Source organism: Canis lupus, chromosome 4, assembly GCF_048164855.1.
Source record: "Canis lupus baileyi chromosome 4, mCanLup2.hap1, whole genome shotgun sequence".
Lineage (NCBI taxonomy): Eukaryota > Metazoa > Chordata > Mammalia > Carnivora > Canidae > Canis > Canis lupus.
Genome location: NC_132841.1, coordinates 5,263,135 through 5,390,104, shown reverse-complemented (window position 1 = coordinate 5,390,104; position 126,970 = coordinate 5,263,135). Strand labels below are relative to the sequence as shown.

The 126,970-nt window shown below is 43.4% G+C and overlaps 1 protein-coding gene and 1 pseudogene across 6 annotated transcripts; both read right to left on the bottom strand.

The window, feature by feature from the left end:
* Window positions 1–10,159: 10,159 nt before the first annotated feature.
* LOC140631751 (cell division control protein 42 homolog pseudogene) lies at window positions 10,160–10,916 on the bottom strand (annotated as a pseudogene).
* A 34,084-nt stretch (window positions 10,917–45,000) lies between these two features.
* Window positions 45,001–125,625, bottom strand: GNG4 (G protein subunit gamma 4). 6 transcript variants are annotated; one of them, XM_072822971.1, is made up of 5 exons: window positions 125,543–125,625; window positions 82,811–82,924; window positions 80,702–80,948; window positions 77,861–77,969; window positions 45,001–48,582 (listed from the first exon to the last, which is right to left on the bottom strand). In XM_072822971.1, exons 4-5 carry the CDS (start codon window positions 77,957–77,959, stop codon window positions 48,454–48,456), a joined length of 228 nt encoding a protein of 75 aa, XP_072679072.1. In that variant the 5' UTR covers window positions 77,960–77,969; window positions 80,702–80,948; window positions 82,811–82,924; window positions 125,543–125,625; the 3' UTR covers window positions 45,001–48,453. The 6 variants fall into 6 exon arrangements, with proteins under 6 accessions (XP_072679072.1, XP_072679073.1, XP_072679071.1 ...); XM_072822972.1 differs by having other exon boundaries at window positions 80,702–80,907; XM_072822970.1 differs by having other exon boundaries at window positions 80,702–80,879.
* Window positions 125,626–126,970: the final 1,345 nt, after the last annotated feature.

Below are 126,970 nucleotides of genomic sequence, written 5' to 3'. Positions count from 1 at the left end.
CGCACCCCGGTGGTCCCGAGGCGCGAAAACCACATTTCCCATAATCGCATGCACTTGCTTTGCGTCCCTCGGCGGTCGCGGAGGGGAAGCGCGAAGCGCCACTTGGAGCATGCGCGTCCCCTCCTGACGCCTACATCCTCCCGAGAGCCGAGGGGGGGGGCGGTGCGCGGCGCCAAGTTGTCGGTGGCCGGCGCTACTGCGGGGGGGAACCGCGGAGGCGAAGGTTGCCCGGGACCTCGGATTTAAAGGAGACCTCAGTGACGCCTGTTTTAAGTCACGCAGAGCTCGGTTGTGCGAACGCCCGCCTTCTCTGGGAGGCGGGACCCTGCTGAGGTCTCCTTGGCCCGAAGAGCGGGCCGAGGCCGTGGGAGGCGTGTGTCTCCGGCGGTGAATCGCCCCGCGAGCCTTAGTGCGGGTGCGCTGCGTGCGCGGCTCCAGCCCGGGGCCCGGCGCCGGCCCCTGGGAGCTCAGGACACGGTCTCACCAGGGGTCTCACCAGAGGTCCAGCTGGGCGGTACGAGCCATGGTCCAGGCGAGGGTAAAATTGCACCTGCCCCGGATCCAGACTGGGGAGAGCAAGACGACACCTCCTCTAGGACGGAGCCGTGACAGCCCAGGACGCGGGCTGCGAGCGGCCCGTGGGAAGGATCTGAGCACCCCAGCTCGGAGACCAGGCCCTGCCTGGTGCAGCCGGGCCCCAGGACCAGAGCCGGGTCGAGGCCGAGGTCAAGGGTGCCCCCGCTAAGGAGGAGGAGGGAGGGATGAAAACAAACGCCTGGCGGATGATGGTTTTGCGTTTTACTTTTTTCTTTTCTTTTCTTTTCTTTTTTTTTTTTTTAATTTGCACAAGTTGTGGCAACAGAAAGTAACTATATTGTTGAGTAAAGTCTTGATTGAAGGACACAGAAAATCCATTTAAAAGAAACTTAAGGGAAAAAATTGAATTTATTCAAGTAACTGAACGATGCAGGAGGAGATGTCTCAGGCACTGTCAGTACCATAGTCTCACTGAGTGACAATTTAATCTCACCAAAACAACTATTAAAGTTACTTTTTTTTTTTTTTTTTTTAATAAACTCCATGCCCAACTTGGGGCTTGAACTCATGTCGTGGAGACTGAGTTGCATACTCTACCAACTGAGCCAGCGCATCCCTGAAGTTCCTTCTTATTTGAATATTTTATAATGCTGCCGGTACTCTAACTTTATTTTTTTTTTAAGATTTTATTTATTTATTCATGAGAGACAGAGAGAGGCAGACATAGGCAGAGGGTGAAGCAGGCTCCATGCAGGGAACCTGATGTGGGACTCGATCCCAGGACTCCAGGATCACGCCCTGGGCCAAAGGCAGGTGCTCAACCGCTGAGCCACCCAGGCGCCCCTCTATTTAACTTTAAAATCTGTTTACTAGTTGTAAAAAAGCTGTAAGCCTAAGATGTTCATACTATACATTTGTACTTAAAATAATAAAAACAATTTAATTACCAAGTAGGGTCAGAAATGATTTTTTTTCCCTTTAAAGGGATTTGTAGTTACTTATTGCTACTTAACAAGTTATTCCAAAACTTTTAAAAAATATTTTTTTATTCATGAGGAACAGAGACAGAGAGGCAGAGGGAGAGAAGCAGGCTCCCTGCATGGAACCAGATGTGGGATTTGATCCCAGGACTCTGGGATCACGACCTGAGCTGAAGGCAGATGTTCAACCACTGAGCCACCCAGGCGTCCCCAAAACATTTTTTTAAGATTGTACTTATTTTTTTGCAAGAGAGAGAGAGTGAGAGCACACAAGTGGGAGGGGAGGGGAACAGAGGGAGAGGGAGAAGCAGAGTCCCTGCTGAGCAAGTAGCCCAAAGTAGAGCTAGATCCCAGAAGATCATGATCTGAGCCAAAGGCAGATGCTCAACTGACTGAGCCACCCAGGTGCCCCTTACTCTAAAACTTTTAAAACAACAATATTTATTATCTTTCACAATTTCTGTGGGTCAGGAATTTGGGAGGTAAGTTCTGGTTCAGGGTCTCCCATAAAGTTGCAGGCAGATGTCAGCTGGGGCTGTGCTCATCTGAAGGCTTGACTGGTGCTGGGGAATCAGCTTCCTAGTGGCTCACTCCTGTGGCTGGCAAGTTGGTTCTGCCTTTTGGCCTAAATTCCTCTTTAAATGGTTTTCTCTCGCAAGATGCTTTGATGTCCCAATACCATAGTGGCTTCCTTCCCCAAGAGCTGTAGATCCAAGAAACCAGTGCAGATGGCTGTGATGCCTTTTATGATGAAGCCTTGCATGACACACATTGTTCCTTCCAATCACCACCACTTCATTCTACCAAAAGAAGTCGGTAAAGAAGTCGACCGCCGAGTGACGCATTACACAGAATGAATAGAACGCTGGCCCCAATTCACTGTAGGAGGGAGGGATCACACAAAGGTGTGAGTACCAGGAACTGAGGATCATTGTGGGTCATGATATAGGCTGGCTACCACAATATGTTTCTAAACAGTTTGGGGAGTCTAGGGTCCCCTACATATTTGCTATGGCCCCTGAATACCCCCAAGACAAGAATGAACAATATTTTCTTGTGGGAAACAGAATTAGTGGGCTGTGATCATTATGATTCTTGGCCAAATGTCACCAAGATCTGTGTGTTCCCTTTCCAGAATGTCATTTAGATATAGCAAAAAGGAAGGAGGCTGTGCAATGTGTACAAATTTCTTGTTTGAAATTCTTTGTTTAGGAACTATGCCAATCTTCTCTCTACATTTTAATGAAGGAAATTGTGAAAGTAATAATTGGTTATTACTAAAGGTATCATATTTTTCATCTTTAAGAAGGATAGTAAAAGGGGCACACTTATTCACATAAGATGTACTGCTGGTGGTAATCCCCAACTTCTGGGATGGTAAGTGCCCAGGCCAGGTGTGGAGCACGTGGGTGAGGCCACTCCAGTGCTGGGCATAGCCCCGTGGATTGCCTTCTTGTGCCTGACCGGCAGATGCTCTGCCTCTGGGCACCCATGGGTGGGCTGCACAGGGCCCCTGGGCAGCAAATTTACAAAAAGAAAGGTAGAAAAAGGCCTCTGTTGATGTCCTAAAACATTCATTTTGTGGTTTACAAATTATACTGAGTTAACTCAAAAAGAGAAATAATTTCTATTTTAGGCAGATCTATTTATTCAACAAATCCTTAATTGAGCATCTATTATATGCCAGGCACTTTGGTCATAGGTACTTGGGATAAATTGATGAACAGAACAGAGATCCCTGTCCTGGAGTGGTGGGGGTGGGGCAGACTGTAGACTATAGCAAGTAGACAAATTCATTTTAAAAGCATGTAGATGATGGTAAATGTGACAGAAAATACTAAAAGCAGAGCAGGATGGGGGACTTGGGAATACAGGAGTGAAATGGGGCTACTGCAGTATTAAATAGTATTTATATAACTGTTCAAAGTTATAATGAGCACTGAAAGGGGAATAAACAAAACCATCCTAATGTTTGACATTAGCTAATTAAGATGTCGTTCCTTCCAATCACCAAAATGCTTTAACCTACAGGGGGATCTTCAGTGGTGTTCTGACAAGCCTATAACAGACAGAGCTTTGAATAACTTTATAGTTCTGCAGATCTCACCACAGTGGGAGCTGCTGTCACTTGTTGATAGGAGCAGTGACCTTCCATTTACTTGTCATCTATTACCCTCTAATAAACTCAAGACTAAGAGGGGTAAAGATTGTAAGAGAGACAATGTGTGTAATGGAAAGAATAAAATTACAAAAAAAAAAAAAAAAAAACAGAGATGATGTGAACAGCCTGTGTAGTCAAAAGGTACTCATAGTTTAAGATGTGAACAAGTTAACAGAGAATTAGGATGAGGAATAAGCAAACCAGGATGGTTGATCACCATGGTTGCAATTCAGTGTAATATGAAAAAGGAATCACATGTTGTGGCCACATAGAGCAGGAGGTACCTGACCAACCCCAGAAGAGGTTCTCCCTTGAAAACACAGGGCTGGGGCTTAAAATCAAAGAGGCCACTTAAGAAGACCAGAGGGTAATAGAGGCATTTAAGAGCACCTTAGGTGGGTCACCTGGCTGGCTCAGTCAGTGGTGCATGTGACTCTTGATCTTGGGATTGTGAGTTTGAGCCCCACACTGCTGCTGGATGTAGAGCCTACTTTAAAAAAAAAAAAAAAAAAAAAAAAGGCACCTTAGACAAAAATAAATAAATAATAATAATAATAATAAAAAGACAACTAACTAACCAGGGTCACCTAGGGGGAGCTGTTGGTTGAGAGATTGACTCTTAGTCTTGGCTTAGGTCATGATCTCAGGGTTGTGGGATCAAGCCCTGATTTGGGCTCCACACTCATTGGGGAGTCTGTTTGGGACTGTCTCTCCCTCTCTCTCTGCCCCATCCCCCTCTCAAATAAATAAATAAATCTTTAAAAGACAAACAAACAAACAAAAACCCAAATAACCCCTAGATAGTGATGACATTGCAATTAGGGAAATGCAAACAATTTGGCATGACCGTAAAGTTAGGACTGGAGAATGGTGAGCAGTGGCCAGAAAACAGAGGCCAGGTCATCCTCACATGCTATGCTAAGGAATTTGAATTTTATCTGGAAGGCTCTGGAGAAGAATTTTTTTTTTTCTGACTACAAAAGTAATACATGATTATAAAAAGGAATTTGGAAGATACAGAAAAATATAAAAAACATACTGGGTTTTCTTTGGCATTTTGTTTATTTTTTATTTTAATTTTTAAAAAGATTTATTTATTTATTTGAGGAGGGTGGGGGAGGAGCAGAGGCAAAGAATATTAAGCAAACTCCCTGCCAAGCACAGAGTCCCAATGCGAGGCTCAATCTCATGACCCTGAGTTCATGACCTGAGCTGAAACCAAGAGTCATATGCTTTAACCAACTGAGCCACCTAGGCTCATTTTCATTAAAAAAAAAATTGCAAGCATACTGTAAATATGAAGTCATAGCCATTTATTTCACCTAACAAATAAGCATTACACATTTAAATAATAGTCTTAGGAAATATAACTTTGAATCATGTATTCACTTGTAAGGTGAACAAGTGAATTACCTGGTTCCCTATTATTGGACCTATGGGTTGTTTCCATTTTCCCAATATAATCAATAATATTAGCACTTCTGTGCATAAAACTTTATCCATGTTTAGATGACTTCCATTTTATTTATTTTTATTTTTAGTATATTTTTTATTGGAGTTTGATTTGCCAGCATATAGCATAATACTCAATGCTCATCCTGTCAAATGCCCCCCTCAGTGCCCATCACCCAGTCCCCCTGTCCCCACTCCCACCTCCCTTTCCACAACCCCTTGTTCGTTTCCCAGAGTTAGGAGTCTCTCATGTTCTGTCATCCTCACTGATATTTCCCACTCATTTTCTCTCTTTTCCCCCTTATTCCCTTTCCCTATTTTTAATATTCCCCAAATGAATGAGACCATATAATGTTTGTCCTTCTCTGGTTGACTTACTTCACTCAGCATAATACCCTCCAGTTCCATCCACGTCGAAGCAAATGGTGGGTATTTGTCGTTTCTAATGGCTGAGGAATATTCCATTGTATATACCACTTCTTTATCCATTTATCTTTTGATGGACACCGAGGCTCCTTCCACAGTTTGGCCACTGTGGACATTGCTGCTATAAACATTGGGGTGCAGGTGTCCTGCTGCTTCACTGCATCTGTATCTTTGGGGTAAATCCCCAGCAGTGCAATAGCTGGGTCGTAGGGCAGGTCTATTTTTAACTTTTTGAGGAACCTCCACACAGTTTTCCAGAGTGGCTGCACCAGTTCACATTCCCACCAACAGTGCAGGAGGGTTCCCCTTTCTCCACATCCTCCCAACATTTGTTGTTTCCTGTCAGGTTAATTTTCACTATTCTCACTGGTGTGAGGTGGTATCTCATTGTGGTCTTGATTTGTATTTCCCTGATGGCAAATGATGCGGAGCATTTTCTCATGTGCTTGTTGGCCATGGTGTATGTCTTCTTTGGTGAAATTTCTGTTCATGTCTTTTGCCCATTTCATGATTGGATTGTTTGTTTCTTTGCTGTTGAGTTTAATAAGTTCTTTATAGATCTTGGATACTAGCCCTTTATTTTTTAAAGACTTTTTTATTTATTCATGACAGACACAGAAAGAGAGAGAGAGGCAGAGACACAGGCAGAGGGAGAAGCAGGCTACATGAAGGGAGCCGGACATGGGACTCGATTCTGGGTTTCCAGGATCACACCCTGGGCCGAAGATGACGCCAAACCGCTGAGCCCCCTGGGCTGCCTGGATACTAGCCCTTTATCTGATATATCATTTGCAAATAGCTTCTCACATTCTGTAGGCTTTTAGTTTTGCTGACTGTTTCTTTTGCTGTGCAGAAGCTTTTTATCTTGATTAAGTCTCAATAGTTCATTTTTGCTTTTGTTTCTTTTGCCTTCATAGATGTATCTTGCAAGAAGTTGCTGTGGCCATGATCAAAAAACATGTTGCCTGTGTTCTCCTCTAGGATTTTGATGGACTCTTGTCTCACATTTAGATCTTTCATCCATTTTGAGTTTATCTATGTGTCTCGTGTAAAAGATGGTCTAGTTTCATTCTTCTGCACGTGGCTGTCCAATTTACCCAGCACCATTTATTGAAGAGACTGTCTTTTTTTCCAGTGGATAGTCTTTCCTGCTTTGTCGAATATTAGTTGACCATAGAGTTGAGGGCCCATTTCTGGGTTCTCTATTCTGTTCCATTGATCTATGTGTCTGTTTTTGTGCCAGTACCACACTGTCCTGATGATCACAGCTTTGTAATACAACTTAAAATCCGACATTGTGATATGCCCGGCTCTCACTTTCTTTTTCAATATTCCCCTGGCTATTCGGGGTCTTTTCTGATTCTACACAAATCTTAAGATACTTTGTTCCAACTCTGAGGAGAGTCCATGGTATTTTGATAGGGATTGCATTGAATGTGTAAAGTGCCCTGGGCAGCATTGACATTTTCACAATATTAATTCTTCCAATCCATGAGCATGGAATATTTTTCCATCTCTGTGTTTTCCTCAATGTCTTTCAGAAGTGTTCTGTAGTTTTTAGGGTATGGATCCTTTACCTCTTTGGTTAGGTTTATTCCTAGGTATCTTATGCTTTTGGGTGCAATTGTAAATGGGATTAACTCCTTAATTTCTCTTTCTTCAGTCTTACTGTTAGTGTATAGAAATGCCACTGATTTCTGGACATTGATTTTGTATCCTGCCACACTGCCGAATTGCTGTACGAGTTCTAGCAATCTTGGGGTGGAGTCTTTTGGGTTTTCTATGTATAGTATCATGTCATCTGCAAAGAGGGAGAGTTTGACTTCTTCTTTGCCAGTTTGAATGCATTTTATTTCCTTTTGTTGCCTGATTGCTGAGGCTAGGACTTCTGGTACTATGTTGAATAGCAGTGGTGAGAGTGAACATCCCTGACGTGTTCCTGATCTTAGGGGAAAGGCTCCCAGTTTTTCCCCATTGAAAAGGATGTTTTCTGTGGGCTTTTCGTAGACAGCTTTTAAGATGCTGAGGAATGTTCCCTCTATCCCTACACTCTGAAGAGTTTTGATCAGGAATGGATGCTGTATTTTGTCAAATGCTTTCTCGGCATCTATTGAGAGGATCATATGGTTCTTGTTTTTTCTCTTGTTTATATGATCTACCACGTTGATTGCTTTATGACTGTTGAAAGAGCCTTGCATCCCGGGGATAAATCCCACCTGGTCATGGTGAATAATCTTATTAATGTACTGTTGGATCCTATTGGCTAGTATCTTGTTGAGAATTTTTGCATCTGTGTTCATCAGGGATATTGGTCTATAATTCTCCTTTTTGGTGGAGTCTTTGTCTGGTTTTAGAATTAAGGTGATGCTGGCCTCATAGAAGTGAGTTTGGAAGTTTTCCATCCCTTTCTATCTTTCGGAACGGCTTTAGTAGAAAAGGTATTGTTTCTTCTTTAAATGCTTGATAGAATTCCCCTGAGAAACCATCTGGCCCTGGACTTTTGTGTCTTGGGAGGTTTTTGATGACTGCTTCAATTTCCTCCTGGTTATTGGCCTGTTCAGGTTTTCTATTTCTTCCTGTTCCAGTTTTAGTAGTTTGTGGTTTTCCAGAAATGCATCCATTTCTTCTAGATTGCCTAATTTATTAGCGTATAGATGCTCATAATATATTTTTTAAATCGTTTGTATTTCCTTGGTATTTGTTGTGATCTCTCCTTTTTCATTCGTGATTTTATTAATTAGAGTTTTTCTCTTTTGTTTTTAATAAGGCTGGCTAATGGTTTATCTATCTTATTAATTCTTTCAAAGAACCAGCTCCTGGTTTTGTTGATCTGTTCCACAGTTCTTCTGGTCTCTATTTCATTGAGTTCTGCTTGGATCTTTATTAACTCTCTTCTTCTGCTGGGTGTAGGTTTTATTTGCTGTTTTTTCTCCAGTTCCTTTAGGTGCAAGGTTAGCTTGTGTATTTGAGTTTTTTCCAATTTTTTGAGGGATGCTTGTATTGCGATGTATTTCCCTCTCAGGACTGCTTTTGCTGTATCCCAAAGATTCTGAACGGTTGTATCTTCATTCTCATTAGTTTCCATGAATCTTTTTAATTCTTCCCTAATTTCCTGGTTGACCCTTTCATCTTTTAGCAGGATGCTCTTTAACCTCCACGTGTTTAGTTTCTTACAAATTTCTTCTTATGATTGAGTTCTAGTTTCAAAGCATTTTGTTCTGAAAATATGCAGAGGACAATCCCAATCTTTTGGTATCAGTTGAGACCTGATTTGTGACCCAGTATGTGGTCTAATCTGGAGAAAGTTCCATGTGCACTTGAGAAGAATGTGTATTCAGTTGCGTTTGGATGTAAAGTTCTGTAGGTATCTGTGAAATCCACCTGGTCCAGTGTATCATTTAAAGCTCTTGTTTCTTTGGAGATGTTGTGCTTAGAAGATCTGTCATTTGCAGAAAGCGCCGTGTTGAAGTCTCCGTGTAAGTGTATTATTATCTAAGTATATCTTTACTTTAGTTATTAATTGATTGATATACTTGGCGGCTCCCACATTCGGGGCATAAATATTCATGTTGTTAGGTCCTTTTGTTGGATAGATCCTTTATGTATGATATAGTGTCCCACTTTGTCTCTTACTAGTCTTTGTGATAAACTTTATCTGATATGAGGGTTGCTACCTCTGCTTTCTTTTGAGGACCATTTGAATGGTAAATGGTTCTCCAACCTTTCATTTTCAGGCTGTAGGTGTCCTTAGGTCTAAAATGAGTCTCTTGTAGACAGCAAATAGATGGGTCTTAATATTTTGATGGGGTCATTAAGCCCATTCATGTTCAGAGATACTATTAAAATATATGAATTTAGTGTCATCTTGATACCTATTCAGTCCCTGTTTTTGTGGATTGTTTCCTTGGACTTCCTCTTTCTTTTACAGAGTCCCCCTTAATATTTCTTGTAGTGCTGATTTGGTGGTCACATATTCTTTCAGTTTCTGCCTATCTTGGATGCTCTTTATCTCTACTTCTATTCTGAATGAGAGCCTTGCTGGATAGAATATTCTTGGCTTCATGTTCTTCTCATTTAGGACCCTGAATATATCCTGCCAGCCCTTTCTGGCCTGCCAGGTCTCCGTGGAGAGGTCTGCTGTTAACCTAATACTTCTCCCCATAAAGGTTAGGGATCTCTTGTCTCTTGCTGCTTTAAGGATCTTCTCTTTATCTTTGGAATTTGCAGGTTTCACTATTAAATGTCGAGGTGTTGAGTGGTCTTTATTGATTTTAGGGGGGGACCTCTCTATCTCCTGGATCTGAATGCCTGTTTCCCTCCCCAAGTTAGGGAAGTTCTCGGCTATGATTTGTTCAAATACACTTTCTGGTGCTCTGTCACATTTGGTCCCCTCTGGAACCCCCATTAAATGTAGATTTTTCCTTCTGAGGCTGTCATTTATTTCCCTTAACCTTTCCTCATGGTCTTTTAATTGTTTTTCTCTTTTTTTTCCTCAGCTTCCTTCCTTGCCATCAACTTGTCTTCTATGTCACTCACTCATTCTTCAACCTAATTAACCCTCGTTGTTAGGACCTCCAGTTTGGATTGCATCTCGTATAATTGATTTTTTTTTTTATTGCAAAAACGAATTTTAATCTTTAATCTTTAGTTTGATTTAACATTGCTTTTAGTACGATGCTGACACCAGTTGTGCAGAAAGGGCTCTGGAGAGATGTTCATAGCAGCACACACCTGCGGCTCTTCTTCGGTTCTGGAGGCTCCAGGGCAGCCAATATTGCTTCGTCAAATACATTCTTTAGGCCTTTCTGTGTGAGTGCAGAACACTCCACATACTTGACCGCCTTCAGGTCACGGGCCAGCTTTTCAGCAGTCTCTGGAGTGATAGGCTTCTGTTTGTTCTTGGCAAGTTTCTCGATAGTAGAGGGGTCATCTCGGAGATCAATTTGGGTCCCAACAAGCAAGAAAGGAGTCTTTGGACAGTGGTGAGTTATCTCAGGCACCCACTTTTCCTTCACATTTTCAAATGAGGATGGAGAGACCACTGAAAAACAGACTAGAAATACATCTGTTTGTGGATAACTCAGCGGTCGTAATCTGTCATAATCCTCTTGCCCTGCAGTATCAAAAAGTCCAAGGGTATATGGCTCTCCACCAATCATAACCGTGACTGCATAGTTGTCAAAAACAGCCGGTACATACTCAGATGGAAATTTGTTTGTTGTGTAGGATATCAGGAGACATGTTTTACCAACGGCACCATCGCCCACAACAACGCACTTAATTGTCTGCATTGCTGAAACAGTTTTGTATCCACTTTAAATATATCAAATTTGATGATGACCTCAGCTCCTCCGCCGGGGCCGTATAATTGATTTTTAATTTTGGCCTGATTAGATTTAAATTCTGCAGTCACAAAGTCTCTTGAATCCTTTATGCTTTTTTTCCAGAGCCACCAGTAGCTTTATAACTCTTCTTCTGAAGTGGCTTTCTGACATCAAATCGTAATCCAAATTCTCCAACTCTGTAGCAGAGAGTACTGTTTCTGATTCTTTCTTTTGTGGTGAGTTCTTCTTTCTAGTCATTTTGCTCAGTGTAGAGTGGTGAAAAAGGAGTTGTACTGGAAAAAGGAAGGAAAAAAAAAAGAAAAAACAAAAACAAAACCAAGGAGGGATATCCTTTGGTTCTATATACTGTAAATCCCTCAACGTCCCCTGGAGCTTCCCAGCGCTGCTGGGCCAAGAACTTGCTCTTCCCCTGTCCTTGCAGCTGGTCTTCTGGGGGAGGGGCCTGCTGGGCTGATTCTCAGGTGCGCGCATCTGGGGGCGCTGCCCCGCCCCCTGCCAGGTGCACGGCTCAGTGGGAGCTGTTTACCCCGTGAGGCCCCTGTCCCCTGGCGGCCCTGCTCCGTCCCAGGCACAGGGTGACACCAGGAGGGACACCCCCGCTGGCGGCAGCCAGCTCCCCAGCCCTGGAGTCAGCTCCCGCAGTAACCCCCGCAGCTCCCAGTCCGCACGGGCCCGGATGCTCCCGGGTTTGGGGGGCGCTGAGCTGCACCGCTCGGGCCGCCCGGCGGCAGGCGCGTCCTCGCTGTCCTGGGCCCTCCCGCCTCGGCCTGTCCCGGGGGGAGCGCAGGGTCCTGGGCTGTGTCCCCCGCGCCCTGGGCTCCGGGGCCTGCGCTGCTGGGATCGCGCTCCCGCCCCGCAGCCCCCTCCGCGGAGCCGCCCCCGAGCTGCTCCCGGGCCGCCGGGCGCTCCAGCCCTTTACCGCTCGGCCCGGCGTGGGCGCTCTCCCCGGGGCGCCCCTCCTCTGCTGGTGACCCCGGGCGCCTGGGGGCCCCACTGCCCCTCCTGCGGTCCCGCGGGTCTCCCTGCTGAGCGCCTTTCTGTCCGGGAGAATCCGGTGCGGATTTTTCAAGCTCCTGCTTCTCCGGGGCTGGGCTCTCCTGTCGGGGGCTCTCGCCGCCGCCTTAGCCCGGCTCCTGGGGGCCCCTCCCCACCTGATTCTTTTTTCTTTTATTTTTTTTTTCCTGTCTTCCTACTTGTTAGAAATGCAAACTCTTCTCTCTGTAGCTTTCCAGGTGTTCTCTCTTTAAATCTCATTTCGAATTAATAGGTTTTCAGGATGGTTTGGAAGTTATCTAGGTAAGTTGGTGGTGACAGGTGACTTGGGGACCCTACTCCTCCACCATCTTGCCCCCCCCACTTCCTTTTTAAATATTATTTTAAGACTCTTTTTTCATACTGGCATTGTGCCAACGTGTATGTTTGCCTTTAACAGGTAAGTTTCTATCCATCCCACCTAACCTAGCATTGTTAAAATTTTTACACATAGTAGTATTTGGTTTTGAGCCATATTTTTGCATTAATCTGTCTTTATATCAGCACCGTGATATTTTAATGATTGTAGTTTTATAATATAATCCAGAGGGCAATTCTCTCCCCCAATACCCTTATTTTTTCTCACAGCTATATAATTTCTGATGAAATTTATAATCATTTTTCATAGTTACTGCCCTTCTCCCTGAACATTATGTTTAATTACAAAACAAATGCATGCTTATCATAATAAATGCAAGTAATACAAATGTAAACAAGAGAATATTAGAATCCTTCTTTGGCCCACCCAATCATTCTGTCCTACAAAAATGTTGTGTGTTGAGTGTTGACTGCTGATGACTACTTGCATTGCTTTCTGGGAATTGCTCTTAGCTGAAGGGTACTACTGCCTTGCCCAATGGTCCCCTAGGGACACCTGCAAGCAATGATTAGTTAAATAGGGGTAAAAAGATTTGGGATAACTCTGAGGAGCCATCCCATGGCCTCTGTCATAGCTGTGTCACAGTTCAACTTCATCTTCTGTCCGATTCTGCTTCCCTGGCTCCCTTATAATTGTCCCCAGGAGCAGTCCTCAATAAAACTCCTGCATACAAGGTGACCTCCAGAGTCTATTTTCCTGGAAACCTAACCTGAGACAGTGATTCTGTTAAGATTTAAACAAGACCATGCCATTTCTCAACCTGAAAGAGCCACCTGTGATGGCTCACCGGTTCATTAACAGGGAAACCAAAGTCCTTGGCCTACAGGCCCTGTGTAATCTAAGGTCCTGTATACCTCTCACCTCATATCCTATCACCCTCCCCCTCATTTGCTTTGTTCTAGAGCCATACTGGTCTCTTTGCCACCCCTCGGATATGACAGGTACACACCTGCCCCAGGATCTTTGACTGGTCCTTCAGCTATTCCTCCAGATAGCTTCATGACTCATTCCTCCTCCAAGTCAGCTAAAATGTTACTTCCTCCATGAAGTCTTCCTTGTTCATTCCATTGAAAACTCAATCTCCATCCCACCAGTATTCATTACTCTGTTCTATGACACTTCTTACTCTCTAACATACTGTTCAGTTTGCTTATTATTTTGTCTACAGTTTATTGTCTGATTGTCCATATAGAGCAGGAAGATTTCCTCCTCCTTTTTGTTCACTGATATATCCCAGAACCTGAAGCAGTGACTGGCACTACATTTTTTTAAAAAATTGGTTTGATTTATTTATTTATTTATTTATTTATTTATTTATTTATTTATTTATTTATTTCAGGGGAGGGGCAAGAGAGAAGGAGAGAGAGAATCTCAAGCAGATATCTGACTGAGTACAGAGGCTCGCTCTCAGGTCCCTGAGATCATAACCTGAGCTGAAATCAAGAGTTGGATGCTTAACCAACTGAACCACCCAGGCTCCCCATGATCCATACACTATTTGAATGAATGAATGAATGAATGAATGATTTTGGGAATCTTATCAAGGTGATTGTAGTAGAATTCACGGGGTGGGCCTACCCAGGGAGAGTGTGCAGAACAAAGACAAACAGAGACATGAGTATTTAGGTGTGAGCAGAAGAAAAGGAAATTACAAAGGACATTGAGAAGAAGCTGAAACACAAGAGAAAAAGAGATTGTGTCACAGAAGACAAGAAGTGAGATGGGGAGGGAGAACAAGCAACTGTGTTCAGGGTTGTCAAGATATGAAGCCAGGTAAAGTCTTGTGGAATGAATGTCTTCCCCTTAAATTCATCTAATCCCACATGTGATAGATTTTCAGGTAGGGCCTTTGAGTGGGAATTAGGTCCTGAGAGTGGAGCCCTCATGGTAGGATTAGTGTCCTCATAAGAGGAGGCCAGGGAGCTAGTCACTCTCTTTTACTGTCTTCGGCAACAAGAAGTTGGCTGTCTACACCCTGGGAGAGGACTCACTAGAACCCAACTGCGCTGGCACCCTGATCTCAGACTGTGAGAAATACATTTCTGTTGTTTATAGCCACCCAGTCTCTGGTACTTGTTACAGTAGCCCAAACTGACCAAGACAAAGAAAAGCATTTATTCATTTGGTGGTTGGAAGCTAACTAGTAGTTTGAAAGGGTAGTTAGGGCTACTGTGAGGTGAGGAAAAGAAGGGTAGGGTACTGTGGGTACTGTGGAAGGAAGGGTACTGTGAGGTGAGGAAAGAATATGGCACAATGAAATGCAAATGGTGTATGGATCACTTTTTCAAGAAGCGTGGTTGTAAAGATAGGAAAGAGAAAGATTGGAGCTGGAAGGAGGTCAGACAGAAGGAGTGAGTGTGTGCATTCGGTAGGAGAGATGAGAGTAATTTGGGTATTGTAAATGATGCATGGAAAGAACCAGTAATAACCGTATAATTAATTATCCAAATCAGAGTTTTGAGGAAAAATAGGGGACAGGACAAATGCTATGTTGGATGAATGACACCATGATGACAGGAACTTTCCGTAAATCAGGGCATATGATCAACCTATCCAAAGCTCCAGTTCTTCATGCAAGTCATTCCTGTGCACTTAGAAAGCTATTACATTTTCTAACTGTAGGTGGCAGCAAAAAGCTGGGCTCTTTTTGACTTTATTTTTTTTTATTGGAGGTGGGGGATGGCAACCAAATATTGGTAAAAGTTAGTCATGGGTTGTATGTTCAAAATAGATTTTGGGCAGCCTGGGTGCCTCAACGGTTTAGTGCTGCCTGAAGGTGAGCCAGAACACCCAGGGTGTGGTCCTGGAGACCCGCATTGGGCTCTCTGCTTGGAGCCTGCTTATCCTTCTCCTGTCTGTGCCTCTCTCTCTCTCTCTGTCTCTCATGAATAAATAAATAAAATCTTTTTAAAAAACCCAAAAAACAAAATAGGATATTTCAATTTAAATTTTAGGAAAATTCATTTTACAAGATGAATTTATGAAAATAACCATCTCTTGGCTCTCAAAGAGGAAACAATATTTGAGCAATTATAAAAAAAATGTTAGCTGTGTTGTGGTGTCATTTTATCTTTTTTTTTTTTTACCATTTTTAAAATACATTTTTCTGGTTTTATTGGGAAATAACTGGCATCTATCACTGTATAAGTTTAAGGCATACAGCATGATGGCTTCTTTACATATATTATGAAATGATTACTGCAATAAGTTCAGTTAACATCCATCATCTTATGTAGATACAATAAAAAGAAAGGAAAAAAAGAAAAAAATTTTCTCCTTTTGATGAGAACTCTTAGGATTTACTCTCTTAATAACTTTCCTATATACATACAACATACAACAGTGTTAGCTATAGTCTCCATATTGTATATTACATCCCTTGTATTTTTTTTTAATTTTTATTTATTTATGATAGTCACAGAGAGAGAGAGAGGCAGAGACAGAGGCAGAGGGAGAAGCAGGCTCCATGCAGGGAGCCCGACGTGGGATTTGATCCCGGGTCTCCAGGATCGCGCCCTGGGCCAAAGGCAGGCGCCAAACCGCTGCGCCACCCAGGGATCCCCATCCCTTGTATTTATAACTAGAAATTCATTCTTTTTAAATGCCTATGTCCAGTGTCTTACTATGCTAAAAAGTAAGACATTTTAATATAATGTCTTCAAGATCCATCCATGTTGTTGCAAACAGATTTCCTCACTTTTTTATGGCTGAATAACATTCCATTGTGTATGTCTACTTATATCCGATTATATATATACAATGTTGTACACATATTACATTATATATTACAATATATGTATATAATACACTATATATATTGTATACTCACACACACACATATATATACACACACATATACACACCTATTCGGTTTGAATGTGTATGTATACAACTTCTTCATCCATTCATCCATTGATTGACACTTGGATTGTTTCCATGCCTTGGCTATTGTAAATAATGCTGCTATGAGTATAGGGGTGTAGATATCTTTTTGACTTTGTGTTTTTGGTTCCTTTAGACATAGTTATGGAAATGGAATTGTTGAATCACAGTAGTTCATGGTAGTTCTATTTTGAATTTTGAATTTTTTTTATAGATTTTATTTATTTATTCATGAGAGACAGAGAGAGAGAGGCCGAGACACAGGCAGAGGGAGAAGCAGGATCCATGCAGCAGGGAGCCCGATATGGGACTCGATCCCGGGACTCTAGGATCACACCCTGAGCTGAAGGCAGATGCTCAACCACTGAGCCACCCAGGCAACCCCTGAATCTTGAATTTGAATGGAAGTTCTATTATGAATCCTCCATACTGTTTTCCATAGTGGCTGTACCAGTTCATAATCCCACCAACAGTGTACAAGGGTCCCTTTTCCCTCCATCCTCACCAGCATTTGTTACCTCTTTTTTGTTTGTGTGTGTGTGTGTGTGTGTGTGTGTGTGTGAGAGAGAGAGAGAGAGAGAGAGAGAGAGAGAGAGAATGCGTGTGAGAACAAGCGTGGGGTGTAGAGTGAGAGGGAGAGAGAGAATCTTAAGCAGACTGTGCTGAGCAGAGCCAGACATGGGGCTCAATCTAATAACCCTGAGATCATGACCCAAACTGAAATTAAGAGTTGGAGGCTTAACTGACTGAGCCACCCAAGTGCCCCTACCTCTTGTCTTTTTGATGACAGGCATTCTAACCAGTGTGAGGTGATAGCTCCCTGTGGTTTTGATTTGCATTTCCTTGATGATGAGTGATGTTGAGCACCTTTTCATGGGCCTCTTGGCCTTTCATATGTCTTCTTTGAAAAAACGTCCTTTGCCCATTTTTAAAAGTAGGGTTATTATTATTATTATTATTATTAGTTATTGAGTTGTATGAGTTCTTTATATATTTTAGATATTAGCCCCTTATCAGATATATGCTTTGCAAATATTTTTTTCCCATTCCATTGGTTGTCTTTTCACTTTGTTGATGGTTTCTTTTTTGTACAAAAGTTTGATGTGGGCCCACTTATTTTTATTTTGTTGCTTGTGCTTTATGTTCATATCTAATAAATAATTACCAAGGCCCATGTGAAGGAGCATTATTCCTATGTTTTTTCTAGGAGTTTAATGGTTTCATGTTTTATATTTAAGTCTTTAATCCATTTTGAGGTAATTTTTGTGAATGGTATAAGATAGGGGCCCAGTTTCATTTTTTACATGTGAAGATTTTTTACATTTTTTACATTTTTTATCCCAGCACCATTTATTGAAGACCATCTTTTCTCCATTGAGTACTCTTGGCTCCCTTGACAAATATTAGTTGACCATATATGCTTGGGTTTTTTTTTTTTTCCTGGGCTTTTAATTCTGTTCCGTTGGTCTATTTGTCTGTTTATATGCTAGTATTATACAGTTTTGATTACTACAGTTCTACAGTATAGCTTGAAACCAGGGAGTGTGATGCCTCCTGCCTTGTTCTTCTTTCTCAGGATTTCTTTGGCTACTTAGGGTTTTCTACAGTTCCATATAAATTTTAGGATTGTTTTTTTCTGCTTCTGCAAAAATGCCACTGGGATCTTGATAGGACTGCATTGAATCTATGAATGACTTTTGGTAATATCAAGGCTTTATTTTTTAAAGTAGGCTTGATGCTGGGCATGGATCCCAACATGGGGCTTGAACCCATGGCCCCAAGATCAAGACCTGAGGTGAGGTCAAGAGTCAAATGCTTAACCACCTGAGCCACCCAGGCACCTAGGTAGTATTGACATTTTAACAATATTAATTCTTCCAATTCATGAACACAAAATACCTTTCTACTTATTTGTGTCTTTGATTTCTTTCATCAATTTCTCATGTTTTTTATAGTGGAGATCTTTCACCTCCTTGGTTAAATTTATCCCTAAGTATTTTATTATTTTCGATGCTACTATAAAAGAGATCAATTTTTTAATTTCTTTTTCAGAAAATTCATTGTTAGTGTACAAAATGCTACTGACTTTTGTAGATACATGTTGTAGCCTGCAACTTTACCGAATTTAATGAGATCTAAGAATTTTTTAGTTGAGTCTTTAGGATCTCCTGTATATAAAATTATGTCATCTGCAAATAGAGACAATTTTACTGCTTCCTTTCCAGTTCTGATACATTTTATTTCTTTTTATTGTCCGATCTAGGAAGGACTTCAGTACTGGGTGGAATAGGAGTGATGAGAGTGGGCTTCCTTGTCTTGTTCCTGATCTTAGAGGAAAAGCTTTCAACCTTTCTCCACTGAGATGATGTTAGCTGTAAGTGTGTCATATATGGCCCTTTTTTGTTGTTGAAATATGTTCCTTTTATGCCTAATTTGTTTGGAAGTCTTACCATAAATGAATTTTGTCAAGTGCTTTTTCTGCTCTCTTGAGATGATCATGTGATTGTTTTCTTTCATTCCATTAATATGGTATATCACACTGATTGATTTGCATATGTTGAACCATCCTTGCATCCCAGGGATAAATTTCACTTGATCATGGTGAATCATCTCTTTAATATACTGCTGAATTCAGTTTGCTAGTATTTTATTGAGAGTGTTTGCATCCTTATTCGTGAGGATTGGCTCTAGTTCTCTAATAATGTCATTTTCTGGTTTTAGTTTCAGTATGATCCTGGCCTTATAAAATGAATCGGGTAATGTTTCCTCCTCTTCAGTATTTTGGAAGAGTTTGAGAAGGACTGGAGTAAATTTTTCAAGTGTTTGGTAAAATTCACCAGGGAAACCATCTGGGCTTTTCTTTGTTGGCAGATTTCTTATTACTGATCCAATCTCCTTATTAATAATTGATCTATTCAGACTTTCTATTTCTTTCTGAGTCAGTCTTGGTCAGTCATATGTTTCTAAGAATTTTTCCATTTCTTCTGGGCTGTTTAGTTTGTTGGTATACAACTGTTCACAGTAGCCTCTATGATCCTTTGTATTTCTGTGGTATCCATGTAATGTGTCCTTCTTCATTTGTAATTTTGATTTGGGTCTTCTCCCTTTTTTCCTTAGTCCAGCTAATTGGTTAGTTTGTCAACTTTATCTTTCCAGAGAACCAACCCTTAGTTTGGTTAATCTTTTTTATTGTATTTCTGTTCTCTATTTATTTCTGCTCCAATCTTTATTATTTCCTATCTTCTGCTAACCTTGGGTCAAAAGGAACTTCTTTTTCTAGTTCCCTAACGTACAGGGTTAGGTTGTTTATTTGGCTTGCTTTTTTCTTTCTTTCTTTCTTTCTTTCTTTCTTTCTTTCTTTCTTTCTTTCTTTCTTTCTTTCTTCTTTCTTTCTTTCTTTCTTCTTTCTTTCTTTCCTTCTTTCTTTCTCTTTCTTTCCTTCTCTTTCTTTCTTCCTTTTTAAGTTTTATTTATTTAAGTAATCTCTACATCCAACATGGGGCTCAAACTCATGACCTCAAGATCAGGAGTTGCCTACTCTTCTGACTGAGCCAGCCAGGCACCCCGGGCTCTTTCTTGCTTCTTAATGTTGGTGTTTATTTGTATCAACTTCCCTCAGAACTGCTTTCACCGACCCCCACAAGTTATGTATGTGTGTTTTTGTTTTCATTTTCTCAAGAAACTTTTTAATTTTCCCGTTCATTTCTCCTTGGATCCATTGGTTGTTCAGGAGAATATTGCTTAATTTCTATGTGTTTGTGATTTTTCCAGTTTTCTTCTTGTTATTGATTTCTAGTTTTATGCTGGTGTAGTTAGATATGATTTCAGTCTTTTTTAATTTACTGAGACTTGTGGCCCAACAAATGGTCTGTCTTAGAACATATTTTATGGGCACATGAGAAGAATATGTATTCTCCTGCTGTTGGATAGAATGTTCTGTATATGTCTGTTAGGTCCATTTGGTTTATAGCGTTCAAACCTGCTGTTTCCCTATTGAATCTCTATCTGGATTATCTATCCATTGTTGAGAGTGGGGTATGGAATTCTCATAATGTGAATATTGCTTCATTTTATTGTGTCCCATTAATCTTGTAGCTTTCTTTACTTTCACTGTTTTTCCTTTTTGTTCCTCTGACTAGATAATTTCTAATGTCCCATTTTCCTGTCTGCTGATTCTTTCTTCTGAATGGTCAAGTCTTCTTTTGAAATTCTATTGAATTCTTCAGTTCACTTACTGTATTTTTCAGCTATAGGATTTGTCCTTTTTTTAAATTTTTTTTTTAATTTATGATAGTCACAGAGAGAGAGAGAGAGAGAGAGAGAGAGAGACATAGGCAGAGGGAGAAGCAGGCCCCATGCACCGGGAGCCGGACGTGGGATTCGATCCCGGGTCTCCAGGATCGCGCCCTGGGCCAAAGGCAGGCGCCAAACCGCTGTGCCACCCAGGGATCCCTGTCCTTTTTTTTAATAGTGTCTATTGCTTTTTTGATCTTCTTGTTTTGTTCATACATTGTTTTCCCAATTTTGTTGTCTGTGTAGTTCGCTGAACTTTTTCAAGAGGGTTATTCTGAAATTCCTTGTCTGATGGTTCATAGATCTTCATTTCAAGACCAGTTATTAGAGTTTAATTAGTTTCCTTCGGTGGTGTCCTATTTACTTGGTTTTTCATGATTCTTGATTCCTTACATTGCTGCCTATACATTTGAGTAATCAAGTTCCTCTTCCAGACTTCACAGGTTTGCTCTGGCAGAGACATAGTTCTCCATCAGTCAACTCAGCTTGGGTTTCTGGGTATGTATGCTGGTAATGTCCTTGTGCAACTGGGGCCTGCTATTATGGTCTACTTTCGGGCAAGGCAAGCTCTGAGGTTAGGGATGGGAGGGTGGGCAGTGCCACTGGCTGAGAATCATTGGATAGGACTGCTGTCTTGCTTCCCTAAGTGAGGCTGTAGGATAGGCTCTGCTGTTGCCTAGAATTGGGTACTCTATTCTGTGGTAGAAGGGATGATGCATTAGCAGGATGAGACCCAGGGCCTTTGTGACCAGCACTACATTGGCATATGCACACATTTCTTATTTGTATGTAAAATTTTGTAGTCAAGTCCAATTTTGATAGATCAAAATTGCTATTGAACATTATACATATTTAAAAATTATTACAACTGATGCCAAATTTCTTGTTATCAAAGATCAGACCAGAGAAATCCAAAGATGAAAAATTTTAGAAGTTCAGGGGTGCCTGGGTAGCTCAGTTGGTTAAGCATCTGTCTTCAGCTCAGGTCATGATCTCAGGGTCCTGGGATTGAGCCCTGCATTGGGCTCCCTGCTCAAAGGGGAGTCTGCTTCTCCCTTTCCCCCTGATCCTGCCCTTGTGCTCTCTCTTTCTCAAATAAATAAATAAATAAATCTGGAAAAAAATTTTTTTAGAGGTTTAGAATGGTAAAGTGAAAGAGCACACAATATTCAGGCAATCTTGGCAGAATCTAATGTCATAAAACTTAAAATTCAGAAAACTTTATAAGAGAAAAAACAAAATTAGAATATTCTCCTCAGGTCCATTAGACAAATCTGTATTCAAAACCCAGATCTGCCTTGATTAGTTATATGATCTTAAGGAAGGAAAGTAAACATCTTTAGATCTCATATTCCTAATCTGTGAAATGAGACTCACAGGACATACTTCAGAGAGTTGTTTTACATATTAAAGAAGAAAACAAATGGACAAAGTCTATACATGTTCATTTCCTGTTCTCTTTTTTTTTTTTTTTTTTTTCCTGTTCTCTAAACATGAATGTGAAAGTGTCTAAACTAAAATTAGCCATATGTAAACTTAACCCTTGGAAAACACATCACAAAAATTAAGAAAATGGAATAATTCTACCAATAGCTTTCAAATAAACAAACACAAACAAAAGGATTGGATATACCCTGGTTTGGTAGTTTTCGACTTTACATCTCAGATTCCAATTGTCCAAGTACATCTTGATGCAGGGAGACGTTTCACTACAAGGGAATTTGGGGATGAAAGTTTGCACTGTTTGGATTAGGGCCAGAATTCAAACTCCTTTTGCTGAGTCTTCTGCTTTTTTTCATTTAATGAACTCTATTACTGTGTTACTTCCTCCATTTCCTCTTAGCTTAATGGAAATGCTAAAAGCAATGCACGATATCAACCTTATCAAATATCATGGATCATAATCTCAGTCCTGGGGGAGGCTACCTACCCCATATGGGTACCCTGCTACACTACAGAGGTCATGCTTGCTGGGATGCACCCTTTGGTCAGTTAGGAACTGGCAAAACTAGAATCACTAATGGCTTTGACAGCAAATAGGAAGAGTCCATTGCCTCTGTGAGACTCCCTAAAATGCCAGTAATACTAGGAATTTGTGGCTTTCTGCAGATATCATAGACTAATTTGGGAGTTTTTCCCCTGGCTTTTTAAGTTTTTAGTTTAATTCCAGCTAGTTAAGATATGGTGTAGTATTAGTTTTAGGTGCACAATATAGTGATTTAACACTTCCATACAACACCTGGTGCTCATCATGGCAAGTACACTCCTTAATCCCAATCACCCATTTCACCCATCCCCCTCCCACCTTGCCTCTGGTAACCACACATTTGTTCTCTATAATTAAGAGTCTGTTTCATAGTTTGTCTCTCCCTCTTTTCCCCCATTGTTTTGTTAAATTCCACATATGACTAAAATCATACAGTACTTGTCTTCCTCTGACTGACTTATTTCGCTTAGCGTTATACTCTCTAGCTTCATCCATGTTGTTGCAAATGGCAAGAGTTCATTATTTTTTTCATGGTTGAATAATATCCCATTGTGTATCTATATCACATCTTCTTTATCCATTTTCATTAGTTGATGAACACTTGGGCTGCTTCCATATCTTGGCTGTTGTAAATAATGCTGCTAAAAACATTGGGATGCATGTATCCCTTCAAGTTAGTGTTTTTGTATTATTTGGGTAAAGACCCAGTAGTGTGACAGCTAGATTGTAGGATAGTTCTATTTTTAACTTTTTGAGGGAACTTTCATAATGTTTTTCACAGTGGCTGAACCAGTTTGCATCCCCACCAATTGTGAACGAGTGTTTTTTCTCCACATCCTGGCCAACACCTGTTGTTTCTTGTGTTGTTGACTTAAGCCCTTCGGACAGGTGTGAAGTAATAGCTCATTGTGGTTTTGATTTGTGTTTCCCTAATGGTTAAGTGATAATGAACATCTTTTCATGTGTCTATTGGCCATCTGTATTTCTTCTTTGGAGAAATATCTGTTCATGTCTTCTGTCCATTTTTAATTGGATTGTTTGGGTTTTGGGTGTCAAGTTTTATAATTTTTTAAATATATTTTAGATACTAACCTTTTATTGGATATGTCATTTGCAAATATCTTCTCCCATTCTGTAGATTGCCTTTTAGTTTTGTAGATTATTTCTTTCACTTTGCATAAGTTTTTTTTATTTTGATATAGTCCTAATAGTTTATTTTTGTTTTTGTTTCCCTTGTCTCAGGGGACATCTAGTAAGAAGTTGCTAACCTAGTGTCAAAGAGGTTACTGTGTTCTCCTCTAGAATTTTGATGGTTTCCTGTCTCTCATTTAGGTCTTTCATCCATTTTGAGTTTATATTTGTGTATGGTGAAAGAAAGTGGTTCAATTTCTTTCTCTCACATGTTACTTTCCAGTTTTCCCAACATCATTTGTTGAAAAGACTATTATTTCCTATGGATATTCTTTCCTGCTTTGTCAAAGATTAATTGACCATATAATTGTGGGCTCATTTTTGGGTTTTCTATTCTGTTCCATTGATCTAAGTGTCTATTTTGGTGCTAGTACCATACTGTTTTGATCACTGCAGCCTTGTAAAATAACTCAAAGCCCAGAATTGTGATGTTTCTAGTTTGGTTTTCTTTTTCAAGATTGTTTTGGCTATTCAGGGTCTTTTGTGGTTCCACACAAATTTTAGAATTCTTTATTCTAGTTCTGTGAAAAATGCTGTTGGCATTTTGATAGGAATTGTATTAAATGTGTAGATTGCAAAAAAAAAAATGTGTAGATTGCTTCGGGTAGTATGGACATTTTAACAATATTTATCTTCCAATCTATGAGCATGGAATGCCATAGCCTAATTTGTTGATCAGTTGGTTGACTCTTCAGTCTTGCACATTCAATGGCTAGAGTTTGTATTGAGTTTGATGAATATAATAAAGGGAGGAGTATGGTGAGGAAGGGTGGTGGGAGATGGGTACCGGGAAGGATTAAGACAACTGGATGTGTGAAAAACATGGGCTATGGACTGCACCATGGAAGCAAAGCTCATCTTTCATAAACATCTGCCTTTCTTCCTCACTCTCTTGCTGAATTCCTCTCTCCCTCCTTCCTTTTTTTCCTCTCCTTCAACAAATATTATGTTTGTGTATACTGAGCAGCACTAAAGTTATAAATGAGAACAAAACCAACTGGCTCTTGTCTTCATTGGACCTTCAACTCTAGTGAGGGAGACACACACAGAAGAAGCAAACACAATCAACACAGAAAAAGACTGAATTTTCTCCAAACTTAATCACACTCAGGATATACTGTTGCTGCCATGTGAACAGTTACCCTTTCATGACTTCCTGGCTTTTCTGTGGTCTGCACAACTAAGTTTCCCACTGAAATGAATAACTGGCAGCATTGCCACCTAATGTGTCTTAAAACTAAACCTTTATAATTGTAGGAAACAAAATATTAATAATGATCTAGCTTCCCACAGTTGCTCAGGAGACCTCACACCTGTTGCTAAATCAACAATTGCTATCACTGCCTTATCATCAACTTGTCCTGTCTGTGATATCTTTTTTTTTTTTTTAAGATTTTATTTTTCATTTGAGAAAGAGTGGGAGCGCATAAGAGAGAGAGAGCAAGTGTGCATGTGCTTTAGCAGGGGAACGTGGGTGGGCAAACGGAGAGGGAAAAGCAGACTCCCCGCTGAGCAGGGAGCTTGATGTGGGGCTCCATCGCAGGACCCCGAGATCATGACCTGAGCCAAAGGCAGACACTTAACCAACTGAGCCACCCAGATGCCCCCGCCTATGGTGTCTTAATGCATCTGACCAGCAGCCTGGCCTTTCCCGCAGGCTGTGTCAATGGTCGTGTGGCATGAATGCCTACTTCCTTGAGTTGTGCCCCAGAGGCTGATTAAAGTAAAGGCTGTCACATAGAGTCCTGGCACACCTAACAACAGATGTAGACAAATACAAAAACCAAGGATGATCAGTGGCTGGTATAAAATGAAGTATGGTGAAGTTTTCTGAAAGCAAAGTGGGTGATTGGAAGGAACAGCCATAGCCTGGACAGTAAGCAAGGAAGAATGCAGTCACGACTCTGAGAAGTAACAGTGAATGCCTGAAATAGTGTGCTCTGTGATGTAGATGAAAGAAGCCTTCCGTGTTGTAACTGACAGCAGGGTTCCATAAAGTCAATTTTAAAAACACATTTTTTTAAAAAAATTTGAGTGAGAGAGAGAGAGAGACAGAGAGCACACATAGGAGAGGGGCGGAGGGAGAGGAAGAAGCAGACTGACTGCTGAGCAGGGAGCCCAATGCAGGGCTCAATCCCAGGACCCTGAGATCATGAACTGAGCCAAAGGCAAATACTTCACAATTGAGCCACCCAGACACCCCTAAAAACACTTTTTAAAAATGAAATAGATTGTCCTAATGAGCAAGTTTAAAACAAATCTAAGTAAAATTTGGTCCCTTTCTCATTAGGGGTCATTTGCCTTCAGTCCACACAATCCGGTGTTAAATACATACTCAACCCCTTTTAATAAAAATTCCAGGCCTTTCCACTTTTGTTGCTCTGAAAACTTACATTAACATCTGTTCTTAATATTCCTTTATATATATATTTCTTTTAATATATATATTCCTTTTAATTATATTATATAAAATATGTTGAATTTCTCTTAATCGTTCCTCACAACTACACATTTCCCAAGTTGCAAAATTCCATAAATTAACACTGAGCGATCTGGGTTTATGCACAGAGGAAAGGACTCCTTTGTATCCTTGTCTCCACTGATTTTTCAGCTGGTTTCTCCTTGCTCATTCTGTTAGGAATCTTGCTTTTTGGAGATCAAAGAAAAAGAACCCCCCCCCCAAGTTTCCCCCATACTTTTATCTTTTGTTTAGGTTAAAAATCAACATTGTTTTTATATTTGCCCAAGATACACTCTTAAAATTACTTCAGAGCTTTTTAACCAGAATGTGTACAGAGAAGCCTTGTGGCAAATTGCAGAACCGTTTTATAAGAAATTAATTTGAAATGTTAGCAGAGACTATGGCATTCAGTCTCCAAAGTGACATTACATTAATTCAGCAAAAATATCTTAAAGCCATTCTGAATCAGAGGACAGGATGGTATTTTGATCTTGAAGATAAAAAGGTAATTCCAAATAGCTAATTATGCATAGGGTTCATTATCCATAGTGGTAGAAACATTAGGATGAGTTTCCTTCATGAGATTGGTGTCTGATCCCACCCCACTCTTCCGTACTATTAAATAGTTTTTCCTTCCGGTTTATACACAGCGAAGTGAATATCTCTTTCCCCTGCTGAACCAGTGTTGGAGTATAAATCCTATTACCAAAAAAATAAAAAATAAAAAAGAAATAAAACCTATTACCTTCCATGGAGATGGCAGTCATATACTCCAGCAACCTCATCTGATCTCTATAAAGTATTTGGCAGTGGAAGTTGTGTTCCTCATAAAGTCAGAGGACCTGGTTTGGAATCCTAACTCTGTCACTTACTAAAATTATGACTTCAGATAAGATACTTAATTTCTATGGGCCTCAGTTTCCCTGTCTTGTAGAGTGTGAAAAATAATGACTACCTCATTGAATAGAATACTGCATGTTGAAGTACTTGATACTAGCAGGTGCTTAGAAAATGTTATCTTTCTTCTACAAGCCAGGGGGACAAAGAGGTAGAGAGCTGTATGGGTCAGCTGTTGCTGTATAATAAACCACACCAGAACAGGGTTCATTCTTGCTCATGCATCCGCAAGTTGGCTGTAGTCTGTGAGTTGCCAGCGTGGCTCTACCTCGGTTGTCTTGTTTTGAGGCCCATGCTGATGGGACAGTCACTATCTGTTCTTGTTACAGTGAGGCAGAAGTGCAGAAGCGTGGATCAGAAACCCATGAGGCCTCTTCTGGTTGAGGCTCAAAACTGGTGGCCAAGCCCAATGTCCACAGTGCAGTGAAATATATATACCCCTGGCAAGAGGAACTGCAAACCCATGTGCAGAGGGCATGGACTTAAGAATTAGGGAAAACATGCAATCTCTCGGAAAAGCAAGAACAGCCTCCAGATCTCATAACCTGCCTTTGGACAGTCAAAGCCAGGTGAATAAGCCCTGCAGCCTATGAGCGGAGGAAGCAGGAGGGAGGCTTGTGTGCTCCAAAGGGACAGCATGGTGTCAAAATGCTAGCTCCTTCCCATTTACAGAGTAGAAAACAAAATGAACTGGGACAGTGAGGTTGACACAGTATGGGATCCCCGGCAAAGTCATATGAGCTTCTTGGTGGTCTAAAACCACACACAAATGCGGATGATGAAAATAACTTCTCTGCTATAACACCCATTTATCAAATGACATTTACAAGGAGGACTGGTGGTGAATATCTGTTTCCGGGGAACTACAAATTAACGGACACACACAGATTTGCTTCTGCTCAGTTCATCATCCACAAATGTTGACTGCAACATCTGCTATGCAGCAGGCACTATGTAGAAAAATTAGTGAGGCAAAGACTGGTGGAGAGATGGGCTAATGAACCATCACAAAATAACGTGATCAGCACTATGGGAAAGGGCTGGAACACACAGGAGGGGTTCCTAATCAAGCCTTGGGAAGGGGAGGTGAGACCCCTGAGGTAGGTATGAATGTTCAATAAAAGTCCTAGGTCCTAAGAAAAAAGGTGAACTGTCTTATGGTGGTTTCAGAACCACTCACACATACACAGGAAATGAGAAGGTGATACAGCCAGAAGCTCTGACAGGTGGAAAGAAGAGGGACTCACTCGTACTATTCCCTGTTTATGTGCCTCTTGGGAAGGAAACTCAGCAGTGGTAGACGACAGGAAAGGGACTCTGCTTCTTGGCCACTTCTCATAGATTTAGCTCCTTTTGATCGTTCAACAAATATTGTGTGCCTAGATCCAGTGCTGCAGAGACAGACGTGGCTCGTGCCCTTGTGGAGCATTGTCGCTGCAAGAAAGCACGCTGTGCTATACCACGGAGGAAGAGCAGGGTGCTTGTGAGCCTCTAGCAGGGGGACGTGACCTGTCTACAGCACAAGGGAAGACTGGCAGAGGGAGTAGACACCGGCCAGGGGAAGCAAGGGCAGACATCCCATGCATGTGGGTGAAGCGTCACAGAAGGAAATGCAGTCCTGCCACACAGGCAGGACAGAGATCATAAGATGTTTTAAGTAAATAACCCATGAGACATGTGAAACAATGAGTGAAGCACATGTGTGTTAAACATAGATAAAAAGCATGGAGCAAATGAGAGTGTTTGTTACACATGAACTAAAGGGATGGGAGCACCCGGATCGGCCTTAGATATTACTGAGACACGAGTTGCTGCCTCCAGCTGGATGCAGTGCTGTATCTGGTGTCACCTATTCTGACCCACGTAGGCTCTGTGCCCCAAATCCAGGTAAAAGGCCCGGTGGCTGCACAGGTCATGGGCGAGCTCAGCTGGCTGGATGCACCGCCCCTCAATCTCTCTGAGTGGGAAGTGTGTTGGATCCAAGCACCTTTCTTCTGCTGACCAACCCAGTCCAACCCTAAGCCTGCTCCTCGTTTCTACATCATCTGTAAGAAGGCTGGTGGGAAAACAAGAGGAAGCAAGACAGACAAACACTGCAGAAGGCAGGGTTCGGGGCTGTGATCCTGCCTGTATCCCATCCAAAGTGTGCTAACCTGCCCGCACGCTCTCCCCCTGCTGCTTCTTGTGTCTTTTAAATTGCTCTGATAGGGAACCCTGGGTGGCGCAGCGGTTTAGTGCCTGCCTTTGGCCCAGGGTGCGATCCTGGAGACCCGGAATCGAATCCCACGTTGGGCTCCCGGTGCGTGGAGCCTGCTTCTCCCTCTGCCTGTGTCTCTGCCTCTCTCTCTCTCTCTCTCTCTCTCTCTCTGTGACTATCATAAATAAATAAAAAAAAATTAAATTGCTCTGATAACCCACGTGATCCAAGCTTCTTCAGATGGCCTTCTGTTCTGTGACCTCTGGGATAGTCTGCCCGGTGGGGAGCTGGAGGCTACCACCATCAGAATTTCCATACCAGGTTGTGTTTCCTGTCTTCAGCAAAGCTCAGCAGAGTCAGAATTAAGGGTACCAGAAAGATTGATGGTTGGGTTTATCTGGGGTGGGGGTTTTGCCAGGGGGCGCAAAGAAAGTAGGGTAGGGAATCTAGGGAGTTGGCAAGAGGGAGTCTGAAGTGATGCACATGGATGGACCTCAGCTTGATTAGGGAGTAAATGGGGGAAAAGAAAGGAAATAAGGGATATGTGTGGGGGTGGGGGTTGCAGGGGCAGGAAGATGAGCAAGAGGGGTGAGTTGGGCTGGAGTGAGCCATGAGCTAGAAGAGTGGGAGGCAGATATTTGAATGTGTGACTTCGGGAGGGATCCAGGTCCCCTCTGCATCAACTTTGTCATATGACCTTGAACAGATCATGCCTTTGGGTTCAGAATTGACTTAACTGTACCTACCTTGTCTTTGCACTTGGGGACTTAGCACTCATTCCCCATAACAGCTCAGAATCCATTCTGCTGAGACACCCTTCCATGTCCTCCACTCCGTGGTGACTAACCCATGGCACACAGCTGACTCGTAGTTTTTCTCTCCTGTCGGACTGTTGGATGTCAGATCATTCTATTTCATTACAGGACTATCCATGTCTTGACATTCAAACTGTTTAAACACTTTACTACAACAATCTCGATCTTAAATTTAATTCAACAAAAGATCGTTAAGGCTCTGCTCAAGGCCAGGCCTGGAGGCAGGTCCTGGGTGTAATGGCGAAGGAGACACCGGCCCTCCATACTAGGGCAGCAGTGTGGGGGATGGGGACTTCAAGTGGTGTGCAAACCTGTACAACAGGGAGAGGCAGAGCCATTCCTCCAAGGTGGCTCTGGGATCCCACGGGAGAAGTCTCAAAGTCTCTGCTCCAGGAGATGCTGACTTTGTGCCAGAAAGTCTTCTTCATTCCCATTCCAATTCTCCTCTTCCATCCTCAGAATTCTTCAACACGGTGATGTGGGGCATCTCCTCTGTCCAATGCTTGTGTCATTGAACTATGTCTGTGTGTGTATGTCTGTGTGTTCATCAAAGCATGCACTATTGTCTTGTTTTTTAAATTTACCTAAATAGCATATTTTGCATATTGTTCTACAACCTGTCCCTCCCACTCAACATATATTTTGGTATGAGACCACACCACTGGATGACTGTGCCACAGTTTATTTAAAATCCTCCACTGACACAACATGTAGATAATACTGCTTATCAGCCTGACACAGTTCTGCATGCCTTCCACATTCTCATTCATGTATCCTCAAAACAGCAGTGTTATGCCAGCCATTTTATACACGAGGAAACAGACACAGGCTAAGAAACACATTCAAGGTCACAAAGCTACTAAAAGTGGTGGAACAAGGATTCAAACCCATATTATTTGTCACATCAGGTCTTTATCCTGACCCCTGGGCCTCCTTATGGTGTTTACATCTTTCCCTATTACAGTCTTACAACACTTATCCTTACACCTACTGCCAGCTACACATGAGTGGTTTCTTTCTGGTTTTTACTGGGAACTGGGATTGCTGAGTCCAGATGATGTCTCTCATTGTGATGAGTTTTTATAATGTTAAGTAGACTCAGGGCTAAAATGTCATAGGAACAATTCTGAGGCTTTGAAGGAATTCAGAACATGAAATGGTTACTTCAATGTTTCATTCGGCTCTTAATGACAGCCGTTTTTTCTGTCACTGTGATCATCCAAGAGGAGGTTAATAGAACATGAAAATACTTGGAGAGAAGGGAGAAGACAGGATGGGCCTGTGCCAAATAAGCAACTCTTCTGAATTGCTCATCTCATTCATCACTTTTTAATCCATCATGTACTTTTTAATCCAGCCATATGATGCCATGTGATCTGCCCAGGAACTGGACATTTACTCCGTATAATTTCATTCATTAGTCTGCTAAACCACTTAGGAGATTCTGTATGTTGGCCTAGGTCAATAATTTTGAACATATTTTTGCAATATTATTATAGTAAGAACAGAATAACTTTTGGTTTATAAACTTCCAGTGTAACCAGTGTGTGAGCATGTTTGTGTAAGTACTATCTTCCCACTGCCTCATTCTTATTGGGGTCTGAACTACAACACCTTCATTTGAAAAGGACCAGTGTATATGTTGCTGTAATAACCAAGGGTGCTCACTAAATTCAACAAATACAGTTACCTTACAGATGAGATGTCCCTGGTGACTTTATTATTTTTTTAAAGGATTTTATTTATTTATTCATGAAAGACACACAGAGAGAGAGGCAGAGACACAGGCAGAGGGAGAAGCAGGCTCCCTGCAGGGACTTGATCCCAGGGCTCCAGGATCACGCCCTGGGCCCAAGGCAGGAGCTAAACCGCTGAGCCACCCAGGGATCCCCTCCCTGGTGACTTTAACAGCAAAATGGAAATAGAATCAGGGGGCTCTTTAACTATCTCTGAAGATCTTTTTTGCCCTGGCCGAGTTTGAAATAGGAAACACACAAACCATTATGTACATCTCAGAAATGGCGAGGTCCATGCTTGCTCTTTCTCCCTCTGGGCCACTTTAGGGGAAATAGTATGTGTAATGCTATGGAGAAAATCCTATTTTTCAGTAGGTCACAAGAGGTACCATTTTACTGGGTGAATACTTGGATATTCCCTTTCTGAAGGGAGGACTCCTGGACTTGTAAGTGATTTGGCACATTGATCAATAGTGCTACCCTGTGTGAAACATGGAAAAGAATGCATCCGCTCCTGGAAGGACAGAAGGGACCCTGCTCTGCACAGGGGAGAAGTGAGGAAGAAGCATCCTTAGTTGGTGGGACAGATCTATCCAAGGGGACTTATAAAATTACAGGTGATGTAAAACCCTCCTCCATCACCCTTACAAAGTCTCTAGCAAAGGGACATTAGCCACTAGTGCTTTCAGTGGGAATGGAATTCTTTCTGGAGAGTTCAAAGTCATCACTATTACACATGACACAAAAGTGGTTTCTGAGCTGCAGGCCAGGGGTTGCTGGTACGTGTGAAAGCAATTTAGTGTTTCATGCCCAGCTTTTAACAAATGAAATAGAATAGAATAGAAAAGATCAGGGCACCTTGCACAGAATAAAGGTAAGGAGGCTTCTGGAAAATTGTGTACATATTTTAGTCCATCTGGACAGCTATGACAAAATACCACAGATTGAGTGGTTTATCATCTATGGAAATTTTCTCAGAGTTCTGGAGACTAGGGAGTCCTAGATCAGGGTGCCAGCACGGCTGGGTGAGGGCCCTCTTCCTGGTTCATAGCTGGTGCCTTTTGTTGTGTCTTCATGTGGTGGAAGGGGCAAGGGATCCCTCTGGAGCCCCTTTTCTAAGGGTACTAATCCCATTCATGATGGCTCCACATGATTTAAGCACCTCCCAAAAGCTCCACCTCCTAATAATCACCTTTGGGGGTTATGATGTCAGCATATGAATTATGAATACAAATACAAAAGTTTTAGACCATGGCAATATATGTGTCCCAAGCTATGACATAAAAGGTGATTCTTTTTGTGGATCACGGTAAAAAATCAGTGTGAAACTCTGCGCTACAGTATAATATGCCAATTACAACAGTCATCTGGACAGCTCACTCAGCTCTGACAGGTGCCCAGCGTCCTTATGAAAGCAGTCTTGATGCCTGTTGGTTGCAGCACTACTTACACCTGCCAAGAGGTGGAAGCAACCTAATGTCGTGGAGGGATGAGGGGATAAACAGCCTCTGGTATATGCAGACAATGGAACACTATTCTATCTGAAAACAGAAGAATCCTGTCAAAGGCCACAATATACAGGAGCCTGGAAAATACTATGCTGAGTGAAATCAGCCAGTCACAAAAGGACAAATACCGTATGATTCCACTTACATGAGCCATCTAAAGTCCACAAGGTCCTAGAAACAGAAAGAAAAATGGTGGTTGAGGGGCTGGAGGGTGGGGGAGAGGGGGGTGTAGAATGTTAGTCAGGCAGGATAAGAAAGTTCTAGAGATGTGTTGGACAACAATGTGCATGTAATTAACAATACTGTATTGTACACTTAAAGATTGTTAGGAGCGTATGTTTATGTCATGTGTTCTACCACACACAGACACACACACACAGACACACACACACTGACACACACACACGACACACACAGACACACACAGACACAGACACATACAAACACACACAGACACACACACACAGGCACACTGACACACACAGACATACACAGACACACATAGACACAAACACACACAGACATACACACAGACACACACACAAGGAATCTCGGCTCAAAGGTTCCTCAGGTTGGGATCAAGCTCCCACCTCCCGTTCCTCTGGCTCCTTTTCTTTCAACGCCTGGCGGATCTTGGTTTGGCAGCTCTGCTGAGCCCCTTGCCACCCATCACGCTGCGCCTCCGCCACCTCCCTGCACCTGTCCCAAAGGGGAAACACTGGGAGGAGCCCTTGGGCGCTTTGCTTCTCTCTCTCTCTCCACTTTTCACTCACCAGCTACTTCTTGGGAAGAGGCTCCACTGGCCACCTGCACTGCCGCGTGTGCCAGCCAGGGTCCTTCTGTGCTCAGAGGTTGCCCAGGTTTTGCACTGACAAAGATGCTCTCAATGATCAAACTCTCTCTGGCTATTTTTCAACTATGCCTGACTTTTGGCTTTCTTGTTGTCTCTCCATTATCCAGTTTTAGCAGAATCCTCCTAAATCAATTTATCCAGGATGCCCCACCCTCGGTATCCGATCACCCTCTGTAACTGATCCTCCTCCCCACCCTGGATGAGGTCTGATCATCCTGGCTGGCCCTCTACAAGACCCCCGCACTCCCCAAGCCCTGTGATTCCTCTCAGTGATTTTCATCCACTGCCCCGACCCTGCTCCTTGGCTGTGAATTCCCACTTGCCCATGCTGTACTGGGAGTAGAGCCCAGTGCAGTGGTCCCTATGAGGCCCCTTCCCTTGAATAAAATCCACCTTACCTATTCAACAAATGTCATGACTGTTTTCTTTCCTTAACAGTACTCACTGGGTTTCAAAGCTCAACAGATGACTGACTCTGCAATCAACCTCCTCAGTGTTTGGTGGGGGAGCTGTCTTTGGTACCGATGGGAGTGAGGAGACAGACAGCAGGGCTGCTGTGGACTGAATGCAAATCAGACCACATCACCTCCTTTCCCCAAACCCTCTATAGCTCCCTATTGCCCTTGGCAAAAAGTTCAAACTCCCTACTTCAGTTTACCAGGACCTACTTGCCCTTTGCCCTTCTGCACTTCCCATGCCTTGTCTAGGCCTCCAGAACAGCCTGCAGCTCCTAGACCTTCTCTCCCAAGCTTTTTCCTGCTTTTGTTAAATCCTTCTCTCTATCTCTATCGTTCTTTGGGCTAGCTGATTCCTCCTTACTTTTCAAGCCTTAGCAGAAATGGAGCATTTACCAGGAAGCTAACAGTTAAGCTTCAGAGTCTGTGCCAAGCCTTTATACCTAATTTTATAACCTGAGATTCCTTATCTCAAATAGGGCCTCAAATTGTATAAGCCTTAGACATCACAAAATCTGAATCTTCTGTGTTTCAGTGTAGACAATCCTGTTTTCCAAACTCCTTAAGATGAGAATCTTTTTTCTTTTTCTTTTCTTTTTTCAAAGATTTTATTTATTTATTCATGAGAGACAGAGACATAGGCAGAGGGAGAGGCAGGCTCCCTGCAGGGAGTCTGATGAGGGACTCAATCCGAGGACCCTGGGATCACAACCTGAGCTGAAGGTAGATGTTCAACTGCTGAGCCACCCAGGTGCCCCTAAGGTGGAGGATCCTGATCTCCTCCTATATGTGCTGCCCACCAATGACTCACCCCTGGGACAGCCCTGACTGTGTTCCCCTGTGGACCTATGGACTCAAGAGTGTTTACCCTAAAACTCATAGAGAAAAGGTATTTTCTTTGTCCTTCGAGTGCCAAGATTCAAAGTGCATAGTTGGTAGTAAATAAAAATGTGAACATATGATGCACTGCATAAACTGATTTGGGAAGACTATGTTTTTTCTTTTTTATGTTTCTCAAGATATTCTATAAAACTTCTGACAGGAGTGAAAAAGGGTAAGCACAATCCAAGAAAGATGTTCCAAACCCTGCCCCAACCATGTGTCTGCAGAGTGCCACTGTTCCTGATTCTGTCCATTTCCCAGAGCTTGAAGGAATTTGTGGCAACTTCACCAAATAAATGCAGCTTTATTGTCTGCTGTACCACCTAAGGGTGTCTCTGAAACAGGACATTTTTATTTAAAAACAAACAAACGAAACAGAAACAAAAGACATAGCATCTCTTCAAACTTAAGAGCTGTCAAATTTGCCAATTTCTCTTCCTCTGGGAGTTCATTATATTATACAATTTACTTTTTCTTCCCTTCTCTTACTGAAATCTGAAATTAGAGCAGTTGGACACTTGTCTACTCCCGACTGTGACTCTTGCTCAGGTGCAGCCCTGGGAGGGTAGATCTTCTTTCTGTGCCCTTTCTACCCTCTTGGATTCTTGGATGACATAGTGATTCAGAACATAGGCTCTGATGTTGGGCTTCCTGGGTTCAAATTACTGTTCCTCTCTTTACTGATTGTGTTTTATGAACTTGAGCTGGGGACTTAATTGGCTGTTAACAACGATCGTTGAACTTTCAGGAACTTTGCAAACCTGTTGATGAACTTGAAATTGGCCTTGAGAGGACTATCTGCACCATGGAACCTGGTAAATGCTGCAGATGGGTACTCGTTCCCCTCCCTGACCTAGTTGTTTCCATGTACTAGCATGTACATCACTGCTCAGTTTCCTTATCTATAAAATAGGAGTAATAATAGTGTATATCTCATGGAGAATTTAGAGGGAGTTATGTAAAATGTGTTTATTTGTGCATACTAAGTACTTAGTAATTGTGAGCTACTTTTGGTGTTTCTCCCATTTTACATGGTCCAAAGTCTTTCTGCTTCATGTGCCCCTTTCTGCCATAACCTCAAACATTGGATCAGCCAGATCCAGCACATACATTGATAATAACATTTTAAAAAATCACTTTGACTACTTAGGGCTTTAAAACAACTAGCTCATAACTGATAGGAAATGTGTGGTCTGATGTTTATGAGGTAGACAGTGATGTGATGACACATATATTATAAAATTAAAATTCTTCAATTTAGAAGAATTTAGCTCTGATTACTTTTGCTATATACATTTCATTTGGCTAGATGTCAGAAAGAATTTCTTTTCTGCAACATCTATTCTTTTTTCTCCCATTTTTAGGCAAAGACTATAAAGATAATTTATTATGGCATTTGGTAATTCAGTAAACAAACATGTTCTAAAAAATTTAAATAGCTGTGTTGAAGTAAAATGTGCTGAAAATTCACATGAAAGATTTGCAAGTTAATAAAGATTTTGGTGAGGAGCACCTGGTTGGCTCAATCAGTGGAGCAAGTTACTCTTGATCTTGGGGTTGTGAGTTTGAATCCCATGTTGGGTGTTGAGATTACTTAAAAATAAAATCTGAAAAAAAAAAAGACTTTGGTGAGCAAGTAGACTCTTGGCAATATATCGCTGTTATCTGAGTGCTAAAAATATAATGTAGAGAGACTTCTGAGGAAGATCCTAAACCCACTTTGTCTCACCGATACAGCTAGATAACACCCACATCAATGTATGTGAGTATGATCCCCATATGCTAAAACATGTGGGGAGAGGAGTAAAGAATGGGTTAAAACTTAAGTGACCATCAACCTAACATAGACCACTATATGCAGATGTTGCATATAAACCTAATGGTAAACACAAATCAAAAGCCAGTAACAGATACGTGAAGAATAAAGAGAAAGGAATCCAAGTACATCACTAAAGAAAGCCAGCAAACCAGGAGAAAGAAAGCTAGAGCAGGAGAGAGCAGAAAAGAACTGCAAAGCAACCATAAAACAACCAAGATGGCAATAAATACATACCTATTAATAATTATTTGGAATGTACATGGACTAAATGCTCCAATCAAAAGACATAGGGTGACAGAATGGATAAAAACTCAAGATCCAACTAACCACAAGAGACTCATTTCAGATCTAAAGTTGCATGCAGATTGAAAGGGAAGGAATGGAAAAGCATTTATTACACAAATGGGGTAGCAATGCTTATATCAGACAAAATGGACTTTAGAACAAAGACCATAACAAGAGACAAAGAAGAACATTATATAATCATAAAGGGAACAATCCAATAGGAAGATATAACAATTGTAAATATTTATGCACCCAATGTGGGAGCACTCAAATACATAAAGCAGCGAATAACAAACATAAAGAAACTAATCAATACTGATACAATAACAATGGGAGAATTTAACATCCCACTTACATCAATGGACAGATGAGTTAAACAGAAAATCAAGGAAACCATGGCTTTGAATGACACATTGGACCAGATGGGTCTGACAGATATATTCAGAACATTCCATCCTAAAACAGCAGAATACACATTCTTTTCAAGTGCACATGAAACATCCTCCAGAATAGATTACATATTAGGCCCCACTACTGGTATTTACCCAAAGAACACAAGGTTTGAAAATATATATGCACCCCTATGTTTACTGCAGCATTATGTACACTAGCCAAACTCTGGAAACAGCACAAGTGTCCACCGATAGATGAATGGATAAAGAAGATGTGGTATTCATATATGAATGTTAGCCATACAGAGAATAAAATCTTGTCATTTGTAACGACATGGATGAAACCAGAGGTATTATGCTAAGTAAAATAAGTCAGAGAAAGACAAATACCATATTATTTCACTCATATGTGGAATTTAATAAATAAAACAAACAAGCAACAATAACAAGAGACAAACCAAAAAACAGTCTGTAAACTACAGAGAACAGATGGTTCCAGAGGGAGGTGGGTGGAGGATGGGTGAAATAGGTGATGAGATTTAAGAGTCCACTTATCATGATGAGCACTGAGTAATGTATAGAATTGTTGAACTGCGATATTGTACACCTGAAACCAATATAACAATGTATGTTAACTATATTGGAATTAGAAAAAAATACTTAAGTAGAAAATTGTACTCAAACACTCACCAGTTAAGATACAAATGTCATATTGAACAATCACTCATACTTTTATATTAATTACTTTTAAAAAACCTACATTGTAGAAAATGGATTTTAACTATATAGTACAATTAAGTGGAATAATGTGACAAACATATTCTAGGCATAAATAATAATATTTAATGGAGAGGTTTTATTTTTCATTTAAAGATATATCAATTATCAAAAAGCTTGCTGCATAATTTAAAAATATCATGTATACATATCTGACTCACTTTGATCATTAATGAATTAACCACTTATGTGTATTTAAATATAAATATTATGCCAGTAAAGCTTAAACTTAATGTTTCCTTAAATGAGTCCCTCATTCATCCCCAGTAGGTTTGGAGGAACTTATTTTCTCCTAGTCTGCATAATTAATGGAATATGTGTATGTACATCTTAATCTAACTTTATCAGCATTTACAACTCTTGGAAGAAAAGTGTTATTAATGCATAGTTGGTCATAACAAAATCAGGACAGATTTCACAGTCAGGATACTTTGTACAGGAGAACTCTTCAAAATGCTTAGAAGTTCATTCCAGGGCACCTGGGTGGCTCAGTTGGTTAAGTGTCAGACTCCTGGTTTTGGCTCAGGTTGTGATCTTAGGGTCGTGAGATGGGGCCCTGTGTCAGACTCCATGCTCAGCACGGAGTCCGCTTGAGATTCTCTCTCTCTCTCTCTGCCCCTCCCACTCATGCTGCCTCTCCCTCTCTTTCTCTCTCTAAGATAAATAAGTAAATAAAATATTTTTTAAAAATGGCAGATGTCAACGTGTAAGAAGACAATGAGGAACATGGGAACCGTTCCCCTGGATTGAGGTTGAATTCTGTGCCATCGACGCTCCTTCTCCTTCAAGACATTCTGATGTCAATGAATATTTTGCTTCTGGGAATTCCCCCCTTGCAGCAATAAACTTTTTCCAAGCCTTTCTGCATTAGTGGTGTTGAGTCCAGTCTCAGCAACAAATGTCAGGAAATTTAATATCAACAGGTGCCACCCCCTCATCAGGCAGGAAAGGATGTTCCCAGAGGATACTGGGGCTGCCTCAAGGAATTTTCTCCCAGCCTCACCCAAGTCAGTTTCCTGAGTCCCATACCATCAGCTGCAATCTGTGTTCAAATAGTTTTGGCCCTATCTGAGGAGTTCTGTCCCTGTTCTTCCTGATGAGGCTGACTTGGAAAGTGATACCCATATCGGGCTCAAACTCTGTGATGTTCTGACCTCCACCCACTACTTGTTCTGCTCATGGGCTTCTGCCTTGGAGTCTCCAGGCCTGAGTTCTACTGCCCATTGTGTGTCCTAGTTTGCAAGGTTAGGATTCTGTTCTTATTTCCACCCCAAGTGCTTTGCTGACAAATTCTAGTTCTCCAGACATTCCATGAATTCAGATTTTGCTCTAGCCAGGCCCATCAGTCTAGGGCTTGGCTCTATGACCCTTCCCTGTGGCTCTGTTCCAGAGACAAAGGTTTGCAGGTTCTCCATCCCCAGTGCCACCTGTCCCCCACGATGACTGACCACCTGCTGGGATTCTTCAGCACCATCTGCAAAACGTCCCAACATGTCTCTGGTCCCCTGTTCATGTGCCCACTGTTGCTCACTTGAACCCTGAGTACCGATGATTTCCCACCTACTCCAAGGGGCAGCATAGCAAAGTGGTTAAGATCATGCCCTCTGTCCGGGTCCCAGCCTTCCTGTTCCTACTCAGGGGACTTTGGCAAGTCACTTGATATCTTTGTGCCTCTTTCTTCTATCATTTAAATGGGTCTAATCCAATTTACACGTTAAGAGGGTCTGTAAAAGTGATGCTTACAAAGTGCCTAGGAGGTGGATTGCTTAACAGAGCACCACAGACTTTGAGGCTTAACAGACATTTTCTCATTCTTCTGTATGATAGACATCTGAGATCAAGGGGTCTGCAGGGCTGTTTTCTTGCAAGGCTGCTCATTGTTGGCTTGCAGATAGCCACCTTCTCTCTGTGTCTCCCTGAGGTCTTCCCTCTGCGTGTTGGTGTCTATGTCCTAATCTCTTCTATAAAAATACCAATCCTATTGGATTAGGTCCCTTTCTGCAGACCTCATTTTAACTTGATTGTCTCTATAAAGACCCTATCTCCAGATACAGTCACATTCTGAGGTCCTAGGGGTTAGAACTTCAGCATATGATTTTCAGGGGGACACAATTCAGCCTATGCCAGCAATTAAATAAGTTGTGCCTGGACACTGACAAGCTCCGTAACAGCCTAATGGTGGGAACAGCTGGTAGATACTCCGGAGTAACCTAGCCTGAGCTACAACAGCCATTCTTCAGTTCCCTGATGACCTGGAATCATAAAGGATGGGTCCAGCCTTTGGTATCTTGTTCTAGCATGCATTCATTCAAAACTGTCCGACGAAGATAACAGATGGAGAAAAATTAGCCCACCACAAAAAGATAGCACTACTTAGTAGCAGTTGGAAAGTCATGTCCAGTGAGAGAGCCCTTAATGGTTTACTTCCTTGGGTGGATACTGTGATCCCTTCAGAGACTCTGAATGTTTTACCAGACAGATACTTTGACCTCCTTCCAATGAATGTTATCATCACCTCTTCAAAGAGCAATTTGGAAGTAGCAAACTTACAACAACAGACTTGACCGCCTGTCCCATTGCTGATTATTGGGAGGGGCTTCTTCCCTGCATAGAGTGAGGTCCCCTGCTCCATAAGGCAGTTCCTGGAATGTGCAGGTCCTTGGTTGTCTTCATGTATAAAATAGTCTGTAATTTTGATGTTAAGGTTTTGGAATGTAGTGGACACCTAGTTATTGGCTGATTAGTTTAACTTCTCTTTCAGTGCTTTTTCTTTTTTTTGGCAAATGACTGTCTTACTCTAAATTCTGAGTCTCTGGTTTGTCTAAGTGTGGAAACAATTCCACACTAATTGTGAACAGGGTAAATATGGTTTAGTCCCTATTTATCAAGCACGTGTGACACCCCATGCAATGTTAAATAGCTACGCTACTTTATTGAATGTTCTAGAGCAGTCTGTGAAACAGGTGCTGTTACCCCCTTTTTACTAGAAGGAATGAGAGCTCAGGGCCGCAGCAGAGCTAGTAAGTGACAGAGCCAGGATTTGAACCTGAGTCACTTTGACTCCAAAGTCAGGTCCTTAGCACTCTGTTTTTGTTTTGTTTTGTTTTGTTTCAAATCTCCTAAGAACTCCTGGTTTGATCCTTATTTGTCTACCAAGTGTGGCCCCTCCTTTTCTCTTGCATTGTCTTGCTTTATGTCATTTTAGCTAAAGCAAGATATGGTGATGTAGATCTGTATTTCCAGTGTCAGAGACCAGCAAGGGCTAAACTGAATCAAGTTCCTTGATCAGGAAGCAGGTATTATAAGAGCAGCATTGGCTACAAAGCACTGACTTTATTGGGGATAATGGTTTCCTTTATTCTGCCCTAGGGATTGGCTTATTCCTAAATTGAGTTGGATGAAGTCAATTTAACTTAAAGGTGAAAGATAGAATAAAGTATAGTAAAAAAAAAAAAAGCACAAGTAAATGATAAGAATTTTGCCAAATAATTTGCAGAGAAAAGTCAATGAGTACTTATGCACACACCTGGGAATGGTAATAATAGGTTGGTTTTCTCAAAGAAACAATCGAGAGTACCTCCTACTCCAAACAATGGGCATGGGGAGTGGGCTAAGCTGACTAATGTGACTTTCATGGTTCCTGGGACAGTGTTTCCTTCTTCTTCAAGCTGTTCTTCCCTTGCTTACCCAGCAGCAGCCCTACTCTCCCCTTAATTATCACAATGAAACCAGGGTTCAGATACACAGAGTGAAGATGCTTTTATAGCGCACAGAGGTTGCATGGTTTTTAAACAGCCACAAAGTGTGACCATGCCATAAAGTCAATAGCACGCTTCATCATTTCCTAGGAGCTTTCATTTTTTAAATGTGGGGTGGAGGAGATGAGTGACTTGTCTCTGAGGCTCTTGGTTGGACTCTGGGCAGTAGTATGATGGCATTGTTAGGAGCACTGATTGGGATCAAATTCAGTCACTTTGAACTTGTCTGACTTTGGGCAAGTTCCTTAACTTGATTTAGCTTCCTCATGGACGTATGAGGAGTACACATCTACAGAATGAGGGTAATACATCTTATAACACCATTGTGAGGATTAAAAGGTGAGGTCCTTTGTTTGGCGCCTGGCAGATGTAAACACTCAACAAATAATCGTTTCCTTCCCTCCTTTTCACAGGGTCATTTGAGGGCTCATTCAGGGGTTAAAAGCTTATGGAGAACCCCCAAAAAGAAGCACTTGGTGCTGAGAAATGACCAGGAGGGCTTTTGAGCATTTATTTGGATAATACTTATTGACTGCCTCTCATGTGCCAGCTGATATGTTAGGTGCTGGGGCGACAGGGATGAGTAAATGCCTTGTCTTCATGGTGTTCACAGTGTAGTTGGGGGAACAGATGGGGCACTGAATGATCACATATACAAATGTAAAATTGCAACAATGACAAGTGTTGTAAGGAGAGCCTCACAGTGTGGTAAGAATCTATAAACACATTTGACTTGGTCAGAGAGGTCAGGGAAGGCTTGAACTGTCAGTGATATTTGAGCTGAGATCTAAAAAGTAAGTAGACCTGCAAAGGGAGGAGGGAAGATGTGCTAGGCAGAGGAAGCAGCAAATGCAAAGACCCTGTGGCAGCAGGGAACAGGGCTAGTGAGGTAGGCTTGAATAATAGCCAGTGTGGATAAGCACAGGGTTTTGAGAGGGAGTGAGATATGAAGGCAACTCTGGGAAATAAGTGGGGGCCAGAGCAGGCAGGGCCTGGGAGGCCACCCTGTCACTGGTGAATCTTTGAAGGTAAGAGGTTAGAAGAACACTGGTGAATGGTTAATTACCATACGTGGCCTTCAAAATTTTACAAGTTAGTGAGTGACTTATAGCTAACAGAGTCAAGTGTTAGGGTTTTATCAGAAACCAGATGGGTGGGAAATATCAGAAAGGGAGACAGAACGTAAAGACTGCTAACTCTGGGAAACGAACTAGGGGTGGTAGAAGGGGAGGAGGGCGGGGGATGGGAGTGAATGGGTGACGGGCACTGGGGGTTATTCTGTATGTTAGTAAATTGAACACCAATAAAAAATAAATTAAAAAAAATAAAAAAAATAAAATGGAAAAAAAGAAATACATGTAATGATATATACTTATATATCATAAAATAAAATAATTTGTTTGAATTAAAAAAAAAAAAAGAAACCAGATGGGGAGGGCAGAGCAGTATGCCAATGCCATCCAGGAGATGAAGCTCCTGGGGCAGGGTAGGGAGCATCATTCTGGTCCTCTATAAAGGCCGCTCATGATCTGGTATCTTCTCATCATCCTGAAGAGCTGAAGGAGATGGAAGTGTAAATAAATATTCTAAATTATTTCCACAGTCATATTCTTTCCAGGTCAAAATGTTAAGTGTTGCTGTTATCAATATTATTGTTCTAATTATTGTGATGATTATAATTATTTTCATTTCAAATTTGAACAGTCACCAGAACAAAATTCCTTTGACCTTTGGCTTGCTCCCCTTCTCTGGCTCCCTTGGAGGGAGGCTGCTGACAATTCATAGACTCATTGTGCTGTTCCATGGGGGGCTGGAAACCAGAATCAAAGGTAAGACTTTTTGACTCATGTAGTGGGAGTCCCAGCGTGAGGCTACTCTGTGATCACCCGGAATTCAATATTCACTCTCTGCAAGGAGGTGGCCACATGGTAGCTGAGAGCAAAAAGACAGCACTGCAGGTCCCTCAGAATCGATCAGAGGCTTGGAAGGGCGTCTACAGCCTGCAGTGGGTGGGAGCGCAGTTGAAGCCATGTCTGCCTCAGGGTGTCTGTGGCCTGGGCAGCGGAGGCCAGGGCTGCTTTCAGAAAACCACCATCGTGGAGCCAGCTGGTGCCTTTGCTATGGTTTCTTCCTTTAAAGATGGCATGTGATAATAGGGTTTTGTGGCAGGCCAGCCCCTCCTGTTCATTCCTGATGGCCAGGAGGTAGGAGAGGCTGAGAGGGGGTCACCGGCTTATTCACAAACAGATTGATCCAAGTGGGAAATCCCAGCAGGGTTCCTAACTGTTTTCCCAAAAGACAGAGATCCCACAGCACAGCATTTGCATTGTGTATCCTGTTCCCAGGGAACCACCTGCATTCTGCTCAAAGCTGTGGATTATAAGTATTTCAAATTTCAAAATGTTGTCAAATACACTCTGAACTGCTCCACTAATGATGTTCTACCTAAAGAGGAGTAAAAAATTAAGCTAAGTGCAAAAAAAAACCCCACCTAGTAGGATTCTTGATTGCTAACCACACAAACCTTTATTGATGTACAACATACATACAGAAAAGTACATAATCAAAAGTATACAGCTTGAAGAATTTTCACAAACTGGACACACTCAGGTTACTAGCAGCCGGATCCACACACAGAACATTCTAGAAGCTCCCCTTGTCCCCCCTCTGGTTCCTATCCTCTGAAGAGTAACTAATACTCCCTACTTGCAACAGCACAGATTAGCTTTGCTGGGTTTTGCGCTTGACATAAATGGAATCACGTAGTGTGAACTTGCTGTATGTCGTGAGACTCCCACTGTGCTGAGATCATTTGTTCCCACTGCTGCACAGGATTTCACTGTGTGAATATACCAGAATCTGTTTATCCATTCAATGTGTGCATGGGAGTGCTTTCTGGCTTTGGGTTTTTCCGAATAGTGCTTCTATGAACATTCTAGTACTTTTCTTTTGGTGAACACATAGACACGTTTCTGTAGCGTACACACCCAGGGATTGAGTTTTTAGGTCATACGATATGTACATCCAGCCCAGCCTATTTCATGGAAGAATAAGAAATTTACTGGATGGAGCTTACGGGCTCAAAGAATTGACAGAACATTAGAAGGGAGACCTAGGAGGACGTAGGGAGCGGGGGGCACCAAGACAGCCCAGTGGGGCCGGGAACAGAGCAGGAATGGTCTACTCAGGACTGTCATTCCTGGACATTGTTAGCAGTGGGCACAGAACCCCGGCAGCCTGCCAGTCTCAGATGCCTCCCCTGCTGGGCCACTGCTGCCCCAGGGCCACCGCAGCTCCCATAAAACAAACCTCAGCATCTTTTCATTTCTGTGCCTATTGCTTGGGGCTCAAGGTCCAGGCAAAGGAGTCCAGACAGTTCACATGAAGTCATAGGCCCCTCCCTGGCTGGCCTGGGGCTGGGAGGGGGGTACCTGAGAGGCAGGGAAGATCTTCCCCCTTCAGCATCCACAGTGAAAGGGAGCACTATCGCAGCCCACTAAATTTCTACGTAAGGGGTGATATACCCCTGTAGGGAGGGGGCTCAGATGCTGGAAAGCCAAACTGCCAACAAGATGTGACAACTGTCCACGACAGGCATGCTCCCTTTCGTTCACTTCCCGATGAGTGGCTAGCAGGGCGAGGGCTCATGCACCTGCTTTTGTATCTCATAGCCCAAGTGCATGACCTTGCTTTTGGGAAGAGGGCAGTGAGTTCAGGGACGCTTGGGAAGGGGATAAGCCACAAAGACAGAAAAGCATCTCATGGAGGAATATAAGGTCGAACAAGAGGAAAAGGAGAAAGAGACAGACAAAGGAAAGGGACAGGAAAAGTGAAAACAAAGAAGAGAAAGTCTGAAGGAAACTGAGAAGCACACTTTCTTCCTGACCCGATTTAGCCAGCTTCCGTGCTGTCCTACTTTTTCAGCTTCTCTGATGTGCTTTTCTGAATTGTGCTTTGCTTTATCAGGTTAATGATGTTGACATGGACCACGGAATAAAGAGCTCCTGGTCATAAACTGAGATAGAGAAGGGTTTGAAGTCTTATTATCACACACAGCATACAATTCTGCTGTCGTCAGAGCACACAGCTTCCTAACCTCCCTGGTAATATCAGTGAGCTTTAATGAAACAGAGAATCGCTTTCAACAAAAGAAGCAAAGAATAAAAATGTAATAAAACCATTTGCAAAGTGGCAAGTTATTAATTGATCTGAATTATATTTGGCTCTTTGCAGGCAATTTTACATTATTCCTCCAACCGAACCATGTTTGTCTTTGAAGTCATGCACTCCTGCCAATGTTATATGATATTGGAGCATTTAGTAATTTGTTTTAAATGATAATCAGAGCTTTCATCTATGTAGCACCTCTCTGTGGCCTCCCAGATAGAAAGGCAGGAGGAGTAATTATCATTATCCCCAATTAGCAGGTTAGAACATGCCAGGCACACAGTGGCTTGCCCTGTATCGCACAGCGGGCTGCTGTGAGAGCCAGGGAGTGGCAGTTTCTACACCAACAGAAAAGCACTAACTTGGTCAAGGAGCTCTCTGCCCCCCGGTGTTTCTTCTCTTTCATCTTTTTTGTTTTCTAGATGGATTCTGCAACTTGGTCTCAGAAAAACCAAGAGCTGTCCAGTCGACCGCAGGGCATCCATGTATCTATGTATCATTGTCCGTAAGCTATTTGGGCCCAACATGCAAAGATGAGGAAAGAAGTGTGCTGCACTTATTTATATTAGAGAGAGAGACAGAACGAGCAAGTGGGGGGAGGGACAGAGGGAAGAGAAAGAGAGAGAGAGAGAGAGAGAATCAGAGAGAATCTTAAGCAGACTCCCTGCTGAGCGCAGAGCCTGACACGGGCCTTGATGCCAGGATCCTGAGATCATGATCTGAGCTGAAACCAAGAGTTGGCACTTAGCTAGACCTAGCCATCCACATGCTTCTCAGTTTTCCTCTCTTTAAAATAGACCTACTTTCCTGGCATTTATTAATTGCTGGAGGATTAAGTGAATACAGCCAATGCTCAGATAAGTGGATGACACAGAGGAAGCTGCTGCCCCTATGGTTCACTGCTCTGGGGCAGGAGCCATCCTGGTGACACCCCACAGGGCTGTGCCCAGAACAGGATCTTATTCTTTTAAAGGTTCTTTTCTTTTTATTTTTGCAATATTGAACAGGATCTTATTAATGCAGCCCATGTCAGGACTATGGAGGAGGAGCCAGAACAGGAGGAGCAAGAAGATGTGGCATATGTGGGGTGGGGTGAGACGGTGCCCTTGGCTGGCCCAGCTGGAGCCCACAAACAGATGGCTATCATGGTGTGCATTTACATTGAAGCTTGCTACAATATTCATAGAGCATCGACACTTGTAGAAGGACCACCTCCAAAGTGGTCGATGGTAATCAGACCCTCATTGGGGTCTGGGCCACATGGCTCCAGGTAGACACACATTAGGAAAGCCGTCTGACACTGTGGGTTCCTTCCTTCCTAATAGGATGATGGAAAAGCAGGAGATACAAAACATCCAGATGAAAACTTTATCCATCTATCTCAGTTGGTCAAAATGCTCTAATTTGCTACCAGAGTCTTGTGAATGGGGGGAGGGGACTATATTGTTTTTCTTTCCCGCAAATTAGTCCCTGAAATGTATGAACTTGATATTGAAAATGGGAACTGATTTACAAAACGAAACCCTTACACCCATACTTGTTTTGAGTTGGCACACTTGTTACTTGGCTACGAAAATGTCTATTTTCTTTGCTGGTAAAGAATGTAACATGAGAAGGAAAAGCAAAACTGAACTCAGCTAAGAAACCCAGTGAAGAGAGGCAGGCCCCAGCCATCCTGGTGGGGTAGGCCCGGTGCTGGCTGGAGGTCCCTAAGGCTGAGAGCATGCAGTCTCTAACCAGGGAATGGGTTGATGGAAGAGGAGCCCCGGCGGCATAACAAACACAGTCAGAGAATGGTACAAAAGAACTTCTTCTCTCGGAAGGGATTTTCTGACGCAGGTACTGGGATGATGAGAGGGTCTTCACGCACGTGAGCTTCACAGTAGGCCAGGAGATCCGCGGCTGCCTGGGACACCTGTGGGGGACATAGCACAGGTACTGGGTTAAGTGCCAGTTCACAGTAGGTGGAGCACAGAGGCATCCACATGGATGAGGCTGAGGACAGGCCATGTTGTGTGCACCACCAATGACAAGGCCACTTCTAGTCCAGAGAGAGGGGATCTGCTAATCCAGGGAGATGGGGTTCAAAGCCTGCCTTTGAGGAAAGAGGGGAGGCCTAGGGATGGTAGATGAATCCCCAGAGAGGAACAAGAGGGTCCGGCAGCCTTGTTCTACTCTCAACTGAGTTCATGAGTGGAGGCTCCAGGCCAGTAGCTTCATAATTACTCTGCTACACCATTTCTGGATGAATAAAGCAGAGCATTAGCCCTGGCCAAGCCAGCATGATTGTGTTTATTATTGTTATTAGTCATTGATTGCAATCCACTCTCATGACCAGCCCAGAGAGACCTTTCATCCTTTTCAACAGAACACATGCTAATAAGCATATTATATATATCACATACATGAGCTGCATACTCTAAGCACATGTTTTAATTCACAGTGGCCACTCCCCTGTGCAGGGAGCTGCTCCTGACCAGAGATCTCCTTCCCTGCCCTATTCTTTCCAGTCTTACCTGTGGACACATGGTAGTTGTGTACTGAACTATCCCCTGGTTCAAGCCCAGGGGTTCTAGAGGAGGAGCTGGGTGGTGGGTGGCAGAGGGCCAGGACGTGTTCTCTAATAGGAAAATAAAGGAAAATAAAGTTACCAGCTCATTTCAGCCAGGGTCTGGGTCATGTGCTCAACAGACAAATGGCCTGTGCATTAATGCGTCCTTCCAATTAGGTTGTTCTGCCTGCAAATGCTTCTTACAGGCGATAGGCAAGGGTAAGTATACAGCAGGCAAATGAGATCCTTCTGGCATATACAATGTTTAAATCTTCCCTAGAATGTTGAAAACATTCCACAAATGAATGAAAAAACTATTTTAGAGTCTCCAGTGTATACAAGCCACATACATTCCCTCTAGGTTTTTAAAACTGACCTATCTTCCAAAATTTTCTAGAAATTCTTCTTCTAATTTCCAGCCCAGACCTACCTTATGTAGCAGTGGCTGGAATCCTACAAATAATTCTGGTATAGATATATAAGGAATTTCCCCCTCAAATATAGCTGGAGGTTGAGCAGATGAGTCAACCTCAAACTTGACAAAGTCTGTGTGTTGGGGATGTGGAAGGGAGAAAGGGGTACCAATGAGCACCAGCCTTCCAGTTCCATTTCTGCCCCTAAGCTGGCTGTGTAACCTTCGGCAAGTAGCTCAACCTCTCTGAGCTTCCCTTTTCTCACTTGTAAAATTCAGAAGTGTTTGATATTTCTAAGATTCCTTTTATCCCAATCACTCAATCATTCTACCTCTAAGAGCACCATGGCCAATATTTTAGAACCTCCATAAAGGTATGCTGGTGACCCTGTCACCAGCTTTCTGGGCCGAGAAACATGATTTTCTGGTATGCTAAGAGTGGATCATCTCTCTCTCTCTCTCTCTTTCTTTTAAAGATTTTATTTATTTGAGAGAAAGAGAGCATGGGGCTGAGGAGCTGAGGGAGAGGGACAAGCAGATTCTGTGCTGTGTTCAGAGCTGGATGTGGGGCTCAGTCCCAGGACCCTGAGATCATGGCGTGAGCCAAAATCAAGAGTCAGACACTTAATTGACTAAGCCACCCATGCGCCCTTGGATCACCTATTGTAGCAGGTCCTTATTAAACAAGTTCAAGAGAAAAACAGAAAAACAATAGCTAATGTTTGCCAAATGCTTATTATGGTGTCAGGTACCATGTTAAATGCATCATCATATGCATTATGTCATTTAGTGCCTTTAAGTAATATTCTTTTTTTAAAGATTTTATTTATTCATAAGAGATGCAGAGAGAGGCAGAGACATAGGCAGAGGGAGAAGTAGGCTCCCTGCGAGAAGCCTGATGCAGGATTCAATCCTGGGACCCCAGGATCATGCCCTGAATCAAAGGCAGACACTCAACAACTGAGCCACTTAGGTGTCTCTTAAGTAATATTCTTAAAGCCACTTCACAGATGAGGAAACTGAGGTACAAATGTTAAGAAACTTGCCCAAGGTCACACAGCCAGTAAGAGAGAAAGCCAGAATTTGAAGCTCTGCTGTTCGGCCGCAGAATCTATATGCTGCAGTAGCCACCTGATTAAACTGATAATGAAAATATACCTGTCAGGTGTACTGGAATGTTCCGCAGGGCCAGCACACTCTCCTTATAGACCAGCTATCTGAGAACCCATTTGACCAATCAAGTGATTTATTTGCTTTGCTTCAGCATCTTCTCTACAAAACCTTAGCCCTAGTTTCTGTCGGTTGAATGCTCCTACTCATTTTCATTTGGTGCGCCCAATTTGAAAGGATATATGCTCAAATAAACTCTTGAAAAACTTGAAGAATGTGCTGGGGCACCTGGATGGCCAAGTTGGTTAAGCGTCTATCTTTGGCTCAGGTCATGATCCCAGGATCCTGGGATCTCTGCTCAGAGGGGAGCCTGCTTCTCCCACTTCCTCTGCCCCTCCTCCCTGCTTGTGTTCTCTCTCTTAAACAAATAAAATCTTTTAAAAAAGGAAAAACTTTAATGTACCTCTGTTTGCCTATTAATATGACCCAGCTGGCCCAAAGTTAATTTGCTAAATTGTAATTACAGCTTCCTTCCCCTGGATCATACTTGTTCAGATGCTTATTAACATCCTTTGGGGGTGGATTTAAGTAGTTTAATTTCCTGAGAGCGACCGCAAGGGGGCGCCCCACTAGGGGCTGCTGCACCGGGACCGGTACATCAGACGAGGGCATTGGAAGAAGGGACCCCCCAAAAAGCTCTGGAGGTACCAACTTCCCATCATAAAATAGTCACAATTGGACGCCTGCATGGCTCAGGGGTTAAGCGTCTGCCTTTGCCTCAGGGCAAGATCCTGGAGACCTCGGGCTCCCTGCATGGAGCCTGCTTCTTCCCTCTGCCTGTGTCTCTGCCTCTGTCTCTCTGTCTCTTTCTTTCTCTCTCTCTGTCTCTTATGAATAAATAAATAAAATCTTAAAAAGAAAACACCCAAAAGCTCTTAAAAAATAGTCACAGGGAGGAAAAGTATAGGATAGGGAATATAGTCAAATAATATCTTAATAACATTGTTTAGTGACAGATGGTAAAACACTTCTGTGGTATTTTGTAACGTTCAGAATTGTCAAATCACTGTTTCAGACCTGAAACTAACCTAACATTGTATGTCAGCTATAGTTCAATAAAAAAAAACAAAAGGAGGCTTTGTAGGACAGCTGGATGAAGGAGAGATGGGGCTGGGCTGTTCCTGCCTGGGATCAGTGTATCTGCGGCCCACATAGCTCCGTGTCTACAGCACCCTAACTGCTAAGCTGTTCAGGTCTGGCTGTGCTCATTTTAAGCAGATCTAATCTAGGAAATTTCTATCACCTCTAAAGGTGATACTGCACTTGGTTCCACAATTCTTCTTTCATGAAAACAGTCTGTTCTTCAATTGTCTCCTTTTGCTGCTTGTTTTAGGATCATAGATGTGCTTGCTGAGTTCACTCTTCCCATGGCGGAATCCTGCCTGGGCAACAGGAACACATACCTAATGGGACCTGTATTGGCGCCAAGGAATAAGCGCCTGACTTAAGACCAAATGGGCAGATCTGAGTTGGCTCTGTGCAATATTAATATCCTAGATGCCCTCGTTTTGTTGAAACAACACTCTAAGACAATGTAAGTCATCCTAAGACAGTATAAGTCATCTTACAATCAAGGGAGGCTTCCAGCTCAGCCATCAGGCCCCCTTATTTCACAAAGTGTGTGATGTTCCTTTATTCTTGCATAAACAAAGTATTTGATTAACGCCTGAAGTTTATTATTATGTGATCTGTAAAGATAAATATATGTGAGGAACATCTTACTGAGTTTTACACATGAAAGATGACATCCTGACACACAGCTTAAGATCCAAGCATTAATTAACCCAAACCTGCTTGTTAGGTTGCATGGGAGGGTTTCCTTAATCAGTCCTAGATTGATTTTTACAGTTGAAAGTTTCCTTCAATGCATACAAAATATGGGCTGCAGACATTGCCAAATTGCATGAAACATCTGCCATCTTTGAAACAGAAAACATATTTGCTTTCAAAGAGGAAATTTTATTTGGGTTGGAAATTTAAAACTCCCTGTTTACACTTTCTCGTCAAGCCTAAAGTCTGCTTTACCTAAAGGCCTCTGTTATGGAATGCTCAGAGCATCTCTGCCTCTTCTCCTTAGTATTGAACTGTTACAAGACAACAGATGTTGAAAAGAATTGGCAGCCTGGGAACAACTGTGGAATTTTACCATTGCATTTCAGAGTAAAAGAGGTGATTAAAACAGCCCAAGTTAGCACATAATCCTGTTAGTTGCGCTATAATTACAAGCTTCAATGATGGGAGAAAATGTTGCAATTACTATAGTCAAACTCTTGGACGAGACAGATGACATAATTACTATTCTGGCTGTGACACCCACTGCATTTATCCTTTGCATCTAAAGTAGAGCAACTTACACCTATTTCTCAGCAATCCTGGTCTATTTAATAATACTACTTGGAATCAATTTCAAGCATCTTTGATAGTTCCGCCTGTACCTCCTTCCACCTATGAAAACAAAGCAGGATCACTGTCAAGAGCATAGCCAGGTCGCAGCCCCCATGGTACAATGACCGTATCTTTTACAAGGTCAAACTCATTGCACACTCCCAAAGAGGAAGTCATAAGCTGGTTTTCCCTACTGAAACCCTCAGTACATGACAGGAATTATACCTCAACTCTAAAGTCTGGGCAAACATTGCAGGGTGAATCCTTGTGAATTTTTTCTTTCTTCTAATGTAGGGAAGCATTGGAGATCAACACATCAGTTCCTAAGCACACACTCAAGATACTTCCATATTATGGTGTCCTCTCTACCCCAATCCAAACAGGAAAGCCTCAATCTCAATGTATTTGGAGGTGGGGCCTTTGGGAAGAAATTAAGACAAAAGGGTTGAATGCTTATGAATGAGATCAGTGCTCTTGTAAGAAGAGACATGAGAGATATGTCTCTTCACCTGCGATGTAAGGTAAGAGATCTCTCTCCACCTGCCCTATGAGGTGACAGCAAGGAGGTGATCATCTGTAAACCAGGATGAGAGTTCCCACCAGAACCTGACCACTCAGCAACCCTGATCTCAGACTTCCCAGCTTGCAGAGCTGTGAGAAATGAATTTCTGTTATTTCAGCCACCAGGTCTATGGCACTCTGTTATAGCAGCATAAGCTGGCTAAGACATTTGGCTTCTAGTGGATCCCAGCAACTACTTTGTATTGCTCCAGATCAATAGAAACAATTTTCAATTGTTGGGTCCTGGGCCACAGATAGAGCAGCTAGGTGGGAGTGGGTAAGGTTATCGGGAGGATACCAGAGGGGGTGAAAGATATGTGTGAATACAGGAATAATATAACATAGTCCCTCTCTGAATTCTAAAACCAAATGTTCATAATGGTCAATTAGTTACCAGCACAAAGGATTTTTTTTTCCACATGAAAAGTTGATTGCACATTAAGAGGTAAATCCAAGATGCTTGAAAGAGTTTTAATATCTCCAAGGTAACCTAAGTAAGAGCTGATATTACCTGGCTTTCACCACCAGAATAGTGAAGCCCTCACAGAGCTTAATTAGAATGGCTGACCTATATCTACCCTGGACCTCAACTTAACCAAATCCTTTCAACAGGTTGGTACATATCCTATATGACTCTAACCACCTCTCAGTGTTGACATATCCCAATTTTCCACCAAGGAACCCCTAATCCAACCATTCTGCAAGCTCATTGAAAGAGTAATTTACTTGGTGAGAGAAACCAGTGAGTCACTCAAGAGGTTTCTGGGACTTAGGTAAAGGTGAAAGATGGATGTAACAAGGAGGTTCTAGGTCCAGGGATTCTAGAAAGCCAGCTGCATCTCTTAGGATGTACTGGATTGTGAGTCAAGAAACAATGTCTCTGACTGAGCTGTAGTCAGCACTAATAAGCTGTGTCATTCTGGGCAAGACAAACACTTGGGTGCTCAGTTTTCACTCCTGTCAACGGGAATAGCAATACCTGCTGGTTTGTGACTCAGTGACATAACGAATACTATTATACATACAGCATGTTATTATTTCATTATCCATCTGGGTACTTTCTGGGAGGTCACTGAGAAACAGACATGAGGAAGTTTCTCAGAAATTATGAGGGCAATTGGATGTCCACAGTGCCCCTAACCCAATTCCTCATGAATTGGAAGTGTTCCTTGCTTTTTCCAAATGTATATTTTGTCTTCTTGTTCTCCTCTTTGATTTAATTCAAAGATTTTTCTCCTTTGATCTGATAACTGTTCTAGAATTGTTCATTCATAGCCCCCCCCCCCTTTGAATTTATTTCTAAATCTGATTGTAGAAAGTTACCATCTAAATCGGTCTGGGTGAGAGCTATGAATGTTTCTGGTAGAGGATGAGAAAATGAGGAGAAGATTTAAAGCTAACTTGCTAAACTAGCAGAAGGTAGAGCAATAAAGGGGAGGGACCCAGAGTTCAGACTAGACAGGTCAGAAAGGCAAAATCTTTATGCACTGTCTTGAATTTGGGCTGGGTCACAGAACATCATTTGTATTTATTTTCTTTTAGAAATGTCATTCTTTCAACCTTCACATCATTTATCATCTTAATTACATCCCTTCCCTGGACTTCTCTGGATGCTTTTAATCGGCTGTCAGTGATCTATCAGAACACGATGGACTCCTGGATTTTGTTCTTTTTCAATTTTCCATAGGAAACACCATGATATTTGAGCCTCTTGTCTTCTGTTTTAACAACGACTGACTCTTGCTTTAGAATTTTCTTGTTTGGCTTTGGAACACTCAACAGAGTGTGTTTTTTCTTGTGGATAAATGAAACCATAAAGAACACATCTTGTTCTTGTAAAAGAACTCACAAACTGGCAGCACTGTTATGACTCTTAGAGGTGCTAGAAAAAAAATTAGAGTAAAACATATGAAAGACCTATCTGTTAGAAGAATTATGAGGAAGAATCTCTGGTTCAAATATAAATGTGAAGCAGGAGCCAAAAGGCTGATGCCAAAGGGACTGTCCCGGCAAACTCCTGGACACTTACTTTTTAGTTCTACTCTGCAGCTCTGGATTATCCATGCTGATGAGCAAAACCAGTAGAAAAAATAATCCTTACCTCAATTACACTTAAATTTGAAATGTAATTTATGATTTTTATGTAGTGTGCTTACATGAAAGTATGGTCATATTTTGCAATTGGCTCCTGGTCCCTAAGGGTCATACTTTGCAATTGGCTCCTGGTCCCCTGGTCCAGAAGGAAGATATAAATTATATACAAAATGAACAGTGTACATGGAGATAATGTGGGGTGAGGTCCTATGTGGAAAGAATAGAAAAGGTGTGTTTTTCTATTTATTGTACTATGTGGTCACCTTCTAAGGCACCCTCTTCCTCTTTCACATATTGTCACACTATACAAATAATAAATTCAAAGGAGGAGGGGGTAACTGGGTCTTCAGGGGTATGGTGGCATCTCTGTGCAAGAGGTGATTTCTATAAAGAATTTTAATTTTGAAACAGCTTTATTGTCTTTACAATAACAATTCTTATTTGTAAAATAACCAAAAAAAGTTCAGAGCTGGAAGCAAACACCAACTGCCACTTGGAGTGGTTCACTTTGGTGAACATCCTTTCAGATATCTTACTATCTATCTTTCTACGTATAGTTTCATATACTGTTCTGTAACATGCTTTTTTTCACTCAGGACACACAGTTGTACATCATTGTTTATAATGATAATATAGTGTAACATTGTCTCTACCTAATTTACTTAACCAATCTCTATGGATGGGTAATCAAAAATTACAATTCGTTGATATTCTAATAGTGCTCTGCTTCTTACTTCCCTTCATTATTTGTGAGATTGTCTCTGGGTAAATTCCTAGAAGTGAGAATACTGGTGTCAAGAATATGAACAATAAACATTTTGAAAAATATTCTAAACTATCATTCTGAAAGACTGTTTCAGTGTCCATTCCAACCATCAAAAACCTCTGGCCATGGATGATACTGGATTTCATGAAAGATTAAAAACATCAACAGTCTTACAGTAGCCAAGATATGGAAGCAACCTGAGTGTCCCTATAATACATATATATATATATATATATATATATATATATATATATATATATTACTCAGCCAAATAAAAGGATGAGATCATGTCATTTGAGACATGTCACTGGATGGACCTAGAAGTTATCATGCTAAATGAAATAAGTCAGACTGAAAAAGACAAACACCACATGATTTCATTCATATGTGGAATCTAAATAAACAAAAAGCAGCAGAATCAAAAAGAACAAACTGATGACTACAAGAGAGGACTAGGCAAAATAGGTGAAGGGACATGGGAGATACAGGCTTCTAGTTGTGGAATGAGTAAGTCAAGGGAATAAAGGCACAGCATAGGGAACATAGTTAATGGTATTGTAATAGTGTTATACGGTGACAGATGGGAGCTACACTTGTGGCAAGCATAACATTACATATAGAGAAGTTGAATCACTGTGTTGTACAGCTGAAACTAATGTCACATTGTATATCGACTATACCAAAACAAACACAAAAACTGAATGGGTCTTGTTTTTTTAAAGCAGACCTCAATGTTGTTTTGAGCACAACTCTTGTATTATTAATGGAGGTAAATGTCTCTTCAAAAAAAAATGTCTCTTCATATATTTGACCATTTATATTTTTCCATTTTAAACTGCCTATTCATTTGCACAATTAAAAAAGGAGGATCTTTTATTTTCTTATTGACTTTTCAGAGAAATTTCAGAAAGGTTTAGAGATTTAACCTTTGTTACACAAATGCCAATGTTTTTCTTATTTTGTTGATTGGAAATGTTTACCATATCAAATTTTTTAAAATGCAGTCAAAACTTTTACTTTATGAATAGTGGGTTTTGTGGTATATTTGGCCTTTCCAAATATTTATGAAAATATTTTCTCCTCATTTGAGAAATAAGTGATACCATAAAGCAAAACAGTGTTAGAATAATTGGGATCCCAGAAAAAGAGGAGAGGGGCAGAAGGTATATTGGAGCACATTATAGCAGAGAACTTCCCTAATCTGGGGGAGGAAACAGGCATCCAAGTCTAGGAGGCACAGAGAACTCCCCCTTCAAAATCAGTAAAAATAGGCCAACACCCCAACATGTAATAGTGAAACTTGCAAGTCTCAGAGACAAAGAGAAAATACTGAAAGCAGCTTGGGACAAGAGGCTCATAACCTACAAGGATAAAAACATTAGACTGGCAGCAGGCCTGTCCACAGAGACCTGGCAGGCCAGAAAGGATTGCCATGATATATTCAAGAGGCTAAATGAGAAAAATATGCAGCCAAGACTACTTTATCCAGCTAGGATGACATTCAAAATAGAAGAGAGATAAAAAGCTTCCAGGACAAACAGAAACTAAAAGAATTTATGATCATTAAATCATCCCTGAAAGAAATATTAAAAGGGATCCTTTACATGAAGAGAGAGCCAAAAAGTAACATAGACCAGAAAGGAACAGAAACAAAACACAGAAACAGTGACTTTACCCTTATAATGACACTAAATTAGTATCTTTCAATAGTTACTCTAAATGTAAATGGGCTAAATGCCCCAATCAAAAGAGACAGGTATCAGACTGGATAAAAAAAAGCAAGACCCATTGATATGCTATCTGCAAGAGACTTATTTTAGAACCAAAGACACCTCCAGATTGAAAGTAAAGGGGTGGAAAACCATATATCATGCTAATGGACATCAAAGGAAAGCGGGGGTGACAATCCTTATATTAGTCAAATTAGATTTTAAACCTAAGACTGTAATAAGAGATGAGGAAGGAGACTATATCATAATTACAGTGTCTATCCAACAAGATCTAACATGTTCCTGACATGGGAGCAGACAATTATAGAAACCAATTAATAATAAAATTAAAGGAACACACTGATAATACTACAATAATCGTAGGGGACTTTAACACCCCACTCACTGCAATGGTCTGCTCATCTAAGCAGAGGAACAACGAGGAACCAAGGGCTTTGAATGACATACTGGACCAGATGGACTTCACAGATATATTCAGAGCATTTAATCTTAAAGCAACAGAATACACATTCTTCTCATGTGTACATGGAATACTCTCCAGAATAGGTCACATACTGGGTCACAGATCAGGTCTCAACTAGTACCAAAAGACTGGGATCATTCCCTGAATATTTTCAGACCACAGTGCTGTGAAACTTAAACTCAATCACAAGAGGAAATTTAGAAAGAACTCAAATACATGGAGGCTAAAGAGCATCCTACTAAAGAATGAATGGGTCATCCAGGAAATTAAAGAAGAATTTTAAAAATTCATGGAAACAAACAAAAATGAAAGTACAACTGTTCATAACCTTTGGGATGTAGCAACAGTGGTCCTAAGAGGGAGGCATATAGCAATTCAAGCCTTTCTCAAGAAACAAGAAAGATTTCAAATATACAACCTAACCTTACACCTAAAGGAACTGGAGAAACAACAGGAAATAAAGCCAAAACCCAGCAGGAAAAAAGAATCCATAACGATTAGAGCAGAAATCAATGGAATAGAAACCAAAAGAACAGTAGAACAGATCAATGAAACTAGGAGCTGGTTCCTTGAAAGAATTAATAAGATCGATAAACCCCTGCCCAGATTTATCAAAAAGAAAAGAGAAAGGACCCAAATAAATAAAATCATGAATGAAATAGGAGAAATCACAACCAATACAAAGAAATACAAACAATTATAAGAACATATTATGAGCAACTATATGCCAACAAATTAGGCAATCTGGAAGAATGGATGCATTTCTAGAAATGTATAAACTCCAAAACCAAAAGAGGAAGAAATAGAAAACCTAAACAGATCCATAACCAGCATGGAAATTGAAGTAGTAATCAAAACTCTCCCAATAAACAAGAGTGTAGGGCCAGATTGCTTTCCAGGGAAAGTCTACCAAACACTTAAAGAAGAATTAATACCTGTTCTGAAGCTTTTTTTAAAAATAGAAGTGGAAGGAAAACTTCCAAACCCTTTCAATGAGGCCAGCATTAGTTTTATCCCAAAACCAGACAAAGACCCTACCAAGAAGGAGAATTATAGACAGATATCCCTGATGAGCATGGATGAAAAGATTCTCACCAAAATACCAGCCAATAGGATCCAACAGTACATTAAAAGGATAATTCACCATGATCAAGTGGGATTTATTTCTGGGTTGCAAGTGTGGTTCAACATCTGCAAATCAATCAATGTGATACACCACATTAATAAAAGAAAGGACAAGAACCATAAGATCCTCTCAATAGATGCAGAAAAATCATTTGACAAAGTCCCCTTTATTGATTAAAACTCTTCACAGTGTAGAGATTGAGGGAACATACCTCAATATCACAAAAGCCATATGCAAAAAGCCCAGAGTGAATATCATTCTCAATGGGGAAAAACTGAGAGCTTTTCCCCTAAGGTCAGGAACACGGCAGGGATGTCCACTTTCATCACTGTTGTTCAACACAGTACTAGAAGTCCCAGTCTTAGCAAGCAGATAACAAAAAGAAACAAAAGGCAAAGAAGAAGCCAAATTCTCACTCTTTGCAGGTTGCAGGACACTCTATACACAAAATCCCAAAGACCCTACTCCCAAATTGCTAGAATTTATACAGGAATTCAGCAAAGTGGCAGAATATAAAATCCATGCACAGAAATCAGTTGCATTTCTATCTACTGAGACAGAAAAAATAGAAGTTAAGGAGTCAATCCCATTTACAATTGCACCCCAAATCATAAGATATCTAGGAATAAACCTAACCAAAGACACAAAGGACCTATACTCAGAAAATTATAGAATACTCATGAAAGGGGATCCCTGGGTGGCTCAGTGGTTTAGCACCTGCCTTGGGCTCAGGGCGTGATCCCAGAGTCCCAGGATCTAGTCCCACATCGGTTTCCCTGCATGGAGCATGCTTCTCCCTCTGCCTGTGTCTCTGCCTCTCTTTCTCTCTCTCTGTGTCTCTCATGAATAAATAAAATCTTAAAAATAAATCAAGAGTTAAAGCTTTAAAAAAAAAGAATACTCATGAAAGAAATTGAGGAAGACACAAAGAAATGGAAAAATGTTCTATGCTCGTGGATTTGTTAACATGTCTATGCTACCTATAGCAATCTATACATTTAAGGCAATCCCTATCAAAATACCATCAACTTTTTTCACAGCTGGAACAAATAATCCTAAAATTGACATGGAATCAGAAAAGACCCCGAATAGCCAAAGAAATGTTGAAAAAAAAAAAAAAAAAAAAACCAAAGCTGGTGGCATCACAATTCTAGACTTCAAGCTGTATTACAAAGTTGTCATCATCAAGACAGTCTGGCACTGGCACAACAACAGACACATAGATCAATGGAACAGAATAGCGAACTCAGAAATGGACCCTCAACTCTATGGTCAACTAATCTTTGACAAAACAGGAAAGACTATCCAATAGAAAAAAGACAGTCTCTTCAATAAATAGTGTTCAGAAAATTGGACAGCCACATACAGAAGAATGAAACTGGACAAATTTCCTCACACCATATACAAAAATAGACTCAAAATGGATGAAAGACCTAAAAATGAGACAGGAATCTATCAAAATCCTAGAGGAGAACACAGGCAGCAACCTCTGTGACCTCAGCTGCCGCAACTTCCTGCCAGATACGTCCCCAAAGGCAAGGGAAACAAAGGCAAAAATGAATAATTGGGGCTTCATCAAGATAAAAAGCTTCTGCACAGCAAAGGAAACAGTCAACAAAACCAAAAGACAACCAGAAAAATGGGAGAAGATATTTGCAAATGACATATCAGATAAAGGGCTAGTACTCAAAATCTATACAAAACTTATCAAACTCAACACCCAAGAACAAAAAATCCAATCAGGAAATGGGAAGAAGACATGGAACAGACATTTCTCCAAAGAAGACATATAAATGGCCAATAGACACATGAAAAAATGCTCCACATCATTTGGCATCAGGGAAATACAAAAATAAAACCACAATGAGATACCAACTCACACTGCTTAGAATGGCTAAAATTAACAAATCAGGAAATGATAGATGTTGGTGAGGATGTGGAGAAAGAGGAACCCTCTTACGCTGTTGCTAAGAATGCAAGCTGGTGCAGCCACTCGAAAACAGTATGGAGGTTCCTCAAAAAGTTGAAAACAGAGTTACCCTACATCTCAGCAATTGCACTACTAGGTATTTACTCCAAAGATACAAATGTAGTGATCCAAAGGGGTACCTTGCACCTCAACATTTATAGCAGCAATGCCCACAATGGCCTAACTATGGAAGGAGCCCAGCTGTCCATTGACAGATTGAATGGATAAATAAGATGTGTGTGTGTATATATATATATCTCACACACACACACACACACACACACACACACAGTGGACTATTACTCAGTCATCCAAAAAAAAATTAAATCTTGCCATTTGCAATAACGTGGATGAAACTAGAGGGTATTATGCTAAGCGAAGTAAGTCAATCTGAGAAAGACAATTATGTGGAATTAAGGAGTCAATCCTTATGTGGAATTGTGGAATTCTCACTCATATGTGGAATTTAAGAAACAAAACAGAGGATCATAGGGGAAGGAAGGGAAAAATAAAACAAGATGAAATCAGAGAGGGAGACAAAACCATAAGAGACTCTTAATTATAGGAAACAAACTGAGGGTTACTTGGGGGGAGTTAGGTGGGGAATGGGGTAACTGGGTGATGGACATTAAGGAGGGCATGTGATGTAATGAGCACTGGGTGTTCTATGCAACTGACAAATCACTGACCTCTACCACTGAAACTAAGAATACCTATGTTAACCAATTGAATTTTTATTAAAAAAAAAAACACATTTGCTAGTACTTTCATAGGTTTATTTGTTATATTTAAATCTTTGATCAAAGTTAGGGACTGAATTGTGTCCTCCCTCCCACCCCCAACTCATATGTTCAAGCCATAAACCCTAATGTGACTATTTGGAGATAGAGCCTTCGGGTAGGTAATTAAGGTTAAATGAGGTCAAAGGGGGTGATGGGGTTCCCAGTTGGATGGAATTGGGTATGTTTAATTGGGTCTGTTTAAAGAACAGACACCAGAAAGCTTTCTTTTCCCCTGAGCACAGAAGGAAGGCCATGTGAAGACACAGTGAGAAGGCAGCTGTCTGCAAGCCAAGGAGAGAGGCCTCACCAGACATCAACCCTACTGGCACCTTGATCTAGGACTTCCAGCTTCCAGAACTATGAAAAAATAAATTTCTGCTGTCTAAGCCTCCCAGTCTGTGGTTTGCTGTTATGGCACCCCAAACATATACCTACAATTCACCTGAAGTTCATCTGTATAAAATTAGTGATGTATGCAGCTTTATTTATTTTCCAAAGTGCTAGCAATTCCCAGCAACATTTGTTAATAATATATTCTCCACTGATTTGAGATACCATTTGGATCATATTCCAAATTCCCAGTACATTTGGATCTATTTAGGATCTTCTTATTCTGTTCTATTGATTTCACTAATCATAAATCTTTAAATACTCTGATTTTATAATAAATTTTCATACCTGGCAGGAAAATTCTACCTATCTTCTTCCTTGAACATAGATACTTAAAAAAAAATTCCTGGATACTCTCACATATTTATTCATCAATTTCAACTTTAAAATAGTTTTAAGTTTGCTCTCTCCAAAAACAGAAATAGAATTTTGATTAGACTTGTATTGAATTAATTTACCAAGAATAGACATTTTTACCAATATTGACTCTGCCTATTCAAGAAGGTATCACTTTCCATTATCCAATTGTTTTAACCTTCCTTCTTTTAAGTCGTTTATGCCCTTTTATGTTTGAGTGTTTGTTAAAAATGTCTTATACATTTACATATGGCATTCTCAAAATCAATTTCATTGTTTAAGAGATAGTTAAAAAGGATACTGAGGGTGACATTTATTTATATTACTGCCACCATTTTATTGAACTACAGTCAAAGAATGTGGTATGAATCATCTACTTTTTGGAATGTATTTTTTTTAAAAGATTTTATTTATTTATTCATGAGAGACACAGAAAGAGAAAGAGGCAGAGACATAGGTAGAGGGAGAAGCAGGCAAAGAGCACAACGTGGGACTCAATCCCGGAACCCCAGGATCATGACCTGAGCCAAAGGTAGAAACTCAACCACTGAGCCCCCCAGGTGCCCCTAGGATGTATTTTTTTTTTTTCCTAGGATGTATTAAAGCGTTCCATGATTGGTACTTATAGAACAGTGTTTTTAATATTTTCTGGAAAAAGATATATGTCCTATAATCTATCAATCAGATCAACCTAATTAATTTTATTATTAATATATATGCTTACCTCTCTTTTGTCTGGTTGATCTACCAAAAAGTAGGAAAGACATGTTATCCTCTTAAACAATTTGTCCATCTTGGGATCCCTGGGTGGCGCAGAGGTTTAGCGCCTGCCTTTGGCCCAGGGCGCGATCCTGGAGACCCGGGATCGAATCCCACGTCGGGCTCCTGGTGCATGGAGTCTGCTTCTCCCTCTGCCTATGTCTCTGCCTCTCTCTCTCTCTCTCTCTCTCTGTGACTATCATAAATAAATAAAAACTAAAAAAAAAAAAACCCAACAATTTGTCCATCTTGACATTTTGTCAAACTTTGCTTTGTATATTTTTGATATAATTGGATCGTATGGTAAGACCATATTTAGCTTTATAATAATCTGCCTCCCAAAGTGCCTGTACTACTTTTGTATTCCCACCAGCAATAAATGAGAGTTCCCACTATCCCTCCAATCCTTGTCAGCATTTTAGATTTTAATCATTCTAATATTTGTGCAGTGATATTTCATTACTATTTTAATTTGTAATTTTCTAGTGGCATATGATGTGGAGCATCTTTTCATATGCTTCTTTGCCATCTGTATATCTTCTTCGGTGAGATGTCTGTTCAGATTCTTGGTCTATTTTTTAATGGGGTGGTTTGTTTTCTCACTGTTGAGTTTTAAGAGTTCTTTGTATATTTTGGATACTAATCCTTTAACAGATATGTGTTTTGCAAAGGTTTTCTCCCAGCCCATGGCTTGTCTTTTCATCCACTTAATGGTGTCTTTGACGGAGAAGTTCTTCATTTTAATGAAGTCCAGGCAATCAATTTTTCTTTTGTGGATTGTGCTTTTGGTGTTAGAACTAAAAACGAATTGCCAGATCCAAGGCCCCCTAGATTTTCTCTTGTGTTATTCTCTAGATGTTTTCTAGTTTTGCTTTTCACATGATTGATTTAGATCTCATTTTTGTGAAAGGTGTAAGGTCTGTGTCTATATTTATTGTTTTGCGTGTGGTCATCTAGTTGTTCCAGCAGCATTTGTTGAAGAGACTAGCTTGTCTTCACTGTATTGCCTTTGCTTTTTTGTCAAAGGTCAGTCAACTATACTTATGTGGGTCTATTTCTGACCTCTCTATATTCCATTTTTTTCTTTATTCCTCTTCTCCACATAAATGTCAGAATCTGTTTGTCAGTATCAATAAGCTAACTTGCTGGGATTTTTATTAGTATTGTCTTTAATCTATAGATCAAGCTGGGAAAACCTGACAAAATCTAACAATTCTGAGTCCTCCTATCAATGAACATGTAATATCTTTATTTATTTAGATTTTTTATCTCTTTCATAAAGTTTTGTAGTTTTTCTCATTTAGATCCTGACATATTATAACCAGTGGTTACAAATGACTGATCTGAGAAAGTGAAAGTGAGTGAATTAAACCCGAGGCAAATAGTTGGAGACCTGAAATCAATTGCGTCAAAGTTGATTGGTAGAAAAGTTGTGAGCAATGTGGCTCACAATACAGGGAAGAGAGTGGGTCCCATTACCATTAGAGTGGAGCCTGTGACAGTTGCAAGTTAATACACAGCATAGTAGCTCTGGAGAAATTTGGGCCAGGAAAGTGGACTATTCAGTTGAAGCAGCTTAGTCTCAACACCTGTCTCAAGTGATCTTAATATAATACAATCTTACAAACCAAAGCCCATTGGTAATCTGAGCTTGAGAAGATGGTTTTCTTTCCAAGGCAGAATGGTATGATCAAACTAATATTAAGCTTCTGTTAAACACTGGAATGCCCAAAGTACCAATCTAAAAAGAAAATATGCAACAATGACTAGAATAACCCCAAAGGTTGGGAGTAGAGAAAAGAACACCACAGTGGGCTGGGCTAACTTCTTCATCAGATTATGCTGGCTTATATTCAACCCATGTTAGAGTCTACCTTTTGGAATAAAAGGTAGTATTGAAGGAAATAGACTCTCAGGTCATTCCTGTGGAAGAAGCCACCCTCTGCCTCACTGGTGACACTGACTCTTCAAGACACCTAATATTCTTTTGCTCCTATTGTTGATGTTTATACATTCCATGAACTGACATAGATGGGCAGAGATCTCTTTAACTATTTGGCACCTGATGGAGTAAAAATGTCTGATGCTCAAATCTGAAGATTATAAAGAGTAAAAATTGAGAAGACTAACCCTATCACATTAACAGATAAAGAATCCAGCAGAATTCCAAGACTGAATTGATTTAGTAACCTGGTAAAGACTTTGGAATCCAGATGCCTAAGGCAGATGACTTTTGGAGTGATTGCTCAGAGAGACTCTCTGTGGTGAGTAAAATGCTTGGCTCTCACTAGTACTCTAAAAGATGGGAAAGAGAGACTGGGCAAAATGGCACTATTAGTAAGAAAGGGGATCCTCATAGTGTTGAAGATCTAGAGGTGAGTGGGGCTTTGACAATGCTTATGAAGAATGCATCAAGCCTAACTTTATGCAGACATTAGAGGGCACATCAGTATTCATTCTTGATGGAGATGAACTCCTCTGGCACAGCAGACTCAACTGTACTAAAGCTTGTTGGCTCTGATGGTTATACGGTGATTGAAGGTGGATTGGAAACAAACTTTTCATTGAAAAAATTTCTTTAAAAATTTTTAATTATGGTAAAATACCCATAACAAAAAATTTACCACCTTCACCATTTTTAAGTGTATAGTTCAGCATTAAGTATATTCACATTGTTGTACAATCAACCTCCAGAACTTTTTCATCTTGATAAACAGAAACTCTGTACCATTAAACAACTCCCCACTGCCTTTCCCCCCAGCCCCTGACAACCACCACTCCCCTTCCTGTTCCTATGAATTTGACTCTTCTAGGGACCTCATATAAGTGGAATCATATAGTATTTGTTCTTTTGTGACTAGATTAATTCACTTAACATAATGCCCTCAAGGTTCATCCATGTTGTGACCTATGTCAGAATGTCCTTCCTTTTTAAGGCTGAGTAATATTCTGTTGTATGGATATACCAGTTTTGTTCTTTTTTTCATCTTTTTAAAATTTAATTTTTTATTTAAATTCAATTTTCCAATGTCTAGCATAACACCCAGTGCTCATCCCATCAAGGGCCCTCCTTAGTACCACAGTTTGTTTATCCATTCATCTGCCAATGCACACAGGTAGAAGCAACCTGTTGGCTTCTCCAAATAATGCTATGAGCTGGATGGACAAATCAATTTCAGTTTTTTGGGATATATACTCAGAAGTAGAGTTGCTGGATCATACAGTATTTTTAATTTTTTGAGGAACTGATATACTATAGTTTTCTATAATGACTGTATCACTTTACATTCCCGACACCAGTACACAAAATTTCCAATTTCTTTACATCTTCATTGACACTTGTTATTTTCTGTTTTGTTTTGTTCTGACAGCAGCTATCTTGATGGATGGTAGGGAATGAAAAAGGTTTTTAACACCAAATGCTGATATTCTATTCCCCTCTCTCCTTTGGTAGAGCTTGTTGCTCCTGCCTGGACCCTTAGAATGCAAGAAGGAGCCCTAAAGAAACAGTTGGATGAACTCCACCAAAAGCTTATATGGAGGAGAATATAAAGCTGGTGGAAAAAGGCTTCAGTAAGTTAGAGAAATAAATCAAGAATATCCAGAGGTTTGGGGTACCAGTAGCAGTGACCAGTGCAGCCAAAATGGATACTGAAGCCAAGTGGACCACAGCTACTGCCTCACCAAACATGGGGCCCTGATAATCTGATAAGTACTTCACTAGGCCTGTGCAAGCTGTTCAGAAGGCTCACCCGCAGGTCCAGCTCCACCATGATTCTGAGCTTTTGGCTGAAGGATCCTTACCCAGAATATCTGTGGGGCAGATAACACTGAAGTGGCCCTAGCAACTCAATACAAAGTTAGAGACCTCCCAAGGCAAGACTCTGGACATCCACCGAAAAGCAGGGTCTCTGTTTCATAGCCCTGATTAGAAAAGGTGCTCCTGCAGGTGTTGCTTATTTGTGATGTATGAGCCAGTGTATGCAGCTGCGGGTTCCTGTGCCCCTTCAGTGGGAACAGGGCCATGATGCATGGACTGTCTCACACGACTCTGTTTCTGATATTGATTTGGGCTCTGCAATGAAACAGATGATGACTGGGATGTTTTAAATAGATCAGGTCCATCCATCCTTCAGTGTGACCAGTGGTTGTTATGACCCAAGTAGTGTGTGGGTTGCAAGGGCTAGACACTCACCCCTGGTTGGAAGAAATTGCCAACCCAGTGAGAATTTCCCCTGGAAATGTCTTCAGTCTTCATGTACACTATCATGTGTATAATACAAATTCTGGACATCTGTATCTCCTTTACTGAAATCCAATTGTATACAATGAAATAATTTTGCTAAAGAAGCCCACATTTTGTATTATATTTAATTTTCTGCGTAACTGAGAATATCATTTCTAGCCCATAAATGACCACTTGGCTAATTAGAGAATCCTCTGCAGAATTTTAGAATTTTCATGTAATCTTAGGCTGGCCTCTTCTGAACTGCAGTGCAATGTTGTCCAGACTGATACTTCTGCCCTGTGTAGGTAGGGCACTTTGGTTTAATGATAAGACTTGAGGTTCTGGGTTGGTATCCCTACCTCATCACAGAATTGTAGGCCTAGGTTTTCTTATCTGTGAACTGGGGAATGAACAACACCAATATCTTAGGGCTAAGGTGAGGATTCAAGCACTTAACTCATATTGTTAGATGTACTTATCCTAAATGGTCCTTTCTTCTGCCTGTATACTTCAGAGGCTTTTTGTTTACTTTGGAGATTAAGGAACTTCAGCAGGTGTATTTGTCTCGGGGTTTATTATTTTCTATGATACTCCTTCCTGGAACATGATGAGCTGTTTGGATCTGCAGATTCAAGTCTTCCTTTATTTAATGAAAACTTTTTATATTCTCCCCCTTAAGAGTATTTTCTATTCCATTCGTCCTCCCTGCCTGGAACATCAGCATCCAAATGTTGGAATGTTGCTGCCAGTCTTTATTTCTATCACCCTCTAACTGCTTTGATCTGACTGTTCATCTTTTCTTTTGCATTATGTATGAGTTTCTGAAGCCTGTGCCTCACGTCATTAATTTGGTTTTCTACAGCATGTGTTACATTCTTTGCTTCTTCTAATGCTGTTCCCCATCCCCCCTAAATTTCTTTCCTTAGTTTTCCACCTCCTTTTCCAACTCATTATTTTATCTCCTCTTTGAGCTAGTGTTTCATAGATTCTATGTTTTCTTTACATTTCTTGAGACTATAAAGCAGTTACCTAAAGTTTTCTTTGGTGTTCTGGAAGAAGACTTTTTCCTAAATGAATACTTTATTGCTCTTCTATATGCTATAGTCTGGTTCTTGATTTTTTTGGCAGGATGTTTACAAAGGTCCATAAAATTTGTACGGAACCACAAAAGACTCTGAATAGCCAAAGCAATCTTGAGAAAGAAGAACAAAACTGGAAGTATCACAATCTTAGATTTCAAGACATACTACAAAGCTGTAGCAGTCAAAACAGTATGGTGTTGGCACAAAAGCAGACACAGAGATCAATGGGACAGAATAGAGAGCCCCAAAATAAACCTACACTTATGTCATTAACTAATCTATGACAAAGGAGGCAAGAATACACAATGGAGAAAAGACAGTCTTTTCAACAAACAGTACTGGGAAAACTGGACAGCTACATGGAAGAGAATGAAACTGGACTTTCTTACACCATACGCAAAATAAACTCAAAATGGATTAAAGGCCTAACTGTAAGAAGACCCAAAACCATTAAATTCCTAGAAGAAAACATAGGCAGTAATTTCCTTGGCATCAGCATAGAAACATTGTCCTAGATGTCTCCTGAGGCAAGGGAAACAAAAAACAAAAATAAACTGTTGGGATGACACTAAAATAAAGCCTTGTAATCAATAAAACTAAAAGGCAACCTATGGAGTAGAAGAAGATATTTGGAAATGATAAGGGGTTAGTATCCAAATATATAAAGAACTTACGCAACTCAACACCAAAAACCCCCAAACACTCCAATTAAAAAAAAGATAGAGAGGGCCAACCCTGGTGGCTCAGCGGTTTAGCGCTGCCTTTAGCCCAGGGTGTGATCCTAGAGTCCTGGGATCGAGTCCCACATCAGGCTCCCTGCATGGAGCCTGCTTCTCCCTCTGCCTGTGTCTCTGCCTCTCTCTCTCTTTCTTTCGATGTGTGTCTCATGAATAAATTTAAAAATCTTTTTTAAAAAAAGGGCAGAGAACCTACATAGACAATTTTCCCAAAGAAGCATCCAGATAGCCAACAGACATGTGAAAAGATGCTCAACATCACTCATCATTTGCATCTAGGGAAATGCAAATCAAAACTACAATGAGACATCACCTCACACCTGTGAGAATGGCTAGAATTAGAAAGACAAGAAACAAGTGTTGGTGAGGATGTGAAGAAAAAGGAACCCTCGTGCACTGTTGGTAGGGATGCAAACTGGTATAGCCACTGTGGAAAACAGTATGGAGGTTCCTCAAAAAATTAAAAGTTCAATTACCATATGATCCAGTAATTCTACTACTGAGTATTTACCCAAAGAAAACAAAAACATTAATTTGGAAAGATGCATTTTTTTTTTTTACAGATTTATTTATTTATTTGAGAGAGAGAGGGAGAAAGAAAGCAGGGGGAGGGGCTGTGAGAGAGAGAGAGAGGGGAAGAAAGACTCCCAAGCAGACTCATGCTGAGTGCAGAGCCTGACATGGGGCTTGATCTCACGACCCTGAGATCATGAACTGAACCCAAATCAAGAGTCAGATGCTCAACTGATTGAGCCACTCAGATGCCCCTGCTGCAATGCTTTTTAAAAATATTGCAAAATTGGAAATAAGGGAAATGTCCAAGGATAGAAGACTAGTTAAATAAATTGTACATAAGGTGATGGGGTAAAGAAGTAGTAAAATGACATTTCAGGAGAGTATTTACTGACCTGGATATGTCATCATAATATACTATTTGGTGGTATAAGCCAGGTTGCAAAATATAATCACTCCAATTTTATAAGAAGAAAAATAAGCAAATAGCTAGATGGAAAAAACATGAAAATGTAGTGGTTATAAATTCTTTAAATTTTCTTCCTCATATTTTTATTTTCCAAAATTCTCTAAAGTAAATGAGTACCATTTTTATGAACAGAGAAATAGCTTTATTTATTTATTTATTTATTTATTTATTTATTTGTTTATTTATTTATTTAAGATTTTTAAAACTTATTTATTCATGAAAGACACAAAGAGAAAGAGACATAGGCGGAGGGAGAAGTAGGCTCCATGCAGGAAGCCCGATGTGAGACTCGATTCTGGGACTCCGGGATCATGCCCTGGGCCAAAGGCAGAGGCTCAACTGCTGAGACACTCAGGGATCCCTAAAATAGGAATTAAAGCCCTCAGAATAGGAGACCTATTTTCTCAGTATCACCTGAAGCCTCTGGATGTTCTCTCTCTCTCTCTCTGAGGAGCCTTACACACACTAGATGCTTAGAGATATATCCAACTTACTCTCATATCTTTATGGTTTGAAAAAAATTCTAAATAGAGTAAGCAGAGTGTATGTAAAATATATCTGCTATGCTTGCAAACTCAATTCTTGTGTTTTTGCATTGCCTATACAATATTTTTATCATGTATTAACTTTTTTGTTATTATTAATTTATTAAAAGATTTTATTTATTTGAGGATGGAGGAGGAACAGAGCGAGAGGGACAAGCAGACTCTGTGCTGAGTGCAGAGCCCAACATAGGGCTCGACCCCATGGCCATGAGATCATGACCTGAGACAAAATTAAAATTGGACACTCAACCGACTGAGCCACCCAGGAGCCCATGATCATGGATTCTCTTTTCTCTTAAACACCAAATTACAAAACCTCAATGTCCAAGAGTAATTGGGAATAATGTCTTTTTTTTTTCCTAAGGCAATTCTATTTCCCTTTTCAAATTGTTTTCTCTCAAATTTTAACTGTTATGGAGAAGACTGTGAACGATTGTCATTACTTGTCATGATATAATCTTTTTTTTTCTGTCAATAACTTCCCAGACTAGTCTCTTCTGCGGCTGTCTTTTAGGCTTTAGCTTTTAGAGCTTTCATCAACTAACATTATTCTTTCTGCTCTCATTTTTTAGCAGTCTATGGGACGCAAGTTGATATAAAACATGTTGATCTGTCAGCAATCAGCATATCAAGGCTGTGTTGACAAAATTAGTCTCAGCTGAATGGCAGCCCTATTAGGGATTGTTAGCACATCCACAGCTGTTTAAGTCATCTGCTACAGGCCTTAGAGCAAATAGAAAGAGAATGGGCATTGTCGGCTGGCAACTCTGTCAGCTGTTTCCTGGTCCCAGCTGAGTTAGGTTTGCTTAAGGGTGTGGTCCACCTCCAGAGCCTACCAAGTCACCAGCCCAATGTCAGCAACTTCTTTTCCTGCAGGGCAGGAGAATCAAAGCACCCTCAGCGGTGCCCAGTGGCAGGAGAATCAAAGCGCCCTCAGCAGCTTCCATGAGCCTTCTGGGAGCCTGGGACCTGGTCTGCTTAGGATCTCTGTACCTTCCCCACGGGACCACAACTTCTCCACAGTAGCTCTCTCTCCTGGGCTGGACAAGCTGGCTCCAGAGACCATTTTCTCCACTTAAACCTCTTATGCTTGGTTCAGCTCATATCTGCCATAACTGTTTGACAAATTTTCCCTGTTTGATGATCAACATCACTTATTATAATTCTCAGTAGAATTTTATATTGCTTAAGCCTCTGAGGGTGAGAAAAAGAATAAGGCTCTGGGTATTCTTCTCCTGCGGACCAAAATTATTTCCATGATAGTCATCTGTATGTGCTATTTTATATTTTAGGATCCTGAGTATCATTTTCCAGGCTTTTTGCTTTTAGGGAGGCCATACGGGTTTTTTTTTTTTTTTAAGATTTTATTTATTTATTCATGAGAGAGACAGAGAGAGGCAGAGACACAGGCAGAGGGAGAAGTAGGCTCCATACAGGGAGCCCCATGCAGGACTTGATCCCAGGACCCCGCCCGGGATCATGACCTGAGCCAAAGGCAGACTCTCAACCCCTGAGCTACCCAGGCATCCCAGCCATATGGGTTTTATGTTGAATCTTTTTTGTTCTTATGATATGTGGCAAATATTTACTTTTTTCTTTTTTTCTTTTCTTTTTTTTTTTTAGCAGCTGATACTGGTTCCCAAAGAGAGAGCCCATCTTTGTTAGGAAATGGCCGGAGGAGCTCCTAGATCAGACAGAGAATAATCCCACGGTTGCTGGGAAGCAGGTGTGAGTTGGAGGAGGTACTCAACAAACAGTAAATGCAGGTAATGAGGGTGCTGAGGCGGTGGGAAGAGGGCTCGGAACCCAAGTGCGTGTGGGCCTGAGGTCTGGCCATGGGCTGTGTATAAAGCCCCAGCCCATGTTCCCCGAGAAGTCTGGGATGAAGCAGACATTGGCCCTGGTGCTTTTGTGCAGATAATATTTTGGGGGGACAAACAGGACTTTAAGACGACAGTGGATATTTTGGCTACATTTTCCCTCCATAAACTGCCCAGACTTCTCTGAGTTCAGTTCTATGCTTTTTCTTACCTTTGCAACGCAAACAACCACCTAATGCGGTTACTTTTTTCCTCTTCTCTCTCCCTTAACAGACATCCTGTTTACTATCATGAACTGGAAGCGTCATCCTTCCCTTCCCTCCTTCTACAGTAGATTCACTTCCAAACCTTGCCAGCCATGGTCCTTTCTGGTTGCGTTCCCAACACCTGTCCTAGCCCGTGCTGTCCCCCAGGCCCCCCACGGCTGTGCTTCCACCCGGGAGCAGCTTCCGTGGGACTCGTAATTGCAATTATTTCCTCCACAGAGCCTCCTGATATTCCCCCTGCAGTGTACTCCTCCCTCTGTCCAGGGCCCAGCAAGAGGCATGGGGCACTCATCCCACCCCTCCACCCCTCCCCTACTCCGCAGTAGCCTGTCCTTTCTTCTAACACGTGCACCTGGCATTCCCACCACTTTTTCTATGAATTCAGTGAATTCTATGAACTGCTCCTTGACTCCTTGCATGTGGCTTCCTTCTGTCACTTACCATCCAGGCTCCTCTTTTCCCTCCTCCTCTCCTGCAGTGAACTCCCACCCATTCTAGAAAGACCACTTCTTCTCCCTGGTGACTGTCTTCCTCTTTCCTTCCTCCTCAAGGCCTTATTAAGGTCAATTTGTTTTTTGGGTTTTTTTTATAAATTTATTTTTTTATTGGTGTTCAATTTGCCAACATATAGAATAACACCCAGTGCTCATCCCGTCAAGTGCCCACCTCAGTGCCCGTCACCCATTCACACCCACCACCCACCCACCTCCCCTTCCACCCCCCCTAGTTTGGAGCATCCTTGATGGCTTCTCTTTCTCTCCAGATCTGTGTTTTAGTGTCTAGCTAATTGATACCGCACTTCATTTTGCCAAGAATTGCATCAAGTAGATTTTTTTCCCCAAAGCCCTGCTGTGCCCTGAAGCAAGAGGTGTCTAGGCTTACAACCACATGGAAGCTTTACCCATTAGGATGGCTATTATAAAAAGTAAGTATTGGCGAGGATGTGGAGAATATTGAAACTTTATGCATTGCTGGGGGATATGTAAAATGGCATGGCCCCTATGGAAACCAGTGTGGTGGTTCCTCAAAAGCTGAGCTAGAATTACTGCATGATCCAGCAATCCCACTTCTGGGTATGTACCCAAGAGAACTGAGATCAGGAACTCTAAGTACTTGCACACCCATATTTCAGAGCAAGACTGTTCACAGTAGCCAAAAGGCGGAGGTATCTCAAGATGATGCACACTGTCAACAGGTGAATCGATAAATAAGATGCGGTACATGCAATGGAATATTCTTCAACCATAAAAAGGCAGGAAGTTCTGACACATGCTACAACATGGACAAACCTTGAGGATGTACGCCATGTGAAATAAGCCACACACACATTCTCTTATATGCATAAGGTTCCCAGAATAGTCAAATCCATAGCAACAGAAAGTAGACTAGAGGTTGTGAGTGGCTGGGGAAGGGGGGAATGAGGGGTAGAGTTTCTGTCAGAGATCATGAAAAGTTCTGGAGAAGGATGGTGGTGACGATTGCATGATACTGTGAATGACCTTCATGCTGCTATATACTTAAAAATGGTTAAAATGGCAAATTGCATGTTATGTGCATCTTATTACTTTTTTAAAAAAATACATGTTCAAGGTTTTGTGAGTGACAGAAAAAAACTCACATGTGATGGTGCAGCTACAGCAGAGATATGTCCCTCGGGGCCACTTCTTTCCATAGGAAGCCCTGGATCATCTTTTCAATAACAAAACTCTGCCCACTCTGAACCAACCTGATGTGGCTGTCAGTAGCCTCCTCCCTGCAATTGTGACAGTCTGAAGATTACTGCAGGAAGCACTCTCCTGGGATTCCATCACCTGGTCACCGTAGGAACAGGATGACCTACCCTTCTGAATACCATCTAACAAACCTGACTTTGAGTTGGCTTATGACTTCTCCTTGTTCTTTTAGAGACTGTGCATGGGTCTTCAGGGACTCTTGAAGAGCCCTTCATTGTGGGGACATCTGGTGACTATCAGGGCTGAGGGGTGGTGGTGACTGTCACAGATGAGAATCTATAATTACAGAATTTAATGTCCTTGCCAAAGTTAGACTCCTGGGCATGGCAGCTGTCCCACTGCCAAAACCGGTGCCCACTTTTTTCCTAGTCTCTGGACATGGAGCTTGATAGTTGGGCTCTAACTTCTTTCTCCCTGGTGTCTCCCACACGGACTTTTTTGAGTTCTGCACCTGTTTTTTTGGTGTGTCTGCCTCTCTGATCCCATCTCTGCACTCTCCTCCTCCCTACACCTGTTTCTGCAGCTTTGGCTGCCTGCTGGCCTCTGACAACTTCATCTCTTGCTAGCAGGTCAGTTCTCTCATGTCCCCGGCTCCACACTTCATCATCTGGATGCTCCGTACCTATGTACCTGGCACCCTCAAGCTGTCCAAAGTGGCTTTTGCAGCACAACCTGCAGCTCTTCTGTCAAGTCCAGTTGCTGGAAATGAGCCCTGCTTAGCTTGCACTGGCCCCCTCTTCCCCTCCCATATCACTTCAGAACTAACTACCAGCTCCTACCTCCACAAGGCCTCTGAGCAATATAAGGGGGCAGCCCTGTGTGTTTGTATCCCAGCACCACCGCTAGGGCAGAGCAGGTTTGCAGGCATCTTTATCAAAAGGGCAAGTCTCTAGGGGCACCTGGGTGGCTCAGTCAGTTGAGCAACTAACTCTTGGTTTTGGCTCAGGTCATGATCTCAGGATCTTAGGCCTGAGCCCTGCATTGGGCTCTGCGCTCAGTGTGGATCTGCTGGAGATGATCTCCCCCTCTCTCTCCCTCTGCTCCTTCCCTGCTCACTCTCTCTCTCTCTTTCACTTAAAAAATAAAATAAAATCTTAAAAAAAAAGAGTCTCCCCACCATCCTCATCCTCTCAGCAAATGCTTGTCCTGTGTATCTCATTCTTAGATTCATTTCTGTACTATTGGGGCTCTCCCTCCTTTAGAATTGTTTGGTTCCTTGCTCTTTCCTCTCACCTAGAGATCAAGGAGTGATGTCTAATATATAGCTGGTATCAATACAGGCAAGATGGAGATCCTGAGTATAAGTGGCATACTCATGCCAATGTGTATCACACTGCATCCCCTCCTTGCTTCATATATCATTATGTCACTGTGCATGCTTACTGTCACCTTGGATAGCTAGAAACTCCAAAGCCTCAGGGGAGGGAATGACTGTCCTGACAGAGGCAGGAGCTGGTACTCTCTGGCCATAACTTCTGCATGAAGGCAGGTCTCAGCGATGGGAAGCCCGTGAAGGCCTGTTTGCTCTGCCAGCAGGAGGCTTTAGGAGGCACCCACTGCCCCCATGCAATCTGTCTTTTTTGAATCCCAGATGCTTGGGTGAGACCCCTGGTGTTGTGTGCCCAAGGCCCATTGGCCTTGAGACTCCTGCTGTTAGGCTCCTGATGGGGTTCCAACTCTATCACAGCTGATGAGCCTAAATGGCATTTCAGGGCCACATGTTTTGCCTGGCCCCCTGCCTGCTCGTAAGTGGCATCTGGAGACTAGGTGATTTCATCTTGCCTCAGCCTTCCCAGCATGAAGAGATCTACACTCATCAGTGAAAGAACATGGTGGGAAATGACTGGCACCTTTCTTCACTTTTCCCATAGGAACATTTGACAAACACAGTGCACGGTTCAATGCTCCACTCCCAACAGCATCCCTGTCAAAATACCCAACATTGCCTAACCTCGACGTCACTGGATTGGGCAGAAAAACTATGATTGATCTCGCTGTTAAACCCTCTTGCTTATTGGCATGACAACAGAGCTAAATAGAGCTGGGATGAATATGAGTCTATTTTTGGCAACTCCTTACGGAATTCATGCACACTGTGTATTTTGCATCATTTGAATCCTTGAGCACACTTGGAATTTGGATGCAAACCCTCATTTGTAAATGTTACAGCTGCCAAGGTTGGCTGGCAGCTCTGCTGGGTGACGTGTTAACTCTCAGAAGGAAACAGGAGGAGTGTTGTGAGCTGGGTTTTGGTCAGAGGGTAAGGCTGACTCGTGCATGCTTACCTTCACCCTGTCCATACAGGCTTCCATCTTCAGCTGCTCTACAGCCTTCCTGGCTTGGGAGATGCTAGTGGTGCTGTTGTTGGACATGACTTCTTTCATTCTGCTGCCCCTGAAACAAGCAAAGGTGAAGAACTGGAAGTGCTGCTTCCAAGGTGAGGAGGACTCTGGCTTACCTTGATCCCCTCTCATGCCCCCTACAGCTTCTCTGTCTGAACCAGGGAGCATTTGTATGTGAGCCCTCCTGGGACCAGAGAAAGAAATGTTTCACTAGAGTGAGGGAAGCGTGACCTCAGATTTACATTTAGCAAGACTTTCTCAGCTGTAGGTAGAGGGAGTGGAAGACACCTGATGGCCCCAGTGGTACTTTGCTACCCCTGTGACCATAGGTAACACCTTGACTTCTGTGTAGTACTTTTTTTAAAGATTTTATTTATTTATTCATGAGAGACACAGAGAGAGGCAGAGACATAGGCAGAGGGAGAAGCAGGCTCCTTACAGGGAGCCCGATGGGGCACTCAATCCCCAAACCAGGATCATGCCCAGAGCCAAAGGCAGACACTCAACTGCTGAGCCACCCAGGTGTCCCTTCTGTGTAGTACTTTGTTAGGAACAAATAATTTTCCTACACGTTTGTTCATTCACTCTTCTAGGAGCCTCTAGTTGCAAAACATATTAAGTTCTGTTTTGTAAGTAAGGAAAGTACAAAACTCAGAGAAATTAAGACAATAGCTAAAGATCTTACAGCCAAACTGCAGATCTAGAACCCAGACTCAAAGCTTTGAAGCCCAGCGAAGGAGGGTTCTTTCCATAGTTTCAAATGGCCCCCCAACAACCTACTGCTGTAAGTACTGTGTTTCCCTTGAAAATAATTGCTTTATTATTAATTTTAACTTGCTCTAATTCCAAAAATCTTAGACTCTAGGCTGAGAGTTTGTTTTTAAACAATAACACACACACACACACACACACACACACACCCCTATCCCAAGCATTGATATATTTTTTCTAGAAGAAGCAAGAAATTCTCCCTGATGTGACATGGAATCATGCCACATGACTAAGAAAAGAACAGTGTAATGCTAACTGTTCCACAAGCAACCATAGATTTCCACATAGATGCCGTAGGTTTCAGTTGCCCCCGTCTAATGACAAACTATTTGGAAGGGGCCCAATCATTCAGTCTGAGAGCCGAAAATGGGTCACACAGGGGGCAGTAGCTTCCAAAGGCACACAGGGAAACATGAGGAGGCTAAGCCGTATGTTGGTGCACAGGCCACGTCTGTGGGGTTTTCACATATGTGCAAACTCTGTGGTCCAGGCGAGACATGGTGGCGGCTTCACATGCCCACATGCAACTTTTTGAAATCTCTTATTATTAGATACAGAAAAGCTGCCTAAATCAGAGTCTAGTAGGTGTGTGTTCCTGTCTTGGTTGGGAACTTCTACTCAATGACAAAAGGAGAATCATGAATAGTTGGCGCTTGGAAACCCTGGGGTCTCCTACACCCCACCATGGAGAGTCGTGCGTGCATTTCTGCATGTGTATTCAGGTATATATACGTCCCTGTGTGTGTCCTCTTGCCTGAGGTGCCTGCCCTGTGCCCAACCATGTGTGCGTGGCTGTGCCTCTATGGATGTGAATGTTTATGTACACCCGTATGCCTGTGTGTCCATGCAAAAGGAAGGAGGAGACAGTCTAGTTCCCAACCCTCTGCGGCCTGATGGAAGTCAAAGAGGAGCCAAAAATCACTGCCCTCAGATCCTGAGCTTCCCTTCCCATTCCAGAACTCATCCTTCTCTTTCCTCATCATTGGCTTTGGGCTTTTAGGAGTTGGGGAGGTCGCTGAAAGGGGGGCACAGGGATGGCTGAGGAGAAGGCAGCTGAAGGCAGGGTCACCAGGAGTGAAGAAGGAAGACTGGGGGAGGAAGATGGGGGGGGGGCGGCTCTGCACTGTAGGGTGGGGGTGGCTGTGAGGGTGTATAAGTGGGAGGAGGCATGCCTTTCAGGAAATGTTACCAGCAGAGCCAGAGCCTCATCAAACCTGGAGCAGCCCTTTCCCTCCCTCCAGCCCCTGGATTAAGAGCACCCTGATCCCACCCAACTATTTTCTCTTTCTTCCCCTGTTTATAAAGAGGTGCACATTTTCAACATACTCCACTCTTCAACGCAGGGAGAGAACTCTGGCTGATTGCTTAATATTTGGAAAAGATCCCCCTTTGCCAGGTCTGGCTTCTTGTGTCCCAAAGACAGAATAAGCTGGTAGGGTGGGGACTCCTACATCTGAGATGCAGGGACTCTTAGCCCTGCCACATCCTCTCTGGAAGCCCCTCCGCCTCCTTGGTCATATCTCCTGGGTCCCCTCCAGACCATGTCTGTCCACATCTGCAGTAGCACCTCTGATCACAAACTTCCGAGCCTTCCTCGCTCACTCCCTTACTCCCTCTCAGCCTCAAAGTACCATGTCCCCAGTGCCACACAGTGCCATGGTCAGCCTTGTGGACAATCCAACTCATGGCCACTCACTTTCTCTCAAGACTTGTGTCTTTCCTGCCATATCAGTACAACACTGTCCCTGCTCCACTCACATAAAAGGGCTGCAAGGTGATGCTGAAGAAACCACCCATGTACTGGCACTGGTGCCATTACATACAGTCAGCCTTTGCAGGTCCTCAGAGCTGCCTGCTATCCCACCCCTTTCCCCGGTCACCCCTCATTTTCTTTCTTTGTCAAGGTTCAAGAGGAGAAGTCTTGTCTTTGGCTGCCTTGATTGAATAAGTCTTGCCATATTGGCCACTGGGGACTGAGCAGGGCAACCCACCCAAGCCCCAAGCTGGATGTACCTTGGACAGTCCACCTCTGATCCTCGAGCCTGGGAGAACACCTTCTTCACAGTTTAGGCCACATCTGTCAGGTCCTCCGGCACTTTGGCTAGAAGAATCTCCTCATCCAAGGCTGATACTTCACGTTTGGTGGGCCTGTCCTCCTCAGGCTCTGCCCTATCACTCACCCCTCTTCCTCCTGTAATGTTGGTATCTCTGGGTACCATCTCCTCAGCATATAAAAATATATTTATGTCTTTTTCATCACCTTTAAATAGATAACAATAAAACAAAAAACCCTCATTCCTCCTAATCTCTGCTCTTACTCAAGAAAGAAGGGATAACTACAGATGTCCATGAAAGGACCCCTTACATAGCACATCATGGAAATGCCAAAAATAAGGAGAGAGCACTCTTCATGGGACACAGGATGACAAGCCTGCTCCATTCCACTTCCTCTGTCTGTTCTGCTGCTCCTCAGCCCTGTCAGACCTCCTCTTACAGGAGTCATCAGTGACCCCGTAATGGTTTCATATCTGTATGTTCATGTGCTGTCTCCATCCAAGTGGCTGGTAAGGTTTCGCACAGCACAGGTACCCAGGACCTGAATTGTGACCCCCACCCCAGACCTGGACATCTGTAGTTCACAACCTCCTGAGGTGATTCTGGCACAGGCCACAGGTGGAGAACCATGGCTGGCTGTCAATCACTTCTACTCTATTGTTCCTTTGTGTTCACCAAATTACCTTGAGAGCTATTCCTTGCATTTTCAGGACTCTCTAAATCAGCCCTTTAAAAAATTTAATCAGTGTGTGAATCCCTGGGGATCTTGATAAACATAGGTTTTGATGGAATGGGTTAGGGTGTGGTCCAAGAGTGTGCATTTCTACTCAGTTCCCAAGTACTGCTGGTCCATGAGCCACACATTGAGTAGCCAGGCTCCGAATCACTGAATGGTACACTGGAAGGGAACTTAGAGGTCCAGGTCCGATCCTCTTACTTTTTACATGAGGAAACATATTCAGGGAGTAAGTAATTTGATTTTGTTGAGCTCCTTCGTGGAAGTGGAAGGAAGCATTTTCCTAGTGTGGCTCCCAGCCTGTCGCCCCTCTTGGGCCTAGTAAGGTGTTTGGGGCAAGAATAGGGTATCCCCCTTTCACCTGGTCTATCCTGCTCTCCCAAGACAGACTTCATCCCTCAAGTGATCTTGAACTTTACCTAACTTGGGACTGAGATGGCAGGGGAGGAGGCAAGACAATGCAGGGAGACTAACTGGCACTTTTGCCAACTGGAGCTAACAGCAACCGATGACCTGCAGGAAGGTTCATGAGGCCCTCCCCCCAACTTGGCCAGGTAGCTCTTAGGTTCCACCTGAATAACATCTCTGCCCTTTTGAGGTTATCCAGACACTGTACTTGCACATGAACCAATGGATGTCTCTCCACATGCATAAGTGTGGATGTACACTCCAACTTGACCCATTCAGAAAAATGGCAGCAGAGACAAAGTAGAGATGGAATGAATGGAATGAAGCTAACCATGCACACTGACTCACGCCTCTCAGTTTTTTTTTTTTTTTTCCCTGCCTCTCCGCTTTTGAGAAGATGAGACAGAAGGGAAAATGAGCCAGCTACTCCAAGCAGGGGCTCTGTCACTGCCCAGGTCAGACAGTCCTTTCTTCTTGGGCACATGGGAACCCACTCACCCACAGACAGGTTTCACAGGGAAAGTCTTACAGGCTGTGCCCTGTGCATAACTCATAGTGGGGTGGGGAGCATGGGCAGTGCGAGGTGTACACAGCTTGGTTTCCCAGTGCAGATCCAGCAGCACATGGAGATGGCTCAGTTCTCCTCTCCCATGTCCCCAACAGGGAGCACATCCACTCACATGGGGGATGATGTGAGGTGGCGGGCAACTTGTAATACAGACTTCATAAGGGCTTAGGTCTGCTGTGGAACATGGAGAGGGTGACAGGATGGGAACAGCTGCTAGAAGAAAGAGTGTGAGGACCTGGTCACACATCAAGGACCCTGACAGCCCAGCCTCCCCACAGGCCCACACATGTACCGCTGGCAGACACTTGGTCTCCAGAGAGAACCCACTCTTGGAAAGAACACATCACTTCCTCACCTGCTGAGAGGCGGCACAGTGACAGGCTTGGGCAGGGGACAAGTTGGTGGCAGTAGGAGCAGCTGACGGTCGTCAGACGAGAGACTGATTCGAGGATCCTCCTTTGAGGCTCACCTGAAAGCACAACCATAGTTGGGTTGGCAGGTGTGGCAGAAGCCACCTGTGCCCCAGGCCCACCCAGCTCTCAGTGGCCTCACCACCTCAGCAGCTGTCTCGGCGAGCCCATGGACTCTCGTATCAGGCCACATGGGAGATGGGGAGCCACAGGCAGAAAAAGGAGCCCTGATCTGACACAGGAACATCTGGAGGCCATAGGCTGCCCTTCCTGGCCTGAACATCGCTCCCAGCCGCACACACCATCCCACTTCCTGCCAACCTCTGCCAAACACAAACCTTTTAGATGTCTTTTCTTATTATAAAAAGCTAGACCAATTGTAGAAAAAATGTGAATATAGAGAAAATTACAGTAAAGAAAATAAAAATCAGTGATAATGCCTTTTCCCAGAATTGACCACGGTTAACATTATTCCTATGCATATTAGAAATAAGCTGATTCCAACCAAAGGACATTTAGCACAGAAGAGATGACTTGATCGGGTGGCTTTAAAGCCTTCTTTAAAGTCAGGGACTCTCCACAGAGAGACAAGACAAATAGCTTGTTGCCTCCCTCCTCTGGAGAGACTGATTCTGGGGCAATTGGTGCATCTCCCAGGGGTTTCTTGAACATCTCACCCTATAACATCCATTTTTGGGGAATCCCAGGGACCCTGCAGCAAAAATAAAGGGTGGACTTCAGGGAATGATGTGAGAAGTTGTGCTCAGTGCATTTTCCCTAGCCTACTCCGGAGGGTCCTGCACTTCCCCACTGTGAGTTTCCTTCACCCCCACCATCTCTAGGTAAGTCCTAGAGAGGAGGCCTGCTGGCCTGCAGGGGCAGAGCCTAAAGCCTGCCACCTCAGCAGGTGATTTTAAAGCAGGGCTCCAGGAGTCTTCCCTGCCTGCACTTTGGACAAACATGAAGCCCTGGGGGGAGAGGGTGGGGCTGGTAAACAAGCCGTCAGACCAACCCAAGTCCCCCTCCATGCCCTGACCTCTGCTTCCTTCAGTTATCTAATTTTGTTCTAAAGTCAGATGTGCCCAGGAGAATGCTCTCTACTCTTAGTGTCTTCATCCTTAAAAGAAAGGCAGAAAACGTTCCTCTGAGCGGGTGTCACATCACAGTTTCCCACAAATGTCCTGTAATAAATGCCACAAATGGGGGAGGGCGCCTGGGTGTCTCAGTTAGGCATCTGCCTTGGGTCATGATCTCTGGGTCAGATCATGATCTCCAGGTCCTGGGATCAAACCCCACATTTTGGTCCCTGTTCAGCGGGGAGTCTCCTTCTCCCTCTCCTTCTGCAGCTCACCCTAATTGTGTGTGCGCTCTCTCTCTCTCTCTCTCTCTGTCAGATAAGTAAATCTTTAAAAAAATGTCACAAATGGGACGAGAAAAGCTAGGAGAGAACCAGACGATACACAGATGACGCTGATGTTTGCTTTATGAACTAGATATTTTGTCACTGGACACATCCTGACTTAGAGTCTAAGGCTTCGTGTGGCAAATTCTCTTGCTTGGCTCCATGAAAAAGGGATCCCTGATCACAGAAGTTTGAGCCACAGCCGTTGTTTTGCTCCTCCCTCTGGAGGGCCATGCAGCACACTAGCACAGTAAAGACTCTGAGGAGTCCTGCAGTAGAAGCAGCCCTTTTACTCAGCCCCACCACTCCCCAAATGGTTGATTCAGGAACACCCCAGGTTTTATTTTTGTTTTTTAATGAAATGATGTATCTCATTCTTTTCCATCACACCCTGGGGTCAACAGACCCATTGACACAAGTGGCTGCACCAGCTCTGGCTGCCCAGAGGGCTGATAGGATGGAGAAGAGGCCTTGTACCGTTCCCCAGGCTCCTGCTGCTCCCCAGCCCATTGTGGGAAGGTCTACCTCTACCTGCGACCCCTAAACCAGCTGCTATCAGAACCCCTGGCGAGGGGGGGGGGTGCGGGGTAGACCACTAAGGACTGACTGTCCTCCACTTCCATGACCCTGGGCTGTTTTCTTTCTGGGCCCCCTGGGGATTCTGACACCTCAAGTTCTCCAACCACTGCCCGAGTCCGTTGGTTCTGAGACTTTACTGTGCATCTGCATCATCTGGGGCGTTTAAAGGTGAGATGCACTGGTCACACCCCAGACCACATTGAGTCACACTGTGTGACTTCCCAGGTGATCCTGAGGTGCAAGCCACATGTGGAAAGACCTGGCTCTAGTCTGTGTCTATACTGGTGCTTGTGAAACTCTGCTGTATGTGTGATTCATGCAGATCTCAGACTCTCACTCAACAGATTCAGGTGGGCCTGAGATGGCGACCTGCCTTAGTAGCCTGGGAGCTTGTTACAGATACAGAATCAGGTCCCACCCAAACCCCTGGAACTGAATCTGCATTTTAATCTGAGTGTAAATTAGAGTTGGAGGTGCTCTGTGCTGGAGCAGGGGGGCCCACTGCCACTTTATGCAGGGACTCTGAGCCCAAGGTGAAGAGACTTTATTGAAGACACAGGAGTCAATAGGTGGGGGATGGGAGAGTCGCTATTCTCCTGGCCCTCCTGTTATTCACTCTCCTGCTCAGCTTTTGTGCTGCTCCTTTCAGTGACTTAGTTGATTCTGGTAGTTCTTGGAGAGACCATACATTACAAAAAGACTATTAATTTCTCCGTGTCCACTTGGCATCTGCATAGCATTTTCCATTCAATGCTTGGGGCATATTTCAGAAGTCAACCCACCAACTTGCTCTGGGCCCCAGGAGGAGCTTTAGGAACCTTCCCAGATTCACTGCTGTTTCTTAAGTGAGACAAATTATTAGTGCTAATAGGAACTTAGCTCCTGATTGGCTTCCTTGATCTGTTACTGAAAAACGCTGCCTCTTAACAGCACTAAATATGCTGCCATGATGTTTTCAAAAGCCCTCCTGCCCCCCAAACAGAAAAAAGTATACTCACCTGTAAACAAAATGCTGTAATCTCATTGTGAAACTCTAGAAAGATCCACCACGTGGCCACAGCTGTCTGGGAGGTCCTCAAGGGCAGAAACTGGTTTTACTAATGTCTGTGTTCCCAGGACTAACCCAGGACAGGCCCGCTGTCCATGTTCATATAAACACGATTCACCTATGCATGAAAGAACTAACTAGGGCTTCATAGCAATGGTGTTAATTAATACTCCATGACTGCTGTTGTTTCAATTCTTTTTTTTAATTAAGATTTTACTTATTTATTTGACAGAGAAAGAGAGAGAGAGAGAGAGAGAGAGAGTGCATACACAAGCAGGGGGAGCAGCAGAGGGAGAGGGAGAAGTAGACTCCCACCTGAGCAGGGAGCCTGATATGGGGCTCCATCCCAGAACCCTGGGATCATGATCTGAGCTGAAGTCAGATGCTCAACCATCTGAGCCATCCAGGTGCCCCTATTGTTTCAATTCTGAAATGGAGCTAATTCAGCATCCAGTTGTGAAATGTAGTGACCTGAAGTCATACATATTTGCTGGTGGTATGGTGCTGGGCCTTGAGGAACCAAGATCATAGTCTCTATTCTCAGAGCTTATAGTCTGCTGGGGGTGTTGCACATTGTTCATACAATCGTGCTGATGAATGTATTCTTATACACAGAGGCACACAATTCATAGTGGGTATATAACCAAAGAACTTGACTTGACCTGGTGGTGGTTGGTTTCTATGAGAAATTCTGAAGCTATAAGGAGGAATGAGACTTGCCTGCCCTCACAGAGCTCAGTGTCTGAGGGGGAGAAGGCGAGTAACTAATGGTCATGGTGTAGTAAGTGTAAGTGGGGCTGAACCCATTCCCTCCTTTTCTTGTAATATGTAATTGTGGCCCATTGTGAGGGGAAGATGGAAGAGCAGGAAGATCCTGAGCTTACCTCCTCCCACGGACACACCATGGCTACAACTACACATAGAGAACTCTCTCTGATGATGACCTGAAGACCGATAGAACAGATCTTCCACAGCTAAAGACATAAAGAAAACGTCACATTGAGACAGGCAGGAGAGGCAAGAGATGTGGTCTGATCAAGAACCACACCCCAGGCCTGGTGACCCACAAGCAGGAAGGATATCACAGGCACACAGGTCCTCCCAGAGGAGCGAGGATTTCCAGCCCCACATTGGGCACTCCCTGCCTCAGGAATCTGCACTGCCAAGAAGACAAGTCCTGATACATCTGGCCTTGAAAGTCAGCAGGGCTTAGCTCTGGGAGACCTGAAGTGCTAAAGGCAACCATGACTCTGCCGTTAAATCTCTCACTCTGAGAACCAGCACTTTGAAAAGTGCCTGGGTTATATGTGAAGGAGATTTATTGACTAATTTTTGGGTATGCGCCAGAGGGACAGGGATCTGTAGGAATTTTCTCCAAGAATGAAGTGTTGGCAGGTGGCATTTCTTGCCCTCCTTCAACCTAAATGGCAGCAAGAGAAAAGAAAACAGTGCAAGGGAAAGCTCATAAGACTAGCAGGTGATTCTCCAGCAGAAAGTTTTTAGGCCAGAGAGTGGCATGATATCTTCAAAGTGCTAAAGGGAAAAATCTTGTAACCAAAAATATTCTACTTGGCAAGGTTATCATTCAGAACCGAAAGAGAAAGAAATAATTTTTAGAGAAACAAAAGTTAAAAGAGTTCATTACCACTAAACTGGTCTTTTAAGAAGCATTAAATTATAGGGATCCCTGGGTGGCACAGCGGTTTGGCGCCTGCCTTTGGCCCAGGGCACGATCTTGGAGACCCAAGATCGAATCCCACATCGGGCTCCCGGTGCATGGAGCCTGCTTCTCCCTCTGCCTATGTCTCTGCCTCTCTCTCTCTCTGTGACTACCATAAATAAAAATTAAAAAAAAAAAAGAAGCATTAAATTATAAAAGCATTCTTTAAGGAGAAACAAAAAGGCCATAACTAGAAGTAAAAAAAAATGAAGGAAAAAAATGTCAAATATATAAAACATGGAGTGGGGAGAAAAACGTAGTGCTTTTAGGATGTGTTTGAATTTAAGCAACCATCAACTTAAAACGGTTTGCTGTATCTCTGCAGGGTGTTACATATAAACCACATGTAACCACAAATCAAAAACCTATAATAGATGTACAAAAAATAAGGAGAAAGGAATCTGGGTATAAAACTAAAGAAAGTCATCAAATCATTAGGGAGGAGAGCAAGAGAAGAAGATAGGAAAAGAGAAGATCTACAAAAGCAATCATAAAACAAGAAACAAAATGGCAATAAGAACATAACAATCAACAATTATTTTTTTTCAACAATTACTTTAAATGTAAATGGACTAAATAGTCCAATCAAAAGACAAAGAGTAGGTGAATGGATAAAAAGTCCAAGTCTCATTTATATGTTGCCGACAAGAGACTGACTTTATATCTAAAGATACATGTAGACCCAAAGTGAAGAGATATAGAAAGATACTTCATGAACTGGAAATGAAAAACAGCTGGAGTGGTAATACTTGTATTGCACAAAATGGACTTCAGAACAAAAACTGTAAGAGACAAAGAGGTACACTAGGTAATGTTAAAGGGATCAATTCAACAAGAAAATTTAACAATTGCAGATATCTATGCACCCAACATGAAAGCTCCTAAATACACAAAGCAAATATTAATAGACACAAAGAGAGGAATTGACAGTAATACAATATAATAGTAGGGGACTTTTACATCAATGGATAGATTGTCCCAACAGAAAACACAGAAACCAGTGGCTTTGAATGACACATTAGACCATGTGGACCTAACAGATACATACAGAACATTCCATCCCCAAAAAGCAGAATACACGTTCTTTTCAAGAGCACATGGAACATTTTCCAGAATAGATCATGTTAGGCCACAAAACAAGTCTGAAAAATTTAAGAACATTGAAGTCATTTTAAGTATCTTTTCTGACCACAATGCTAAGAAACTGAAATCACAAGTTTCCTGGGAAACAGGAACACATAGAGGCTGAACAACACACTACTAAACAACCAATGGGTCAATGAGAAAATCAAGGAGGAAATTAAAAAAAAAAACAAAACCTTGTGATAATTGAAAATGAGATCACAACATTCCAAAAACTTTGGGATGCAGAAAAGCAGTCCTAAGAGGAAGTTTATAGAGAAACAAGGAAAATCTGAAATAATCAAATTTACACCTCAAGGAACTAGAAGAAAACTAGAAGAAAAAAAAAAACAACCCCCCCCCCAAAAAAAACCAACAAAGTTCATGTTAGTAGAAGGAAGGAAATCAAGATCAGAGCAGAAATAAAGGAAATAGAGACTAAAACAAACAAACAAAAAACAGTAGAAAAGATCAACAAAACTAAGAGATGTTTCTTTGAAAAGAGAGCCACACTGATAAACTGTAAGCCAGACGCCTTAAGAAGAAATGAGAGGACTCAAATAAGTAATTGGACAGAGAAGTTGCAACTGGCATCACAAAAATACAGAGGATTATAAGAGACAACTACAAAAAGTTATACACAAACAAACTGTACAATCTAGAAGAAATAGACAAACTCTTAGAAACATTCAACCTTCCAGGGCTGAATCAGGAATAAATAGAAATCTGAACAGATTATTATTAGTAATGAAATTGAATTGGTAATCAAAACTCCTAACAGAAATAAGTGCAGGACCTAATGGCTTCACAGGTGAATTCTATCAAATGTTCAAAAAAGAGTTAAGAACTATTCTTCTCAAAGTATTAAAAAAAAAAAAATGGAAGAGGAAGGAAAACTTCCAAATTCATTCTAGGAAGGTAGCATTTATCTCATACCAAAACCAAAGACTTAAAAAAGAAAGAGAACTACAAGCCAATATCCCTGATAACATAGATGCAAAAATCCTCAACAAAATATTAGCAAACTGAATTCAACAATACATTATAAAGATCACTCACCAAGATCAAGTGGGATTTACTGCAGGCATGTAAGGATGGTTCAATATTTGTAAATCAACATGATACACCACATTACCAATATGAAGGATAAAAATCATATGATCATTTTAGCAGATGCAGAAAAAGCATTTGACAGAATTCAATATCCATTCATGATAAAAGCTTCAAAATACGTTCAAATCTTGACACAAAGGTATCAAGAAAAATTTAAGAAGTTCTATTTGGAAAACCAAATATGAGGTGAGGATTATTTACAGCGAGGATTCCACCTTATGAAGCCATGTTCACTTCTAGGGGTTTAATTTTTATGGCCACAGACTGGTAGGTGGGCCTGTCAGATCCCACATGTCCCCACAAAACAGCTCACTGAAGAGAGAGCCCAACACACACCCCTGGATCACTAGCCACACTTTGGTCTTGAGTCACTATTTCCAACATTGCACGGTACATATCATGCAGATTTGCTCTTTGGTCCAATCCCCACACGTTAAGGGGGCTACAAGTAGAAATGTAAGGATATCACTGTTTTTACCCTAAAATCTAAAATCCTGTTAGATAGTAAGCCCTTAAGGTGGCACTGCTTTGGGCTTAAAAGCTGAGGAGAGGTTCTCCTGGTGTCCACAGCAATCATTTATTCAACATACATTGGTTTTGAATTGCCAAAAAGATTTTATGTATTCAGTCAAACATGTTGGAGTGCCCCCCAATAATGGAGCTTCAAAACAAGAGACATGATTGGAGGAGAGATCTTTTACCTGAAAAGTCATAACTACTGTAGTAGCAAAGGCCAGGTTTTCTGTACATGTAGAAGCAAAAAATGGTACTTTAGCCTCCCAAGAGAAATCTTGCTTTTTTCTCACAGTCATGCCAGGGTAGAGCTGAATATCCTGACTCCTGAACAGAAAATCAGGTGCTGTCGCACTGGGCTGCACTGGGAACATGGTCCCCTCTGTCCCTTTGGTCCCCTCAGCTGGGACAAGGCCATGGCCATGCCCATCCAGCTTGAACCACTCTGCAACTTAAACACTGTGATAGTTCAGCTTGATGCATTTTACTATCTGGGTCTCCATTACTCAGTTTATATCTTGATTGCCTGATAGTATCTTCCTGATATAACAGTTCATCACACCGAGGCTAATCCAGCACAAGAATAAGAACTTTTAGCATGGCACATGCTGTAACAGACCTGAGGGGCAAGTGGATCCTCAGAAGAGTATTCTGGTCTGAACGAAGCTGGAGCCTGCTGGTCACCAGCCACAGGTGACTGCCCTCCTTATCTGGCCCTGACTAAAGTCAAGAAAATTAGAGAAGGTTGGCAGACCAGCTGTTATATTTAAGGGCATTTGACTAGTTATTTGACAAGGTAGTGCAGAATAAACAGAAAAAGAGAACCCAGGTCCATCTTCCATGTGACCCTTAATACTTCCCACTCTCTCATCTACATGGTTATCCCCAGACATTTGTTTCCTTGACCTTGCAGATAGTCTAAAAATTTTATTTGGCAGGAACAAGCACTAAAAAGTCTAAAAGTGCTCTGTTGCTTTTATATCAGCCATCATAGAGTATGAAATTCTTTTTCTGCCTGCCGGATTAAACATTCATTACTCAAACTAGACCATGCCATTGACCAGTGTGAATACAGTGAAGAACAAAGACTCAAGTCCTGTGTGTGGGATCTTATAGTATATAACGAGACACTTTTCATTTTTTCTCAGGGCGACTCTACTGAAGTGTGTGGGTCACTGCACCAATGAAGAGGCCATTTAGAGGTGATGTGGCTGGGCCAGTTTACTGGCTTCCTAGGATTGCCATAAGAAATTACCACAAACTTGGTGGCTTGAAAACTCATTATTATTTATTCTCATAGTTCTGGAGGCTAGCAGTTTGAAATTAAGACCATGTTAGGACCATTAAGACCATGCAGGGCCATGTCCTTTTTGAGAATATTAGGAAGAGAATCTTTCCTCTTCTTTTCCTGATCTTGGGGCTCCCAGCAATCCTTGGCATTCCTTGCTTATAGAGACATGACTCCAATCCCTGCTCCCATCTACACAACCCCCTCCCCCTCCGTGTTTCTGTGTCCTCTCCTTTTCTTCCAAGGGCACCAGCCATATACTGGATATAAGGCCTTCCCTAATCCAGGACGACCTCTAACTAATGACATTTGCAAAGACCCTATTTCCAGATATAACCACATTGTGAAGTTCCAGGTGGGTAGGAATGGGGCGGGGGCACTATTCAACCCAATCTGACCATGACCAAAAGATTGTGGCTATAGGACTGTGATCATTTCTATGAAGCAACATAAATTTTGCTCTTTGTAAGACCTGTTAGAAAACACCTCTCTGAGAATGGCATCGTGTTTTATGGCTATGTAAGAGAAATTCATCCTAGGGTGATAGGAACATGGGCTGAGAAACAGCCTATACAACAGAATTCATAAATTATACCCATCTCGATTTCCCCAATTTACCAATGAAATAGCTGAAGTCTAGCCAGTTATTTCCCCAAAGTCATTAAGTAGCTAATCAGTGGAGAAAAAAATATGATGAAAACCCCAGGTTGATCACCCTTCATTCATTCATTTGACTCTTACTGTGTCAGGCACAGCACTGAAGAAATGAGAGTGATTCATACATGATTGTCGCCCTCTATCTCGTGGGAGACAAATCTCACAGCAGCATATGCAGTCATAGTTTCCAGAAGTCACCACAATAGTCTAGGAAGGGTAGAGGGGCCAAAAACGAGAGGATGGATTCTTCTTGGGGTGGGCAGGATGATAAGAGGAAGAGTGGGAGGGCTTCATACTCAACCTGAGCCTGCAAAGTGACCAGGAGCCCACGAGGCAGAGGAACAGCATGTGTGAAGGTAGACAAACCACAAACAAGCCTGACATGCTCTAAACACTGCATTGTTCTTTATTTCTGGAGCCCAGGAGTGTAGGGGTCAGATCACAGAGGGTCTCAAATGCCACTCTAAGAGGGTGAGACTTGTATCAAGCAAACTTATAATCAACTGAAGGGTATTTAAGCACTTTTACATTTTAGAAAGATCACTTCAACATAGTGTGGACATAACCAGAGGTGAATGAGATAAGCAAGAGACCAGTTTGGAAGCTCCATGAGTCTAGATGAGAGACTCCCTGTGTGCAGTTGAAGCTCTGGCAAGGAGAGGAGATGGAGGGTGATAGAAAGTTGGTACTAGGATGGAAGTATAAAGAGGATGACATTAGGATTTGAACGTTGGGGAAGGTGGGGAAGGAAGGCGCCTGGCCCACTGTCAAGGAGATGGTGTCAGGCCACTCACCAGGCTCAAGAAGAGAAAGGAGGGCTTGCAGATGTGTGCAGTGAGTTCATGTGGGGTAGTCTGCGTTTAGGGTGACCGTAGGACACCAAAGAGAACATACCCAGCAGACAGGCAGGCTGACAGGGATATAGCTTAGAAGTGACTTTGAGCTGAAGTGGGAGAATTGTAACTCATGACTATTATGGGGCACCAGAAGTCGACTTATGGAAGCCTCAGAGGAGGTGGGAGCATGAGTCACAGGGCAGGGCCAGGTGAAAGCCTTGGCTCAGACCTGCATGGCAAGGCTGGGCAGAGGAAGGAGACCCCATGCTCATCTCTGTTCTGTTTCTTTGCTCTTCAGTCTGTATTTTCAGAATTACAGAAATAAAAGATTCAATACTGATAAAACCAATAAATTACTGGCTGCAGCCAAGATCAAGATGGCTGGGAGATGTGCTGTTCTCCTTGAGAATGCCTAGGCTGGTGCTGACTCCCACCACCCCACTGGGGGCCCTGATATAATTCTGGCCCCCTCAGCCCCTTTGCCAAATATGCAATCATGATCAACCAGGCCATGCCCTACAACTATCTGGTGCTCCTCTGAGATGATGGGAGTATGCCCTGCATGCCTAGGCAGCCCCTGGGGCCCTCAGGGTCCAAGCTCACAGTGGCTGAAGAAATTGAGTGACCATGTCTGGGTGACAGGGAAAAGTCCCCTTCCCCTGTGGCCAATAAAATGAGAAAAGTGAAAAAAAAAAACCCACCCCCAAACAACAAATTATTCTTTATAATTTATGGACCAAATGGCACAAAATTGCTAGGACTAAGCCTGAAGCTTCATAAAATGAAATTCTGCAGAACGGGGAAGTGACAGAGGAGCTATTGTGTCACTATAGACACCAAACTATTATGTAGTTCGTATGGAGAACAGTCTTACATGAGGCTGTTGGCCATTGCCAATGGGTAAAGTGTGGAGCTTGCTCTTGGGGAGACATCTGCCTGCAGAGGTGACCATACAGACTCTGAACTTACATATAGCTGCCCCTTGAGCACGTAGGAGTTAGGGTGTCAACCCTCCCTGCAACCAAAAATCTGCATATAACTTCTGACTCCCCACCAAATTTAATTACTAATTGTCTACCGCTGACCAGCAGCCTTATCAGTAACATAGTTAACACTTATTTTGTATCTTTTTTAAAAAAATATTTTATTTATTTATTCATAAGAGAGGCAGAGACACAGGCAGAGGGAGAAGCAAGCTCTGTGCAGAGAACCTGATGTGGGACTCGATCCCAGGACTCCAGGATCACACCCTGGGCCAAAGGCAGACGCCAAACCGCTGAGCCATCCAGGGATCCCCCACTTATTTTGTATCTTATATGTACTTTATACTATATTCTTACAACAAACTAAGCTAGAGAAAAGGAAACGTTATTAAGGAAAAGATAAGGAAGAGAAAGTATGTTTACAGTACTGTGCTATACTTAATCAGAAATAAATCCCACCAGTGGACCCTTACAGCTCAAACCTGTGTAGTTCAAGGTTTCAACTGTACACTGCATATCACAAACTATGTAGTCAAAAATGCCAACACACATTCAGTGGGTCATGCCCTTTGGGGAGAAGCAGTTCATGCCAATTTGTCTGCCTCTCCCAGCCAGATCCTCTGCACCCGTTGGCAGTTTTCAGCCATCTTGCGAGGGTTCAGGTGCAGCTTCCAGCGTCAGAGCAGAGTAGAACCAGTGGCCTATCATGAGTCTGGACATACTGCCTCTCTCCAGGAAGGTTCCTCCTGTTTCCTAGGGCAGCCCTCTGCCCTCACTCTGGTGGTTCCCCCTAATGTGGGCTTCAAATGCCATGGCCTATTTGTGCCCTCGGGAAATAGTAGTCTTGACAGACAGACTAAGCTAGCTGAAGAAGACGAGGCAGTTCCATCCTCTGAGACCAGTTCCAGGAAATACTGTTTCTAAGGACTCCAGCTGCTGGCAACTGCATTTTATCTCTTACCATTTTGTAAGACAACATTTACATTGAAATACTTGACTTTCTAAATAAATTTGCTGAGGTGACATTCACCTGACATAATGAACTATTTTGAAGTGAACTTTTAGTACATTCACGATGTTGTGCAAACACCACCTCTACCTAATTTCAGTACATTTCCATCACTCCAAAATAAAACTTCATACTCATTAAGCAGCTCTCCCCAGAGTCCCTAGCAACAACCAACCTGCTCCTGTTTCTATGTATTTGCCTCTTGTGACATGCTATATAAATGAGATAATTCAATAGGTGCTCTTTTGTGTCTGGCTTATTTCACTAGCATAATGTTTTGGGATTACACTCATTTTGTAGCACATATCAGTGCTTCATTCCTTTCTATGACTGAATAATACTCCACTGTATGGATATACCACAATTTTCTGCTGATACTTTGATGAACATTTGAGCTGTTGGGATTACTTTTTTGACTATTTTGATTACTGCTGTTTTGAACATGCACATACATACATTTGCCTGAGTACCTATTTTGAACCATTTTACATTCCCACTAGCAATGTATGAAGGTTCCAATTTCTTGACATCCTCACCAATTTTGTTATTTTCCATTTGGAGGGTATTATCACCATCCCAGTAGGTGTGAAGTGGGACCTCACTGTGGCTTTCATTTGCATTTGCCTAATGACTACTGAACATCTGATGCCAATGTTGAGCATCTTTTCATGTGCTTATTGGCTTCATTTATTTTTTAAGAATGGTCTTAATGTGGGGTGTCTGGTGGTTCAGTTGGTTACGCATCTGACTGTTGATTTTAGCTCCGGTCATAATCTAGGGTGGCGAGATCAGATCCCGCTTTGGGCTCCATGCTCAGCAGAGTCTGCTTGGGATTCTCTCTCTCCTCTCTCTCTACCCCTCCTCTCACAACTTGTGCTCTCTCAATCTAAGATAAATAATAAAATCTTAAAAAAAGAGGATGTTAAACTTTTAAAATTTTAAAAATCTCAAGTTTATAGAAAGGTTGCAAGTACATCACCAAGATTTTTTTTCTGAACCACTTGAGCATGAGTTACCAACTTGACTCTCTATTACTCCTCAATACTATGGATCTCCAGAAAACAAGGACATTCTCTTTATATAACTACAATACCACCATCAGTCAGGAAGTTTACATTGATACATCACTATCATCTGATCCTCAGACTCCAAGTTTCATAAAAAATACCAGTAACATCCTTTATAGCAAAAGGAAACCAACTCTGAAAACACTTTGGTCTTGGATGTCAGCCTTCAGAACTGTGAGAAAATAAATTTCTTTTGTTTAAGGTGTCTACCCTGTGGTACTTTGTTTTGTTAGCCAAAGCAGACTAATACAGCTCCTCATTGGTTGCAAGATGAAAGCCAACCATATTAGTCCAGTACAACACCAAAGATTGAGCAAACAGACTCACATGATTATAATAGAACATAGACTAATCTATTTAAAAAGATAAGGACAGAAGCCCCAGCTTGCCAGCAGGACAGTGTCAGGACATCTCATAAGGAGCCCTTTAGTAGTTCTTACTGCAGTTTCTATGGCATCCAGGAGTTATTTAATTCCCAAGTGGCAGCATGGTTCAAGGAGGTGAGATCTTTATTGGGAGGGGCAAAAGACCTCTGCCCACAGAAGTAGTATCTCTTCAAAATAGCTTCCAGGTCCCCACAGAGATATGTCACTTTAAAAAGTCATCAAAACTGGAGAAAGCCCAAAGTATAGTGTCTATATTAGGTATCTGAAGTTCATTCATAACTGCTTCCAGTCCCTAAGTAATTTACCAATCAGTGGACAGTTTTACCATAAGCAATGTTGCCTGACAATATAGTTGACATACACTGTCTTATCTGGTTTCCAGGGTGTATGAGGTAGGCAGAATAATGGGTTCCTAAAGATGCTCATGTCCTAATCCCCAGAACCCATAAATATGTTATGTAATATGACAAGGAGGAATTAGGATAGCAGATGGATTTAAGGCTGCTAATCAGTTGACTTTAAAATAAGGAGGTTAGGGGTGCCTGGATGGCTCAGTCAGATGGCATCTGCCTTTGGCTCAGGTCATGATCCCGAGGTTCCAGGATCAAGCCCCATGTCAGGTTCCCTGCTCAGTGGAGAGTCTGCTTCTTTCTCTACCCTTCTCTCCACTTATGCTCTCTCTCTTATTCTCTCTCAAATAAATAAAACCTTTAAAAATAAAATAGGAAGGTTACCATGGATTATCTGAGAGGGCCTAATGTAATCACCAAGGGTCCTTATAAGAGAAAGAGGGAGGCAGGAGAGTCAGTGTCGGAGTCTGAGATTTTAAGATGCTACATTGCTAGCCAGCTTTGAAGATGGAAGAGGGCCGTGTCTCAAGGAATGTATGCAGCCTGGAGGTTGGGAAAGGAAAGAAAATAGGTTTCCCTTCAGAAAGAAACACAATTCCGCCAACACCTTAATTTTAGCCCAGTGAGACCCTTTTCAGATTTCGGACTTCCAGAACTGTGGTAATTTGTTACAGCTGCAATGCAGGTAACAGATACAGGTGGTTAACAAGGCTGGGTTCTCAGTGGGGGGAGTGGCCTGTGACACTTTCACTCACATGTGATTGATAGCTGGCCCCTCCCTCTCTCCTCCAGCCTCCCTCTGGCCCTCTCCAACTATGTTAGTCTGTTCTGGCTGCCATAACAAAGTACCACAAACTTAGCGGTTTATGCAACAGATACTTATTTTCTTATAGTTTGAGAGGCCACAAGTCCAAGGTCAAAGTGTCGGCAGGTTGGTTCCTTCTGAGGTGTCTCTCCTTGGCTTACAGATGGTCGTCTTCTTGCTGTGTCCTCACATGGTCTTCCCTCTTTGTGTGTCTGTGTCCTAATCTCCAGTCCCACTAGAATAGGGCCCATCCACATGACCCCATTAATTACCTCTTTAAAGACCCAGTCTCCAAACAGGGTCACATTCTGTGACATTCTGAATTTGGTGGGGGACACAGTTCAGCCCATAACACTCTGCCCTCTGGATGCCTAGAATTCATGTCTTCCTTACATTGAAAAGTAAATTCCCCCTCGTCCCAACAGCCCCAAAGTCTTAATCTTATTCCAGTACTATATCTAAATCCAAAATCTCTATAAATCAAGTGAGGGTGAGACGTGAGGTATGATTTTATCCTGAGGCAAAAGCTCTACTCTAGCTGTGAACCTGTGAAATTAAACAAGTTATCTGTTTCCAAAACACAATGGTGGCTTAGGACAGACTTTTTCATGCCGAAAGGGAGAAACCAGAAAGAAGTGGTCACAGGTCCCAAGTGAGTACTTTGAAAGACAGGGTAGTGCTATAGACTATGTCAATCCCATTTTGATGTGACATTATTTCAACAGAAAAGCTATTTTTACAAGGTGGGAAGTGTCTGTCAGAGCAAAATGACACATTTGAATTTTCCATGTAACTTTTAACTGAAAAAAGGACAAATGCTGTCATATTTCAGTTCCTAGCATTATTCAAGAATAATGAATTTTCTATAAACATTCTTTAGCAAGCCACTAATTTGCACGATCCTGGAGAATTAATCTTTTAAAGAAATGACATTATTTTGTTCCTAAGTATCAGGATTTGACTTTACATCGTGTGTGTGTGTGTGTGCATGGATGAATTTATTTTCCATCTCATTTGCTTCCTACCAGATTCTTAGTAGTATGATCACATAAGCTTCCTCTGTCATCTTTGGCTCCATCACAATTCTCTTTCACCTCTAGCGACCTGTTATTCGTCTTGGTCAAGATTGCTATTTGCAAACAAGCTCCTAAACATCAAAGGAAGATTGTTAGTAAATTGTAGCTCTTGGAAAATCTGTAACACACTGCTGACTTTCCTGAACCTGGGGAAGAGCTGACTTTGAAAGTAGCTCCCAGGAGGACCCAGAGCCTGTCAATACCCAGGTGTGAGGAGCTGCCAGACTGCTGGGGAAGGAATTACCAGAGGCAGGGGAGAGCCCCACATGGCAAAGGTACCCAGGGAAATTGGTGAAAAGAATAAGGAGTGATACTTTCTGCAGGTTGATGCTGGGACCTCCATAAAGCTGCAGGCCTGCTGTCACTTCTCGTCTCTCTCTTGCTCAGGACACTACTTTTCTTTCCCACCATCCCAACCTTCTCCTGCAAACTTCTCAACTTCTTTTTCTAAAAAATACTTTATTTTTCAAAGCAGTTTGGGTTTCACAGCAAAACTGAGCAGAAAATACAGAGATTTCCCAAACCCCTCCCCTCTACACACATGCATGGCATCCCTCTAGCAGAATCCCCCACCAGGGTGGGACGTTTGTAACAATCAGTGAACCTGCACTGACCTACCATTACCAGCCAGAGCCCAGAGTTTACATTGAGGTTCACTTGGGTACTATACAATCTATGGGTTTAGACAAATGTATGATAGATCCAACCATCGTTACGGTGTCCTACAGAATAGGTTCACTGCTCTAAAACTCCTCTGAGGATCAGGCATACTTATACCTGCCACATGGCACAGTTCTGAAGCTTAAATGAGAAAGTGTGAGTGAAGGGTCTAGAAGACTTTCTGGCGGGCCCTCGGTAAGTGGCAATTATCAATACGACAGAGGCACACGGGGGCAGGCCGTGCCAGGGGTCTTGTAATACGGACCGTCTGCTCTCCCCAGGACTTTGTCAGGAACGGCAAGCCTTCCGTGTGTGTAATCATGTAAGGGAGAGGGGCACCTGGAGGCTCAGTTGGTTTAGCATCTGCCTTCGGCTTGGGTCAGGATCTCAGGGTCCTGGGAGCAAGCCCTGTTAGGCTTCTCCCTCTCCTTCTCCTTCTGCACGCGCTCTCGGTCTCTCAAAAAAAATGATGAAATCTTAAAAAATACATAAATACACATGTAAGGGAAAAAGCTAGACCACCTGGAGTAGAGTGAAACCTGACAAAAAGAACAACCCAAATTCATACCTTTAAACTGGCGTGAGGGGACAGTGCTCAGGACTGTTGAGCTGCACCTCCCTGCTCACGGAGGGATGGGATGAGTGTGGTGGATTAAACAGCAGATGCACCCAAGAGTCTTTGGCTCTCGTTTCCAAAGCCTGAGCCTCAGAGGTGGGAAAGAATTCAGGGTACGGGGGTGTGTGTGCCTTGGCCAGAGCAGGAGGGAGAGTAGAGCTGCCCCAGGACCAGAGGGCGACCTTCTCCAAGGTCCATGTGGCTGGGGGTGGGGTGGGGTGGCTACAGAACCTTCTCAGGTGGGGCCTGGTGTGGGGGTGAGTCTGCCACACCCTGAACCCGCATAAGTCCCAGAGAGGCTGGGGACACTGGGTCAAGATGGAGACTAAAGTCCTGTGCCACCAGAGGGATGCATGCTTCAGTTGAGTTATAGGAAAATGAGAAGAATGCCCTTCCTCTCCCACACTGGAGCAGGTGGACCAGGATTCGCACCAGCCCTTTCGTCCTGACTCCCAGGCTGACGGTGCCCTTGCTAATGACAGCTTCCCTGCCATGAGCCCAGCCTCCCACCCTGTACACTTCATTCAGAGGTTTGCCTCCATTTTTGTGATCCGAGTCCTCAGACGCCTTTGATTCTGGGGCTTCCATGCAAGTCCCGGGTCAAGGGCTCCTGGTCTTAGCATCTCATCTGGCTCTCTGTAGCTCACTAGTCATTTATTGCCAGGCTGCCCCTCTGAAGGCTTGCTTCGTTGGAATCTTTGTGACTGATGATGTGGGCAGCCAGACCACCCTCAAGTTAATTACCGCCCCCCTCCCCACCCCAGAACTGAGCAAGACCAGGAGACAGCCGTGCAATCCCTCTCTGAATAGAACTGGCATTTGCTCTACTTGGAAGTGATGACGTTTAACACCTGCTGGATTTTTCAGACAGGAGTTAATTAGTAAAATTGATGTTTATATAAGGCAAGAAAAAGCAGAGGCTCAGATATAAAGCCATTATTTTATTTCTTAAACTACATTTCATGTCATGGTATATGAATTCCTCTGAAATGTCAAATACATGAGAGGCTTTAAGAAAAATCGGTACCAAACTTCCTCTGTATAATATTCAAAGTTAAATAATTCCAATCCCAACCTAGAGTCAGCTGCCTGAGTTTACTCTTAGGTGCCTGAAACTTTCCCACTGTCATCTTTTGCTTTCGCTATTTTATTTATTCGCCACCCCAACTCTTTCTAATAAAAGCTGCTTCTACTCATTTTTGGGGTCTCATTTAAATGTTACCACCCTCTCAAACAAAACTTTCTCCAGCCGGCTTGTCCTCTCAGTGCCTGGAGCGGAGCACCACCATCCATCACCGTGATGCTTCTAGGCTTCTTGTTGTCCTCACCACCATAGACCTTGTACTCTTGTATTCAAGTAGCAGTGAATGTGTTTTCTTCCTTTCTAGACTGCCAACTTTTTTGAGGATGAGGAATTTGTTAGGTTCATTTTTGTAACCTCAGGGCAGCTAGGAAAGGGGTTTCCACTCAGTAGATATTTAATGAATTGAAATGCAAAAATGAAAAACAAACCAACAACCCAGCATCCACTGCTTTCTCAGTCAGTATCTTGGAACCCAAATGGTGGTGTCCTTTCTAGAGTCAAACGTCCTCACTTGCAAAGACTCCAGGTCTCAAGAATTCTTTTGAAGGATGTGTTTATTTCCAAATGGAAACAACCTAGTTTTTTTCCTCCCTAATTATGTACTCATTATAAAATATCAAACTTTGGGGTGCCTGGGTTGTGCAGTAAGTTCAATGTCCAGCTCTTGATTTCAGTTCAAGTCATGATCCCAGGGTCCTGGGATGGAGCCCTGCCTTGGGCTCCCCACTCGCTGGGGAGTCTCCTTGTCTCCCTCTCCCTTTGCCCTTCCAATCCTTTCCCGACCCCGCTCAAACTCATACATGGGCTCACTCTCTAAAATAAATAAGTCTACAAAAAAATACAACAAAATACCCAAAATTCACAGGAAAATATAAAGTTAAAAATCAACTGTAAATTGAGTTATTTCAATAAGATAATTAAGATTTTTGTTTATATTTTTTAAAGTTTTATTCCATGAAAGAAAAAAAAAACAACCTAGCAGTTCTCATGTTAATAATGTCTTTTAAAAAAATCAGTATTTAGTGGAGGTATTTCCAAACTACTTTTTTATTATGGAATGTAGTCCAACTGAGAGAATAATATAACACACACTCTCATCTATCACCAGCTTATGAAATAAAACAAAAATATGTGGTTGAAGTGCTCTGGTACCTCTCCCCAGTAATCACTCTTATGAATTTGGTTTTTTATTCCCACAAATCTTCATACCTTTTAAAACACATGTACATATCTCTAAGCAATCCACAGAACTATTTTCTATTTAAAAGTATTTATAAATGGCATCCTATGTGTATCCTCCTGAACTGTTTTTCTGAGCAGCTCACTGCTATAGTGTTCTACTGTATATATTCCCCCCTATTTATCTTCTGCCCTATTATTGCAGAGCTGATTATTTCCAATATATATATATATATATTTTTATGATAGTCACAGAGAGAGAGAGAGAGAGAGAGAGGTAGAGACACAGGCAGAGGGAGAAGCAGGCTCCATGCACCGGGAGCCTGACGTGGGATTTGATCCCGGGTCTCCAGGATCGCGCCCTGGGCCAAAGGCAGGCGCCAAACTGCTGCGCCACCCAGGGATCCCAATATTTTGTTATTGTTGTAACTATGTACCATGATGCTATGAATATATCTCTTGAGCAAGCGTTCCTGAAGGGTGCACACTAGGAACAGAAGTGGTTGGTATCAGATTACACATGCCCTTCACTTTTACCTTCCCTTTCTTTTAAATAGGACAACAACAGGAAGATATTCGAGGCCCTGTTCATTCACCGTAACTTCACCCAAATCAAGCACAAGCCCATGAGAGATGCTGTCACTCTTTATTCAAGAAATATGAGTTCTCTTGTGAGACTGTTTCCAGGTGATCCTCAAGATCATCAGCGCCTTAAAGGTCAGATACACACCTTGAGAGCACAGTAGGGACTTGATTTTGCTGTGGAGGACCGCAGACCGTGGTCAGTCCAGACCAGCAGACAGGTGCCGTGGCTGGCAGCAGAGGAGATGCCCCATCAGTGGCAGGGCAGCCAGAGCCAGGCGTTTTGCTCATCCTGGGAATTCTGGTGAGAGCACAGGCACAGGGTTTGTACGCGGGTCAGCACAGCCTGAGATGCCAGTTCGGGGCCCGGTGGATCTGCCTGTCACAAACGGGGGCCACCGGGTGCCTGGGTGGCTCAGTGGTTGAGCATCTGCCTTTGCTATAGGTCATGATCCCAGGATTCTGGGATCAAGTCCCACATCGGACTACCCGTGGGGAGCCTGCGTCTCCATCTGCCTATGTCTCGGCCTCTCTCTGTGTCTCTCATGAATCAGTAAATAAAATCTTTAAAAACAAAAACAAACAAACAAAACAAGAGCCACTCTGAGTGGTATGGGTGCAGGAGAGGAGCTGGAAACTGCCGTTACCACCAGTCATCCACTGCTCTGTGGATGGGAAGCCTTTGTCAACCACCACTCAGGAAGCAGCGGTCCTGGGGACTGATGCTCATACCCTCCTCCCTGGGGTAGGCACTGCAGGACTCAAAAGTGGCTTCCAACTTACCACTGTTTATACGTCTAGCATAATTATGGCTTTCTTGTAATTGCTTTCAAAGTGGTGATGCACAAATTAATCCTTGGCTCACCAAAAGATAGCACAAACTGACAGGAAAGCTGCATTCTGGGACTGTGTCCCATGAGAGTTTAGAAGAACCCCTGAGATGACGCCTGGTGGACCATAAGCAAAGAAAGGATCAGCAGGCTGTGTTCCTCCAGCTGGAGAACACTTCACAGGGCAGGGCAGGACTTAAGTTTCATACTTTTCATCTTTGTGCAAAGACGAAGCACCTCTACTGTAGAACAAGCTGCCAGAACTAAATTCAAGAATCCTCTTTCAAGTCAAGCAGGAGCAGTTAGGATGCTCCAACACTCGTTCTGGAGATGAAAAGAGGTTGTTTTGTTTTGTTTCAGAGAGGAAGGGTGGATGAGAAGCCAGGAGATTTGCTTTTGATCCCATTTCTATTTTTGATTACTTGTCTGATTGTGAGCAAGATTTGGTTTCTGCATTTCAGGGTGTCCCTTTGTGACATTCTGTCATCCTCTTGCCCCAAAAAGATTAGAGTCCAGTATAATGCATCAGGTGGCAACAAAACCAATGAGATGACTTAGCAAATTCATAAAATATGAGACACTGTCCCCTGACTTCCTGAGATAACAACCTAATGGCTTGATTGTGATGAAAAAAAAAAAAAAAACAGAGAAAAATAGTAATAGAGTTTTCATACTAGTATAGGAGAATTTATGACCAAATGGCTCCTCTGATAGTTGTCTTCAAAAGAGGAAGGCAGGCTGACCTTGCAGGCCATCACCCACCAACACTGCTAATCATCTGTTACATACATTAACAGATTTCTCCAGGGTGTTTATTCACACTTTGCAGACAGATTGATTTGTGTTGCTCAAGTGAGCTGTGCATGGAGGAGAATTTTTTTTAGCACCAGTGGGGAAAAAAATATGACACATTAAATAAGCCTGAAAGTGATCTGGTCATTTTCCAGGAAAAAAGATGCAGGGTCTCATGTTGAGTTTTTCTTTACCATGTTGGCAGCCTGCTGGTGACCCCCTGCAAAGTAGTTGTTCTGGGTGAACTGTCCCTAAGTGGTACAGGTGGTAGTGGGGAGTGGCAGGGCCGAGGCTGGAGGCAAAGAGAAGTTCTACCTTTCCCAGTAGTCAAGGAGGCCATGGGCCACAGGACCCATTTAACTGGCCCAACCGATGTCAGCTGTGCCCCGTCTCGACATGTAGCATCTGAGGTGGTGATACTCCTACTGTGCCACACGGCTGGACCATGGTGGGAAATCTCGGGAAATCTCTGAGCAAAACAGTCTTCGGGAAAGCTGGCTCTGGCCAGAAGTTAGCTAGTTGTTGGGAAGAGGCACCTGGGAAAGAAGTAGTCTTATCAAGATACTAAGGCTTTAAGAAGCAAGAAAAATGTACCCGTAGTCCAGCTCATCTACAAAGTCCCTGTAAGATGCAGAGATAAGTATCCAAATCTGAGATGCAGACAAAATGAAGCTCTGGTCCAAAGAAATGCAGGGAGAGGGCGGCAGAGGTCCTACCAGTTGCTAATCAGTCACCACTTTGCCGGGGAGGCTGAGGGACCAACAGCCAGTCTTAGGCTTGTTCTCTACACCTATGCAGGGAAGACCTGTCCTCTGGAAATTCTCTACCAATGTCCTGTGGAAGGAGCAAGGCTGCTTAGGAATTCTTCCTGCCCTGAAGCCCGCAGCTGATACAGAGAGGCAATGTGGAAAAAGGTAGAGAGCAGCAAAAAAATTTACAGTGTTTTAGAAAATCTACTACATTTGTGAATGAACCACAGAGGACTCAAAATGGAAAGGATTTCACAGACTAGGGCTCCAATGGTTTTAAAGCATAAAGGTCCCTTCTAAAAAAAAAAAAAAAAAAAAAAAAAAACAGCAGCCTCCTTGTGGCAGTACTTTTGATATCGACTCAGAAGATAAAGAGTGATATAAAGAATTCAGTAATACACTTACATTCATTTTATCTTCCAAGCCCAAAGATGTGTATGCACACTTGAAAACTAGCAGTAGACAAGTACGTGACGTTCCATGTTCAGTCTCTACAGTGTTCCTGGGCTGGACCTGGATTCAGAGGCTTCTGGCAGAGGTTCTGAGTTATCACCCAGAGGCAGCTAAAGACTGGGGGAAGGGACATGACGCAACCCCCTCTAAACAGCCAGTTATTGGGGGAGAATCTGGCATCCCCACACTGCCAGGGGACCTCTCTCTGGGGGACCCTGAATGAGGCTCTTTCCTTTCCATGAGTAGGTGAGCCCAGGGTAGGGTGAGGACAAACTGGCTCTCTCGGCAGCGAGAGAATGTCCTGCTATACTGGTCTGTGCTAGCTTTCTCTCCCTGCTGCCTTGTATCCTATCCTTCCCAGCCAGCCAGAGGCATCCACATTGCCTTGGGGGAACTAGGATTATTAAAGCAGGAATAGAAAGGCAAAGAGGTACTTTGCTTTTTTCTTTCAAAGTAGGTTGTGAAAGCCCTCCTTGGGAACATGTTTTGGATGCCAGAGCTTTTATATGAAGAAGACTTGTAGAAAGGGAGGACCCCAAAGGCACCTAGAAAGAAAATAGAGAAAGTCCTGGATTCACCTGTCCCTAGGACACCTGTGTTGGGAGAGGTGGGGTGAGTGGCACAGAATAACCTGGGAGCCTGGGGGACCCAAATGGAAGAAGAGCAGTTTGCACTGAGAAGCAGGCCTGCCTTCATCACGCTGGGAGCCCATGCTTGCTGGAAACTTGCGGCCACTCAGGGTCACATCATCCATGCTGAGGCCATGTTCTCTGGGGGCCTCCTGCCAGCAGATTTGCATGGCACCGTGGGTCTTCTGCAGGATGCCTACCTGTGCCCTGAGATATGGGTGAGCCTCATCCAAACTACCCCCCAGGACGTTCTCATGTTAAAGGCCCAGGGATCTCAGATACTCCCTCCAGCAGGTGGGCCCCAGCCACGTGGTGGTACGCAGTCACCCCAGCATCTTCTTCCTGTACTTGGGAAGAGTACATATGACCTGGAATCTGAATATACATATTGCCCTGTAAGGGCATCTGGGGCCATATTCCCCCTAAGAGGCAACAGAATGCAACTGACAATGTGGGGGAGCCCCGAGTTCCTGTCCTGGCTCTGCTGTGCGCCTTAGTCAAATTATACCTGAGACTTAGTTTCTCAGTTAAGAATGGAGATAAAAATTCAGGTCTCCTAGCATTTCCGAAAAGATCAAGTGGACAGGTTACGTGAGTTCTTTTGGTTAAAGTACAAGATGCTAATCAAATGTTAGCTATTGCTCCTTTGATATTCTAAGAAGTGCCCGTAAAATACTTGAAATATAAATTCAGCAGACATATCTTGAGTAGTGGTGTCGGGTAATGCTTACTGTGCTTAATATTTTAAAAAAATAGAATAATAATCTTGAAACACCATCTTAAAATTCTTCTTACTTATTTTAGTCAAAGATTGAAGGATGAGAATCTTTTTATTAAAGAACTCCTAACATAAAGAATTGTTTATATTAAAGAACAAGAATGAATAAACAGAAGTTTGAGATAGAAACAGATGTCTGGAGACAGGAGAATCTAATATGCATAAGGTTGCTGCGCTTACAGATGACCTGGCCAGACCCTTTAAAACCATGTGATGATGGAGAAAGGTAGCACTGTGCATCAGCACGTAGCTCAGTCCATGCTTGGTGTCAGGTGGAACTGGGTAAGCAGGGATGAGGAGCTGACTTCATCTCCAGTGTTGGGGTTAGGGGGACACTCACAGTCGGCATGGACGTGAGCAGATCCCCCTAGAAAGGGGCTCCAGCAACGAAATGGAGGCCATCCTCCACTCAACCAAGAGGGTCCAAGGATCCAGCTCCTGTCTGCCTGCCTTGTGGGGTTCATCTTCTGATGCTCCTGGTCTCCCAACAATCTCTCAGGCAGGACACAAGCAAGAGCCGACAAGTGTAGGATCTGGAGCCAAAAGGCAGAATTTGGAATGCTCCAGCTGCTCCTTGCTCCCTATGCAGCCTTTGGGCAAACCCTCAGCCTCTTGTTTTCTTCAGTGGTAAAATAGGAAGAGTTTGTATTAGCTTCTTATTGCTGCTGCAATATATTATAACACACTTATGGTTTCAAAGCCACAAATTTGTTATTTGAGAGAGAGGGGCCTGATGGCAGAAGAGTAGGGGTCCTCAACTCACCTGGCCCCAAAAGCTTACCTAGGTAACTTTCAAAGCATCCTGAACACCTACAAATTTGACCAGAGACTTAAAGAGAGAACAGCTGGAATGCTACAGAGAGAAGTTTTCACTTCTAACAAGGTAGGAAGGCAAAAAATAAATAAATAAATAGAAAAGAATAAAGTGGGGGAGGGGCACCACAAGGAGCCAGGCAGTGAAAGCCCCCAGGGCACGAAAGTCCAGCCTTGGAGAAGCGGGAACTTTAAAAATCTGCGCTGGAGTTTTCCTGGATGGAAAAGCGCTTAGCAGGGAAACTGGGCAGAATCGCAGGAGGGGCAGTGAAGCCTCCAGATTCCCAGAGTCACAATAATAGGAGGGGCGCCGGTGGGGGTGGGGGGTGGGGGGGAGGGAAGCTCACCACAAACCGCAGTCTGATATCAGTAAAGGGCTGGAGCACTGCAGCCCTGGGACATTTGGGAAAAGCAGTTAGGCAGGCTGGCTCTGGATGGAGGCGGCTGTAACCCGTTCCCTTTGGGGGAAGCGGTCCCCGGGAATATGGGTCTAGAAGCACAGGGCCTCGGATCCCAGGGTACCCGAGCAGACAAAGCCAGCCATCCTGAGTTCCCCTGGGGACAGGTGGAAGCGGGGAGGGCACAGGACACCGAGAACTCTCCCCCAAGCTGTGCAGACCAGTACACCTGCACCTGTCCTGGGAGCATCCAGGCCAGTGCAGACTGGGAGACTGCAGTTAGTTACTTGTGGGGAGCTCGGCTCCAGAGCTGGAAATCTGGCCACTGCCATTGTCGTTTTTCTTCCTTCTTTCACCTCGTGCTGGGAGGGGCGGGGCCGCCAGGGCACACAGGCCTCACGGGGTAAACAGCCACCACTGACCCCAGGACCTGGCAGGGGGCGGGGCAGCTCCCCCAGGCACACACACCTGAGAATCAGGGCAGCAGGCCCACCCACAGAAGAACTGCTAGAAGGACAAAGGAAGAGCAAGTTCTTGACCAAGCAGTGCTGGAAAGTTCCAGGACTGAGGGAAAATAGTATATAGAACTAGAGAGTCCTTTGTTTTGTTTTGTTTTTCTTTTTCCATTAGGACTTGTTTTTATATCAGACTAAAAATTTCCATTATCTTTTCTCTTTTCCCACCTTAACTACAATATTTTACCAGCTCTTCATTTTAAAGTTTTTCCTTTTTGACTTTCATATTTCTACAATTACATGTCTTAGATAGATTTTTCACTTCTGGATTCTCTTCAATGTATTCAATTTAATTTTGGTAGATATACAAGATGTGCGTATTTTTTTTTTCTGCCTTGTTTTGTTTTACAATAGTGGAAGTTAGTACCTTCTAAAACATGACCAACATACACCCAGAACCAAGTGGACTATCATGCTGTTCATTCTCTGAGATTATATTCTTCCTTCCCATTTTGCTTCCCTCTTTTATCTTATTTATGTTTTTGTGGTCAATGTTGGGCCTTTCTAGAAGTATTGCTGGTTTATATAAATTTGGGATTGAGCATCATCTAACATACATAACAAAATACACTCAGAACCAAGAGGATCATCCTCTAGGACCCCTCAGGTAGACTACAGTCTCTCTCCACTACCACTTCCTCACCATGACCATCCCTTTTTTCTTTTCTTTTTCCTCTTTTCTTTACTTTTTTCCTTTCTTTTTCTTCTTGTTTTTGGCTTTTTATTTTTACTACTTTGTTTTAAAATTTGATTTTCACTTTAGTGTCCTTTTGTTTTATTTTGTTCTGTTCTTTTTCTTTTATTTTCTGGTCTCTGACCTCTTCAGAATCATCTATGGTGTATTTTACTTAGGTTGTGGTTGATATTTTTGACTCAGCCTGCTCATACTCTGCACTGGACAAAATGACTAAAAGGAAGAACTCACCACAAAAGAAAGAACCGGAAACAGTACTCTGTGCCACAGAGTTACAGAATTTGGAATTAAATATGATGTCAGAAATTCAATTCAGAAGTACAATTATAAAGCCAGTGGCTCTGGAAAAAGGTGTAAAGGACTCTAGAGACTTCGTTACTGCAGAATTGAGATCTAATCAGGCTGAAATTAAAAACAGATTAAATGAGATGCAATCCAAACTGGATGTCCTAACTGCTAGGGTTAATGAGGCAGAAGAGAGAGCGAGTGACAGAAGACAAGTTGATAGTAAGGAAGGAAGTTGAAGAAAAAAGAGAAAAAAATAATTAAGAGCCCACGAGGAAAGGCTTAGGGAAATAAATGATAGCTTGAGAAGAAAGAGTATACACCTAATTTGGATTCCAGAAGAGGCTGAGAGAGAGAGAGGACCACAAAGTATATTTGAACAAATCATAGCTGAGAACTCCCCAAATCTGAGGAAGGAAACAGATCCAAGAGATAGAGAGGACGCCCCTCCCCAAATCAATAAAAACCATTCAACACCTCGACATTTGATAGTGAAACTTCCACATTTCAAAGACAAAGAGAAAATTCTTAAAAGCAGCATGAGACAAGAGATTCTTAACTTATTTGGGGAGAAATGTCAGACTAACAGTAGACCTCTCCACAGAGAGGGCTGGCCAGAAACGGCTGGCATGATATATACAGGGTATTAGATGAGAAGAACATGCAGCCAAGAATACTTTATCCAGCAAGGCTGTCGTTCAGAATAGAAGGAGAGAGAAAGAGCTTCCAGGATAGGCAGAAACTGAAAGAATATGTGACTACCAAACTGGGTCTGCAAGAAATATTAAGGGAAACCCTGTAAAAGAAAGAGGGAGCCCAAAGAAACAATCCAGAAAAACAGGGACTGAATAGGTAATACAATGACACTAAATCCATATCTTTCAATAGTTATTCTGAACGTGAATGGGCTAAATGATCCCATCAAAAGACGCAGGGTATCGGACTAGATAAAAAAAGCAAGACCCATCTATATGCTGTTACAAGAGACTCATTTTGGACCTAAGGATACCTTCAGCCTGAAAATAAAGGGGTGGAGAAACATTTACCATTCAAATGGTCCTCAAAAGAAAGCTGGGGTAGCAATCCTCATATCAGATAAAGTGTGTACCAAAGACTGTAGTAAGAGATGAAGAAGGGCACTATATCATACCTAAAGGGTCTATCCAACAAGAAGACCTAACAAACATGAATATTTATGCCCCTAATGTGGGAGCTGCCAAGTATATCAATCAAAGTAAAGACACACTTAGATAATAATACACTAATAGTAGGAGACTTCAACACGGCACTTTCTGCAAATGACAGATCTTCTAAGCAGAACATCACCAAAGAAACAAGGGCCTTAAATGATACACTGGACCAAAGAGATTTCACGGATATATACAAAACTTTCCATCCAAACATAAATATACATTCTTCTCAAGTACACATGGAACTTTCTCCAGATTAGACCACATACTGGGTCACAAATCAGGTCTCAACCAATACCAAAAGATTGGGATTGTCCCCTGCATATTTTCAGACCACAATGCTTTGCAACTAGAACTCAAGCACAAGAAGAAACTTGGAAGAAACTCAAACACATGGAGAGTAAAGAGCATCCTACTAAAAGATGAATGGGTTAACTAGGAAATTAGAGATTTTATTAAAAAGAGTCATGGAAATGAATGAAAAGGAAGATACAACTATACAAAATCTTTGGGATACAATAAAAGCAGTCCTAAGAGGGAAATACATCACAATACAAGCATCCCTCAAAAAATAAAAAAACGGGATCCCTGGGTGGCGCAGCGGTTTGGCGCCTGCCTTTGGCCCAGGGCGCGATCCTGGAGACCCGGGATCGAATCCCACGTCAGGCTCCCGGTGCATGGAGCCTGCTTCTCCCTCTGCCTGTGTCTCTGCTTCTCTCTCTCTCTCTCTCTGTGACTGTCATAAAAAATATATATATATATATATATATATATATATATATATATATAAATTAAAAAACCCTCAAATACACAAGATAACCTCCTACCTAAAGGAATTGGAGAAAGAACAGCAAGTAAAGCCTACACCAAACAAAAGAAGAGAGATAATAGAGATTCAAGCAGAACTCAATGAAATAGAGACCAAAAGAACTGTAGAACATTTCAACAAAACCAAGAGTTGGTTCTTTGAAAGAATTAATAAGATAGATAACCCCTAGCCAGCCTTATTAAAAAGAGACAAGACTCAAATTAATAAAATCACGAATGAAGGAGGAGAGATCACAACAATACCAAGAAAGTACAAGCGAGTTTAAAAATGTATTATGAGCAGCTATATGCCAACAAATTAGGCAATCTAGAAGAAATGGATGCATTTCTGGAAAACCACAAACTACCAAAACTGGAACAGGAAGAAATACAAAACCTGAACAGGCCAAGAGCCAGCAAGGAAATTGAAGGAGTCATGAAAAACCTCCCAAGACACAAAAGTCCAGGGCCAGAGGGCTTCCCAGGAGAATTCTATCAAACGTTTAAAGAAGAAATAATACCTAGTCTACTAAAGCTGTTTCGAAGGATAGAAAGGGACGGAATACTTCCAAGCTCATTTTATGAAGCTAGCATTATCTTGGTTCCAAAATCAGACAAAAACCCCACCAAAAAAGAGAATTATAGACCAATATCCCTGATTAACTCGGATGCAAAAATTCTCAACAAGATACTAGCCAAAAGGATCCAACAATACATTAAGAAGATTATTCACCATGACCAAGTGGGTTTTATCCCCAGGATGCGAGGGTGGTTCAACACTTGCAAAACAATCAACGTGATAGATTACATCAATAAGAGAAAAAACAAGAACCACATGATCCTCTCAATAGATGCAGAGAAAGCATTTCACAAAATACAGCATCCATTCCTGATTAAAACTCTTCGAAGTGTAGGGATAGAGGAAATATTCCTCAATATCTTAAAAGCCATTTATGAAAAGCCCACAGAGAATATCATTCTCAATGGGGAAAAAACAGAGCTTTTCTCCTAAGATCAGGAACAGGACAGGGGTGTCCACTCTCACCAGTGTCAATCATCATAGTACTAGAAGTCCTAGCCTCAGCAGTCAGACAATGAAAAGAAATAAAAGGCAGTCGAATTGTCAGAGAAGTCAAACTCTCTCTCTTTGCAGATGACATGATACTGTATATAGAAAACCCCAAAGGACTCCACCACAAGATTGCTAGAACTCATACAGCAATTCAGCAATGTGGCAGGATACAAAATCAACACACAGAAATCAGTGGCATTTCTATACACTAACAAGGAGACTGAAGAAAGAGAAATTAAGGAGTCAATCCCATTTACAATGCACCCAAAACCATAAGGTACCTAGGAATAAATTTAACCAAAGAGGTAAAGGATCTATACCCTAAACACTACAGAACGGATCTGAAAGAAATTAAGGAAGACAGGAGATGGAAAAACACTCCACGCTCATGGATTGGAAGAATAAATATGGTGAAAATGTCTATGCTACCCAGGGCAATGTACACGTTCAACACAATCCCTATCAAAATACCATGGCCTTTCTTCACAGAGTTGGAACAGATAATCTTAAGATTTGTATGGAATCAGAAAAGACCCTAAATAGCCAGAGAAATATTGAAAATCAATGCCGTTGGCATCACCATGCCGGATTTCAAGCTGTATTACAAAGCTGTGATCATCAAGACAGTAGCGTACTGGCACAAACACAGACACACAGATCAATGGAACAGAATAGAGAACCCAGAAATGGGCCCTCAACTTTATGGTCAACTAATATTCAACAAAGCAGGAGAGAATATCCACTGGAAAAAGAACAGTCTCTTCAATAAATGGTATTGGGAAAATTGGACAGCCACGTGCAGAATGAAACTGGACCATTCTCTTACACCAGACACAAAGATAAACTCAAAATGGTTGAAAGATCTAAATGTGAGACAGGAATCCATCAAAATCTTAGAGGAGAACACAAGCAATAAGTTTTTTGAACTTGGCTACAGTAACTTCCTGCAGGATACATCTAGGAAGGCAAGGGAAACAAAAGCAAAAATGAACTATTGGGACTTAATCAGAATAAAAAGCTTCTGCACAGCAAAAGAAACAGTCAACAAGACTAAAAGACAACTTAAAGAATGGGAGAAGATATTTGCAAATGACATATCAGATTAAGGGCTAGTATCCAAGATCTATAAGGAACTGATTAAACTCAACACCCAAGAAACAAAAAATCGAATCATGACATGGGCAGATGACATGAACAGAAATTTCACCAAAGACGACATACACATGGCCAAGAGGCACATGAGAAAATGCTCTGTGTCACTCATCAGGGAAATACAAATCAAATCCACAATGAGATATCACCTCACACCAGTGAGAATGGTGAAAATTAACAAAGACAGGGGTGCTTGGGTGGCTCAGCGGTTGAGCATCTGCCTTCGGCTCAGGTCTTAATCCTAGGGTCCTGGGATAGAGTCCCACATGGGGCTCCCCACAGGGAGCCTGCTTCTCCCTCTGCTTGTGTCTGCCTTCTCTCTGTGTCTCTCATGAATAAATAAATAAAATATTTAAAGAAAAGGAACAAAACAGGAAACAACACATGTTGGAGGGGATGTGGAGAAGGGGGAACCCTCTTGCATGGCTGGTGGGAATGTGAACTGGTGCAGCCACTCTGGGAAATAGTGTGGAGGTTCGTCAAGAAGTTAAAAATAGAGCTACTCTATGATCCAGCAATTGCACTACTGGGTATTTACCCCACAGATACAGATACAGTGAAATGCCGGGACACCTGCACCCCAATGTTCATAGCAGCAATGTCCACAATAGCCAAACTGTGGAAGGAGCCTCGGTGTCCTTTGACAGATGAAGATGTGATCTATATATACAATGGAATATTACTCAGCCATCAGAAATACCATTTGCTTCGACTTGAATGGAACTGGAGGTATTATGCTGAGCGAAGTAAGTCTATCGGAGAAGGACAATCATCATATGGTTTCACTCATATGGGGATTATAAAAAATAGTGAAAGGGATTATAAGGGAAAGGAGGGGAACTGAGTGGGAAAAATTAGAGAGGGAGACAAACCACGAGACACTCCTAACTCTGGGAAACGAACAGAGGGTTGTATAAGGGGAGGTGGGCAGGGGTTGGGGTGACTGGGTGACGGGCACTGAGGAGGGCACTTGATGGGATGAGCCATGGGTGTTATACTATATGTTGGCAAACTGAGCTTCAATAAAAACAAATTTTAAAAAATTGTTGAGAGTTCTGGTATCACAAAGTACACAGCATCAGTAGGGCTGCTGGAGTTTCTTGGGAGAGTCTGTTTCTCTGCCTTTTCCAGCTTCTGGTGGTGGCTGACCCTCTTTGCTTACAGCTGCTCCTCCATCTTGGAAGTCAGCAGACAGGCATTGTCCAATCCCTCGGACACTCCTCCTTTTATAAGCACTTTTGTGATTACATTGGGCCCGTCAAATAATCCAGGATACTTTCCCCACCTCAAGAGTCTTAATCACATCTGAAAAATCTCTTTTGCTGTGTAAGATAACACATGCTCAGGTTCCATTGTGGCCATCTTTGGGGCGAGGTGGTGCCCATTATGTTTCCTACAACCATAGCTGTCAAGGAATAAATACTTATGAATATATTTAATTTTTTAAGTAGGCTCAATTTTTAAGAGCCCAATGTGAGACTTGAACTCATGACTCTGAGATCAAAAGATCTGAGCTGAGATGAAGACTTGGCTGTTGCTGTGACTGAGCCACCCTGGCACCCGCCAAGGAATACATACCTAATCTCATATTAGGCTCTTAGAGCCTAGCTTGTAGTAAACACTCAATAAATGTTAGCTATTATTATTATTTGCTTAAACAAAAGCTTTCAGCCTTGAAAGTCTTCAGCATTCATTAGCTGTGACCATCCCTTTCATTTGGCCAAGTCCCAAGGCCTCCTTCTGGAAGCTTTTCCTGACCTAGACTGGGTTTGGTGTCCTGTGTTTAGGTTCTGAATTCTGTGTTGTGTGATAATCATCCGTCTCCGTCACTAGCGTGGAAGTTCCTCATGATCTGGAACCTCCTTTTCCTCATCTCTGGGTTCCTGCCTGCTGACATAGTAGCATTTGCCATTCTCATCTATGACTAATGGTCCTTCCTGTCTCGCAGCCAACAAGGGTGAATGTTGGTTCATGCGCCTGTGGGGTGCCTGGAGCTGTTATGACCCACCAAAGGTGAGCTGTGGGATGGGGGATGGGGGAACTGTATTTTGGGGTAATTATGCTCTACACAGAGGCAGTTCTTCAGGGAGAATAGCTGGCTTCCCCATCGGTGAAGCTGTCTTGTGAAAAGCAGGGGAAGACAGATCCATGTGTGCTCAGCCTGGAAAGGAGCTCTTGCTCTTACAGGTGTCTCAGCCTTGTGGTGTCTGTGGGGAGTCGCTGTTTCACAGCTTCAAGGGAGAGAGGTGGGAGAGGCTGGCATAGGAAATGGTCTGGGAAATCCTGGGTAGTTTCAGGTTTTTCAGGCGCACAGAAAGACGACCCACAGGAATCATCTGCTTCAGTGGCTTATGAAACTCAAAAAACACAGATTCCCTGGTCCTAGCTCAGAACGGTGGAGTCAGAACATCCAGAGGTGAGGTGGTATTTCTGAAAACTACCCAAAGTCATTCTGCTCTGCAGCCAGGTTTGGGAACCACGGACAGATCTGTTCTGGATTTTACAGAGAGACTGTGCTACCCATAAATGATTCCTAAAGCAGGTGTATAAAAATGGAAGGCACAGCCAGTGGCCACCCATCACTAGGCAAGCTTACTTTTCACCTGCCAGGCCACAGAGCGAGAGTCCATGAAGCAGTTCTTACGGAGCTGTGTCTTCCAGCCTACCCATGCCCACAGTGGAGTGGCCCTGAGGGTGGCTCCCTTTTCTATTAGCCCCAGATCTTTAAGCTTGTGGGTCTCTGATCTGGCCTCTCAGTGGCATCTTTTGGAGGGCTCTAGGTGACTCAAATGCCTTTGGATTAGGCTCACTCCCTATTGCCTCCACTTGGTGTCTCAGGAGCCACTTGGCTCATTGGTCCAGTGGCTGGATTGGTGGGGCATCCACAAAGCAGGGAGATGGTGGTGCTGTGTGTTATTTTGCTACGAGTCTTCCTCTGCCTTGAGTTAGAAGACCAAATGCTCCTTTTGGGAAATGTAGCTTCTGCGTATGCTGGGAGGTGGTGGAGGCTGTCAAAGGAGGCAGCTGGGCACAAAACATCTGGGGGCCCAGCACATTTTCATCTTACTCCATTTTCGCTGCCTCTATAAATGTGAGACAAGCCCATTTTATTTCTTCATCTTGATCCCTACACTGAGTCCTTCTAGAAGCAGCTTATGTAAAATCTGTAATAGCCTGTCCCTGGAACTCCACATCTTCCTTCCTCGTTTCATTTTTCTCCCAAGCACTCGCCACATGTTAAGGTGCTGTTTTATTAATTTACTTCATGAAATTGCTTTTGTTTTCAGGCTTATTAGTACTGGCCTGCTCTCTCTCCTCGAATGTGAATTCTGTGAGGGCAGAATTTGTTGGCCCTGCCACCGCCTGCTCCTTGTCCCCTCACATGAAGAGAGTACAGGGAGGAGAAGCCCCCAGAGTGGACAAAGTGAGGAAGAAGACAGAAAACCCCACCACAGGGCACATTTCACAGCTAACAGGGGTCCAAGGATGAGGCAGGGCAGGAAGATCCCAGGGAGTCCAGTGTGGTGGTGGGGGGTGTGTGTCCTGGGCCAATGTGTGGGCCACATCTGGGAGTTGCCATGGTGACTGTGAAGCATGGCCAGGGCTCGGTCCCTCAGCCTCAGGCCACCAGAGCTTGGGGTTAGGTAAAGGGTGACCAGGTTTCGGAAAAAAACAAAAACTCATCCTTGGATAGATGTGCTCTCACCAAAGGCTAATAAATGTAATCCCTGCCATCCATGTGCAGGGAGAGATAGTTGGATGGCTTCAGATCAAATTCATAAATGTTAGGGGGACAGAGAAATCATAAACAACAGCGAGAGCTGCAATTGCTCGAACACAGAAAGAATGAGTCATCCAGCAGAGTGTGGTGGTGGCAGGCTTGCTGTGGCCTCCCAGAGACTGGCGCCCCAGCAGCCTCAGGCGCTGCTGCGCAGACCCGTCCCTTCTAAGGGACTTTGACACAAGAAAACCTGCATCAGAAAGAGGATGCATTTTACAGGAGCAGTTTTGTTTTGCCCTGAACTTCTCATCTGTTCTTTGAAGCCTCAGACCTTCTCCCCATCCCCCCTGACCAGGCTGACCCACTATAAGGTCCACAGGGTCTCAGGAGGCCCCCTGTTCCACCGGTGGGGGGGGGGGAACCTCCCCACCTGCCAGGTCCTACACCCTCTCCCCGCCTGCTCCTCCACTTCCACTCACTAAACGGGGTTGTGTTGTCTTCATTGTCCAGGCCCAAACTGGCTGCCCGGGCACCAACCTCTCCCTCCCTCCATTCATCCCAGAACAGACTCTTGCACAGGTCACTAGAGAGTCTTCATAATTGGGCTCGGGGCCACCTGTTCCTCCCTCCCCAGTGCACGCCCCTAACTCCGAGCCTTAGCATGGCCTGGTCCCTCTGCCTGGAAAGCCCTCGCTCACTTGTGTGGGTTGGAAAATCTTGCTCAACTTTCTGGGGCTGCAGCTGTCAGGCCCTTCCTGCACCCTACAGCTCTCAGGAAGAACAAATGTTCCTGTTATCACTACTCCCGCAGCATTTAAAACTCAGCTGTCAGGGAGTTAATCCAGGGACAGGCAAGTTGTTTTCCCGCTCATATCCCCCCTAGATTACGAGCACTCTGAAGGCCTTATTCAGCTTTAAACTGTTAGTGCCTGAAACACCTGGTCACGTGTTCATTAAATGAATGTCTTAGAAATAGGTGGCTTACAGGCAATCTCTTAGGAACTTATCTACTGCTTTCAGCAATACCCCCACACATTGGGAAAGTCCTCCCATACTGTCCAGCAATGAAGATGGCTTGCAGCAGTAACGTGAGGGAAAACCAGAGAAAGGCAGATAACCTGTGAAGGCTGGTCCTTGTGTGGATCAGAACTCTGTGATGACAAGTCCCATGACAAAGAAAATTTCTGTTTAGTAAAAATGTGCCTGGGTTCAAGCCAATGATCGACTTAGTTCTGACACTATTACTATAGCAATTTCTAGCACAAAGAGAGGGTCTGGAGAGAAACTGGGGAGCTGGGAGGAATCAGACCCGTCAGGGGCATGGTAAACCTGGGGTATGAGGGCTGGTACCCCTGGTGCAGGATCTGCAGGGCTTGGTCCACCTCTCCATAGCTGTCCTGAGATTGAGGGGACCCAGCACAGCAGTGGCTGTGGGCACGCTCACTGCAGTGCAGAAAGAGCAAGCACAGGGATCCCTGGGTGGCGCAGAGGTTTAGCGCCTGCCTTTGGCCCAGGGCACGATCCTGGAGACCCTGGATGGAGTCCCACGTCGGGCTCCCGGTGCATGGAGCCTGCTTCTCCCTCTGCCTGTGTCTCTGCCTCTCTCTCTGTGTGTGTGACTATCATAAATAAATAAAAATTCATAAAAAAAAAAGAGCAAGCACAGAAAGATTGGCGGGAAAGAGCCCCTCTAAACCTTCCAATTCTACAAGATCAACCAAGCAGGGGAAAAAGCGCTGAAATACCAAACTCCAACTGGAAGGGTGATGAAGTAAAGCTATTCCAAATAGGGACAGGGTATCAGGGTGGTAGGTCCATTGTGGGGTCCACCCACCCGGGTACTCAGATAATCTGGGTGAGCAGAAGGCTCTGGTGACCTCATCCCTGGCTAGATATAACGTAACTGAAGAAGAGGGTATGTGATGCTGATGAAGGCCAATTTATGTATTGATACCTCACCTTCTTCCAGAAAAAAATTCGGTGGCTGACATCACTGCCAGTCTTCCTTTGTTGCTTTCCTTAAGGTTCCAATGCTGTCAGAGGCTCCACTCAGGTTCTACCAACAGCCCCTCTCGGCTACACTCCACAGCCACCACTGCCCTTCAGAGTTCGGGAGCTTCACTGTGTCTTTACATCCTTGTGACACCTGCTTCCCCCTTTACCTGCCATCAAACATACACTCCTACACTTATGTAATCTGCCTCCTCAGCCAGGATGCAGCCTTCTCTCATGCACGAGGTCCCACAGGCTTCAGGGGTAAATGAGCATCTACAGGCCACTGGAGCCCCGTGGCTATATGAATGAAGTTAGCAGGGGCACAGGGAAAGCAAAATTTTCCCAAAATTAATGAACAGAAACTAAAACTAAAGAGGGACTACTCATGCTGGTTTAGCATAACATAGGCTTTGGGCTCTGGACTTCACTAAAGAAAGGTCCTGCTGGAAATTTTGTAGGGGATTCAGAATATACCACCCCCAAATATACTACCTTGGCATAAGGATTATTTTGCGCTGATTTTGCAGGTAAGAAACAGTGGACACAGGAGGAACTCCGGCCTTGCCCTCTCTGCCAAGACACACAGTTCTTTTCCCTCCATCTCCCATTACAGGAAGAAGAAAACCTCCACTAGCACTGGATAGAGAAAGATGGGCCTGTCTGCACAAACAAATCTTAATAACTCTTATCTTCCGTAAGTTGTCCCCCTATATCTATCTTCACACAATTTACTGCCCCTAAGAGCTCAAATCCCTTTTTGTTTCTCTTGTCACCTTCCTACAACTTATTTCCCTTTGTTAAGAAGCATTTAATAAGCTCTGGAGCCTAACTGCTTCTTCAGGATTTCTCTTTCCTGTGCAGCTCCTCTGTTCTGTGCATGTCTAATAAACTTTTTCTATTAATTTGGCTCTTTGCTTCTGTTGATCTCTCCTGTTGTCACTTTAATTCACAGGCTCCAGTCACTAAACCAAAGGTGGTAGGGGAAAAGCTTTCTGCCTTCTCTATAGTTTCTACCAAAGGCATACATAGCAGGTACTCCAAAGCAACAGGACAAGGCCAATGCATCCCCAAACCAGGATAGAAAAACACTTCAGAGGATGATATCAATTCTCAAGTGTGCCTGGGCCCTCAAACAGATAAGGAGAGATGGGACCACTATGATACATCTTAGAGAAAGGAGGTCCTTGGGAGCAAAGACTCAGTCTGAGGTGGAGGGAAGGGGTGTCCTGGACTGCCAGCACTTCCCAACAATCGTGGGTACTGGGAGGAGGAAATGGTTTTCTGAAGGTGTCTCAGTGATTTGATTCTGTACATATAAAAGTGGGCTCTGCTGCTTGACTTGGAAAGCACACCTTGCCCTATGGGGAGTGTGCAGTGGGGTGTAGTCAGCACATGCAGGCCGCGCCAGCCTATACGCTGCCATACCTCTGTCCTCTCTGCCGTCAACACCCCAGTGCACCAGAATGAGGAACCATCACCCGCTGTCCGCCATCCTTGCCTCTGCCCCTCCAACAGGGGTCAGAACCTGAGTCACAGAGCCGGCCGGGCCATCAATGAGAATAGCCTGCTCCCAGCGGACTGCCTTCGACCATCTCCGTTGCTCTGCTTTCAAATCCCCTTTCAATATTCCCTTGCTCTTTCCTTTCTGTTTCAAATTCCATTTCTCCTACTTGGACTTTCATACTTGTACAGTGTTTTTGGCAAAGATCTCTCAATTCTACATATTCGTGTGATAAGAAACCAGAAGCAAATACAGAATTTGGGTAGTAGGTCTACAGAGGCATATATATATTTTTCATATTAACACTTTTTGCTGTGGTTGTAAAGATGTTTTTTTTTTTTTTTTTTAAGATTTTATTTATTTGAGAGAGAGAGAGCGTGCACACAAGTGCATACAAGCCAGGGGAAGGGAGAGGGAGGAGTGGGCTCCCCAGTGAGCAGGAAGCCTGATGTAGGGCTTGATCCCAGGGCTCTAGGATCATGACCTGAGCTGAAGGTAGGTAGACACTTAACGGATCGAGCCACCTAGGTGCCCCTGTAAAGATGTTCTAATAAGAATTTTTAAAGCAACTTAAAAATTTTCCCTTTTACCTACTGCTATCTCCCCGGCCCTCTTCCTTTGGTGGTGATCCTGAGCAAGGGGTGGAACGGGAGCTGCCAGAGTTGCAAATTAGACATGGATGCCAGGTGGAAACGGGCACTGAGAAAATCAGACAGCACAGGTGGTACAGGTTAGTGGACCCAAGGCTGTTGCTCCACGTTATGCAACTGACTGTCAGCTGAGGGCCCGGGAGGGATGCTTAAGGCATTTCTTCTATCTCCTCTTCCTCAGCCTCTCAGCACACCTCCCATTAGAGAGCGCCAACCCACCACCCAGGGCGAAATGGGTTGAGAAATCTGATAGGGGAAGAAATCCGGGCTTTTCTGGATGGAGTGCATGGACAGTCTCAGTTGCTCCCCCTTTGCATTTGTATATGGTTTTCCTTCGTGAGTTAAAAAAGAGTCACCACTACCCACCAAGTATCTTGCCAGAACACTCCTGGACAGTTGTTTTTTGTTTTTGCTAAAGCGAAGTTTTGTGGGTATAGTGCGAGAATTAAATGAGATCATCCATGTGACTCAGGGACTTGAAGCCTGGTCCTCCTCCCTCCACCCCACTGCCTGCTAACCTGGGCTCCCTCCAAGGTCTGGCCCTCTGAGATTGGGCCATTGGTGACTTGCTTGAAGATACCCAGCAATCTTAGCGCTTGAGGTGCCAGTGGCTTCTCCACAGCCACATAGATGTCCTCACTTCTCCTAGGACACTGGAGTCCACACCACAAGCACCATACCTTCAACACAGCCGCACTCCCTCATCTGCACAAGACCTGCCATTTTGTCTGCTGGGTTCCGCTAGGAAAACTGATTGCACACCACCTGCTTTTTGACTTAACAAAAGCTCCTTGACAATTAAAGTGATTTGGAATGCTCCAACTAGCTTACTGAAGTGATCTCCTCCTAAGTACCCATTGTTTCCTGTGGTGATTTTTTCTTTCAGCAGTTATTTCTTGCCTCCACTTCCTTCCATAAATGGAAATTTCATTTGCATTTTTTTCACTTCTGCTAATTTATTTAAGATATTTGGTTTATTCTTCACACAGTTGTCAAGAATTGGTTAAAATACTACAGTCATATTATGCTAATTTCTATACCGTAATTGGTCTCCCTGTTTTTCTTTGCTGACACTTGGCGTTTCTGATTTTCAGTTAAAATACCCTTGCTGGCTATTGTTAAAAGGATATTTTTTGTAGTGCTTTTGGTGTATTAAAGAAGTTAACCTATAGTTTCTGGCTTCAGAAAACTGAACCAATAGTCTCTTCTACCTGTATAATAAGACTCTATGCTTGCCCCCGTCTATCATATTTATTTACCAATAAAAGGAGGAAATCTGTGAGATTACAGAATAGTACATGCTCATAAAGGTACTATCTTAAAGACATTGTTTTAATATTCTATGATTAAAAAAAGGCAATCTGGGCAGCCCAGGTGGCTCAGCGGTTTAGCGCCTGCCTTCAGCCCAGGGCCTGATCCTGGGGACCCGGGATGAGTCCCACATCGGGCTCCCTATAGGGAGCCCGTTTCTCCCTCTGCCTGTGTCTCTGTCTCTCTCTCATGAATAAATAAAATCTTAAAAAAAAAAAAAGGCAATCTAACACACATTGCTTTGTTAGGTATTCTCCCCTTTTCTAGTAGAACAAAATTGAGTCAAGGTAAGAATGTGATGGTGAGATGTGGCTATAAATAAATGAGAATGACTTGTGTTGCAGCCTTCTGTCTTTTCTGAGCCATTTGGCTGTCTTTCTTAGGAAGCAGTCGTTTGTGTGGTGGTAGTGGTGGTGGTGGTGGTGGTGGTAGAGGGGAGAGGCGGCATTATACCCAACCACTCATACAGCCCAAGCTGGACCTCCTGAGACAGTTACAGGGCACTTGCTTCCCTAGGGACCAGAGGGACGACAGTGCCCAAGTTCCCACCTGATGTTCCACCATTTCCAACAATGTGCTGAGATATGGGGGTTCTGGAGACGGTCTCTTTTGCTTTAAAAACCATACAATGAACACGTTAAAAGCTTTTTCTTCGTTTCTCCACTGTCCACCTGCATGAGAAATGTCAAAGGCAACTGCCTAACTAATCATGGGACTCCTGGGAATGACCCTTTTGTTGTGCTATTTCTCAGCTAGCCAGACAACTCCTGCAGTTTCCCTTTGGGCAATTTTATTTTAAGGAGGCTGAGGGTTGGTGGTAGAGGAGCAAACAGGAAGACCATTGTCTTAAATAGTTATCTCGGCTTAATAACCCCAGAGTGAGGCTAATCATTCATTAACTAGCAAAGCCTCACAATAAACCCTTGTATTTACATTAACACCTACTATTTACTAAGCGCTATATCCATCTTTATCAAGACTGATAACTGAGCCACCTCCATGCTTTGAAAATAATTCATTGTTTACATCTTGTGTCTCAAGACTGGAAAAGGGTTTCTGTTGAACTCTCAGTTGTTTCCACAGTAGCTTCTTGCAAGGAACAGGGCCAGATTGGATGGCGGTGTGCCTCCCTTCCCCCAAAGCATGCAAAATTAGGAAAAGGATTCCCTGGGGAATCAAGAAGCCAGCCACAGAGCCCAGGTCTCGCTGCTGCTTTCAGGCATTCACCACTGAATTCTCCCATCCCACGGGGGGAAGGAAGCCTCACAGTGAGGACTCATAAGCAGATACAGGACTGACACGTTTTCATGGGCAACACTGCGCAGCCCAGGAGGCCTTCGGCTCCGACTGAAACGACAGGCCCTGTGCCAGCCTTTCACAGCCCTGCGAGGTAACAGAAGGCGCCGAGGGCCGGCAGCGCAGGGGAGCCGGGCAGAGGGCGGGAGACCCGGCGTCCACGACCCACTTTATCGCTTGATCAAACTTTGACATTTCGGATTTCCCAACACCCCGGCCCAAAATACACGAAAATAAGCAAATGCTCTCCAATTAAGAAGTCTTCTCCAGCCACGCCTCTGCCCCAGCCCCACTTACCCTCCCGTTATCATTTCTAAGGCAATTAAGGGATCAAAGCAGGCAGGGCTCCCCCGTGCCGTGGGGCGCGCGCGGCCAGCGCAGCCCGTTTCAGCACCAGGCTCGGGGACAGACGCCATAAGGCAGGAGGGGACCGAACCCTCGCCGGGGCGTCTCCTGCCGCCACCAGAACTGCTCGGGGGCAGTGTCCGGGGTGCTGCGCGATCCTGCGGGCTTCCTCCGGCACCGGCCCGAAACGTCCTCACAAAACGACCACCCGGCCAGCCTAGCCCTTCCACTGCGGTGCTCGTCAACGCGGCCGTCCCTGCCGGGAGCAGCAGGCGTCCGTGACCTACATACGCGGGCGGCGTCCCCGGGGGGCCCGGGAGGTCCGCAGACGCCGGCCACTGCGGGGCCCCTCGGCGCTCGGAGCTGCCGGCCCCAGGTCGCGCTCGGGCTGGCCGGGGCTGGGCGGAGCGGAGCGGGCTCGAGGGGCCGCCGACGCCCGCCTGTGCCGGCCGCAGCACCACGGGCATCGGGGTCGCGGCTCCCGCTGACGGCGGCGGGACGACACGCGCGCCGAACCGCGTCTCCGGGCGCGGACACTCGCCCGCACGAGTCGCCCTTTGGCTTGGGGCTCCGCCCGCGCTCGGGAGCTGGGGCCGTGCCACCCGCTCCCCACGGGCGCCACTTACCGGAGCGGGGCGCGCGGGCTTCGTCTCCGACGTGGGGCTCGCGGGGGGCGGCCAGACCGCGCGGGGCCGGGCGGGGCGGGCGGGGCGGGCGGGGGCGGGCGGGGGCTCGGGCTCCGCCGCCTCGGCGCTCACCGGCTCGCGGGGGAAGGCGCGCCCCGCCCCCGGGGTCTCCGGGCCGCGTCAGCAGCTCCGCCCGGGCAGGGGAAAGACGACGAGGGGCTGGGGGCGGGGGAGCCGGGGGAGCCCGGGCCCCGCGCGCCGCGGAAGCCGCCCAGGCCCGAAGTACTTGGGGCGTTCGCAGCCCCCGGTGCGGGGCTCCGAGAGCGGGTGCGGGCCCGGCGCCGAGCGGAGCGCGCAGCCCCGCGCCTCCTCGCCCGCGCCGCCCTCCTCCCACGTTGGTCGCGCCCACTCGGCGCCAGGGTCTCGCCCGCCGCTCGGGAGGGGCCGGGAAATCCCGCCCGCCGCCGCCGACGTCACTGCTGCGTCACGGGGGCTCCCGCGCCAGGGCTCCGCGCCCGCCCCGCGACCCCGCCCCCCGCCCCGCGCCCCCCGCCCCGCGCCCCGCGCCCCCCGCCCCGCGCCCCGGCAGGGCCCGACCCTCCGCCTGGAGCGCCCCGTCGCCCGGGGGCTGGGGGGCGGGGTCCCCCGCACAGGAGCCTCCCGCGGCCTCCCCGTGCCTGGGGCTAGTTCCGGGAGCAGCGGTGCGGGGCGCGGCCCGTCTGCGTCCGTCCGCGGAGAGCAGCAGGATCCCTCCTTGTCCCCGCACAGGAGGCAGCGAGCGGAGAGACGCTCAGTGCCCGGCAAGGTTTACGGGGCTCGCGTGCCTCTCGGGGCGCAGCCGGCTGCCCCCAGGCCGCGGCGGGAAGGCGGGAACGAGCCCCGGCGCTCGCGGACAGCGGCGGCCCCTCCGCGGGGAAGGCTCGGCTGCCCCTCGGGTCCTCAGGAGCGAGCGCCTGGCGGTGGAAATGCTGAGAACCCCGGGGTGAGCCGAGGCCTCCGCCTTCCGGGAAAACGGCGTCGCTGCCGTCGGGGTTGGGAGTGGGGGGGAGGACGCGGAGCCCCGAGAAGAGCGGGCCGCGAAGGCACGTGGAGCGCTGGCGGGAAAGGAGGCGACGCTGGGTCCCACGGAGACCAGGCGCGACCGTGGCCGACGGGTAGGGAGCACACCTCGAGGTCCCCGCCGCGGCCGCCCCCGGCTGCACCGACCCGACGACCACCGGCGTCTCGGGTCTCAGATCCCCGCTGACCCGACCCCCGCCCAGACAGCCGTGCAGCTTGGCTGACCCCGCGTCCGACCGAGCGCAGATGCAGAGTTCAGAGGTGCCCACCTGGGCCAGCGAACATCTCACACAGGTTTTTTTTTTCCCACAGTTTGCAAGTGCCCATTGAAGGCACAGAATTAAATTATGAAGAAAAAAAAAAAATGAC

Excerpts from the sequence above, each read along its gene's own strand:
- GNG4 (XM_072822971.1), bottom strand. The coding sequence starts at position 77,959 with ATGAAAGAAGTCATGTCCAACAACAGCACCACTAGCATCTCCCAAGCC. Across the intron at positions 48,583-77,860 it reads CCTGTATGGACAGGGTGAAG|GTGTCCCAGGCAGCCGCGGA; the intron begins GTAAGCATGCAC and ends TGTCCCCCACAG.